This window comes from Crinia signifera, chromosome 7 (genome assembly GCF_055691185.1).
Source record: "Crinia signifera chromosome 7, ASM5569118v1, whole genome shotgun sequence".
Lineage (NCBI taxonomy): Eukaryota > Metazoa > Chordata > Amphibia > Anura > Myobatrachidae > Crinia > Crinia signifera.
In genome coordinates this window covers 146792348-146914243 of record NC_139223.1, presented here as the reverse complement: position 1 = coordinate 146914243, position 121896 = coordinate 146792348, and the positions used below count along the sequence as shown (strand labels likewise).

General features: G+C 45.5%; 1 protein-coding gene across 1 annotated transcript; it reads right to left on the bottom strand.

Moving 5' to 3' along the window:
* Nucleotides 1-2552: 2552 nt before the first annotated feature.
* On the bottom strand, nt 2553-97688 carry SLC38A11 (solute carrier family 38 member 11). Its single transcript, XM_083152069.1, has 13 exons — nt 97615-97688; nt 62065-62271; nt 61780-61897; nt 58242-58316; nt 52622-52756; nt 42289-42354; nt 40213-40319; nt 38327-38406; nt 16517-16587; nt 14281-14442; nt 11549-11661; nt 7064-7195; nt 2553-2836 (listed from the first exon to the last, which is right to left on the bottom strand). Exons 2-13 carry the CDS (start codon nt 62101-62103, stop codon nt 2558-2560), a joined length of 1377 nt encoding a protein of 458 aa, XP_083008195.1. The 5' UTR covers nt 62104-62271; nt 97615-97688; the 3' UTR covers nt 2553-2557.
* Nucleotides 97689-121896: the final 24208 nt, after the last annotated feature.

The following is a 121896-nucleotide window of genomic DNA, read 5'->3' as shown; positions in this document are numbered from 1 at the left end:
CAGACCAAGGACCTGATGCAGGGCTTTGTTCTAGTTCACTCTTTCTGACAAAAGATGGACAAAACCATGTGCACTACAGGTGGGGCAGATGTAACTTGTGCAGAGAGAATTAGATTTGGGTAGGGTTTTACTTCAAAGTGAGATCTATATTGCAGTGTAAAAATAAAGCAGTCAGTATTTACCCTGCACAGAAACAAAATAACTCACCCAAATCTAATTGTCTCTGCACAAGCTACATCTGCCCCACCTGCAGTGCACATGGTTTTGTCCATCTAAGAAGGATTTTGTCAGAAAGAGTGAACTAGAATAAGGCCCTTAGTGTGGATCACAAAAGCAAAATCTTTCTCTAAAGCCCCATCCATTGTGCAGACCTATTTGAAGCTACAAATGTCTTCAGATTTCCCTTGAACTCTCCCAGTTATCTGATCTGACCCTGGGCTAATTTTTCACTCTATTTACTTCAGATACATCTGATCATACCTTTGATGGACCCATGACGGCTTCAGATCAGATGGATCTTAAGGCCCCCATAAATTAGGCAAGTCGGCCTAATGTCGGCCCCGGCTTTTCCTGAGCTCCCCCGGCAGCTCCTGATAAGATTTGGCACTTGATGTGCCATTTTTCACATGTGATAAATCGGATCCGCGGCGGGTGGAGGGTCTGGTCCGGGGAGCTGCAGGAGGTGTTGTGGGCTAACAGCAGGAGAAGTAGCGGCAGACTGGGAGCAGGGACCATCCATTTCCAGGTTTTTGTTCCCACCAGACCAGATACGTGTGAACGCATCTTAAGACCAAAATTCTTCTCCGCCAATTCCTTCTGAGCTTGGAGGGATGTCTAGTGACGGGTTGGGATCATTCGTCAGAATGATTCTAGGTCTACAGTCATTAGGTCGACCCCACTAGGTCGACTGGCAGGAAGGTCGACCTGACTTAAGGTCGACATGGGCCAAGGTCGACATGACTTAAGGTCGAATTTGCATAAAGGTCGACATGAGGAAGGTCGACTGGTCATAAGGTCGACATGGGTTTTTCACTGTTTTTTGATCCGAATGTCGACACAGTCGACATGGACACAGTTGGCAATGAGAATCGGACCCTCGCATCGCTCGCTTCGCTCGCAATGCTTCGGGCACGGTGCCTCGCTGCGCTCGGCACACTATTTTATTCTCCCACCACGCCCTAGTGGATGGTAGGGCATAAAATACCGCCTGTCGGCACATGTCGGCTCAAAAAACAGTGAAAAACCCATGTCGACCTTATGACCAGTCGACCTTCCTCATGTCGACCTTTATGCAAATTCGACCTTAAGTCATGTCGACCTTGGCCCATGTCTACCTTAAGTCAGGTCGACCGTCCTGCCAGTCGACCTAGTGGGGTCGACCTAATGACTGTAGACCTAAATGCATTCTGACAAATGACCGCATCCCCTAGTGACACACTGACCTTGGGAACAAGCCCTATGTTCCTACGTTCAGAAGGAGTTGGCGGAGAAGAATTTTAAGGCACAGATAAAATATACCTTCATATACACATAGGGACCAATATCAAGGTCAGTCCAACTCCACCATTTTATCTAGGAGCGAACATCTGATATTGGTTGTTAAATCTTGGAGATGGCGTGTAAGTAATCACACAAATTCATACCTCCCAACTTTATCAACAGTAGAATAGGGACACTCTCTGCGCGAGCAACCGAAAAGGGGGCATGGCGTATGTAAATGAGGGGTCGCTTATGCAAATTAGGCTGCGCCCCCGTTTTCGGCCGCGAATAGACACTGTGCGCATCTATTCTGTCAGATTGGGGGGGGACTCCCAACTGCCCCCCCATGCAGCGGGACACTGCCGGTCACGTGAGACGCGGGAAAAGGGGGCATGGCGTATGTAAATGAGGGGTGGCTTATGCAAATTAGGCTGCGCCCCCGTTTTCGGCCGCGAATAGACACTGTGCGCATCTATTCTGTCAGATTGGGGGGGGACTCCCAACTGCCCCCCCATGCAGCGGGACACTGCCGGTCACGTGAGACGCGGGAACGTCCCCAAAAACCGGGACATTTCCGCGTTTAGCAGGACAGTTGCGAGGTATGCAAATTGGTGTAGTGAATTGTTTGTTGGGAGTTCGGGACCCAGTGTGATAACTCGGCTGCAGTCTTTAGTGGCGTGGAAACATCTAAGAATTTGTCTAATATTTACAGTCGCAATAACGAAACTGAGGGGGGGGGGGGGGGCAGCATTATTAGAAGTTTTGACTAGGGTGCCTAATTTCTCGGAGCAGGGCGCCGCAAGTCTAAGTCACCAGAGACTGACTTAGATTTGCAAGCACTGTAGAAATCATTCGACAGTCGGCGACCATCAAATGATTTTGGGCATACGGTGTTATTAGACACGCTAAGCAGCGAGCTACCACTGCTTAGTGAGCCAACCAGAATCAGGCCCCTAGTGCCTGTCCAACTCTGTACCCACCACATCATGTGTATATACAGTATTATGCATTCAGTCCACAGCTACTAGATTAGGATGCTAAATGAGCAGAGATGGAGCTTTTATATCTTTTCAAACAACTATTTTATTTGTATTACAGATACATTGCTTAGATATGATCTGTTGGAGGGAATGTCGGGAGATGTAGAATTTGCGAAACAGTAAAACATCTCAGTGCCGTGGCTACATTCCTGTGGATATAAAATGGCCATGACAAACCCTACTGGCATTATTATTACCCCGAGCAGGAGGATAAAGCAGGGCAAGGCATTGTTGGTGTGGTACCAGTGATCTGCTGACAACTTTATATAGCACGCAGTAGGGATGATGAAGACGAGAGGGGTCGCACTCAGAACTCCCTAAAAAATAAAACATACATTTTTATTTTTTACATTTTTCTTTCATAAATTAGAAAAAACTTCCCCTGCTCTTGTTTTTTTATACTGAAAATACTTATTTCATGTTTTTCTTAGTATTGCAATCCATGTATCTCTCTATTGTAGTATTAAAACCAAAATGTAAATGTATCAGCTTCCTTGCATGATTAATGTTTTTATTAGAGTGTGACAACTGTTGCTATGAGGCGTATGGCTAGATTCATAGGGGTATATTCGATGGCGTCTAGGCCAGCTATGACGACAAGCAGTGCCAATAGCTCGCCTCATAGCTCGCGGTCAGTATTCAACTGACCCCCCTTCACTCACGGGTTTCCACCTCTGCTGGTTCTTTTCAGTGAGGTGGAAATGGCGAGTGCGGCAATCAAATCGGCGAGGTTTGCCACTATATGCAGCAGGCTGGCTGCATTTGGAGGGAACTCGATGTTCCGAGGAATCCTCCCCGTTCCGAATGAATTTCCCGGAACATTGAATACAGCGAGTGGACGTTAGATGGCGGGGATGGCTTGTTTTCGGCGATCCTTGCCGAAAACAAGCCATACTTGCCATACAAACCCCCTCGCCGGCGGCATTGAATATAGAGGAGTAGATCTGGGTCCTAACAAGCTCTGCTATCCTATATTATAATACCCTTTTCTCTCTCCACGCTTGAATATGTCTTTCATATAGGGGTAATGCCATGAACCAGTAGAAAACCACTAGTGCTATGCTTGTGCATTCCTATTGGTCTGTGTGGTCACACTACTCATATGCTGTGGGGTGCCGGACGGGGTCCCGACAGTCGGGATCCCGACAGTCATTTACCCAACGTCGGGATCCCAACTGTTAAAACACCGACAGACGGGTTCCCGATGGCCACCGGCTAATCTCCCTCGTGGCGAGCGCAGCAAGCCCGCAACCGGCTTTGTTGCGCTTGCCATGCTGTCTGAATCCAGCCAGTCGGGATCCCAAAGTCAGCCTAATGACTGTCAGGATCCGGACTGTCGGAACCCTATACCGAACCAATGCTGTGTACTTGGCACTGTTTGTCCTGAAGTAATGACTATTGTTGTTCACTAGCTGGTTTTCAATGGATGGTTATTATCCACGGAGAGAAAGAGAAACCAATGATGTTTCAGTTCTATGTATACTGCAAATGAACAGCTACACCTGCACAATATAGAAAAAGGGAAGGGTAATCATCAATGGTCAGTGATGGCATCACTGAAAAGCTAGAATTACTTACTGTACAGTAAAACTTCTCTGTTGAATATTCAGGGCCGGTGCCACCATTACATACCAATGCTTATTAGGCACCTATCATTTTGAATGGTTAATATAACGTCACCATAGAGCATTTTTATTTCCCCCCTTGCACCACCATACCGAGCACCATGTGCTGACATGGGGCAACTGGTATCTTCTTACCTCTGAAACATCCAGCTTCTACTCCTTCATGTTTGTGATGGTGCTGGTTTAACCCTTTGAGTGCCAACGGCGCTGTGAGAGATGTGCAAAATATCCGCAAAAAATGCCAGCGCCACTCACCGCGACTGTTCTGGTTGTGAATAAATGCAATGAATAATACACACTAGAAGTGCTTATTGGGCATACGGGGCCCTTAAAGCAGCAGGGCCCCATATTAGCTGCATCCCCTGCACCCTCCGTAGTTATGACAGTGATGATACTTTGAACAATAATAGGATAATCCTCTTTGATATATATCAAAGTATCTCTTTCTAACTGCTTTGGGGCTCATCTACATTTGGATATAAGTCATTTTAAAAGATTCCTCTCAGATGTAGCAGTACACACCCACGCTTCTAGGTGCCACGTTCACAATCTCTTTTCACAATCTCTCCATATATGGAACTAGACACGCCCTTTGGGTTGAGCATGACACGCCCCCTCAATGAGGCGCTGTGCAAAATTCTGCTGCCAACTATAATCTCCCTGAAAGTAGTTTTCAAAAGTAGGCAAGTATGATTAATTATTATAAGCTATAGGATCCCTACCTACTGTCTGCTAGCACAGGGGTAGTCATCTACAGCCAGAGGAAAACTGAAAGGAACCCCCTTCTCATGTAATGTAAGTAATGGTAAGTCCCAGCATACTTTTTTCTTATTACTGTAATAAGTAATGATAGAGGAACCGTTCCCGATAATTGATAAATATGCCCTTAAAGTGTTGGGTATAAAATCTTTGAAATATTTGCAGTGCATTTATATTAAATGCATAATACAGAAATGAGGATTTGTTCTCATAAAACAGGATGCGCAGTGCTTATTTTGAGACATTATCACATCATCGCTTGGATGTGAAGCCGCCCACTGACTAATAGCTTCTAATTTTAGACTAAAGAGTAAGACAAACATGTATTGTCTTTACCCAAACACTCACACAATAAGTCAGCCCAAAGTTGAGCTGAAAATGACAAGAATAGCGTCATTAGAATTGTTTAGTAGAGTGGATGAATACTGTAGGCATTGTAGGCTAATAGAACAGGTATGTTACAAATTGGCTGTACAAAGTGGGTGCAATTGTAGTGTTATATAGAGGTGTGATAGAGGGTGCCACTATCTGAGAAATATGTCAGTGTAAAGGGGCCTACACACAGCCGCATACGATGCATGCGATGCGATGCGTTTTTTAATTGTACAAGCACCCTGATGGGTGCTTACAATGTTAAATGCACCCCCACGCCACCCCCACTATGAACGCAAACCCGAAGTGTGGCGAGCGCAGCAGTACGCGTCCTCCGACCTTTTCATACCCCCACTATCCACGTCAGCGTGGAGTTGATCTTAGATAGAGTGGTGAGCGCAACGAGCCACCGAGCCCGAAGTGTGGCGAGCGGACGCGTATTACTTTACATGTATTCCGCGTCCGCTCGCCACGCTTCGGGTTCGGTGGCTCGCTGCGCTCGCCACACTATCTAAACTCAACTCCACGCCGATGTGGATAGTGGGGGCATGAAATGGTCGGAGGATGCGTACCGCCGCTGCGCTCGCCACGCTTTGGGTTGGCGTTGATCCTGGGGGTGGCATTGACTATGGGGGGCCATTTAACATTGTAAGGACCCATCAGGGTGCTTGTACAATCAAAAATCGTATATACCATCGCATCGTATGCCAGTGTATGGCATACGATGCAATATTTTATTGTACAATATCTCGTCGCATCGCATCGCATACCATCATATACCATATTTAGTGAAATGTATACGATGCGATGGGCGCCGTGCTAGGAAACAAGCACCCAGCGCTGTGTGCTGAGCAATCTATCAGAGCCAGTGTTCTCCGGTGAGAATAAGCAATTAACTAGATTTATCCAGCATACTGCATATTAATAGCAGCGTGCAATGCGATGCGTGCTACTGCAGGCATCTCATTGCACAGTACAAAAAGTATGTGCTGCACATACTTTTTGTTCTGCTGGTGGATCGCATTGCATTGAGCCCAAATCATGTACAAAATGCATGCGTTGCAATGGGATCCAGACGATAATGCATTGCATTGCATCCTGCTATTGCAGCGTATATGGGGGCCTTTAGATTTAAGGCCAGCTTTAGCCATAGCAGTTAATGTATGGGCCTCCTCAATTGACGATTACAATCAAAAGGTGATCGCAATATCCTTTGCAGATTGACCAACATATTGAACAATCTGCAATGGACTGGAATTAAAATTACTAATTTATGGTGGAAATCTGTCTTTTGTTCGACTGTATTGACAATTATACAATTCTTACAGCCTGTCCAGATGACATGGTTTCGCCCCCCCCCCCCCACCATCCACTGCCGAAGCTAACTTCGGAGCCATTATTGGCAGGTGTGAATGCACTTACTGATGTCTGTCCCTCTGCCGGGTCTCCGACTCTGTCAATAATGAGGACATTGGCAAGTGTGTATTTAGTGAGAGACACAATGGACATAAAGAATAGGGTGACCAACTCATCCCTTTAATCCGAGACACATATTAATTACACAGGTTCTGTGGCAGTTTAAAACCAGGTGAAATGGAGTCTTGAGGTGTGGCAGTTTAAAACCAGGTGAAAGCCAGAAACAGAACCTGTGTAATTAATATGTGTCCCGGATTAAAGGGATGAGTTGGTCACCCTAATAAAGAACCAATCGATCAACTCCTAACTATAATATTTGAAACACAGCCTTTTCTCTCTAAGCTTTTGATAAATCTTCACCTATGTACTTACATTAAGCTCCAGCACAATCCCCAGGCAGTTGAAGAGTAAAGATATAAGTGTGGTAAGAGTCACAACTAACAGGGTCACTGCAAAATGGGAAATGGTTGAAAGGGTTCCACCAAAGAACACATTTGAAATCACCTGCAACAAAAAGAAACAAATACCTGTGATGGATCACTTTCATTAATAACTTGCTGTTTGGCTGCCAATGCTTGGGGTAACAGTGCCATCTACTGTTCAGTGCAGGGTGGTGATCACAGAATGACTATTTAGGGCATGCTACATTTAATTGAGTGAACAATTACTGAATACCTGAAAAGTGTTTGATTTTTAATTAGAATTCATTGAACTTCAATATCTTAAATGAGTTATTTTCCATATTGTTATTGCCAGTTCCTCAGTGATGCCAATAATGAGTGAATTGATACATTGTACTTTTCCCCTTAGAAAACTGAATGCTTCTGTCTGCAGAGATGCACGTTAGGTCTGAGGTTATTAATATTGATATATGGGTCTCTTGTACTAATGCGATAGAAAATAGTATAGATATGACCAAGTTACAAGATTACAATTACAGCACATTTCAAATGTCTTTGATTCAAAACATTAAATATGATTTAACGGCAAATCCGCATTTGATTATTTGTGTTAAAACTACCCCCTGTCCCTTTGGGGTCTTCTTTCTTTAAATAGTGCTGTTCCGCCCATGGAATATCTTATCTTATGGTGGGTACACTATTTTACTATTCAATTTTGCTTATAGAGACAACTGAAGGTCGCAACTGAAGCGTGTTAACCGCATTCGATGCAGAGTAGATCCTGATGCGCAGCCCTATGGCACCGGGATCAAAAGCAGAAATATCCTTGCCTGGCAAGTCTATTCCTGCTGCGATCTTCCAGATCGAAGGCAGTTAACATGCTGCTCTGTGCAGCATTTGCCCCTCCCTCCCTCTATGCGCCATCCTTCCCTCTCTCCCATTCACTGTCGATATCAAATCGGTATCAACGGGCGCCACATAAAACTGTGGGTATGCCCCTTTACTCTTCGTAATGGGAGTCCCGATGGAATCTGAGGTAAGGCTGCAGGAAAGATTCAATTGTCACTGCCCCTTGCTAAATGGCCAGTTGCCAGCACTCCAATGCAAGGCACTAGCATCATAAAGGTCCAGCCTGTGTTTGTTCTTTGAATATCGATGGTGCTCCTGGTTTCCTGGGAGTATGGTGTTTGCACCAATTTCTGAAAGTTCTATTTACAGCAGATCTTGAGAGTTTAATCCCACCTTCCCGGTCTCTGTGCCTTAAGGCCCATACACACTGGGCGACTTTGAGCTGAAAGTCGCTCAAAACAGCAGGTTTGATCGGCTTTCAGCTCAAAGCTGCCCAGTGTGTATGGCCCGGTGATGAGCGGTGAGCGCTGCTGCGCGCTCCCGCAACATTGTCGGGAAAGCCATTCATCTGCTGGTTATACCAGCAGATGAGCAGCTTTCAGGACGGCTTTGCATAGCGCTGCGCTATGCAACGCCGTCCTCCCCCTCCGACGGCACCGGGCAGGAAGAAAGCCGCTCAGTGTGTATGCACTGAGCGGCTTTCCCCGCAGCGATGACAGCAGTCATTGCTGTCCATACACGCTTGGCATAGTCGCCCAGTGTGTATGGACCTTAAGATCTCCAAGGAGACTTTCCAGTCCTGTGCCCTTGCAATGGCTGTCCAGCCTTGTGCCCTTACAATGGCTGCCTAGTCCTGTGCCCATGTGTTGGGTACCAGTCCAGACCTATGACTGCTCAGCCTTGTGCCCTTGCAATGACTGCTCAGTCCTGTGCCCCTAACAGAACCCTCTGAGACTCCTTCTTCAGAATCCTCAAAATATACAAGTCTTTGCCTTAATGAGGACAGATAACAATTTCAAACTTTGGCATTATGAGCCCTTGTTAAAGTAATTGCTGAATTAACTCTGGTGCCAACAACAATTCCCATTCCCACCCATTCCCACCAATTTGTATGTGCTAGAGCCATCCAGCTCCATTCATTAAATCTATTGATACAGGACTGCCAAGATCTTGCGAGAAATAAATGCTGTTGCATGACACGTGACCATGCCCATTTTTGGCATGCGCCTCCTGTGCACACTATCAGTGCCACTAAAAAAAGCATCTACTTGCACCACTGACTATTCTTAAGCAGTCTGCTCTCCACCCAAAGCCAAACCCTTGCAAGTTATAAGTATTTTAAGCTGGAGAATCAAACAACTAGTGTCTGATATGTTTCTTTTCACTCTAACCCATTGGTTCTCAGGGGCAGATTTATTAAACTTGGTGAAGTGATATACTGTCTGGTTTTTTATCACCGGCCAATCAGCTCCTACCTGTGAAGTTACAGGCTTGGTTTGAAAAATGACAGGTAGAAGTTGATTGGCCGGTGATAAAACCAGACATTATGGGCCTTATTCAGATCTGAGCTCAGTACAAATTTGTTTGTAAAATGGGCAAAACCATGTGCACTGCAGGTGGGGCAGATGTAACATGTATAGAGAGAGTTAAATTTGGGTGGGGTGTCCTGAAACTGAATTCTAAATTGCAGTGTAAAAATAAAGCAGCCAGTATTTACCCTGCACAGAAACAAAATAACTCACACAAATCTAACTCTCTCTATACATATTACATCTGCCCCACCTGCAGTGCACATGGTTTTGCCCATTTTACAAACAAACTTGTACTGAGCTCAGATCTGAATAAGGCCCTTTATCACTTCCCCGAGCTTTATAAATCTACCGGACAGTTCCTGTTTGTACTGTTGCATTTCCCAGACTTTTGACCCTTGGATTTGTCTGACAACCAATACAGCTCTGTTTGCTCCTGGCAATTTTCTATTTTTGCATTACAAATTAAGGGCATGATTCTGGTTCACTTGCAAAAGCAAATTCTCTCTCTAATGGACAAAACCATGTGCACTGCAGGTGAGGCAGATGTAACATGTGCAGAGTGAGTTAGATGTGGGTGGGGTGTGTTCAAACTGATATCTATATTGCAGTGTAAAAATAAAGCAGCCAGTATTTACCGTGCACAGAAACACAATAACTCACCCAAATCTAATTCTCTCTGCACATTTTACATCTGCCCCACCTGCCGTGCACATGGTTTTGTCCATTAGAGAGATAATTTACTTTTGCAAGTGAACCACAATCAGGCCCTAAATATCAGGGAATACCCATTCCGGTCTATTGTGCTAAGTGCAGCCATGTAAAGAAGAGAAGATGTTGTTGGCTTCATAAAATCAGGGGGTGAAATTTAATAGGATGAGAGATTCAGAAAGTGAGAGATTTTATTAGACGTAAAATACAAATAAAGTGTTACAACAATGAGCACATTTTGTTTTCATCTTAAAAAAAAAAGAAAAATAAGAAGGCTCAGGCTTATACGATCACATCCACCACAGTACAGAATTTGGTATTATCAAGTAAAAAACAATAATGTGACAGTAAGGATAGCATTACATTGTAATATGATTCTCAAGAACCTTTTTAAGCTTGGTCTTGGTGTGCGCATGTTTAACAGAAAAAATATCCCAGTAATTTATTGTGAAAGAGAGGGGGAGGAGGAAAGAAAGAGAGAAAAGGGGGGAGGGGAGGAAATCTGGTACAGGAACCAACAGGCGCTTCTAGTGGATAATGCGCTGTGCACTAATGGTGCATTTGTGCTCAGGGCAGAGATTGGGGTTTGTTAACGATACCTTTGTATTTGTCTGTTTAACAGAACTCTTGCCAAGGGAGCCAGATCTTAGTATTTGGTATTTGTCAGGAGAGGACATTATATGTCATCCATTGTTCTGTAAAGCTCTATTCTTTGAAACCAGTTCAGGAGGGACGGTGGGGAGGTTGATTTCCAATGGACTGGTATGACTGCTTTCACGGCGCTATTAAGGTATTTCAGTACGGATTTCTTATATTTTGATAGTGAGGAAGGATGTAAGTTCAATAGCCAGAATTCTGGACTTTCTGGGACCACTGGGCCCAGTATTTCCTTTGTGGTTCCAATCACATCGTTCCAAAAGGACCGTAGTGACGGACACGACCACCAAATATGTAGTGGAGATCCAGGGTGAGATTTAACAGGATGAGAGTTTCAGAAAGTGAGAGATTTGGTGAGAAATCTCCAGTTTTTTTAAAGCGGCAATCATTTACACTTCAAAATCAAACTGTTTTAGCAGTGTAAATGATTGCCGCTTTAAAAAAACTGGAGATTTCTTACCAAATCTCTCACTTTCTGCATCTCTCATCCTATTAAATCTCACCCTAGTATCAGAGCCACATCTCCAACAGGTTGCCGAGGATCTCCAGTTTTTTTAAAGCAGCAATCATTGACACTGCAAAACCAGTTTGATTTTGCAGTGTAAATGATTGCCGCTTTAAAAAAACTGGAGATTTCTTACCAAATCTCTCACTTTCTGATTCTCTCATCCTATTACATTTAACCCTAAATTTCTTAAACCTAGACTTACCTCTCTAGCAACAAAACATTCCATAGGGTAAGTCAGGATTATTGTTATTGCATAGCAAAACCTTCCAATAGTGGCCAGATTATCGTCCTTACAATAATTTTCAAACAGGTCCCCTATGGAGGAAATAGTGTAAGTTCTGAAGAATTTATAAAGAATTAGCAGTGTGTCTCTATTGTCAGCTTATACTGTAGGCATATAATAATCAAAGTCAAAGTAGCCAGAAATGTTACTTCATGCAAGGGATACCCAAACCCACTCACAGGCAGTAGGTCGACACATAACAAAGTTTGACATGCATTAGGTGAGGGCAGTACGGATGGTGTAATGGTTAGCATTACTGCCTCACAGCACTGAGGTCATGGGTTCCATTACCACCATGGCTCTAACTGTGCGGAGTTTGTATATTCTCCCTGTACTTTGACTCCTAACAAAATTAACCCTAATGTGTCTGTGTGTGCGTGTACATGTGGTAGGGGATATAGATTGTAAGCTCCACTGGGGCAGGGACTGTGTATATGCAAAATATTCTCTGTAAAGCGCTGCATAATATGTGTGAGCTATATAAGAAACTGTTAATAAATAAATAAATAAATAATTAGACACTGTCAAAAGATCAACTTAAAAAAGGTCGACAAAAGTTTTTAAAGTTTTTGGGGGTCTATGTCGATGTAGGTTTTATATACAACACTTGCATATTGGTAAACTGTCTCAATAAAGCAAGAAATTGTGGCTTGACAGTGTTAGAAAACTGCTAACTGTTCATTGCCCTCTGTGAACACAGTATATTAATGTCCTGAGTTGTCCTATATACAACAGAGCCTGTGTAATCAATAAAGGCCAAACTCTTGCATACCATATAAATTATAATAATTAAAAAGAAAAAGCAAGATTAACCCCTTGTGTGGTGGGTTTTCCTGGGGCAGGACAAACCTACCAGGGCCCAGAAATACTCACCACAGATTGGGCAGTCGCTGTTTGCGGCTGCTTGGAGAAGTTCAGGGCTGCTTGGGGGAGATCAGGAGCGCTCAGGTGAGGGGGGAGGGGGGGGTAGGATCAGCGACAGGGGGGATAGTGCGCCAGTGGTTCACCGCTGGGAGCACCACTGGCGCACCCTTTCCTTACAGTGGCATGCCCGGAAATTTCGCAGGAGAATCTCGCTCCTGCAGCGCAGCCCGAGAATTTTCTGGGCATACCACCGAAGGGGTTAAATTATGTGAAATTATATACAAATAGCTGCAATTGATCCTTTTTGTATGTATCAAATAGGAATCTTATTTGCAATCCAATCCGGAAGTGGCTACAGAGTTCTCTACAACATTCCTGGGAGATACTGTATACGCATCCTGTCCGGTGATGTGCGCATATACACAGATCGTCTTACACAGAGAATTCAAATCAACATTTTAGATCCAACGTTACATGGAAAATATCTGGTTAGGTTTTTCATAGAAACCTCTCGGTAACATGGAAGATTAACCATAAAATAATAAATAAATAAAAATTCTAAACAGAGAAATCAATACAATTAATTAGATACATATACAGGCACATATCATATGTTTTAGTGCAGATTGTTAAATGATATATTTGTTAAGCATTTTAAATAGCTTTGGGAGTCTCTCCTAGGTTTTTTGCATAGAACAGCAATACACGGCCTGACCTTGTGGTGTGTAAACAGCAAGCTCTATTTGATTTGCATGTTACCTAGTTATTACAAAATTCACATAAGGATTGCTTTTGTAAAAGTTAAAGCTGGAATTCAGAGGGCAGCACAGGGTTTACTTTATACCAGGGTTGCCTACCCTCCCGGAATGGCCGGGAGGGTCCCGGAAATTGGGTCCCCCTCCTGGCCCCCTGGATAGGGTGGCAATCCTCCCGCATATCCCTGCATATTTGAAAAATGACAGGTAGAAGTTGATTGGCCGGTGATAAAACCAGACATTTTATCACTTCCCCGAGCTTAATAAATCTACCGGACAGTTCCTGTTTGTAGTGTTGCATTTCCCAGACTTTTGACCCTTGGATTTGTCTGACAACCAATACAGCTCTGTTTGCTCCTGGCAATTTTCTATTTTTGCATTACAAATTAAGGGCCTGATTCTGGTTCATTTGCAAAAGCTAATTCTCTCTCTAATGGACAAAACCATGTGCACTGCAGGTGAGGCAGATGTAACATGTGCAGAGTGAGTTAGATTTGGGTGGGGTGTGTTCAAACTGATATCTATATTGCAGTGTAAAAATAAAGCAGCCAGTATTTACGGTGCACAGAAACACAATAACTCACCCAAATCTAATTCTCTCTGCACATTTTACATCTGCCCCACCTGCAGTGCACATGGTTTTGTCCATTAGAGAGATAATTTACTTTTGCAAGTGAACCAGAATCAGGCCCTAAATATCAGGGAATACCCATTCCGGTCTATTGTGCTAAGTGCAGCCATGTAAAGAAGAGAAGATGTTGTTGGCTTCATAAAATCAGGCATGTACTGTAGAATACATATCTGTTTCAGACTGGTCCAGGTATTTAAGTGCATGCAACTCAGCATAGGCTCCTCTGGGGAATACTTTTTTCGTAAAAGTACTTAATGTGCTTTTAGAAAACTTACTGCACACCCCTCGTACAGTGATAAGACCAGCAACCCAATACTGCCTATATGAATAACTGTAATGAATTCAGTCAACTATATAACTTGTACTGCAAGGTGTATCATCTCTGAATAACTGTACCTTACCTTGGGTGAATCCTGTAAAAGACACATATCCAAAAATTGAATACTGGACACTGATGAATAAGGATATTATCATCGACACATGAGTAATACCGGACCAATTACTGACTGTCGCTTCTTCCAGAGAACCATAAATTAAAAAGCAGGCATGGTGGCACATAAATACTAAAAATGTACAAAAAAAAAAGTCAAGTGAGTTATTCATTCACAACAGTAGTTACAGTAATATTTAGGTATTAGGTGAATAATTAAATAAATCCTGGTTCAGTCCATAAAATGGTTTCTCCATTGTTTGTAGAAACAATACTTGTAGGGGATGCCGGCAAAAGCAGCAAATGGAAATAAGTCAGGCGGGGCATTTCGACAGATGTGTACTCATGGGTGCATATTTATTAAATATTATTTGTGGAATATTTCGGGTTGAGATACCAATCCTGGGGCAATTTTTTTTCAATCCCGGGAATCGGGGTTGAAAAATTTAATCCCAGGATTCCCGGGATCGGCATGCCTAAAAGAAAACCACCCCGTGTCCCACATTGACTTAGTTTTGGGGAGCAGCGGAGGGGGGCAGGTGGCAGTGGTGTGGAGGCAGAATGAAGGTATGACGCCAAAGGTGCTTGGGTCACTGCATGCGGTTGGGAGAGGTCGGGCGGTGAGAGGGTTCCAGTACTGGAGGTGCAGCGCTGCGGCCTGTGCAGCGTGACCTATAACCGGGTTAAGCTGCGTAAACCGCATGCCGGGTTTGGAACAGCCGGGCAGCGTCTGAGTGGCTGTTCAGGCTCTGCCCGGCATTAGACTGCGCATGTGCAGTCTAATCCCGAAATCCCGGATATTTTGGGGCTGAATCCCGGGATCCCACCGATCCCAGGATTGGCCATCCTAATCCCAGGAAAATGCCTGTTACAGGCAAATATATAAATTCAATGAATGTGAGAAACAGGGACGGCAGATAATCCAGACGCAGCCCACATAGGCTTCTAAACTTGTCAGATTAACCAAGTTCTAGAATAGACTACTAAAAGTTCATTTGTTAGGAGAGGGATCTTCTGTAACCCTCTCCATCTGCCCCCAGTGATTCATATGCAGGCCAGGTATTGGTGCCTGTGTCCCGGGAAGAGTATATTGCTAAATTCATGTGAAAATTATGTTTCACTTTGTGAATTTAAAGTAGTTGAAATGATCAAACGATCAGATTCACACCACTTTCAAAATGTGGTAAATAAAGTTAGTTAATTTAATGCAGAATTGCATAGCACACCCCAAATCAATGTTCCCTATGTAAGGAACATTTAGGTTCTACCATTCTACTATGGTGTCATCACTGGGAAATGGTCTCTGATAGGAGCACTTCCTGGCAATGAGAACAGAGTTAAGTGCTCTCAAACACTATAAACTGTAGTTAAGGGTTATAACAGAATGGGCAACCAGCGGGGCATCAGACGATCCTTCTCAGGCTGGGCTGCTCCGTAGTGGTAAGTATATAAGCTCAGAAAGTTTTTGGTTTATGAAGTTAAATTGTAAATGTGCAATGTTCCATACCTTGGGGGTAAATCAGATCTGTACACTGGGCTGCGAATTCACAGTCACAGCGATTACCAAATGTCTGCACAAGCACATGGATAGTCTGCTTGTGCAAGGCCAGCCTCGGATGAAGCTAGCGCTGGCAGTTTAACGCTGGATGTAAGCTGGCTGATTGATAGGTGGCCGGAGTTTGGAGGAGGGATCCTGAGTGTCTGAGAAAAAGAAGGTGGGATCCAGGTGTTTGATGGGAGGACCCCATGTGCCATTGTTTATTGCAGCACCAAGTCAGTTTATGGCTACTCAGGCATGTGGGCACATGGAGGTGGGGCAGGGGGACCCATTCGATGGTGAGAGTGATGTGAAAGGTGGGGAGGTGGCTAACAGCCCAGTGATCAGGTCTGAATTACCCCATTGCACAGGGACTGTAGTATATGCACTTAACCTAATGCAGGGACTGCTGTTTTTGCATTATTTAGGGGCTGAAAGGAACGGATAGATGCCTTAAAAGAAAAAAGGAAAAAAGATTCCTTATGGATTTTGTGAAATGATGACGCGGTAAACAGATACGGACTGTTTTTCCACTAAAATAATACAACAATATTCTGTGTCTGTTTCCTAGTTATGGACTGTTGCCAAATTCTGTGTTACGACACTAGTTCATGGTTATGCTTTTCCTATATACAGTTTGGCAAGACTTATACACAAATCCAGTATTTACCGAAAGACATTACTGCAACTGCTTGCATTGCATTCCAGTTTCCAAAAACCCATGCGTCTTCTGTATGGGGTCTATAATAAGAACAATGAAATTAGAACATTGGTAAGTTGACATTAGGTGCAGCCTACTAGAACTGAAACACATTTATTACAGTTACATTACATTAGCTACGGTATACTCTGTTGATTCAAATGAGATAATTGCCTACAGCAGTAAAACTGGACATGGAAGTGGCTGTGATCTCATTATTATTACTGTTTGACTATATAGCACCAACAATTTACACAGTGCTGCATACTGTACCTCCCCACTTTGTCTGAGTCCGTAGCGAGGCCCCTTTATTGGGGGTGTGTGGTTAAGCGATACAGGGGCATGGCCTATTTCTGCGAGGCCATGCCCTTTTTTTCGCCACTGTGGGGTCATGGCTAGCGGCTGTCTGAGCTGCTGGCTATGTCCCCAGCCCCTCAGGGCAGCACAGCGTCTATTCTGCAGCCTGTGGGACTGGGGATATAGCAACAGGGGGTGACAGGAGTGACTCCCAACTGCCCCCCCCCCTGCCGCGGGACACTTGGAGGTATGGTGCTGTACAGATAATATATAGCAAGTCATTAATATCAGTCCCTGACCATTTGAAACTAAGGGCCTGACTCAGTACTGCTTACTAAGAAGTGGGCCTTTGCTGCTGAGCAAGTGGCTTACCACCACCCACCGCCTGGCCAAACTATTGCCCCCCCTCCCTCCCCCTCCCCCCCCCCCACGCCGCCGAATCCTAAAATAACAGAAGATCGTGTGGTGATATTCAATTGATCTAGGCATAGTGAGCTGAAATGCTGGTGAAAAAACAATTGAATACCAACCTATAAGCATACTTGCCTACCTGACCCTCTCCATGCGGGAGAAAATGATTTGTTCCTGGGCTTCCCTGGTAATGTATGATTGCCATCAACTGTGGGGAGCTAGGTAAAGGTGTTTTACCACAGGTGCTGGCAATCATACATTACCAGGGAAGCCCTGGAACAGATAATTTTCTCCCGCATGGAGAGGGTCAGGTAGGCAAGTATGCCTATAAGTCTGTTGCAAAAATTAATTGTCATAATTGCCATCTTGTAAACCTAAGCATGTGTAGACTCCAGTTAGCAATGCCTCTACAATACTGAACCTGACACAAATAGGTGAAGATATTAGACACAATTAAGTAAAAAATGGCTTCAGGTCCATGATGTGCAGCCAAAGCTGTTTTTGCTCTAGGACTGGTCTTGGTTCCAATCAGTAGAGACAGGTGTTGCACTGATTACCTGACTTCTCAGTCCAGTACTAAGCAAGTATGGGAAATGGTTATACTTTCCGATCATACTTAAAAAAGGAAAAAGGTTAAATACACTTTCATAACTGCTAGATGTAAAGCATTATCACAGTTCCTATCATTTACCTGAACTAGTGACTGTATTATGGAATCAGTGGAATATTCCTCCTGGGAAAACTTGGAGGGGTACCCTACAGGTTCCAATGTTTCACCCCTGACTTTCCCTGACTTGTAGACTTCAGGAACAGTTGATACTCAGATAACCACTAGAGTACAGCTATAGATACTTTTCTCTCAAACACAGCATGCGACAAATCAAAGTAATCCCTTGTGCTGGGATTTATACTTTAATATGGTACCGTCACCCCAATATGCTCAACATCATTTTATACTCTATCTCGCTCTTCGAAGATGAGTTGGGAAGTTGCCTGTAGCAACAAATCATCTTCTACTTAACATATTATTGAATGCACTTGATACAGGCTATCAAGAATCCCATTGGATGCTGTGGACAACTTAAAAGTTTCCAGTTTTTAGTTTGATACATTTTCCCCCTAAGTGGATAGACTCCATCCACCTTTACCTACACTTTATCAACATCTAGACCCAACAGTATGTCACACCCAGGTGGGTTTTAAGAGAGGCGGAGGCCTGTGTGCAAATAAGGTAAGGTACTTTCAACAATTACATAAAATAAGTACATAGAACTTATTAATTAATAAAGTGGTACAAAAAATATATATATACATTAGATGCAAATATAAGTACAGCGGTAGTGAAATTTATGGTTAATCAAGTTTTCGTAGAGGTGTACAATCTTGACGTTCGACATTTTCCACAATGCACCTCCGCACAGTACTTGGAAAGGACTGTCTATGAATTGCGCTGGAATCACGACGGCCAATTCATTCAGCTGTGTGGTGTGGGTGGGTTAATAGTGGGAACACTTGAGGCCAAATTCCACTGGCAAATTGTGTAATTTTTAGCAGCAAAATGCATAATGAGACAGATATTCCACAGAACATTTTTGAAAATGTCACTCGTCTCTAATTGGAAGTAGCCAGTAAAGTTTCCCTGACTGCATCTGAAATTGTAGCGACTCGGTTCTTGGCTGCTCAGTATGAAAGTCTCTTTCCATGAGACCTCTCTGATCTCTAGTAAAAGAATAATTAAATCTGGATTCAACTGTTATTCTGGGAGGAAAAATAGTCAAAGGGCACAGACTTCATGACGTCTTATTAATTTACTAAAACAACACAAGAGATCAAAAGGGACACTAAGAAGACACAGGGATACATTATAATGTGCAAAATCACGTAAATAAATGTACATTTTACATTTTGGAAAGAGCGAATTTAAGGGCCGATTAAGAATTCATCCCCCTTCCCCGATGTTTTCGGTTTGCGCATGCGCGTTTATGTGCTTGTGCACACCCCTTGGAGCGAACGGCTTCAGAAAGTTTCACACTCGCCAGAGCCATTCACTCCAGAGGGGGCGGCAAGGGCGTAACTACCATAGGTGCAAGGCGTGCAGCTGCTATGGGGCCCAGAGCTGAAGGGGGCCCATTTTTGCTCTGTAAGTACTATGGGCACTATACATTTATCACCATTAGTTGGTAAATAGGGGCCCTTACAAACTTTTGTTATGGGGCCTATGGCTATTTAGTTATGCCTCTGGGGGGCGGGCAGAGGTGGAAAGGGGTTTGGAGCACAGGAACCCCCAGCTTTTTTTTCGGCTTCCCCATGAGTACTGGGTGTTCCCCTGGGAGCGCAGGTGGGTCGATGCCTGCTAGGGGCGGGTGGCTGATGTCACATGACGTTAGCACCCGCCCCCTTTTCGTCCATCTCCGTCCTTAATAAAAGTCAGTTCAGACTGACTGTTATTTCCAAAGGGGAGAAAATTTTTTCTTCCCTTTGGCCGCATTAGAGGGTATGTGTTCTTGTACAGAGGGGAGGCGGGCGGCGCCGACATTTTTGCTATGCTTTGAATATACCCGTATGTACAGCCTAGAGAACAGGCTGAATCAAGTTTGTTTAACATCGCGTCATACTACTCCTTTATCGGTACATGTTCCCACACCACATTAAATTATTATTACAACTTTATACTTAAAAAGTAATGATTTTAAAACGAGTTGTATACAGTGATTTCATTTAAAAATGATAAATATTGATATAAAAGTGCAGGTACTTTTACACATTTGTTGGGTATTGATTATCCATCGATATAATGGTATTCATGGAGAGGATTGTCTGGGAACTACAGAGACACACAGCATAGAACATAATAATCATGTGTTATCATGGTCTTCCTTGAATTTTCCACTCTCAACCCACACAAGTAAAACATTCTGTGCTTTTATTTGAAGGGACGGCTTTTCCCACAGTTAGCGAATTATTTGCTTTCACTGCATTTGTTTACACAGCTATTCTATCAGCTGACTGCTCGCGCTAAAACAAATGAAAGGAAAATCTCCCCTAAGAACGAAAAGACCGCTCAGACTAACCTTTCTTTAATAGTGTGCACTAAATAGTTCTCTTTCCGTGTGGAATTTCTCTAACATTCTTTGCTACAACATGTAGGGCAGAAAGGAACATTGACCCATTGAAAGAAGTTTACTTGGCTGCAGAATGGCTGTGTGTAGATTTATAGGCCCCAAACAATGCTGAGAGAATTATCAGCAGCCAGTGAACAGGTAGATGCCGCCCCGCTATAGTGAAACCCCACCTTGCGAATTAATGTGCACGCCGAGCGAATAGGTGTGTACGGCTAGCGAAGAAATCACAGTGAAAATGTCCAAAAGCATTTGTTAGATGCTCACCAATGAATGAGTTTTCCATTGGGCACCAGTCATCGTAGGCTAAGACCTGGACTTCTTCAGTGGCTGCGATGAAAACAGCCATATCCGGCCTGGAGCTGACATCACAAACCCTCCCCTAAAATGCATACCTCCCAACTTTGAAAGAGATGGAGGAGGGACAGATGGCTGTCTCGGGGGTGTGGCCTGTGCTCACGGCTCTCCCGCAAGGCCACGCCCTGTTTTGACGCTATGGGGGCATGACCCAGAGGCTCTGTGAGCCTCTAGCCATACCCCGCGCCCCCTGGCTATGGGAATAGAAGCTGTGCGCATGCGCACAGTGTTTATTCCCCGCTGCTCAGCAGCCGACAGGCAGGGAGACTCCCAACAGTCGTCCCCCCCCCTCGCCGCGGGACACTGCCGGCCGCGGGAGGGATGCGGGAATGTCCCCGAAAACCGGGACATTCCTGCTGTAACAGGGACTTTTGGGAGGTATGAACATGCTAGGGCACATCTGAGGTTTCCTTGGCATGCCTATCGTTTTTCTGTCAAGCCTGTGTTTTTCTCCCACCCGCAGGCATCTTCCTGTCAATCACCTTGCGATGGCTAGTAAAGGGAAAAGTACCAGGATTTTGGCAACATGCAAAGAGATAGCAATGAAGAGGCAGGTTATGTTTTTTTTTTTTTAAATTGGTTTCCATGAATGGTTGTGTAGGGCCCCCAGTGCATTGCTTTGCTCAGGGCCTACAATGTTGTCAAGGCGGCCATGCTAAAAGCACCTTATTACTTCTTTACCACCAGATTATACTTGAAAACAGATTAATATCAGCACAAACAAAAGTCAATTTGGTGAGTAGTTTTTGTTTTTTTACTCTAGCATGAAAAATCCATTACTACCCTACACTAAGTCATTTTCTTCTTGGTCTACCTGCACCAAAGACATCTCCTTTCCATGGAAGATACCATGGTGCAATTCAATTCCTCATTTGGCTGCAAACTATAATGGTTACTGCCTCAGAGGCATTGGTCTTCGGGACTATGTAGAGTTGTCTATGTGCCTCATTCTGGTTTAATCACGCACGTGGGGCCGATGTATTCAATGGTTGGCAACAATCGAATAATTTTTCCATCAGCGGGACATGCGAGGGGATGTGTCATCGTGACACATCCCCTCGCATGGTTGCAAGGGGATACAGTGGCAGCAGGGGGTTCAGGGGGCTTTGCAACTCACAGAGTTAACCAAAATCAGGGCCTATAGGTGAAGATGAGCCTGTCTTTAAGTTTAAATGCATCTTTTACACCAAAAACAGGCCGGTACACGTGCACATTGATGGCTACAGCTATTGTTCGACCAGTGCAATCGACAAGATACAAAATATACTGTATATGTATGAATGTCCACAAGTTTTCCATGCACACAATGTATGAGCATTTCCAGCCAACTTGCATCATAAAACCAATACCATTAATAATTGTTATTATTGTGGGCCTGATTCTGTTTGGCTTACCGAGCACTGAGATGCCACCTGCTGCCCGGCTGAATGACCGCTAACACATCCTCTTGCATACGGCCACTAGCAGGAGAAATCATTCGATTGCCGCCGACTATCGAATGATTTCTTCTGCCTTCGGTAATAAAAGTCAGTTGAAACTGACTTTTGATTCCTCCACAAAATTCCAAAGACGGGTCATCGGCCCGCCTGCGTTCCAATGGGAACGCCTCGTGTTTTCATGCGGATGTCCATAAAACTCTGGGCAGTCCGATGGTCCAGCGCTCTTTCCACCCCCGTCCGCCCCAAGCCCTCTCTCCCTGCAATGAACAGCCTGGCGAGTGTGTAACTCCCTGAAGCCGTTCGGTGACGAGAAATGCGCATGTGCAAAACCCGACCAACCCGAATTAGTATCACATCAAGTGATCCTGACTCGGCCTCTGTATTGACTAGAACACCACCCACCGTAGATTGTTCATATGTGGATTATTAGGGCAATAGTGTCTAGTATACTGGGAGCAAAATACCCCCTGGAAGAAAATATGTACGATATTGCCCATCTTGCTATTATGCTAAATATGATCCTATAATGTCTTTTTGAAATATTCAGTATATAAAATAGATTAGATACTGATGTGAAAGACATGTCTCGCTGTAATATGATGAAATGAAACTAAACTAAACTATATATATAGATATAAAGAATTGTTTAATAATTAATTTCTAAAGAATGTTCTGTTTATATAGAATGTGATCCCCTAAATGGTGAAATAAGTGGTCAAAAATTTCTGCCGTTCTAATATCTAACCCTATAACGTCATTGAAGAAAATCTATGCCAAACTGTGAGCCTTATGCGTGAAACGCAAAAGGCGGATGTAAAACACTGCCATGCAACGCATAACTAATACGGAAATAGGCTCTGTGTGATGCACGAGCCGCGTACCCGGAAGTGCGAGATAGCAGACTGAAAATGAGGCCTGGCTAAGAAGCCATGGCGCAATAAGCCGCGCACCCGGAAGTTATGATAATGAGGCTTGGCTAAGACGCCACGGCACCTGCGCAGCATGAAGCGGGCGCTATAAAACTCAGGACGGCACTGAGAGACACTTATACCTCCTGAGGAAGCCGCTGAGATTCGACAAGGCGGAGAAACGCGTTGAGGAAAAACGGGGACCTTTGTCTGGCAGCCATTATATTACAGAGCCGGTGGACTACCTTTGATATGACCGCATCCACTTGGAAAGCACCAGCGGTCGGAGTGTGACACCGGGGTCTGACAGCCCTTCCCCCCACCCAGCGTCTGGACTGCCATAAGTATATAAAAATCTATTATACCATGTGCACATTGGTGGGACTGGACTGAGCTATTTACTAAAATACTAACCATCTAAAATGTCATAAAGTGATCATCTAAACGCTTTGCATGCATGCAGCTAACCACATGATACTAATTAGCTGAAGGGGATTACATATTTGTGATGTTTGCGATACTGTTGATGGCTGCTAATATTACTGACTTTTAGTCATATTATTTTATTTTTTAATTTTAAAGTGTCAATGTTTACCTTTTAATAAATAAGGAAAAAGTGATTTTGCACAGCGCTGCCTCCATTCTCTTTTTGTGTTTGTTTCCATAATCTCTAAGAGGTCTGGTATTCCCCTTAATCAGAGACAGCTGCAGTGCACAATCTCACAATCTGCGCTCAGAATTCCCCTCTTTTTTGCTCTTCAATAGTGTCTAGGTCCAAAGTCAATAGGTCGACCATTATTGGTGGACAGGCAATAGGTCGACACATGGAAAAGGTAGACCTTGAAATGGTCAACACAGGAAAAAATGAACACGAGTTTTGCTCATTTTTGTCACCTTTGTCGACCTAGACCATGTCAACTTTTTCATGTGTCCACCTATTGTCTGTCAACCAAAAGTGTCGTCCTATCGACCGGATACCAGTTTGTACAGCTTGTTTTTGATTAAGTTAATTTAGGCTGCTCAGTACTGATCCAAAACAAAACCGTTTGTTTAGTCTCAGTTACATTACATTATACTTACAGTATATCCTTAACTTTTCCATACCAGCCAAATGCTGTTTAAAAAAACAAAAAGCCTGACAGATGGTGCCCTCTTGTGGCAATAATACAAAATAGAAAATACATCATGTTACATTCCACTGGCTGCAAGAGATGCTAGCAACATTGATTCTATAAACAGCATATTGTTGCCATGGCCACGTCATAGTCTATGGAAGCATCCATATACAGTCGGGCAAAAAAGTATTTAGTCAGCCACCAATTGTGCAAGTTCTCCCACTTAAAAAGATGAGAGAGGCCTGTAATTTTCATCATAGGTATACCTCAACTATGAGAGACAAAATGAGGAAAAAAAATCCAGAAAATGACATTGTCTGATTTTTAAAGAATTTATTTGCAAATTATGGTGGAAAATAAGTATTTGGTCAAAAACAAACAAGCAAGATTTCTTGCTCTCACAGACCTGTAACTTCTTCTGTAAGAGGCTCCTCTGTCCTCCACTCGTTACCTGTATTAATGACACCTGTTTGAACTCTTTATCTATATAAAAGACACCTGTCCAACACTTCAAACAGTCACACTCCAAACTCCACTATGGCCAAGAGCAAAGAGCTGTCAAAGGACACCAGAAACAAAATTGTAGACCTGCACCAGGCTGGGAAGACTGAATCTGCAATAGGTAAGCAGCTTGGTGTGAAGAAATCAACTGTGGGAGCAATTATTAGGAAATGGAAGGCATACAAGACCACTGATAGTCTCCCTCGATCTGGGGCTCCCCGCAAGATCTCACCCCGTGGGGTCAAAATGATCACAAGAACGGTGATCAAAAATCCCAGAACCACACGGGGGGACCTAGTGAATGACCTGCTGAGAGCTGGGACCAAAGTAACAAAGGCTACCATCAGTAACACACTACGCCGCCAGGGAGTCAAATCCTGCAGTGCCAGACGTGTCCCCCTGCTAAAGGCAGTACATGTGCAGGCCCGTCTGAAGTTTGCTAGAGAGCATTTGGATGATCCAGAAGAGGATTGGGAGAATGTCATATGGTCAGATGAAACCAAAATAGAACTTTTTGGTAACAACTCTACTCGTCGTGTTTGGAGGAGAAAGAATGCTGAGTTGCATCCAAAGAACACCATACCTACTGTAAAGCATGGGGGTGGAAACATCATGCTTTGGGGCTGTTTTTCTGCAAAGGGAACAGGACGACTGCTCCGTGTAAAGGAAAGAATGAATGGGGCCATGTATCGTCAGATTTTGAGTGAAAACCTCCTTCCATCAGCAAGGGCATTGAAGATGAAACGTGGCTGGGTCTTTCAGCATGACAATGATCCCAAACACACTGCCCGGGTAACAAAGGAGTGGCTTCGTAAGAAGCATTTCAAGGTCCTGGAGTGGCCGAGCCAGTCTCCAGATCTCAACCCCATAGAAAATCTTTGGAGGGAGTTGAAAGTCCGTGTTGCCCAGCGACAGCCCCAAAACATCACTGCTCTAGAGGAGATCTGCATGGAGGAATGGGCCAAAATACCAGCAACAGTTTGTGAAAACCTTGTGAAGACTTACAGAAAACGTTTGACCTCTGTCATTGCCAACAAAGGGTATATAACAAAGTACTGAGATGAACTTTTGTTATTGACCAAATACTTATTTTCCACCATAATTTGCAAATAAATTCTTTAAAAATCAGACAATGTCATTTTCTGGATTTTTTTCCCTCATTTTGTCTCTCATAGTTGAGGTATACCTATGATGAAAATTACAGGCCTCTCTCATCTTTTTAAGTGGGAGAACTTGCACAATTGGTGGCTGACTAAATACTTTTTTGCCCGACTGTATAAGCAATATGTGCTAAGCATTGGCAGTTAGCAGATGCGTTTTAAATGCACTGGATGCAATCTATAAAAGAACCACATTCTCAAGTCCACCCTTTACACATTTAGCATAACCTTCATTAATTATTCTTTTATATTTTTCTCTTCAAATACTTTTCTGTGTAGCAGTATTTTAGCTAAAAAGATCTTTTGGTACTTCCTCATTTTTGCGGCCACTGCTACGCCAGGTACGTTAGCCACTACTTAATCTCTACATAAGAATTTTAGGCCAGCACCATTGTCCCCTCGAGGGCTCGCTTCAACTTTACTCTAGGTAATAGATGGTGGCGTGGACACAGGAGGGTGGCGTGGACACAGGAGGGTGGCGTGGGCCCAACCCTCTTGGCTCGCCGTACATTACGTAAGCTCCGAAGTGTAAGTAATGTAAGTAAGAGGTGGCTGCAAAGATGAGGAAGTACCGATATTTCTAACATTGATGAGAGTGTACCTCAGAAATGCAGGTGGATGATGAGAATTGTTTTCAGGTGAGATCTGGTCTCCAGGACCACTGATATGATGGAGAATTCAAGTCCTTCTGCAGGGTGGAAAAGACTATGATCCAAATCTAATACCCCTTTTCCACTAGCAACCTGGGTCGGACCCAGTAATTTGTACCCGGATCGATACCGGGTTGGACCTGGGTTTAAGACACATTTCCACTACAGTGCTACCTGGTAAATTGCTGGATCAGCCCCGTTTACACTTAACCCAGGTAAAGCCTGTTTTTTCCTACAGATTACATAAGAAAAGGTCTTTTTAAAGGGCTTTACCAAAGGGGAGGTCATAAAACAGGGCCACCATTACCCAAAAGGGCCACCATTAAACACAACATTTTCTGATTAAAAAATAGACCAGAAATATTTATTTGAAAAAGTTTTGCCTTTATTTTAGTCCCAAATATTCAATATGAAACCTTTTCAAAAGTGTCTTCACACATGACACGGAAAACTATTGTGAAAACTGTTGTTTGCAGTATACAGTACCTGAGCCATTTGTGTACCTAGACATGTAAAAAGTGCACATAAACATATACAAAATGCACATAACAATGCCCCAGAAGCTCCAATCAGCACTGTTTTTCAAATATACCGGGTTGGGAGCGTTTCCACTAACCCTGAACCCAGGTGCAAACCGGGTACTACCCTGATCATTACCTGGGTAGGATTGCAGGGGAATCCAAACCGGGTTATTTGACAGGGAGCATTTCCACTAGCAGAAAAACACGGGTAGATGCGCGTCCCCGTGGAGATTACCGGGTTATTTCTGCTAGTGGAAAAGGGGTATAATACTCTGTATCTTTAGGATGACACTGGAGTGGTTCCCACAAGTTGGCCACTAGATTAAAAATGCTAATAAGTTGTAAATGTAAAAACAAACCACCATACTGTAACTGTATAATTAATTGTTACTGTAGTGGCTGAGGAATAGCACTGGTGCCCGCACATCCCACAAAAATAGTGAAAGGATATCGCTCAGAAGGGCTAAAATGAGCGATATAACTAATTTTATTGCCTGATGTGTACAGGGCTTTCCTCACATTTGCGCAGACTGGAAAAATCATTCTATGCTTCCTGAATTGCATATGGATAGCGCTATTTAGCAATTCACTGGCAGATTTGCATAGGGCAGGTTTTTTCCTGTCTGGGTGGTGGCTAACTACTCGCAGACATCTGCAAATTTGCAGATAAGTGATCAAGTCCGGATCAGGCCAAATGTGTTCAGTCTTCTATACACACTGCGCATGTACCATGATGGTGTAACCTTCAGTGGTGGTGAGAATGCATCTTCATATGCTCAGTGAGGGATTATGATCACATCTACTGGGTGTCTCAGTAAGAGGACCATTGGCCACAATATTAGCATAACAATGCAGAAACAGATGCAACTGTACCCAATATGAAAAATGCTACTAAGCTGAAAACACCCTTATGCCCCATACACACTTGGTGACAGAGCGATGTAGTGTAGGACAGATCGCGCAGCACACACTGCTCAGCACACCACACCATGCTCTGATACACCAGAGATGTGTGCTGAGCGATCTGTCACAGCCAGTGGTCTCTGGCGATGACGTGATTTATGCTGTAGACTTGAATGATCTAGCCTGGTGATAGTGACAAGCTGGTACCGTGCATCGCTATTGCTATGGGGCATTCACACTCACCGATTTGTGCTTAATTTCAAACAATCTAGGCCAGGCATGTCCAAACGATGGCCCTACAGCTGTTGTGAAACTACACATCCCAGCGTGCCTTGCCATAGTTTAAGCATTCCCCAATAGCAAAACTGTGGAAAGGCATGATGGGACCTGTAGTTTCACAACAGCTGGATGGCCTTAGTTTGGACATGCCTGATCTAGGCAGATCCCTTGAAAACAAGTTTAAATCTCCCCGTGTGTATGATCCATTACAGTGGATTACTTTTTTCAATGTATTCATTTTTTATTGTGAGAAGTAATAAGTAAGGTAATGCAAGAAAAAGGATAAAGATAGGCAATAATATCATAATGGTAATATGGTATAACGAATAACATATTGCATATCACCGTTATACATGTAATATCCCCACATGTTTCAAAATTAAGTGCAAGACATTGATAGTTTGCAAAGTAAGAGTTCTTTGGCCAAACTCCACATAATCAACCAGTGCAAACCACACATGGGCTGCAATTCAGATAAAATAGGACATCAGAATGTGGACATAATAATGCTGTGTCGACAATCAGAATGTCAGCATGTTTGTTCAAAATATCTACATTTACAATAAAATTACGGCTAGGCAGTAATTATGGCTGGACTAAGCCGTGTGGTAGGGTTAGGCTGCGCTTATGGTTTGAGGTGTGATGTGTGTTAGGGTAAGACAGGCCATAGAAGCCTACCCCCTGCATTCTGCAGGAGACTCCCTTAAAAAAGCAGCAATCTCCCTCTCTCTCTCTCATTAGTCTAGCAATCTCCCTCATGTCACCTAGCCCACATTACACTGTTACATTTTTGAGGAAACAAGGAATGAGAGATAGATACATTTACATTGGATCATCAGCACCATTTCCCAGCACTGTACCAAGTATAATAGCTCTTACTAACTGCTTTGGGGCTCATCTACTTTTGGATATAAGTCACTTTAAAAGATTCCTCTCAGATGTAGCAGTACACACCCCGGCTTCTAGGTGCCACGTTCACAATCTCTTTTCACAATCTTACCATATATGGAACTAAACACCCTGTCGGTGGAGCAGGGTGTCTTATACCAACTATAATCTCCCTGAAACTAGTTTTCAAAAGTAAGCAAGTATGAGAAAGATGTATGTATGGTGACAGATGCAGGCCTAAACAAGCATTTTTGGGCAGATGCAGTGTCAGCAGCAGTCTATTTAAAGATTGCATTAAAAATTGTAACAGGAACTGAAGTATGGACAGGAAGAGATCCAAGGGTGAAGCACCTCAGTAATGAATCCCACCATGTGTTCCTGTATGTATGTTGTGCACTGACAGGGCCGATGCTACCATAAGGCAGCTGCATAGGGTGCCAGCCTGTAAGGGACTTGACCAAGGGTGGGGAATAATAATTTAAAAAAAAATCTATTGCATGCTGATTGGTGTCGCCAAGAACAAATGGGGTAATTCAGACCTGCTCGATAGGCTGTGTATATTTGCTGCGTAGCAAGCAGGTAAACACCGCTCTGCCAATTGCACATTCATTCCACTGCCCGAATTCCCGCACTACACTGTAGGTGGATGTGTACGCTTACACATCTGCTTGCATGCGGCCGCACAGAGGAAAAATTATTTGATGGTTACTCACATATAGACATTTAAAGATCTACCCTCTGTTCAGTGACGTGCGGTGAGGACATTGCCTGGGGAGGCACTCACCTCACCGCGGGCACCAGCAGCAGGGGGTACTTGCGTCAGCCTTCCCCCCCTTCCCCGTCCCTGTCCCCGCACTGCCGCGGTCGGGCACAGGCAGCAGGGGGTACATGCGGGAGCCTACTCCCCCCCCCCCTGCACTGCCGCGGTCGGGCACAGGCAGCAGGGGGTACATGCGGGAGCCTACTCCCCCCCGTACTGCCGCGGTCGGGCATGGCACAGCACAGGCCTCTTCCCCCCCCCCCCCTCTCCCCTCCCCTCCCGGGCGGACTCACCTGTCCTCTCGGCTGTGGCTTTCTCCCAGCAGCGCCGGACTCCCCGCTGCCCGCGCTGCTGCATCCTCTGGCCTGCATGTGTGTGATAGGACAGCGGATCCAGCACTGGATCCGCTGGCCCAATCACATCTGGGGGCGTGCATTCATACTGGTGCCCCTGTCATTGCGGCACCAGTATGAATGCCGCTTCCCCATTCATTTTCAATGGGCTTTTACAGCCCATTGCTGCACCCTGCCCCCTGCCCTCCCCTACCCGCCCCCCGCTGCCCGTAGTTTTAATGTTAACAGCGGGAGGCACCTCTCCTGCTGCCTCCCACCCTCACATGCAGCAGTGTAAGAGGGTGGGAGGCAGCCGGAGAGGGAGAAATGATGAAAATAATAAAAGAAGATATATAAATATATCTTTTTTTAATTATTTTCATCATTATGACAGGGGAGGCTCTGCCTCCCCTGCCTCCCCTGACTGCACGTCCCTGCCTCTGTTTGCTATGAAAAGTAACCCAGGACTTACCTTTCATATGGCTACTTTCCAATGAATTCAGGGCGGGCACTGACATCATGTGATGTCATCCGCTCGCCCCAAGCAGGCAAGGGCACACCTGCGTTCCCCAGGGTATGCTCAGCGTTTCCCTGGGTGGACCCCAGAAACCGCCCCCCTGGCTGCCAATCATTTTGCGAATGCCCCAGTGGCATGAAAAACTCACTGAAAACATTTGCTTCGGGGGTTTGCACATGCGCAGTCCCCCACCATCGGGGGTGGGGCCAAATTCAGGCGCAAAGTGTCTTAAGGTCATACATGCCTACTTTTGAAAATTAGTTTCAGGGAGATTATAGTTGGTAGCAAAATTTTACACAGCGCCTCGTTGTGGGAGCGTGTCATGCTCCTCCCAAAGGGCGTGTCTAGTTCCATATATGGAAAAGAGATTGTGAACATGGCACCTAGAAGGGTTAGTGTGCACTTCTACATAATTTTAAAATGACTTATATCCAAATATAGATGAGCCCAAAGTAGTTAGTAAGAGCTACTATACTTGGTAAAGTGCTGGGAAATGATGCTGATAATTGAATGTAAATGTATCTATCTCTCATTGCTTTTTTTCCACAAAAATGTAACAGTGTAATGTGGGCTAGGTGACATGAGGGAAACTGGTAGACCAATGAGGGAGAGTGGGAGATTGCTGCTATTTCAGGGAGTCTCCTGCAGAATGCAGGAGGGTAGGCAACTACTGTATGCTTAAGGTTGCAGTAATCTGATGGGCTGAAAAGTGTGTATTAGAGGGAGTAGGGCTAGCAGGTCAAAAATGGTGATGTTGGAAGGTAACTTACAGTATGTTATACTGCACAGTAACATGCCACCTACATCTGAATAAGTTATTTACAGTATAAGTGATTTACATCATGATTATCAGCTAATCAGGTCTGGCTAGTGTCTTTGTGGCCGATTTATACCCATCTGCATCCTCAGATTCAGCTGTGATAATATCTGCCAGATTTGCAATGTGATAATTGATTACACATCGCACGGATGTATCAATTATCGTATCCAAGGACAGAGCTTGTGAGAAAACTCCCTGTCCCTGCTAAGGCTCTGCTGCATTATTTCTACAAAAAATATCCCAATTATGAGCTGCACATGCACATTGCGGCTCCTGCTCCTGTGGGGTGCTGGACGGGGTCCCGACAGTCGGGATCCCGACAATCATTTACCCAACGTCGGGATCCCGACTGATAAAGCACCGACAGTTGGGTTCCCGACGGCCACCGTCTATTCTCCCTCGTGGGGATCCACGACCCCCATAGAGGGAGAATAGAATAGCTGGTGAGCGTAGCGAGCCACCGTGCCCGCAAGGGGCTTTATTGCACTCACCATGCTGTCTGAGTCCGGCCAGTTGGGATCCCGACGTTGGGCTAATGACTGTCGGGATCCCGACTGTCGGAACCCTATACCACACCCCTACTGTGATCTCTGGCACTGTAAAGTGATCTGACCTTTTGCAGCATCACTTTACTGCACCGAATGGGGGGGGGGGGGGGGGTGTCACATGAGAATCGTAGAGCCCAGATTATCAGCAACCAACAGCAGAGCACCAATCAGTGGACACTGGGTAGGTATCATTTTCTTTTTCTTTATTATTTTTTTATACCAGTGATCAGCTTGTCACACTGACACTGTCCCTGTCCCTGCACTGCTTCCGCTGCCTAGGGGCAGAGAAAGCTGTGCAGTGTAATGGGATTTGCAGTGAGCAGTATGATTTCACCAGGTGAAGCTCATGCTATTATCACACGGGTATGGTGCGGGATCCCGGCGGTCAGAATCCTGGCAGACAAATTCCCGATGCCAGAATCCCAACCGCCACAATCCCGACAGGGGGCGAGTGCAATGCAGGCTCACTGCACTAAATCCAACCCGCCAGGATCTTGACCACATCACAGGACTCACTGCGACTGGTTTTTTTTATTTATTTTTTTGTAAATTCAGGTAGTATGCATGTATGGGAAACGTGGTCTGGTTACCAAGAAAAAATGAAAATTAAAAAGTTTGGAGCAGTTTTTCCAAAAGCTCTTTAATTCATTCAGGTGATACTAAAATAATGCCAAAAGCCCCCATTTTCACTTAGTTTAGTAAAAATAATTGTAATAAATCGTCTCCTTTGTCTCCTATTGTAATCAGTTTGAGCCTGCAATGGCTTTCTGTTCCAAGCCACTTGCTGTTCTGTCTCTGCCGGGCAGAAATTGCCTGCTAAATACAGTCATTTTCATTTTTTGTCTTTTCACTTTTAATACTTATTTTAGGATTGACCCGGTCTGATAAAAAAAAGCAAATTTACTTTCTTTTCAGTAAAAAATACAGATTATACATATCATTATAATTCTATGCAAAGGGTTTCCATGACTACAAGGACAGCAATAATAACCATTATTTTACACTTTCTCCACATATTTCATATTGAGAACATTCTGTGTAAAAAAAAAAAGGCAGCTCAGAACAAAAGACCATTGAAGGCTAGAAATAGAGATACTGGGGAAAAAAAACTCAACATAAGAATCGCCATATATAGTACAGTATCTGGGCTTTCCAGCTGACCCTGAGAAGATTTCGGCCATGTTGGACAGTACCGCATAGAAATGACTATGCTCATGTGATGAGGTATAGGCTTGCATAAAAAGGGCATAGAGGCAAGGGAAGACAGTATATTATTATTACCACTGTACAAATGATTGGTGCGTCCTCATCTGGAATATGCTGTATAGTTTTGGGAACCTCTCCATATAAAAGACACCTGGGAACTTGAAAAGGTTCAAATCAGAGCAACTAAATTAATAAAGGGTCTGGAGTCATTGGGTTATGAGGAATGGTTGGCTAAACTACATATGTTTACATTAGAAAAGAGACGTTTAAGAGGGGATATGATTAATGTTTAAGGGCCAGATGTGCCAAGCTTCACAAAGTGACAAAATGGAGAGTGATCAACAACCAGCCAATCAGCTCCTACCTGTCATTTTTCAAACTAAGGGCCAGATGTACTAATCTTGAAAAGTGATAAAATGGAGAGTGATAAACCACTAGTCAATCAGCTCCTAACTGCCATGTCATGGGCTTTGTTTGAAAAATGAAAAGCAGGAGCTGATTGGTTGGTGGTTTATCACTCTTCATTTTATTATTTTTCAAGCATAGTACATCTGGACCTCAGCCTGTAGTATGACAGGTAGGAGCTGATTGGCTGGTTGTTTATCACTCTCCATGTTATCGCTTTGTAAAGCTTGATACATCTGGCCCTAAGAGAGAGCTGCGGGGCTATGTTACGCTGTGTGTGGCTGGCCGGGACGTGTGGGCAGACAGCGGGGCCCCCTCGCCCTCCTCTCCGGCCACCCTCGTACAGTTAATCACCCCCCTTACGTCTCCTTGTGCCGCCGCCGCAACATTCTCGCAGCGCAGATCTCCAGTCCTTCAGGCTCCGGACCGTCTCCTCCTGACGTACAGTGCTATTGAAAACCGCCCCTCAGAATATGGCTGCCCCCTAACAGAAGACCTCTAGCATCCTTAAAATCTATCTGCTATTAGGGGGCAGCCATTTTGTGATGGTGTTATTTCATTAGCACTGTACGTCAGGAGGAGACGGTCCGGAGCCTGGAGGAGATCTGCGCTGCGGGAATGCGGCGGCAGAGGGGTAAGGGGGGGTGTTTAACTCTACGTGGGCGGTTGGAAGACCTAGGGGGGGCGGCGCCTCCTATAATAGCGGGGGTTGCAAAAATCCTAGCTACGCCGTTGTTTTGCACCCAGAGAGTTAGGGTTTCTTCACAGTAAGGGCAGTTTAAGTTATGGAATACTCTGCCAGAGAAGGTTGTCATGGCAGACTCATTGGATTTCTAGCAGAAAATAGTCTACAGGGTTATAACCCTAATTCATAAGGTCCTATATGTGTGAACCCGCGCTGCGAGGGGGGGGGGGGGGGTAATGGCCCGTCATTCGAATTTGCAGCCTTGTGAGCCAACCAGAATAACCCCATATGTTACTATGTATGTTACTATAAGAAAGTGCTGTAGCCCCACAGCTCACTGACAGGTGTTAACATGGCCACTGGCCACTGCTGAGAACAATGTATTGCAAAGTCGCCCTATGGATAGAAAATAAGTCTCCATGTATCCTACAGCTATGGCACTGAAATTAAAGATCCCCGTTGCTTTATCTTCTCTAATCATGAGAACTCAGCCACATAGCGTACAATCCAATAATGTTTACAAATAATCAACATATACAGTATGTGGATGACAGCACAGAGAGGACTATCAAATTTAAGCTGGGTACACATTAGACGATGTGTACCCAGCATGACATCGTGGGTGCTGATGCTGGTGGGAATGAAGCGATGACCATGCCGCATTCGGCAATATTGCCGCTAATAACATCTCCTGTCTGCCTGCATGTAGGACCAATAGACAATGTGGCCGACAAATTGCGGGGGTGCGCATCATCAACATAGTGCTTACATACCAGACGATTTCCCACACATCGTTGTCTAGTGCATAACCAGCTTTAGATGTGCAAATGAAGTGATAAATCAGTAGGATTAATTCAATGAAAGTCTCTGGCTCCTTATAACTAAAGGAAGATGATGACGAAATGTCTGAATTTTAATAATAAAAATAAAGTATAATAATCTTCAGGATTTATAGTGTTTCTGGATGAGTGCTGTGAGCAGAGCCAGTGCAACCCGCACAGCAAGGCACACAGTGCTGGGAGGCACCAGGCTGAAGAGGCTCTCTCCCCACTCTGCTATCCTGCTGTTGGTGCTGCTGGCAACCACTGCACCTGTTACACTGTATGACAGGAAGCAACTTTTACAGAGGAAATTGCTGCTCTTAGTATTCGCGTGGCTACCTCTTTCTCTGTCCTCCCCACTGCACCTGTCAAACTCTTTGGGCAGTATTCAATGAGAAAAATTTGCCGTGTTTTATGGCGAGTTTGTGCTTTTCTCGCGTTGGACGGAGAATTTTGGTCTCAAAAAGCGAAAAACCCTATTCAATGTGCACTTCTCACCGTCTTTCTAAGTGATTTTCGTTGTGTCTCTCCGTGTAGCAATTCTCCATCTTTTCATGGTGAAGTGGAATATGAACTTTTAAAATAAAAGTTTTTTTTTTTTAATTTTGGTGTCAAAAAAATCAGGAATTGTCTTCTGTGAAAGGGCATGCTATTTTTATTCATGTGCTTATAGCACATGTATATATATTTAATTTTTTTTTACACAGAGCAGCCAGCAGGGGGCTGAGAGCCGCTCATTAGATATTCATATATACACTGCACCCGATCATTACATATGCACGATCGGGTGCAGTGAATACCCGGTCCCCTGTTGGCTCTCCCGGGGGGCAGGCTGTGCTGCCTGGCTCCCGGGGAGCCCACCTCCCCCCCACATACATTCTGGGGCAGGCAGGGAGACTTCCATCTCCCTGCCTGCCGCCAACTCAGGCTCCCTGCGGCAGTCACCTCATGATGCCGAATTGGCTGAGACTCGCCGCAAGGGGCGGCGAGTCTCAGCCACATTGGGCGGTATTCAATGAGGCTGATTCGCCAGGTTTTTATGGCGATTTTGTGCTGTAAGGCGAATTTCTGACTAAAACGGTAAATCACCCTATTAAATGACCAGATGGCGAATACATTTCAAGGTTTTTTTTCGCCATGATTCACCGAGTGGCAATCGCTATCTTTTTATGGTGAAGTGGAATGTGAACTTTTAAAATAAAGTGTTTTGTTTTTTACAATTGGTGTCAAAAAATCTGGAATTTTATTCTGAGGAGGGGCATGCTATTTTTATTCATGTGCTGTAAGCACATGAATATATATTTAATTAAAAAAAATATATATATATTTTTTTTTTACACAGACCAGCCAGCTGGGGCCGGAGCCGAGCCGCTCATTAGATATTCATATATTCACTTCACCCGATCATTACATATGCATGATCGGGTGTAGTGAATATACCCGGTCCCCTGCTGGCACCCCCGGGGGGCAGCATGTGCTGCCTGGCACCCGGGGAGCCCACTTCCCCCCCACAAACATTCTGGGGCAGGCAGGGAGACTTCCATCTCCCTGCCTGCCACCGTCCTCAGGCTCCCTGCGGCGTCCGCCGCAGGAGCTCAAATTCGCCAGTCAGGGGCAGCGAGCCCCTGACTCGTTGAATACCGGAGCCGGCGAGGCTCCGGAATGCAGCGAGCAGTGGCGAATGTGCAGCGAATCCTAAACAGGATTCGCTGCACGTCGCCGGTATTCACATTGAATACTGCCCATTGAATACTCTCTAAAGTGCCGTGACGGAGAATTTCCAAACATGGAGAATCTCTGCAAAAACACGGCGAGTGCATGGCGAGAGAAAAAAAACTCTCGCCATGCATGGAGAATATTCTCATTGAATACTGCCCTATGACAGGCTGCATTACCGTCACCTTCAAGCTGATCTTCTTGCAATTACCACACACTCTCCCCCTCCTGTAGACATATGTGTAAGGGCCACTACGGTGGCCATTATGTGTGGTACTACTACTGTGGGTGTTAAGTGTAAGGACTACTTTTTCTGTGGGTATCATGTGTGGTGCTACTACTGTGGGTGTTATGTGTAAGGGCCACTACTTCTGTGGACATGTGTACAGGAGACACTACTGTGGGGTTTGTGTAAGGGCCACTACTTCTATGGACATGTGTACAGGAGACACTACTGTGGGGTTTGTGTAAGGGCCACTACTTCTGTGGACATGTGTACAGGAGACACTACTGGGGGGTTTGTGTAAAAGAGGCAATACTGTGTGATGTAATGTGACTAAGGGGCACAATTGTAGCATATTTTACTAAATCATACATGAATAATATTATGCAAAAATGTAATTACTAATTTGGAAACAAAATGATCCCTTATACAGAAATGATTACAGTAGTTAATTATAGGACTTATGTCACTTTTTATCCTCTGCGCATCCAACTGCTGTAGTTAAATTGGGGTTTAATAGTCTAGAAAACACCAAATAAGGGAAATGTTTCCTGTACAGCTCAGATTTGGCAGGGGTAGGTGAATGATGTAACATTTTCTCTAGCACGCTGTATAATATCCATGTAACTTGTTACAAATATAATGCAAGTTATCACAACAGTCTAAGCAAAAATGTTGCGAGTTCCCAATGTTGTGACATTATTATTTATATAACATATATTGCCATTTTTGACAGCAAAATAAAACTTTGAACATTGCAATCTTAAAGCACAAAATACCTCATTCAATTTCATTATACCATCTGTGCACAAGCATGGATATCCTTAAAACCTGGACTATTAGGGGTAAATTTAATAAGATGGGAGTTCTAGCAACCAATCAGATTCTACTTCTTATTTATATAGCATTTTCTTGAATATAATAGGTAGAATCTGATTGGTTGCTATGGGCAACATCCCCTCCACAATAGAAATCCCATCTTCTTGTAGTAAATTCCCCCCTTAGGGTGCCTTGAGGACCAAGTTTGGGAAACTCTGGGTGAGGGGATGTATGTTAACTGTAAGATTACCAGAATATGATAAATGCTGTAAAAATGTACTCTTACTGTAAATAACAAATTGACTAATGCTAGCGCTTTGATATATGTTATGATTAATATTAATGAACTGAGTGCTGTTATTATAATATACAGTACTTACATTGACCAAGTGAAAGATGATGCTCGAATAATAACCATGAACAGGACGATTACAGTTAAAATCAGGGACATCAAAGATACCTACGGAGAGGCAGAAGGAAGACGTAACCATATTTTTTTTTTTATTTCACAGTGATAATTACCATATTATAATTACATATTCACTCATTTAGCTGCACCATGTGACTTTTATTATTACACATGTTATACTATGGCACCACACTGATTCCTGATTACTAATATACTATGGGCCTAATTCAAAGGCAGACGCTGCATCATTCACTGTTATGGTCGTTGGTGTAGTTGTCGAAGTGATAATATGCAAATGTTAGTTTCAGGATCCCTCTTTTGTGTGCCTGAATGTGCAAGAACGGAGACGCCCTGTGCACTGTAAAACCACCTCTGGTATAGACACTCCCCCACAGCGCACCATCAACACTGACAGGTGCATGTTCTCCATCTGAACATGACCTCTGTGGAACCAGCTGTGCCTCTGTGGATGAAGTTGCTTTCACTGATACACATGTGACACTCCCATATCATCCCATGCGACATATTTGTGTTCTCTTCAGGCAAATTCTCTGAAGGCCCATCTATCTATCACTCCATTTTTTATATCATCTGTGACATAAGAGACCGCACCCTTATATGTTTATAGGGGGGGGGGCTTGAGCAAGGTTACCCCCCCCCCCAGGCCACTACAATTCCCAGCACACACTATCACCCAAGAGATCTGTCCCCAAACATTTACCATGTCACCCACGATATCTGTCCCCACACACTCAGCCTATCACCTACCAAACCTATGCCCACACACTCACCTCACCAAACACCAGAACTGTGCTGCCCCCGACTTCTACTGATAAGCCAGGTCAGTTGTCTTTTTTTTTCTATGGGAGCAAATGTTTCTATTTCTTTAATGTAAGTGGCCAATATGTCTCTGTAGTTGTTGTAAATTCAGACACACAATCATTCACATTGGAAGCCATATTTTGAGGGGGCGCATAATTTATTGTTACGCCACTGACACAATAATTTATTTATCTAGAGAGATCGCTTAGAAAATACCCATTAATCGCTACATGTGTAGACCCCAAAGTCACTGAGGACTCTTGTTGTACATTATCAGTGATAGAGAAAATATAGGGCAACCAGACCAGCATTTTATGCTGTACACTAACCCGGATGGTCTAATATTTGCTCCATTGACTCAAGAACCACACCTGTATGGCAGCACAGGCTTTCTGATTACTTTGTATCCCTCACTTACTGTACTCAAGAATTTTCATTTACTTCACAGGTTTCTAGACATTTTCTCACACAGTAAATCAAGGAATGCATGGGTGAACTCTTTCAATAAGGATTTCTGTAGCTGGACTTTGCACTACTGATATCGCAGAACAATGTCTATCTGCATCTATTAACTCCTCATATGTAGGTATTATAATGCTCAGGAAGTCAGACTTTGGAGGGAATTCAATTTTTCCCTATAGCTGGCCCTATCAGAAATGTATTTTACCTGAAAAAAAAAATGGCAAAAATACCTTATTTTGCGGTCAAATTTTCTGCTATCAATTGAATTTCTCCCCTATATGGGATAAATTGCTTCCTTTCACTTCCTTTAAAATTGCTTCTACATTTTAAATGATGAACATTTCAACTTATGTTCAACCTTCAATCCTTTACTCAGATCTGGCCACAGATATACCAATTGATGGGGTTAGGTTGGACCATATTGGAACCATTATATAAGAATGGTCACCAGCATGCAGTATTCAAATAATGTCTACCCCGAACTGTGTATTACAATAATTAGCACAGAATATAAAAGACATAAAAGAAGTGATACAGACCAAACTATACTGTAAGTCTAGCAGTTTAATATACCTTTCCTAACCTTTCCATATTCCGGTATAGAGCAATTGGTAGAGTAATCAGGATTGTTGTGATCAATATAGCAAACCGTCGGTCAGCGAGAATGCTTTCTTCTGTGACTGAAAGCAACAAAAGGTACAGTCAATTATAAAAACAAATGAGACATTACTATGAATGAAATTTATAGTGTGTAACATTATAGATGGTTCTCATCCTCACACTTTCAGTTAATATGTTACTTTTTTGAGAAGTCCCAGAATAGGATATTTAGGGGGGTATTCAATCTCCCACCGCTATTCCCGATGGGGGAAATAGCGGCGGTGCCCTTTTCAATGCTGTCTTTCCAAACAGCATTCTACAGGGATCTTGGCAGAACGGACCAAACTTCAGAAGTAGCCGGACCCGTTCTGCCAAGAACGGCCATGGATTTTCGAGCTCTCAGCCGCAGCTAGATGATCCACGGCCGTATCTCGCGGCCACACCCCCTTTTTGATGTTTGAATCCCGCCTGCCGATTCTTTATCGAGCCAGCCAAGAATGGGATAGGGTCCTGGCTGTCGGACAAGCCCGACAGTCGTCACCCGGGATTGAATATTCCCCTTAGTGGTACCCTACATTTCAGATAATATAATCTGCATCAGTATACCAGGCATAGACTAGTAATTTGACAATGCTGGCAGAATCTGATAGACTTTAGAGAATATGTGAGCTGGTCTGGTCTTGCAAATCTGCATTTGGGAAATGGTCTCCTAATATTATACAGTTGTGGAGCATAAGTAAATAGTTTGACAATATAAATGGGATACATACTCTGACTGCAGTAGGCTGTGTGCAAAATAAGCAGACTCAGGAGTATGCAGAAAGTGGATTGGTTTGGTTTTTACGACGTGGGGTTTTCAGTCCCAGTCTAACCCAGGTGTGAATGTTTTCTGTCCTTTGGCGTATACAAATGTCTGGTCATTATTCAGTTCAGTATAAAGCAAACTTTGGAGAAACAGATATTGGATGTGAAGACTAAAATCATTGTAGGCATACACTTTAAAAGTGTTGGTAATACTCCTAATATCCTTTGGCATGGACGTAACTATATTTGGGTTAAGGGGTGCCATTGCTATGGGGATGGGGGTTAGGGGGGCCCCAGGTTATAAAGCTGCATAGCATTTTCCCAGATTTGTCTGCTAAGCCTTTGGGCCTGATCCATCACCCAACCTAAACTGTGTGACAGTACAGTTTCAGTGAGTGTGTAATGAAATGGAGGCACTATAATGTGGCACAGTATTAATAGGGGGCACTAATATATGGCATAATATGAACAAAGCACACTTTATGCCATAATGTTAACTGGGTATACTGTGCCATAATGTGTACTGGCAGCCCTACTATGTGACATCAAGCAAGCAGGAACTACAAAGGACATAATATTAATTACGGCACTACTATAGGGCACAATATTAACTAGGGCACTACTAACCTCAGGACACTTCTAACAATTTTTTTCTAATAATTCCACTGATCATTGGATTCCAAGGGATTTATTAACTAAGATGGGAGTTCTGTTAAAAATGGGATGTTGCTATGGGCAACCAATCAGATACTATCTATTATCTTCTAGAATGTGCTAAATAAAGTAGATTCTGATCCAATCTTCAATATAACTCCCATCTTAGTAATTAAACCCCCAAGACTTTCATGCATACTGTACATGATTGGGAGCAAATGTGTGTGTTTTACTTCATGCTAAAGAAGAAAACCCATGACACAATGAGGTCTTGTTGCTGAGAAATGTGGGCATAATGGTGGTAAGCTCCTAACTTCTACAGTTGCCTATGCAAATGAGGTAGCGGCATATGCAAATGAGGGCCCTGCCCCCATTTTTACCCTCGGTGTCACTGAATAGACACTGTGTGCATACGCACAGCGTCTATTCCCTTCAGGCTGGAGGGACTCCCAACATTGCCGGCCCCGGGAGAGGGGGGGGTGGGACCACCAAAAAACCGGGATGGTCCGGCGAAAAACAGGACAGTTGGAAGGTATGAAAAGGACACATACACTAGAAAATGATACCGATTGTATATAACAATGTACTCACCTCCTGGAATTCTTTGAAATATCTTTGGCAAAATATCTCCTGTTATAATGTTATAGCTGATCATCGCTGAAATAGATTATAGAGCTGGGTTAGGAAGGCAATGGGAAAACAACAATAATAAATGAAGTACAGTACTAGTAGGATGGAAATGGTACTATGTAGAAGTGGTATAAAGTGGTAAAATATATTAGCACCAGACAAACATTTGTCTTGAATGTTGTCCCATTTGTGGAAAGGCCATATGTGGCAGTAAACTGCAATGTGAATACAGCTGAGCTGTGCTCCCTCTGCCCCTCTGACTTCCTCCTCTCTGCTGCTGCTGCCGTGAGCTGAAGATACAGCTGCTGGCAGGCAGGGGGAGCACCTCTCAGACTGATGACGTCAGCCTGAGAGGGGACTGGGCTGGGAGAGAGACACAGACAGAGGAGCAGCAGCGCTGTGGCCAAGCAGCTTTCTTGAAGTGAGTGGGCTACAGTGGCTCTGGGGTGACCAGCACAAGTCTGTCACTACTGTGGGCATGATTTATGCTGGGTACACACCAGGACGACTAGGGCCCGATTCTGTCAATTTAGATCCAATTCCGACCGGTTGTATGCAGATTGTATGTACTATCGTGTGTTTTTGACATTTATTTGATCCGATTCCGATCCAATGCGCGTTTACGCCGCTCGTTTGGTCGCATCTTTGGTCCTACGTGCTGCAGGTAGGATCCGTCAATCCCAGGCCGACCGACCGTCAATCGTATGCAGATCGTGAGTGTTTTTTGCCGCCTCCGTCGTCCGTCCGTCGGTGCGTCCGTCGTTTGATCCAGCCTATTTGAGTGGCATTTCCTAAACACTCCCCCGGCGCCATGTTTTTCCACATAGCAAACAGCGCTGGCGCAGCAGTTGGACTCTCCTTCTTGTCTCATCTCCCAGAACAACAACCTGGTATGTTTGCACTCCCAATGCTCTTCTATGCATGCCCACTGTTGCCACCAATGTATATAGTGTGTATAAAGCACTGGTTTGGCAACCGTGCACCCGACCATGTCACTGTTTTTTTTGGGTGGGCCCCATGTGTGTGTGTATACATATAACCAATGTCCACCATTGCAGTATTCCAAGCACTCCTCTCTGCTAGGCCCCATTCACCTGTGTGTGTGTGTGTTTGTGTATATATAGATATATATACATAAACCATTGTCCACCATTGCAGTATTCCATGCACTCCTCTCTGCTAGGCCCCATTCACCTGTGTGTGTGTGTGTTTGTGTATATATAGATATATATACATAAACCATTGTCCACCATTGCAGTATTCCATGCACTCCTCTCTGCTAGGCCCCATTCACCTGTGTGTGTGTGTGTGTGTGTGTTTGTGTATATATAGATATATATACATAAACCATTGTCCACCATTGCAGTATTCCATGCACTCCTCTCTGCTAGGCCCCATTCACCTGTGTGTGTGAATAGCAATCTGCACAATAAAATGTATAGTGGTTTTCATAAAAGTTTATTAACATTTTAAATACTTAAAACATAAGAACTAGGTAAACTGGTAACTATAACTATAAAAATTTAAATATGAAACAAAACATGGGTATAACTATAACAACTAAAATGGTTTTATCTTTTTACAGTCCCAATGTCCAACGCAAAGGAACAAGAGTTTCTTGAAGGGTTTATTGAAAAATATCGTTCACACGAATGCCTGTGGCGAACAAAATCCAAGGAGTATTCAAACAAAATGAAAAGAAACCAAGCCTTGGAGGACTTGGCACGCTACAGTCTTCCATTTCACCCAGAGGCCAATGTTGAATGGGTGAGGAAACGCATCCAGAATCTGCGCACGGTGTTCTTAAAGGAACACAAGAAGGTGGAGGCTGCAAAGAAGTCTGGTGCTGGAGTCGACGAGATGTATCAAACATCGCTCTGGTACTATGACCGGTTGACATTCACCCTCAGCCAGGAGTCGATGAGGACAGGAGTAGTCCTTATGGTAGAACATGAAAACCAAGAAGTCACGGCGCAGGAGGAGGAGGAGAATTCGCAGTCTGCATCGGTGAGTCTATTTTTTTGGCTATCTAATTGATTCCTCCTGCCAATCCACAGCGCCCTCCCCATTAAAGTAGGCCATGTACTGTTCCCTCACCTGTTTGGCTCGTGCACTCCCTGTGTAGTGTTGTGTTGGGGTTTGCAAGGAGGATATCTGCACTACCTCCTCTGGCAGTTCTTGGTCTTCTTGGAGTGCTGTGCCTGTAGCCCTTTGCTGTGTGGCTTTTCTGCGGAGCAAATTGTGCAGGACACAGCACGCCGTGACAACCCAGTCAATTTTGTCCACCCTCAGGTTAATGGCAGTGTGGAAAATGCGAAACCGGCTTGCCAGGATGCCAAAAGCATTTTCCACAACACGCCGTGCCCTGGATAGCCTGTAGTTAAAGATCCTTTTGTCATGGTTCAACCCCCTTTGCGCATATGGCTTCATGACATGCTCGTGCAGGCCAAAAGCCTCGTCAGCCACAAAAACAAAGTTAAGCCCCTGTTTAGTTTCCTGGACAGACGGCAAGTGAAGGGTGTTCGCTATGAGCCTTTCGTAGAACTTTGTGTCCTTGAAAGTGCCACCATCCGATGCACGGCCATTCCTTCCTACATCCAGGAAGATAAACTCATAGTTCGCATTAACAACAGCCATTAGTACAATGCTAAAATAGCCCTTGTAATTAAAATAGTAGGAACCACTATTGATAGGCTGGGCTATGCGGACATGTTTGCCATCAATGGCTCCACCGCAATTTGGGAAGTTCCATCGCTGTTCAAACTCCTCTGCGATGACTTTCCATTCATTCACGCTGGTAGGGAACTGAAATTAGAAGTAAATAAAATTGATTAGTAAACATGTTCAATTTTTTTACAGCTTGGTGACTACCCACCTGCAACCCCAGACCTATCTGTCCTATCTGAGAATGCATGCACATCGAACGAAGTTCCTACTCCGGCACGCACTCCGCCACCCACCCTGGAACCCACTCCACCACTCCCCCGTGCCAAAAAAATGCGTGGCAAAGGAAAAAAAGGAGAAGCAGCGGCACATGAAGAATTTATGATGCGGGCACATCAAGTCCTGCAAAGAAACCCGGACAAACATGACAACTACTTCACTTATGTGGCAGAGTGTGTTCGCAACATGGCTCCTAACCAGCAACTTACTTTTGAAAAGTTATGCATGGAGTTGGTGTATAATGGCAGTTTAGGGTATCTCAACAGTGGCACTAAAATAGTTGGCATTGGTAGTGCACCAGACACACCACTGTCATTAGAATCACCAGTGCCTACTCCGCCTGCCACCGTAGCAGGCCAGTCGAGCACAATTCCAACACATACCCAGTCAACACCTACACAGCCTTCTCAACCCCCCCAGTACCGTCAATTCTACAGTTCTTTACTGATAGAAGATCCAGAGTGTCCTGTTTTTGAGGATCTGTCTTAAAAAATAGGCTACTTTATCATTTACCATCGACATGGTCTCAGCTGCAGGTATGTGATGGCCACTGCTCACATGGCGTATGGCGCACATCAATGGGGCCGGGACCATTGCATCTGCGCCATGCGCCATGTGGGCCGCAGCCTTTACATATCTGCAGCAGACATCCTCTGCCACACAAGGGCCACAGTGTGTATTTTTGTTTATTTATATGCTGCTACCTGTACCTGCATTACCAGAGGGAGAACAGGATTCTCCTCAATCTGGATAGCAAACTCCATTTATTGCCCTTTTTTCTTTGCCAATAGTATGGGGTACTGTGCGGCAGACATGGTCTCAGCTGCAGGTATGTGATGGCCACTGCTCACATGGCGTATGGCGCACATCAATGGGGCCGGGACCATTGCATCTGCGCCATGCGCCATGTGGGCCGCAGCCTTTACATATCTGCAGCAGACATCCTCTGCCGCACAGTACCTTATCCCTACTGTTGTAAGGGCATGTTCCAGAAGTTACCAGAGTGTGTTTTTTTTGTTTATTTATATGCTGCTACCTGTACCTGCATTACCAGAGGGAGAACAGGATTCTCCTCAATCTGGATAGCAAACTCCATTTATTGCCCTTTTTTCTTTGCCAATAGTATGGGGTACTGTGCGGCAGACATGGTCTCAGCTGCAGGTATGTGATGGCCACTGCTCACATGGCGTATGGCGCACATCAATGGGGCCGGGATCATTGCATCTGCGCCATGCGCCATGTGGGCCGCAGCCTTTACTTATCTGCGGCAGACATCCTCTGCCACACAGTAGCCCGTACTTATTGGGAAAGTTTAAACTGGGTCATACATACTTAAATCTTTATATATAGTGTGTGTTTTTGTACAATATCTTTTATATATGGTATTATAATATATTTGTGTTGACACAATCTATTTACTATTTTACATGTTTTAACCATGAAAGGCCTAAAAAACCTGTTTCTGTCCTAGGCCTAAATTATAAATAAAAATATTTTGTTTGCACAATAAAGTGTACAGTGTATATTTCATCTTTACCTTGCAATACTGGTACTGCAGCACCTTCACAATGGCTTTGCAGGTCTCCGGGATGATGAGGCCCAAAGCTTGCGGGGAGATGAGGGATCCAAACTTTAGGTCAGCAAGAGACCGTCCTGTCGCCAGAAACCTCAGGGTCACCACCAGCCGTTCCTCAGCAGGGATAGCCATGCGATACTTGGTATCCTGCTTCTCGATGTGGGGAGTCACCAGACGCAGCAATTCCTGGAATGTGGCATCATCCATCCTCAAGAAGTTACGAAAATCGTCTGGGTTATTCTCCCTGATGTCCCTGAGCAGTGGCATGTGCGAACGAGTCTGACGCTGAAGTAGCCACTGCTTTGTCCAGCATGATCTTTCTCTCCTGCGCTGGGCTCTCTGACGCCTGAGCTTCAAAACTGCATAATAGAGCAGGTACTGTTGCTGGTGACTACCCATCACTGCATTCTCCATATTGCAGGGTTAAAAGACACTTTGTAATGGCAGGCAAAACAAAGTAATGTGTAAATAGCTATGTCCAGCAGGTATAAACCAAGCCTCACTAGTAACAAAGCAGAAATACACTGGTTTAAAATGGCTGCTGCTATTCCTATCCCCCTCTGCTAGTCCTCCCCCTCTGCTAGTCCAGCCCCTTCATTACAATTTCAAAGGCCCATCTGACGACGGTCGCATGTGTTCTTGCAAAAAAAACAAAAACCAGCGATCCGACCGTCTTAACGACCATCGCGGGCACATCGGGATCGGATCTAGATCGTTCCGCAAAAAAACCCACAATTTTTGCTAATCGTTTGCTGGGGACTGCCTGGGAGCTCCCGGGAAGTCCAAGGGAAATCGTTCCATGGTCGTCTATCGGTCGTGAACGACGGTGGTCGTCCTGGTGTGTACCCTACATTAGTGTGATTCGGGGGGGGGGGGGGGGAGGGGCTGTGTTTGTGACAGCTACAGTGTCTGCATTAGGGGCAGGGCAGAGTCTGTAGACTATGTGAGGTGCAGTGTGGAATACATTAAACTGCATGTGCCAGTACTACTGTAGGCTGTGCTGGAGGGGATTCTGTAAATATGTGAAATGCCTGTAACAACTCAGATCCCCCTCCAGCTCAAACCCCCCACAGGCAGATTCTGAATATGTCTGACATGTCTGCCTATGGGGTGGGGTACTATTTGGAAGCCACCCTTTTAAAATCCTGCGTGTGCCACTGCCTCCGCCTGACTCCTCTCGCCGCCCGCGCTGCTGAGTGACGCCGCCTGACTCCTCTCCGGGTCACAGTGCCAGAAGGACCTTGCGATTGCCTTCCCTCTGTGAAGCCGGCCAGGGGAGTTCATGACCCCGTCGCTGTGCCCATACATGTGTGCAAGGGGAAGAGCTGGAGGTGGTTTTGGGAGCCGCCCTGGACACAGTCAGGGTCAGGAGGCCATGCTGGGAGGCACTGTCTGTTCTCTGACAGGCTAACAAAGATGTGTGTTATTGTAAATAAAGGGGGCAATTATCCAGGGCCAGAACGGTGGTCCACTATAATGTTCACTGTGGCCTTCCACCTACATGAGGAGAGGGGCACCATCCGCATTAACACAGACTTGGCAGTGCCACTCACAGAAATAATTAGAATTAGGTGAGATAGAGAATTGTCTGAGTGTTTATTCATATGCTTAATTCTGTGAGTGCCACTGACACCACTGTGTTAATACAGTACAGTACTGTACTGTACCCCACCTGCACAGTCAGCGTGATTCTCGCACAGGGGCAGTGGGCCATGGGAATGCACAACGTTTCCTGGGCATCCCCATGCAAACGCTGGGCGTTCATATGTAAATGCAGCCATGACGGAGTGTGACGCAAATATGTCAGTCTCCATTGATTTCTCCTGCTGCGGGATATGTGAAGGGATGTGTTTTCATAACACATCCCCTTGCATGGTTGCGAAGGGTTATGGCAGTGGGCGGGGGCATGTATTTGTCGGGGTGGTATGGGGCACTAACTCTGGGCATTATGTGTAAGTGTCATTATATGTAAGCAGCATTATTGTGGGCATTATGTGCATTCCTCTAGTCTAGGCATTATGTGTAAGAAACTGTACTGTGGGCATTATGTGTACTTTATTACTGTGGGCATTATGTGTAAGCAATATTACTGTGGGCATTATGTGTAAGCAGTATTACTGTGGGCATTATGTGTAAGAAACTGTACTGTGGGCATTATGTGTACTTTATTACTGTGGGCATTATGTGTAAGCAATATTACTGTGGGCATTATGTGTAAGCAGTATTACTGTGGGCATTATGTGTACTTTATTACTCTGGGCATTATGTGTAAGCGGTATTATTGTGGGCATTATGTGTACTTTATTACTGTGGGCATTATGTGTAAGCGGTATTATTGTGGGCATTATGTGTACTTTATTACTGTGGGCATTATGTGTAAGCAGTATTATTGTGGGCATTATGTGTACTTTATTACTCTGGGCATTATGTGTAAGCGGTTTTATTGTGGGCATTATGTGTACTTTATTACTCTGGGCATTATGTGTAAGCAGTATTGTGGGCATTATGTGTACTTTATTACTGTGGGCATTATGTGTAAGCAATATTACTGTGGGCATTATGTGTAAGCAGTATTACTGTGGGCATTATGTGTACTTTATTACTCTGGGCATTATGTGTAAGCGGTATTATTGTGGGCATTATGTGTACTTTATTACTGTGGGCATTATGTGTAAGCGGTATTATTGTGGGCATTATGTGTACTTTATTACTGTGGGCATTATGTGTAAGCAGTATTATTGTGGGCATTATGTGTACTTTATTACTCTGGGCATTATGTGTAAGCGGTTTTATTGTGGGCATTATGTGTACTTTATTACTCTGGGCATTATGTGTAAGCAGTATTATTGTGGGCATTATGTGTACTTTATTACTGTGGGCATTATGTGTAAGCGGTTTTATTGTGGGCATTATGTGTACTTTATTACTGTGGGCATTATGTGTAAGCGGTATTATTGTGGGCATTATGTGTACTTTATTACTGTGGGCATTATGTGTAAGCAGTATTACTGTGGGCATTATGTGTACTTTATTACTCTGGGCATTATGTGTAAGCAATATTGTGGGCATTATGTGTACTTTATTACTGTGGGCGTTATGTGTAAGCAGTATTACTGTGGGCATTATGTGTACTTTATTACTCTGGGCATTATGTGTAAGCGGTATTATTGTGGGCATTATGTGTACTTTATTACTCTGGGCATTATGTGTAAGCGGTATTATTGTGGGCATTATGTGTACTTTATTACTGTGGGCATTATGTGTAAGCAGTATTACTGTGGGCATTATGTGTACTTTATGACTCTGGGCATTATGTGTAAGCGGTATTATTGTGGGCATTATGTGTACTTTATTACTCTGGGCATTATGTGTAAGCGGTATTATTGTGGGCATTATGTGTACTTTATTACTCTGGGCATTATGTGTAAGCGGTATTATTGTGGGCATTATGTGTAAACAGTATTACTGAACTGACTTATTTCCTCCGGTGTCCGGCTAAAAGGGTGGATGGGTGCTGAAGTCATGTATTCCTATGGTCCTGAGCCGTTTCCACCCCTGTCCACCCCTTCCCTCTCAGCAATAAATGGCCTAGCCAGTGTGTAACTTGCTGAATCCGTTCGGTGCCAGGGTCTGCACATGCGCAAATATGCCCATACGCAGACCCCCAACCATTGGAATGGGGATGAGTTCGGACCCCTACGATAGTTAGATAATCACCCCCTTTGTGTAGGCAGCACTACTATGAGCATTAGGTGTCACATACTTGTTGTACTGTGTTATGAGGTGCCGCGGGAGCGTGCACCTCAAAGCACACATCGCACCACCCGGAAACGCAACGTGTATGGGTGCTTCAGAAGTATTACCATGGGCATTATGTGTAAAAGGCACTACTACTATTAGAATTTTATATAAAGGGCACTACTGTGTGGCATAATGTGTATAAACGGTACAAATGCCTGAAGTAACATGAATAATGGACTCTACGGTATTTTGTAACGGGAATAAGGGAAACTGATGTGTGGTAGAATGTAAATCAGTGGCACTACATGCAAATAACATTGTGCTACTGTGTGGTGTAATTTTAGAACACATTCCTTGTGAGAACACAGCTCCTTTTATTGTGGCATGTACGTCTAGCGTGTAATCTTTTATAAGGTATGGGAAGGCGCAAATTTAGAGTTTGCAGGGAGGCGCCGAACACCCTAGCACCGGCCCTGTTGGGGATCATCTACGTTTGTATATGTCATTGTAAAAGATTCCTTTCAGATGTAGCAGTACACACCCATGCTTCTAGGTGCCATGTTCACAATATCTTTTCTTAATCTCTCCATATATAGAACTAGGTTTGGAAAAAATTAGGAGGTATCCGTGCGCACTATTTATACTGTGAAGTTACCTGCAGCCCTCTGTTGCCAAAAAAAGAGTTAGACACCCACTCTTTAAATAGACTGGTTTGGGGGAAATAGGTCAACAGGATAGGCGCATGCAACACAACAGTGGATATGTGAATAATCTGGACCCACAATGGGGGTTATATTGACCAGAAGAATTATTTTATTTACAATCAAAAAAACATAATAAAAAAAACATACATATAAAAGTGCATAGCAGATATGTGCAAATATGCAAATGCAGCAAAAGAAGCAATGCAGTATTTACCGCACCAGGCTTAAAAGGGAATCACACCTTGATTCCCATTCAAGCCTGTGCGGTGGTGCATTCATCCTGCTACCCGGGACTTACCATCTTTAGCACCAAGCCCACCGCACCACCTTGAAATGGTGAGATAAAAGATTCAGACCAACCCCGTCAAATCCATTGTACATGCACTTTAAATACTGCATTGTTTCTTTTGCTGCATTTGCATATTTGCACATATCTGCTATGCACTTTTATATGTATGTTTTTTTATTATGTTTTTTTGATTGCAAATAAAATAATTCTTCTGGTCAATATAACCCCCATTGTGGGTCCAGATTATTCACATATATGGAACTAGACACACCCCTTGGAAGGAGCATTAGACGCCCCCTCAATGGCAGCACTTTGCAAATTTCTACTACCAACTATAATCTCCCTGAAACCAGTTTTCAAAAGTAGGCAAGTATGCAATGACCCTAAAGTTCCCCATTCACAGGTCCAAACAGACAGATCGGGCCTACGGACAAGATGGAAACTGGCCAAATTGGATGGGTTTCGACACCTTATCCAATCTGATGTGTAGCTCCATGCACATCGGATCGGATCCAGAGATCATATGTGCTGCATTTGGCCCCTTCCCAGCAGCGGGGAACAAGGTCACATGTGATATATTGCATGGAAAAAGACCACATGTGATGTATCACATGCAATCCTGCCACCCAGGTAGGTGTTGGATGGCTTACAGGAGTTCGGATGGTTGTACACTGCTCCGAGAAGTCTGAGCAGTGTATGGCTACATTAACTGAGTTTGTATAATCTCCCAGTGCTTGCTCGAGTTTCCTCTGGGTGCTCAAGTTTCCTCCCGCAGTCAGTACCACAGGTCAATTGGCTCTGAAGAGAAATCCCCTATACACCTCTCAGAGGAACTCTGAAACACCTGCTTCCATGCCTCTCCATGGTATGTTCATTGAACTGCCGGTAGTCAGCAAATATTTACTTGGGCATAATATATTTAATGAAAGCCACTTGATTAAAAGTGCAAACATCCTTTAAGTCTGCTTTAGAGATAATTGCTCATTGTACAGTGTGAACATAATTTCTCATTTCATATGATATCACTTAAAATAATCATACCTGCAAAAGGATATAAAAACTGTAGCGCTGATACGGTCAGATATCCAGGAAATCCAAATGTTCTGCTGACAAGAGACTGATAAGTGCTGGTGCCAGACATTGCTCCTGCCTTAATCAGCAATATCATAGAGTAATCTACAAAACAGGTAGTGGAACACAATTATATATAGAGAGCTCTACACAAAGAGAGTGTATCCGAAAAAGTACCTAACTTAGGGCCAGATTCTCTAAGCTTCAAAAGTGATAAAATGGAGAGTTATAAACAGCCAGCCAATCAGCTCCTACCTGCCATCTCACAGGCCAGTATTCAATGCCTCTGATTCTCCATATTTTCTGGGGAATCAGTCAATTCCCCGGGTTTACAGGGAATTTTCTCACTGGAAAAACAATTCGCCCTATTCAATGAACACAATTCTCTGCAAATGAAGAGCGAATGTCTGGCGATTCTCTGTTTGTGATTCTCCGCGATTCGCCAGTGGTTTTCAATGGTGTTTTTAGTGGAATTCGCCGGGAGTGTATTCAATGCTGAAATGGAGAACTGCTTTCACCAGTGATTTTCCTCGGATTCTCCATTTTGCATTCGTCATCTTTTTATGGAGAATTGTTATGTGTACTTGTAAAATAAATGTTATCTTTTCTTTTTTTAATGTAAAAAAAAAAAAGTTTTCATTTTATTTGAAGGGTCTTGCTTTTTTTCCACATTACAAGCACCTCTTTATTTTATTTTGTCCCCCCCCCCCTCACCAAACTGACAGCCAGCTGAGCAGTGCTGGCGGGGGGGGGGGGGGTAGTTCGGGTAGGGATGCGGGTGCCATCAGCTGACAATGGAAGGCAACATATGCACTCCTGACACTGCAGTGAGGGGGCCGTGTAATGCAGGCAGAAAGCCTAGCTCCTGCAGCCCCAGCAGACGTCCCACTGGTAAAGGCATGCTGCTACTTTTAGTTCTACCACAGCTGTAGAGAAATAGCCCGCTAACTCTCCCAGGTACCACAGACACCCCGCATCCATTCATCCATTCCTTGTTCCCTGTCAGCTCGGGTCCATACTGAGCCTCCTGAGATGAGAGACCAGGGACATCTGGAAGTCCTGCTGCTGTAATGTTGTATCCACCGATATCCTCCCCTCTGTCCTGCCAGCGTGAAACAGCCGCCGCTCTCCCTCCCCTGCCTCTCTCCTTCCCCTGCCTCGTACAGCCCCAGCAGCAGCAGCGAGAGCAGGAGGGGAGAGAGCCAGGACACAGACAGCCAGGCAGCCGGGCGGAATGAGATAAAATAATAATATAGACACATGGGCAGCCGGGGACCTGCACTGACACCGCGGATGGATGACTGGAGTCTGCCTGGTCCTGTGCGCACAGGTATCGGGAGCCCATGCAGTGGAGCTGGGGTACAATACCACCCCCTGCAATAGTTCTCCGGCAGCCTGTTCTTTAAAGTGCGGAGCTCTGTGGAGGGGAAAGGGGGGGTGCCTGGAGGAAGATGCCGCTCAGCGCCCCCGACACGGCGCCCGCTCTGCTCCCCGATCCAGAAGGGCAACAGGCGGGACACTGACCTGCCTCTGCCTCAGCAGCTATCAGTAGGGAGAGACGGCTCCAGCAGCAGTAGCAGACCTCCGGCAGCCCCAGCGCGATGATAGCAGATGTCAGAGCTGGAGTCTGAGGTCTGCTACTGATGCTGCTGCTGGACCCGTGCTCAGGCTCCCGGCGGCATTAGTGTGATCCCCAGCCGTGACTCCGCTCCATCCCCTGCAGTGGTAGTGTAGCCACAGAAGCAGGAGACAGCAATTCGCCATGGGGAGTAATTTTCGCTGTCAGGGGCGGAGAGCCCCTGACGCATTGAATACAGTGGACGGGCGGATGCCGGGGAATCTCCAAGCAGGGAGAATCACGGCGAAAGCGCAGCGAATCCAACACAGGATTCGCTGCCGCCCACGACCCCCGGCCATTGAATACTGGCCACAGACTGTGTTTGAAAAATGTCAGACAGGAGCTGATTGGCTGGCTGTTTATCACTCTCCATTTTATCACTTTTGAAGCTTAGAGAATCTGGCCCTTACACTGCTAGGTACTGTAAATATATTTATAATAAAATATATGAGCAAAAATGCAACCCGTGTAAAAATAAAGCAGCCAGTATTTACTCTGCACAGAAACAAAATAACTCACCCAAATCGTACTCTCTCTCTGCATGCTTATCCTACCAAACCACTCTCTACATTTCAGCTATTCTCATTATTTGCCTTTTGCTTGAGACTGAACAGTCATTAATTAAAACCTTTTCAACACTGTAACAATTTTTTTATGCCAGTACCCTTGTCTCCGCAGTTTCTAGCCCGAGGGCTTACAAATGGAAAGAAAGCTGAGATATGTTCAGCTAACTCGTTTACGGCAGGATAATTTCTAGGAGAAATGTTTTTTGGTGTATCATAGTGCGAGTTTTCCCTGGAGCAAAACACAGCTCTGAGATAAGCAGTATATAATGTCTGTGTATCCTTAATATATAAAGAAGAAAAAATAGCATTATACTTTAGAATGACGGAACCAGAACATGCTAAATACCATGCTCTGTAATACTCTTCTATGGTCCCTCTAAAGTGCGGCACAGTGAAGAGTATTTGCATAATTGTTTTTATTTTTTATCATTTAAAAAGATAAAACCTCATTTGGGAGTACAGCCGAAGTCATACCTCCAAACATTGTTGTATTTGTAGTCGAGCCTCCCTTGCGGCCCCAATCAGGGGTGTCGCCTCAGGAAATGGGGCCATGGCTTCATGGGAATGTCCACAATTGCGAGGACACACCCCTGTTTCGTCACTGTGTGGGCATGGCCAGTGTTCTGAGAGTTTCTTGCCATGCCCCCTGTCCCTCTGCCTCCTGTGAATAGACGCAGTGCCACACTTGCCGACTTATGTGGTCTTCTCTTCGGGAGAAGCCTGAAGAGGAGACTGTGAGCAGCATTTCAAGAGGTGGGGGCAGGGCTTGATGTCATGATGGACGAAAATGCACCAATGGGGGCCAGGAGGGGGACCTGATTTTCGGAAGCCTCATGGCCATTCCAGGAGTGTAGGTAAGTATGCGCAGTGCGCATAGCGTCTATTCACCCTGGTGAGACAGGGAGACACTTCCAACTGCCACCCCCCCCCCCAACTGCAAGGCACTGGCGGCCCTGGGTGAGACATTGGACAGTCACAAAAAATCATGACTGTCCTTTGAAAATAGGGACAGTTGGGAGGTATGCGATGTTGGGGTTGCCATTCTGAAAGTGCAGTATAAGGTATAATAGCATTACTTGCATGACAACGTTAAGGTGGCCTAGCTCTTTAAATAACGGCATCGGGATGATAGATTGACAATGTATTGACCGACAATGAATAGGTTGACTGATACAAAAGGTCGGCATGTTCACAAGGTCGTGACAATGGTTGACACATAAATGGTTGAGTGTGACGTGCGTACACATGTGGATTATACATGAAACATACAAGTTTTGGCCCCAAAAATGTGTCTACCACCTGGGTTACCCTTTCATCTGTCAAACTTTTGTACCTGCCGACCTAAAGCATGTTGACCATTTCGTGTAGACCTAATTGTTGGCAACATTGATCCACACTATAACATTGCCGATCCTGGCCCTAAATTGTCACCATTGATCCAGACCCTAAAGTAAAAAGTTTAGGCAACTCAGTCAAAGGGAAAGCTACTATGGTATGTGACTATAGGTTAAACACCGTGATTATTATAATTATCATAAATAAAACGGTACTTGTTTCCTAGCACGGTGCCAACAATTTTAATTGTATCCATCTGGTAGGAAAAAATTGGGTCGATCGCATCGCATGCAACCAAATCGCATGCGATGCGATCTACGCGTCCGACCCGATTTTTACATTGGAACCAATGTAAAATGGTCCCTGAGACCCGATTTTACATTGGACCCAATGTTAAATGCCCCTCAGACCCCAATTTTCATTGTATACCCACCCTGATGGGTCAAATGCCCCCCCATTGTTAACGCCACCCCACGATGAACGTCAACATGAAGCATGGCGAGGGGCGGTGGTACGCGTCCTCCGACCTTTTCATACCCTCACTATCCACGTCGGCGTGGAGCTGATTTTATATAGTGTGGCAAACCACCGAGCCCGAAGCGTGGTGAGCGCAGCGAGCCCCGCGAGAGGACGCGCATGACTTCACAGGTATTACGCGTCCCCTTGCAGGGCTCGCTGTGCTCGCCACGCTTCGGGCTCGGTGGCTCGCTGCGCTCGCCACACTATATAAAGTCAACTCCACGCCAACGTGGATAGTGGGGGTATGAAAAGGTCATAGGACGTGTAACACCGCCCCTCGCAGGCTCGCTGCACTCGCCACGCTTTGGGTTGGCGTTAACAATGGGGGGGCATTTCACATACAAATAAAAAATCAGGTATGGTGGGCCATTTAACATTGTTCCCTATGTAAAATCGGGTCCATCGCATTGGTCGCATTGTATGCCATTATAATGGCATACAATGGACCCGATTTTACATAGGAATTTAACATTGAGTACAATGCATACAATGTAAAATCGGGTCGGTCGCGTCAGACGCATCGCATGCCATTATAATGGCGTGCAATGGACCCAATTTTACAATTGTCGGGAAAGGTGAAAAAAAGCCCGAAATCGGGTCAGTCGGGTCCCATCGCATACCTTAACTTAAGGTATGCGATGGCACACGATGGGCGCCGTGCTAGGAAACAAGTACCAATAAAACTGCTTTGCATAATTTTTTAATGAATATTCAGGCAGGGCCATATTAACAGCATTGTGGGACCTGGGCAAAGCAATGCATTTGGGGCCCCTCCATCCTTTATTAAGGGGAAAAATGTTAACAAAAAAAAAACGTATGTAGAGAACCATTTTCATAATGTACAGTAGGTAACAGCAAACAAGTCGGTAGGACTTAGCTTCACTTCCTATCTGGTGCTACAAGTCCCAACCACTCAGCCCCTTATCCCTAGTTGCCTGATCCCAATTTTTTTAGACTGTCTCGCGCACACACGGTGGCCAGATCTCCCACATCCTAACTGCTTCCTAGTGGAGCGAGTAGGATGAGGAGATTATACCTGGTACTTGCAGCACAGTATAAAATGGGCAGGCCAATTCACATTGTTTAGCTCTATCTCCTGTCTGCATACCTGCTATTTATGCCATTTTGTGGCAATGGGGTGGCTCTTAGTGAGTTGACAGCTCTGCCCACCCCCCAAAGTAGCCCACAGAAATTGCAAGTTGGTTATTATGTGCTTATTCCTGACCAGTGATATCCCATCAGCTCTCTTCCCTGCTCAGCTCCAGCTGTCATTCCTCCTAATGATGTTTTTTTTTAAATCAACTTTATTTTAAAATGACTTCAGGCTCTTACCAAAATGTCAACCATAGGGTATTTGCACTGCACAACATCACCTGTGTCCATACAATAATACAACACTTTTCTGCATATTTTGCATGATCAGGCACCCCTTAAAGCACTGATTGCCCAGACCCGTAATACTCAGTGTAGAGGAATGTACCAGCCAGACAGTCTACTCATGTACATTATACCAGCAACACAGAGCTAAGGGGTTACACAAAACACTACCAACCTGTAACATACGCAACTCCCACCAAAAGCAATAGTCCCAATGGCAGTCCAGCCAATTTCATAGAGTATGGTAATCCTAGTAAGATAAAAGGTATAGAATACAAAATGAAACACACGGAGTAAAGAAAAAAGCATTGTCATTTAAGTATTCTATACATCAAATCGGGTCAGGGGCAAATGCAGGATCCTCGTGAGGGGGTTTCCACGCGCTGTAGCGCGCACACACACATACACTCATCAAAAACTGCATTATCTTAATAATGAAATCATATCACAGCACGTTGCCTAATATACTGTGTGTGTATAATATATATATATATACTATTGGAATGAAGGTGTTGGAGGAGCCCATCTGCCCCCAGCTCCAGAGTGAACCCACCTGAGAAGCCCCAAGGAGGAGGTATGGCCTTGACCAATTGCGGGCCCAAATCATAGGCCTCACTGACTCTCCAACCCTCCCACTCGGCCTCACTGACTCCCCCTCCACTCCACAAATGCTGGCTCTCCTCTCCCTCCTGACACGCTTCACCCCCTCCAAGCCCCACAGCAAAACAGCCTCAGGATCCATCCATCCATGCTGGCTGACTCCTGTGGAGTGCTGTAGGGGAGATGGCCTGTTGAAGCCCTTCTACTGCTAGCCGCAATATGGCTGCCTAGGAACTGTGCCACTCAGCTATATGTACCTCATGTCTCCCCTCTCTCATACACTGCATAGCAACCTAAGGTACTTGTGTATTTTGGCGGCGCCCCCGATGTGCATCGCGCAATGTTTTTATCGCATCGCATGCCTTGCACCCGATGGCATGCGATGCGACGCGATTTTTGCCCCTATGCGATGAAACATTGGATAAGCACCCTAAAGGGTGCTTTTAAGCACCCAAATGGGTGCTTACAATGTTAAATGCACCCCCACGCCACCCCCCCACTATAAACGTGAACCCGAAGCGTGGCGAGCGTAGCGAGCCTGTGAGGGGCGGCGGTACGCGTCCTCCGACCTTTTCATACCCCCACTATCCACGTTGGCGTGGAGTTGAGAATAGAAAGTGTGGCGAGCACAGCGAGGCGAGCGCAGCGAGCCCCGCGAGGGGACGCGGTTACCTTCACAGGTATCCGCGTCCCTTCACGGGCTTTAGAGGTATCCGCGTCCCCTCGCGGGGCTCGCTGCGCTCACCACACTTCGGGCTCGCTGCGCTCGCCACACTTTCTATGACGAGGGTAGTGGGGGTATGAAAAGGTCGGAGGACGCGTACCGCCGCCCCTCGCAGGCTCGCTGCGCTTGCCACGCTTCGGGTTCACGTTTATAGTGGGGGGGTGGCGTGGGTGCATATACAATGTTTAATCGCATCGCATCGCATTGTATGGCATTGTATGCCATATACAATGTCATACAATTTTAACATTGTATGACATTGTACAATATCAATATAACAATATATGCCTTATGGTATGCGATGCGATGGGCGCCGCCAAAATACACAAGTACCCAACCTAAAACTGTACTGTCTCTGCTTAACTGCTACCTACCTGACTGTTGCAATGACCAGTGGTGCCACTGATGGCTGCCTAGGCACTATGGAGCTCGGCGGGTATGTGTTCCCTGTGTGATAACTGTACTGTCTCTGCTTATATTTTTACCTACTTGGCTGCTGCAACGACCAGTGGTGCTGCTGATGGCTGCCTTGGTGTTGTGCAGCTCAGCAGGTATATGATGCCTGTGTGATAACTGTACTGTCTCTGCTTTTATTGTTGCCTGTCTGGCTGTTGTGGCGACCGTGGCGGCACTGATGGCTGCCTAGGCACTGTGCAGATGTGTGTGTACATGCACAGACATACGAATATATGAAGGGGTTTATTCAGACGACCCCTTAAGAGTGCTGTCAGAAGGGTCCATGCTATTTCTGTTGTTTTCATGGGAGAGGTCATGGCCACGCCCCTATAAAAAAAATGCTGCTGCAGCTGCTTCTCTCCCCTCTCAGCACACGGCACTGAGCAGCATATGCTGAGCATGGGAGAGAGGCTGTGCTGCTGTGGGGGCCTCTGCTCTCTACTCCCACTGCCCAGTCTCTGCAGGGGGGAAGGGGGTCGCGAGACCCGGGACCCATCATCTGACCTAGGCCTGGGCAAAAACGACACGCTAAACCCCCCCCCACACACACACACACACACACACACACTCGACGACACTGAATACAGCACAATAAACCGACTCCCTTAAGTGGACCCTTAACTCCTTGAGTGGTGGGTTTTCCTGGGGCAGGACAAACCTACCAGGGCAGGTTTGTCCTGCCCCAGAAATACTCACCACAGAAGGGGTTGCCGCTGCCTTCTGCAGCAGCCCTTGCTCCCCTGGAGCTGCTGCTGCTGCAGGCTTCGGCTGTTTGCGGTTGCTTGGAGAAGTTTGGGGCTGCTTTGGGGGGGACTCAGGAGCACTTGAGTGTTCGGGTGCTCAGCTGTTCGGACATTTCTGTGTTTGGATGCCTGAACACACGAACGGCCTACCTGAGCGGCCCTGATCCTCCCCGAGCGGCCCTGATCCTCCCTGAGCATTGACGGGGCAGCAGGGAGGATCGGCAACAGGGTGGATAGTGGTGTGCCAGTGGTTCACCGCTGGAGGAACCACTGGCGCACCCTTTCTTTAAAGTTTCTTGGGATAGCCCTCTCCTGCAGCACAGCTCAGCCCAAGAAATTTCCGGGCATACCACCAAAGGGGTTAAAGGCCTATAAGGGTCCATTAAATGAAAAACATCTTCACTTTACAAAACTTTTGAGAATTGCATAAGCATAAATGGGCCTTAAGACTAGTATGTATAATATTTAATCTGAATCATACAATATCCATACAATATTGATCTGCACTCTACTTCCACTCATTATCAGACAAATATTCTATTTATAGAAGGTTATCCTTTGCAAGCGCATAAACACATAACAGCTAACATAATCACTAACAATATCTTCAATCGTTCAGTGACCTCCCCAGATCCCCCCCCCCCCTCCACTGGGCATGTAGTCATTGACGATGTGAGAGAGGACGTTGTAAAATGAGTGATAACATTTTTTTAAAAATCACCCTTTTGTTTATAAACACTGTATTGGTATTTAACCCTCTAAAAAGTCATCAGATTTGTCTGTATTACTAATAAAATTTTAGGGGTGTACTTTCAGGCAAGTCTATTTTGATGTGTCACTTGTATAATGTATTTGGCTTAGGGCTGAATAGTATATAGTTAAAATCGCAAGTGCAGTTAGCCAAACCAGATAGTCAAAATCGGCCCAAATCTATCTCTCTCTGCACATGTTACATTTACCTCACCTGCAGTGCACATGGTTTTGCCCAAAAAAGATTTTGCTTTTGTAAACCTTACTGAATAACCCCCTCTAAACGCAAATGACACACTGCATTTTGCAAACATTAACCTGTCGGGAGAACTCTAGGATCAGTTGTATATCACTATCAGTAATTCTCTATGTATCATTATGTGGGATGTTTACTGTACTGTACATAATAGTTATTGACTATCAAACCTTGATTTACTTACCAATCATTCCTGTACCTAGGATGGCATTTATCAAGTTAAACCCTGCCCAGCAGACATTGGCAGTAAGTTTTCTGTCAGATTCTTCTTCCACAAGTAGTGTAGTATCATCTGTATCAATCTATGGCAAAAATAATATTGCCGGCACCTTACTTCAAGTTTAAAGTAATACTCTCACAAATACTGCCTTATTTCTAATGTATAATAATACTACCTGGTAATAAATAATAACAATAATAATAATAGTAATAATACTACATATTTTTATAAAATATGTAAAATAATTACCTGCTCAGTCCATCTGTTTTGCAACTGTGTAGTCTTCATTCTGAATTCTGTTTCTTCACAATGATATACAGTAGCTGTATCTTCAGAATGATTTCATGCTACCTCTCAGATTGGTATAAATACGTTTCTATGTCTGGCATGAGCAGAGCAGGGATAACTGTACAGGGAAGCCACTGGAGCAGACTGAATCGCTCTATATGATTTTGCCTTAAAGGCAATGATTACAATCCGGTTGTCCAATGAAAAAGGTAAATGAGGGTCATAAAAAAAGAAGCAGGAAATATTATTCAGTTCAGATTTACGATAACACAATCTAATAAACAGGCATGGCAACTTAAAGACATTAGGGGCTAACTAATTTCATAAAAACATGGGCTACTACCAACTGAGAGTTACTAATAGGACAGAAATAAAATCCACTTTGATGCAAACTAGCCATCCGTCATTAGAAAAGACAAAATGCAGATGCGTACTCTAAATACTAAACAGTGGGGGTGATGCTGTAACGATCGTAAGTGGCGCACGCCCCATCTTCAGTGGACTCCGACGGAAATAAAAGTCAGTGTAGACTGACTTTTATTTCCGATGGGGAGAGAATTCATTCGATGGTCCGTGACCATCGAATTACTTCTCTTCCCTTTGGCCGCATGCGATGGGATGTGTTCCCGTACATCCCCTCTCATAATTCCGAGGCGGGGGGGATGGGGGGGGGCAGGCATTTGGACGGTAAATAGTAAAGTGTGCAGAGTGCAGTGGTAGCGAAGTACCGGGCCCAATGCATGGCGAGCAATAAAGTACACTTATTTTGGGTCCACATGCTGAAATCTACAAATTGCCACAAAAAAAACGTGAAAAACTCCTTTTGAGGTGTCAAACATTTTTGTGTCAAACTTTTGCATGTGCGACTTTTTGTCTATAGCAAGCTAGTGACTGTTGATCATTTAGTGTCGACCTGTTGACTGGTAACATAGACACTGTTGACCCTTTATATCATAACCATACTAAAGGCTGCTAATCTTAATAATTATAATAAACTTTGCACTATAACAGAGCAAAATGAAGGTGCTTAGCATTATTTTGGCCTAAAATATTGGCCCACCAACCACGAAAAGGAGACTTCATCTGGTGGCCCTTTAACATTCCCAAGGTTCAAGTCCAGAGCATGGGACCAACATAAGGCAACAAGCAAACTGCCCCAAGGCATTACACTAGCTGGCAGTAGCGGTTATCTATCTAGTTCCTTACATGATTTCCACCAGCCGCCCCACATTATAAATTTCATGGGGCTGGCCTGTGGCAGCAGCTGGATCCACAGGTGGTAGGAGATCGATGCAGCGGGAGGTTTGTGGGCGGTATGACCCCTGAACTGGTGTGGCGGGGGGAAGCAGCATGGTGGGCTACGCAGTGCGACCTCTGACAGGCAGGAGCAGCCAGCACCCGGTCAGATGCTGCCTGGCATTAGATTGCGCATGTAGTAGTAGTAGTAGTAGTACCTTTGTTTATAAGGCGCCGCAAAGTGTCCGCAGCGCCGTACATAGCAAACAAAAAAAACAAATGACAAGGTAACGTACAGGGTGTGTTGAAAAATACAGTATGAATAGGGGTATAGCTGGTAGAACTAAAATCAGCATCAGTTCAGAAGTAGGTGTGGAAATTGTCGAGGAGACTGAAGATGAAGTAGAGGAAGGGAAGAACAGGACAGGAGGACAGGTGAGGTAATGAGGTAGGGTGAGTACGTGAGGAAGGAGGACCCTACTCATAAGAGTTAACATACTAAAAATAGGTGGGTGGACGAACGAAATACAATAGGATAAGTAGGAACGGAGGGGAACGGAGGCAGGATAGGAGGATCAAAAGAGGTTAGGAGGAGGGATAGGCTAGTCGAAAAAAGTGGGTTTTGAGGGAGCGCTTGAAGGAGGTAAGGGAATCAGATAGCCTGATGGGTGGCAGGAGGTTGTTCCAGTGCAGGGGGGCAGCGCGAGAGAAGTCTTGGACACGGGAGTGGGAGGAGGTGATTAGGTGAGAGGTCAGTCGGCGGTCAGCGATGGAGCGAAGAGGACGGGAGGGAGTGTGGATAGAGATCAGTGAAGAGAGGTAGGGAGCTGTGGAGGAGGAGAGAGCCTTGTAGGTGGTGGTGAGGAGTTTAAATAGAACTCGGAAAGGAATGGGGAGCCAGTGAAGAGATAGACAGAGGGGGGAGGCGGAGGTAGAGCGGCGGGAGAGGAAGATGAGCCTAGCAGCAGCGTTAAGAATGGATTGGAGAGGTGCGAGGCGGGTGAGAGGTAGCCCAGAAAGAAGGATGTTGCAGTAGTCAAGGCGGGAGATGACAAGAGAGTGAATGAGAATTTTGGTCGCGTCAGTGGAGAGGAATGGTCTGATGCGTGAGATGTTGCGTAGGTGAAAGCGGCAAGACTGTGAGAGAGCACGAATGTGGGGGGTGAAAGAGAGGGAGGAGTCAATGATGACACCGAGGCAGCGCGTTTGGTCGGTGGAGGTGATCTCGGTTTCACCAATGCTGATGGAGATAGTGGGAGAAGTGGGGATGTTCGGGGGATGGAAGATTAGAAGTTCAGTTTTAGCCATGTTTAGTTTCAGGAAGCGTTGGGTCATCCAGGCTGAGATGGCCGTGAGGCATTCGGAGACCTTGGACAGGAGTGATGGGGATAAGTCGGGGGAGGAGAGATAGATTAGGGTATCATCAGCATAAAGGTGGTAATGAAAACCATAGGAGCTGATGAGGGTGCCCAGAGAGGTGGTGTAGAGGGAGAAGAGGAGAGGGCCAAGGACTGACCCTTGGGGAACACCGACTGGCTGCGGGGTAGTAGGAGAGGAGGAGCTCGGAGTGGAGACGGAGAAGGAGCGATCGGAGAGGTATGAGGTGAACCAGGAGAAGACCGTGCCAGTGATGCCAAAGGAGCGGAGGGTGTTGAGCAGGAGAGGGTGGTCAACAGTGTCAAAGGCAGCCGACAGATCAAGCTGGATGAGGATAGAGAAGAGGCCTTTGGATTTAGCCGATAGTAGATCGTTAGTGACTTTGGTCAGGGCAGTTTCAGTGGAATGTAAAGGGCGGAACCAGGATTGGAGGGGGTCTAGAATGGAGTTAGCAGTAAGGTGGCTTAGGAGACGATTATAGGTCAGACGTTCTAGGAGCTTGGAGGCAAAAGGGAGGAGGGAGATGGGCCTGTAGTTGGATGGAGAGTTGGGGTCCAGATTTGTTTTTTTGAGAATTGGGGAGACAAGAGCGTGTTTGAAGGAGGAAGGGAAGATCCCAGAGGATAGGAAAAGATTAAAGAGGTGAGCCAGGTGAGAGCAGACTGACGGACTGAGACGACGGATAATATTGGAGGGGATAGGATCGAGCGGGCAGGTGGAGGGAGAAGCGGATTGAAGAATAGAGTGGACTTCAGCAGCAGTGGTGGGGTAAAATGAGGACAGGGGTTGGAAGGAGGGGAGTGGAGATGTAGGAGGGGAGGAGGGAGAGGGTGAGGTCATGGCAGCAGTGATGGCAGTCCTGAGAGAGGAGATTTTGGTTGAAAAGTAGTTAGCAAAATCAACGGCTACGATGGAGGACGGAAGAGCTGGAGGAGGGGGGGAGAGCAAGGAGTTGAAGGTGGCGAAGAGCCTGCGGGGATTGGATGATTGCGAAAGGATGAGGGACTTAAAGTAGGATTCCTTGGCCAGAGCAAGGGCAGAGCTGAAGGAGGAAAGAATGAATTTGAAATGGAGATAATCCGCAAGGGAGCGTGATTTCTTCCAGAAGCGCTCAGCAGTGCGAGAGCACTTTTTAAGGAATCGGGTGATAGGCGAGTGCCACGGTTGGGGGTTGGAGCATCGAAGGGGGATAGAGGAGGGAGGGCAGGCAGAGTCCAATGCCGAAAATAGGGTGTCATTATAGAGGGAGGCAGCGAGGTTTGGGCAGGACATGAGGGCGATTGGGGCGAGAAGAGGACACAGCGTGTTTGAGAAGGCAGCAAGATCAAGTGTGTTGACGTTATGCCGTGACACAATGCGCTTGGGAGGGGGGGTGGGAGAGGGGGAAGCAGTGAGGGAGAAGGAGATGAGGTGATGGTCAGAAAGAGGAAAAGCCGAGATAGTGTAGTCAGTAAGGGAACAAGAGCGAGAGAAGACGAGATCGAGGGAGTGTCCTTGGATGTGGGTGGGAGAGGTAGTCCACTGAGATAGGCCAAGTGAGGAGCAGAGAGAGAGGAGTTTGGAGGTGCCAGGATCAGCGGGGTTATCCAAGCGGATGTTAAAGTCACCAAGAATGACAGATGGCAGGTCAGAGGAGAGGAAGTGTGGAAGCCAGGCGGCGAAGTTGTCAAGAAATTGGGAGATAGGGCCAGGGGGGCGGTAGATTGCAGCGACACGGAGGTGGTAGGGGTAGTATAGACGGATAGAGTGAGACTCAAAGGAGGAGAAAAGGAGAGAGGGTTCAGGGTGAATGACACTGTGGGTGCATGAGGCTGAGAGGAGAAAACCCACACCGCCACCTTGGCGACCGTCATGTCTGGGAGTGTGAGAGAAAGAGAGGCCACCATGGGAGAGAGCAGCTGGAGAGACAGAATCAGAGGTGGAGAGCCAGGTCTCGGTGATAGCAAGGAGGTGGAATGCTTTAGAGATGAATACTGTAGGTCATGGATGGCAGGGAGTTTTTTGCAGATGGATCTGGCGTTCCATAGTGCACAGGAAAGAGGGGGGGTGGGTTGTGTATTTATGTGGATAAGGTTTTTGGGATTGCAGAAGCGAGGGGGGGTCGTTGGGAGGGTGGGGGTGCGGGGGCGAGTGGTCAGGATAGGTATGGGATGGGAGGGGGGAGGAGCAATTGGAGAAAGTGAAGTTGAGAGATTAACAGCCATGAGGAACCAAAGGTGAGAGGGTAGGTTAGTGAAAGCAGACAGAGGGATTTGGGAGGACAGGCAGCGTCTGTAGTAGATTTGCGAGGATGTGGTAGAAAACAGAGTGAGAGAGAGAAGGTAACAGGAAAGGAACTACTGTCAGAGAGGAGACAAGTGGGTAAAATCAGGTTGATTGAGTAATCCAATTAAGTATGAAACAACAAGTGAGAGGATGAAGGGAACAGAGAAGGTCAGGAGTGAGGCAAATGTGAGCAGGCGTGAAGAGGGAAACAGGGTGCGATAAATGTGTGGCAAAGATAAGAGAAAATAATAGTGAATGAGTAAAATGAAATACAATGTTGGAAAAAATATAGATAAAATGAATTAAATGTCAAAATTGAGCAACAGGTTAAAGTAGGATTGCCAATCCTGGAATCCCAATATTGGAAGCTCCAATCTCGGGAATCAAATCCCTTAGATTTTAGGGCCAAATTCAGGGATCCTGCCAATCCTGGGATTGGCTACCCTAAACCAAACGTGGGCATTTAGGTAAAAAAATATTATTTATATATATATATATATATATATATATATATATATATTAGAGATGAGCGGGTTTGGATCCTAGAGATCCGAACCCCCACGGACTTACCTGATCCGAGGCCGGATCCCGGGAGTTCGATGGTCGCCGTCATTTTTCTGAGTTCAAAATGAGGCCGGACGTCATCTTCCCGCTGTCGGATTCTCGACAGAGACCTGGGGATATATAGTTCCCGGAGGTCGGCTGGTGATTTCAGACAGCACAGATGTGTCCGTGGTGTCTGCTGAGCTGAGCTGCTGGGGAAACATGCTGGGGGGATGAAATGTTGGGGGGGGGGGGGGTGATTTATGCATAGGGGGCTGCTGCTAGTGCTACAGAGGGGGCTACATTATTTTAGGGGTGCCCGCATGTGTGCCATATAATTCTATGGGTGCCCCCTTGTGTCCTGTATCAGTCCAGGGGTGCCCGCATGTGTGCCATATAATTCCATGGGTGCCCCCATGTGTCCTGTATCAGTCCTGGGGTGCCCGCATATGTGCCATATAATTCCAGGGGTGCCCCATGTGTCCCATATCAGACCAGGGAAGCTGCCCTTTTTTTAATGAAAATAAAAATAAGTTTTTTTTTTTTTTTTACTGCAAGGGCTGTTAAATGCGCTGTAGTCCAGGGGTAAGCCAAGAGTGCTGTATAATTCATGGGGTGTTGCTAAGTAAGGTGTGCTGCTCTTTTTTATAATTAAAAGAATACAAATTTTTATTTTTACTGCAGGAATTTGTCTGCCGTATAATTCCATGCCTGCCGCCATGTGTGCCGTATCAGTCCAGGGGTGCCGCCATCTGTGCCGTATAATTCCATGTGTGCTGTATCAGGTCAGGGGTGCCACCATCTGTGCCGTATAATTCCTGGGGTAAGCCAAATCTGCCGTATAATTCATGGGGTGCTGCCAAGTGTGCCGTATCAGTCCAGGGGTGATGCTAAGTGTGCCATATCAGTCCAGGGGCGAGCCAAGTCTGCCAAATAATTCCTGGGGTGAGCCAAGTGTGCTGTATTAGTCCAGGGGTGATGCTAAGCGTGCCATATCAGTCCAGGGGTGATGCTAGGTGTGCCGTATCAGACTAGGGGGGATGCTAAGTGTGCCATATCAGTCCAGGGGTGATGCTAAATGTGCCGTATCAGTTCAGGGGTGATGCTACCTGTGCCATATCAGTCCAGGGGTAATTCTAGGTGTGCAGTATCAGCCTAGAGGGGATGCTAAGTGTGCCATATCAGTCTAGTGTTTGTGCCGCACACTTGTGTGGCTTATCATAGTTATCCAGCTACCTCGGTGCAACCTTTTGCCCTAAAAAAGGTGTGAGCTGTTCAGAATAGACTGGAAATGAGTGGAAATGAATGTTATTGAGGTTAATATAGCGTAGGAGCAAAAAACAAAAAAACAAAATTCTGCGATTTTAGCAGTTTTTATGCTTTTTTATCAAAAAATCAGAACCCAAAACCCAAAAAAATCCAAACACAAAACACTTAGGAGATGTTTTGCTTTGCCAACCCAAAACCTCAAGGTAATCAGAACCCAAAACCCGAAAAGTGGCCAGGTGCACATCCCTAATATATATATATATATATATATATATATATATATATATATATATATATATATATATACACACACATACATATAATTTGCAGTGGCGCCATCTTGTGTATGTTTTCACAGCTCATTTTTCAGAGTATATCATATAAAAGATGGTGCCGCTGGCAAAAAAGTAGAAAAGTGACCAGTTGCAAGCACAGTTTTCTGAGTATTATAAATACACCATGGGACCAACATAATGTAGGGGAGGCTACATCGCTGGGGTAATACCTACTGCAGCTTCTACCATGGAGCACATGTATTTACTTCTTTGTCCTGATGTCCTCTATATTTACCTGATCAGGTAAAACCATTCTAACTTTATTACATAGGCTTTGTGTAATGAAGCCGAATGATTCATGTCTTTATCATTCCTCTGCCACAAGTTTCTATGTGAGGAGGAAGATGTTCTTTAACTTACAGTAACAAAGTGATTGACAGGTTTGCACATCTGCTTTGCAGAAATGCACTGTGTGGATTGATAGGCTCATAGACAAGCCAGTGATGCTACAGCAGCTAAAGTAATGTGCCCTTAACGTTTTCACCTGCATATCATCTTATTAGTGCACTGTCCTGAATATGTGAATGGAACTCGAGCTATCTATACCCTGTTGGTTCTGTACCCCTTTTAAAACTCTAGCTGGCCAGCATCTATATAAAGCTTAGCCAATGGGGCTCATGCACTGAGGCTCCTCACCACAAGTTGACATTTCACAGTCACAAAGGGGGGAAGTGGCTCAGTGGTACCAGTTGTTTTGTGCGTGAGCTGCAGCTAGAGAAGGTGACAATCATGGGATATTGATTACCAGTATAAAAGGCATGATTCAGAAGTGTTTGGGAAGTACTTATTATCGGTACTATTGACAAACGGCAAATGGCACTGTCCCTGCTGCTGGCTCTGAGCTACGCTGGGGATCTCGCGTGAGTAGTGAGATCCTGCGCATGCGCAGTGAGCCGGCCGGGTGAAAGGAGACAGCGCATCAGTATTAACTGATGCGCTGTCTCCAGGAGGGGACATCGCCGGAGGGGGGAGTTAGCGCTCCCCACTTTGGCGGACAAGATGTTAATACATCTTGTCGGTCTCCCCTCCTGCTTCGCCTCGCTAATGAGGCGAAGCAGGAAGTGTTATAGCGGCATGCTTAGCACCCCTATAATAAATCTGCACCTGTATCACACAAAACAGACATGTTGACCCACTTTAGGGTAAGGGAAGAGGCCTCTGCAATGGGCGCCATGAGTGCCACAGGCTGCCCGATGGTGAGTAAGTTACCCAATGGTTGAGTTACCTAGAATGGATGTCAGATCACTACTGCCCAGTGTGAGGGTCGAGCCCATGTTGTTACTATGGTAGCCATCCTAGTCACCAGCTAATTGTCCACCAGTGAAGCAAATAGTTTTTCTCTGACATGCAGCAGGGACCACTGGAATCACATCGGGTATTAGAGCTGGGAATGCTGGGAGCTAGGCACTTCTTAATAATAATTAGGGGATACTGGCTCCTCCCCTCTAAGACCCACAATCCCCCAGTGAGAAAATTGTGCCAGGGAGTTAGGTCACAGTTTTTTCTGCTCCTGCACATTTTTCTAGCGTTGGCTTTTCAATAGAATTTTTTCATCTTTACTTGATAGAATCCCTTCCCCACCTACTGAAAGGTGTGGGTCCGGGCATTCAGCGCCCCTGGAGTTCCAGGTCGTCAGTCAGGACCTCACTAAAGGTGCCTGCCTGCACGGGTTCCGTGCTCCTGCCGCCCCTCCAGCAAAGGGGACGCCAGTCACGAAGGAAGCCTCCGGTGGTGAGTAGAGCGCTGAGCGCACTTGCCACACGCCGTCCCCCGCTTCTCCGTCAGCCGCGCTGTGCGCGGGTCTCTGCAGCGAGTGAGGCGCCGCCATCTTGCAAGGCGCGTATCGCTGTACTATACCACGCGGCTGTAATAAGTGCCGGAGGTATTGCAGGTGAGCGCTAGCAAGCGGGTGTCTCTGGACGTTGTCAGAACGCCACAGGTTGGCTAAGCAGAGAGAGAGGGGACTCGCTGTAAAACGGAGGCCGGCATGGCGCGGCCATTACACAGATACACAGTAAGCTGACTCTTTCCTGTTCACAGGTTACTGCAGCTTGGAAGGCTCTAAAAGTTTTATTGCTGACACAGTGTTTTGCGCTGTATTGTCACTAATAGGGCTCATTCTCCTCCAGGTCTCACAGAACCCTGAGGTTTTTGGCTTGTGAGAGGTGTATCTGTACTCAGTGTGTGTGTGTGTTTGCACCTGTATCGCGCGCTGGTGTTGGACCGGGCGAGCGGGGATCATGACGGGCAGATCCAAAGCCTCTCAGAAGGTCTTTGCTTGTACTGTCTGTTCAGCTAAGTTTTCTCAATACACAGCTGAGGGTAATGCCACTGTTTGTCAGTCATGTTCAGGTGCTGAATCTGCATCACTGGCGGGGTCTCAGGCGCCCCAGTGGGCCTCTACCTTAGTGGGTACTATGTCAAAGCTCACTTCTGAATTGGCGCTGGCTCGCAGAGCGGAGCCATCTTGGGCTACAGCCCTAGCAAGGTCGGTGGAGGGGTTAGCTAACTCCATGTCCAGACCAGAGAGGCCTTCTACATCTAGCAATAAGCGACCTTATCAGGCTATTATTGTGGAAGATGATTTGGAGGAGGAACAAGATCCATTTCACGAAATGGAGGATGGTGAATGGGAAGAGGTTCAGGATGTCATTCCTGAGGGAGAGCCGACTCCTTTAGGGATAGAGGCTCTCATTATGGCGGTAAAGGAGGTTCTTCGTTTACCGGAGGATCCCAGACCAGAGCCACAGGAGTTTGATCTGTTTGGAGGGGTTCAGAAGACATCAGTGGTCTTTCCTTGTCCAAATCAGGATCAGCTTCTGGCTGCATGGAAGAATCCGGACAAACGTTTTCAGATTCCCAGACGCTTCCCTTCTCTGTATCCTTTTGAGCCTGCGGCCCTAAGCAAGTGGGAGACTCCACCTCCGGTGGACACCTCAGTTTCCCGTCTGTCCAAGAAAACAACACTGCCAGTCCCAGGGGCTTCAGCCTTGAAAGATCCCTCAGATAGAAAAATGGAGGCTACTCTCAAGGCCATTTATGTAGCGGCAGGGACTCAACTCAGACCGGCAATAGTCTCGGCCTGGGTAAATAGGGCAAATGTTAAATGGGCAGAACTAATCATTGAAGGATTGGAATCAGGTATGCCTATAGATGAGATTCGTTGCTTGGCTGAACATGTTAAGGAGTCTGCTATGTTCTTAGGAGAGGCGGCTAAGGATGTATCCTTAATATCTTCCAGAATATCCGCTAGCGCCATTTCTGCACGGCGGGCCCTCTGGCTTCGCTCTTGGCAGGCGGACGCGGAGTCTAAAAGGGCTGTGGAGGGTCTTCCCTTTTCCGGGGACATCCTTTTCGGGCCTGAATTAGACAAATGGATCTCACAGGCGACGGGAGGGAAGTCGGCATTTTTACCGTCGGCTGCTCCTCCTCCTCCCAGAAGACAGTTCGCAGGTCCGTCTTTTCAGTCCTTTCGGACTCAGCGCACCTTTCGGGGGAGAGGAAGAGGTTTCCAGTCCTCTAGAGGGTCCAGAGCCAGAGCCCGCCCTCAGGCTGCTCCAAGAGCCCAGGAACCTAAGCCCCAGCAGAAGCCGGTGGCATGACGGTTTACCAGCTTCAGTCAACAGTTTACCAGTGGGTGCCCGTCTGTTGGCCTTCGGAACCCAATGGTTCTCCCTTTCGGAGGATCCTTGGGTTCGCAGAGTGGTATCAGAAGGGTACCGGATTCAGTTCGACTCCACTCCTCCGGTTCGATTCTTCACAACGGCTCTGCCAACATCTCAGGAAAAGAGAACGAGCCTGCTAGAAGCCATTCGGATCTTGCTGGAGGCTCAGGTCATCATGCCGGTCCCAGCAGCTCAAAGGAACACAGGGTTCTACTCAACCCTCTTTGTAGTCCCCAAACCGGATGGGTCAGTCAGGCCCATTCTCAACCTGAAGCCTTTGAATCTGTTAGTCTCGTATCAACCATTCAAGATGGAATCAATCCACTCAGTGATTGCTTCTTTGGAGCCAGGAGAGTACATGATATCATTGGATATCAAGGATGCTTACCTACACATCCCGATTTGCATCCCTCACCAGGCCTTTCTTCGTTTTGCCATCGGTCGGGATCATTTTCAGTTCAGGGCTCTGCCCTTCGGATTATCTTCAGCGCCCAGAGTATTCACCAAGACTCTATCAGTAGCAGTCGCATACCTCAGATGTCAAGGGGTGACAATAATTCCCTATCTCGACGATCTCCTAATCAAGGCCCCATCGAGGGAGTTACTGGAGAGTCATGCGAGGTTAACCACTCAGACGCTCACCAGCCTGGGGTGGATAATGAATTTCAAGAAATCTTCTTTAGTTCCATCCAGGAGGATCTTGTTCCTAGGCCTTTGGCTAGACACGGAGTCTCTGAGAATCTTCCTGCCGGAAGACAAGATCCAGGCTATCTTACACCTAGTGCAGAGGATCCTACTTCCACAGAGGATCAGCCTCCATCTGTGCACTCAGCTGCTAGGGAAGATGGTGTCAGCCTTCCCAGCTCTGACGTGGGGACGTTTCCACTCAAGACCGTTTCAGTTGGATCTTCTCAGAAAGGGTGCGGGCTCGCACCTGAATCTGCACAAAAGAATCCTCTTGTCGGCCGAGGCAAGACATTCACTACTGTGGTGGAGACACAGAAGGAATCTAACAGAGGGTCGTCGGTTTGCAGTCCAGGACTGGATTGTATTGACAACGGACGCAAGTCTACGCGGCTGGGGTGCCGTGGTACTTCATCTCTGCCTCCAGGGCAGGTGGGACCTGCAGGAGAGGCACTTGTCCATCAATGTGTTGGAGATCAGAGCCATCTACAATGCTCTGTTGGAGGCTCAGGAGTTCCTTCAGGGTCAACACATAAAGATAAGGTCGGACAATGCCACGGCAGTCGCCTATGTGAACAGGCAGGGCGGCACGAGGAGCAGCATGGCCATGAAGGAGGTAAAGAAGGTTCTTCAGTGGGCAGAACGATCAGGAGTAGTTCTGCTAGCAGTGTTCCTTCCAGGTCGGGAAAATCTAGAGGCCGACTTCCTCAGCAGGGAGGACCTTCACCCAGGCGAGTGGTCTCTCAACCCCGAGGTGTTTCGGGAACTCACCGACAGGTGGGGAGTTCCCGAGGTGGACCTGATGGCGTCTCGAAAGAACCACCAACTACCAACGTACGTGGCGCGTACAAGAGACCCTCAGGCCATAGCGGCGGACGCTCTGTCGACCCCGTGGGAGTTCAGCTTCGTCTACCTGTTCCCGCCACTTCCACTTCTGGGCCAAGTACTGAAGAGACTCAAGAGGGAGCCAGTGCAGGCTATTCTCATAGCACCCTGGTGGCCTCGCAGGACATGGTTCTCAGACATCCAGATGTTACTGGCAGACGAGCCAGTTCGGTTGCCCCTCAGACCGGATCTGCTCCTTCAGGGACCCTTCTTTCATCAGAATCTGCCACAGCTACATTTGACGGCGTGGCTGTTGAGACCGAGGTCTTGCGGGAGAAGGGAATTCCAAGAGCTGTAATCCCTACGATGTTAAGGGCCCGGAAGCCCGCCTCAGCAGCGCATTATCACAGAATATGGCGCTCATATGCGGGTTGGTGCGAGGGTAAGGGCTGGCCATTCCGGATATTCAAATTGTCCCGCCTTCTGTTGTTCTTACAGAAGGGGTTGGATGGAGGTCTGAGACTGGGTTCTCTCAAGGTCCAGGTCTCGGCCTTGTCTATTCTCTTTCAGAGGAGATTGGCCCTCATTCCTGAGGTACAAACATTTTTTCAAGGGGTTCTCCGAGTTCAGCCTCCCTTCGTGCCTCCCACAGCTCCTTGGGATCTGGACTTGGTACTAGCCTTCTTGAGGTCTGAGACATTTGAGCCACTGAACAGGGTGGAACTGAAGTTCTTGTGCTGGAAAACAGTTCTTTTACTGGCCCTGGCCTCAGCTCGCAGAGTTTCAGAGCTGGGTGCTCTGTCATGCAAGCCCCCTTATCTAATTTTCCACGAGGACAGAGCAGAGCTGCGTACCCAGGCAGGGTTCCTTCCGAAGGTGGTATCCTCATACCACATAAACCAGCCTATCGTGGTTCCAGCTTTTCAAGGAGAATCACCGGAGCAATCCTCCTTGGACGTGGTCAGAGCTCTTCGGATTTACGTCAAGAGAACCAGGTCTATACGCAAAACGGATTCTTTATTTGTTCTCTATGACGCATTACGCAGGGGGTGGCCTGCGTCAAAACAGACAATTGCACGATGGATCAAGTGGACGATCCGTAGTGCTTATCTTCATGCGGGACAGGTGCCTCCTGTCTCCGTAACAGCTCACTCTACCAGATCGGAGAGTACGTCGTGGGCTGCTGAGAGAGGGGCTACCATCTCTCAGTTGTGCAGAGCGGCCACTTGGTCGTCTCAGAACACGTTTGTTAAGTTTTACCAGTTCGATACTTTTGCAACTTCAGCTTCAGCTTTTGGTCGTCTGGTCTTACAGAATCCCCAGCACTCTCCCTCCCGGGGCTTGGTCTTTGGAACCTCCCCGATGTGATTCCAGTGGTCCCTGCTGCATGTCAGAGAAAAGAGGATTTTGGTACTTACCGGTAAATCCATTTCTCTGAGATCAGCAGGGACCACTGGACACCCGCCCGGCTGTTGGATTCTGCCTGTTGTGGTTGCTGTTGCAGCCCGGTCCGATACCTGCGTGTTGTATGTATGGTTGTGTTATGGTTTTGTTCTGTAACCCTTTCCTCTGGTGGGCCAATTTCCTCACTGGGGGATTGTGGGTCTTAGAGGGGAGGAGCCAGTATCCCCTAATTATTATTAAGAAGTGCCTAGCTCCCAGCATTCCCAGCTCTAATACCCGATGTGATTCCAGTGGTCCCTGCTGATCTCAGAGAAATGGATTTACCGGTAAGTACCAAAATCCTCTTTTCTCCTATCTAAAATGAGGTATGGACTTATTGGGTCCCTGCAAGAACAGTCCCTTTAAGTCCGGATCCCGACTGTCGGACATGTTCGATGTCAGTATAGTGTGCGTTGAAATCCCAACTGTCAGGAGGTCACCCAGTACCCTAAAAATGCGTACTTTCTTTTTCCTTGCATCATTTTTAATTGTTATATTATGGACTCACCAGCTAATTGTCTGTAAAGCAAATAGTTTTTCTCCTAACTAAAATGAGGTATGGACTTATTGGGTCCATGCAAGATAATAGCCGGTAATTTGTGGGAGCTGGTACAATTCTGGCGAGACAGCCATTAGATTTAAAGCTTCAATTAGTTAAAGGCAACACCAACCTGATTTTGCCTTTAAACTAATTGTTTCTATAAATCTAGTGACCATCTCACTGGAATTTCACTGTCTCCACAAATAGCCGGCTTTTACATTTCCCCCAATGAATCTGCGCGTTTGCAGTAGGTGACATGTTGTTTTAAGGAATGATGGTTTAAAGTTCTAACAACTCATTTAAAAATGCAGGTGTCAGGATTCCAAAAGTCAAAAATTCGGAATCCCAACTGCCAGTACTCTCTAGTTTTTAATTCCATTAAAATCTAAGAAATCTATTTCTGGGAACTGGAGATATCTGCAGTCAAGCAAGCTGTCCTCCCACCAGAAAATTATAAATAATAAGCCCACTCCACTATAAACCACTCCTCTGCGTATTAAACATCCTCTACCACCCTGGAAGTTATGTATCAGGGCCCCTTCATTCAGCCCAATGCCCCCTTCTCCCACCCATCTCCCACCATCTGTGCAGTAAAAGTGTAATTAGTGGAAATTACTGATCCAGGCCCTACATGCTGAGCAGTTGATATAATACCCCCTACCACCCGGGGCAAAGCTTCCCCCACCCCTACCGCTGGAGGATCGGTAAGTGCCCCAATACATTGCTATGCCCAGGGGTCTACAATGCTGTTGATGCCCCTGTATGCATATATATATATATATATATATATATATATATATGTATATATATATATATATATATTTTAATTATTATTATTTATATACATTTGGTCTATCTATAATACTTTAACTGACCCGGCATATACTGGGTCACCTAAGTGTCCATCTCCGTGCTTTGCTCCGCCCCTCTGGAAACCCCCTTCTGAAAATCCTGCGTTTGCCACTGACCTCTCTGATCTTTTCAGTTATAAACTTCTATTACTTCAGTCTTTCTACCAAAGTTATTCAAAGCATAGTAGCAAAAATTCCTCAATATTGTTTTTACATTGTATTTACTTCATACTCCATCCTCTGAATGTTAGTGCACAAGATTGGAGGGTTGCATTTGGGCTTGTGATACCGCTTTCACACTGCAAAATTTTATTAAAAAACGGTATTTTGAAACTGTATTTAAAACAGGTCTGAGCCTTCACATTGCAGTAGATTACCATTTTAAATACCGTTTAAGTACCATTCACATCAGTCAACCCGTTTAATCCCCTGAACACGTTTCAAGGCAGAATGCAGGGGATAGCCTATCACAGGTCTGGAATCTGTTGTTTTTACTAAATATCGTTTCAGAGCCATTCTCACTGCAAAAAAACAGCTCTGAAACGTGTAGGACTCTGCTTTTTAAACGTGTTGAAATACTGGTTATCTTTAACCGGTAAATCAACTCTGGCGCTTTCCCACTGCAGCCTTAAACGTTTTGAAATGGGAAAAAAACGGCAATATACCGTTTAACAAGTGCAGTGTGAAAGGGGTATTAGTTTAAATATGGTCAATGGTGAGGGAGGGTGTATAAATATGTGTGTGTCTACAGTATGTTCTATGTTAGTCACTGTGATACTATCTGCATTATATGGCAGGCACTGTGATGCTTTCTGCATTACATTTATTTATTTATTTACAGTTTCTTATATAGCGCAGCAGATTCCGTTGCACTTTACAATTGTAAACAGAGATAAAACAAACTGGGTAACAACAGACAGACTTGGAGGTAGCAGAGCCCTGCTGCAAGCTTACAGGCTGTAGGGACATAGGAGGGAAACACAAGGACAGGCACCAGTAATAGCATAGCAGTCCCACCAAATTACAAGTCCAGAAGGGAAGCTACAGTGCCTCAGAGAGTTATGCATGTGGTACTTAAATATAATAAGCTTTCCTGAAGAGGTGAGTTTTCAGGGAACGCTTGAATTTTTGGAGGCTAGTAGAGAGTCTTATTGTGCGTGGAACGGCATTCCATAGGGTGGGAGCAGCCCGATGAAAGTCCTGTAATAGTAAGTGGGAGCTAGTGATTCGTGCAAAAGAGAGATGCAGATCATGCGCAGAACGGAGTGGCCAAGATGGGAGATATATTGTGATAAGTGCAGAGACATATGCTGGTGCAGTATGGGTAATAGCTTTATATGTGAGTAGAAGAGTTTTATATTGAATACGGTAAAATACAGGCAACCAATGGAGGGACTGGCAGAGCGGATCAGCAAACGATGAGCGTCTTGCTAGGAAGATCAGCCTGGCAGCAGTATTTAGAATGGATTGCAGTGGTGAGAATCTGTTCTTGGGAAGACCAGTTAGGAGACTATTGCAATAATCATTGCGGGATATAATGAGTGCATGGATAAGAGATTTAGTAGTTTCTTGTGTGAGATAGGGTCGTATTTTAGATATGTTTTTCTATGCATGTAACATGATTTGATCTATTTATTATATGATGGTTAATTTAATCATCTGTATTATACAGATGTGTCCTGTTTTATGCATTGCGTGATAGAACACTCAGCATAGTGGGGAATATGTCTTTGCATGGTCTCTGTACAATATGGCATACACAGCATTTCTCTATTATAGGCTAGTCACTGCAATCTTCTCTGTATTATAAGGTGTACACCGTGATGCTTTCTGCATTATATAGCTGGTATTGTACTGTTTTGCTATATATGGTGGTCAGTACAATGTTATCTACATTATTTTCCTAGTCACCAGTTGGGAACATCATTAAGGATTGAATGATGGACACTGAAAGGGAGGCTGAGCGACACAGAGGGGATGTCTGCGAGACACAGAGGGGACTTTGTAAATGAACTATGGGTGGGGGTTGAGGCTGAGTGACAAAGAGGATAGGAGGTTGAAGAAATACAAGCGACAAAAGACTGGAGATGAAGAGGAGAGGAGGCTAGAGCGGATTGGAAGGAGACTGGAGTGATGGGACACTAAGATGCTGAAGTGATGGGGCAGGAGGCTGGAGAGACATAGCGAGCAGGAATTTGAAAAGACAAGGGTCAGGAGAATGTAATATAGGAAGTTGAAGAGACAATGGACAGGAGCAGTGGCAGATCCAGAGGAGGGGATGCAGCACAGTTCAAATAGGGAGCCACATCCACAGCCAGTGAGCTAGTTTGAAATGGCAGTTGGTTGCAGTTGGTGTGCATCCGCTATTTAAATTTTGAACTCTGCTTCAGCCCCCCCCCCCTGAAGCCTCCCCTGGACAGAAGAGTAGAGTGCAGAGAGGGGGCAGAAGACAACACAGGGTGCATGGATTGGTTGAACCTCTGTTGTATGATGATGACTTTGGTTACATTCCTACATCTGGACCATTTGATCTTCTACATTAATAGTGAATGTTGATTGTAGACAGAGGATCAATTTCTGCAGAGGTTCCCCATTTCAGAGAAATGGCCATATACAAAACAGTAGCTAAGTTGTTTTGGAATGCAATAGAGAGACATGTTCCCAGAGTGACAAGAAGCGGGTGGCTTCTAATGCTTACATGACCTGGTTTCAGTTGGCCACCTCCCTAATGGAGCTAAATAAATTTTCACCGCTTGCACAACTGGTGGTCACTGCTTTGCTCTCTGTATCATATGGAGGGCATTGAGAGGCCCCTTGCATTATATGGCGGTCACTGTGATGCTCTCTGTATAAAATGTGCAGGTATTGCAATGCTCTTTGCAACACCCCTTCAATTGGATGGCCATACCTTTGCACTGCCTCCCGTCAGTGGGCCCCTACCATTTCATTCGGCCAGTGGTGATCTCTCTCTCTCACTCTCTTTCGCTCTCTCTCTCTCTCTCTCTCTCGTGCTCTCTCGCTCTCTCTCTCTCTCTCTCTATATATATATATATATATATATATATATATATATATAGACAGTGGGTATCAGGGCGGCACACCCCATACATATAAATCAAGACTCCGGTGCCTGGTCCATAAAGGGAATGTATACAGCATTTACCCCCCACACACAGTGAAGAATCCAGACCGGCACTAAGTGATAGTTGAAGAAAGAGGGTTTTATTCCTTGATGTGCAGAAGAGACATACAGCAGCTGTACCCGACAGCTGTTTCAACTGGACTCTGCCAGTTTTCCTCAGAGTCCAGAGTCTCAGAGCTTTTATTTGCACTAGCTAAAAAAGTTGTGTAAAGAAAGATTTTTTTGCAGGATTGCTTGTTCCTTTTACATGGATTGTAAAGTGTACCGTACCATTACCATTATCTGCTCCCTAATGTGGCTGCATGAACAGCTTGAATAGTAGATATACTAATGTTTGAACTCTATAAAATATACTAGTGATCTGTCCAAGCTTTGCATTGGAGCAATTTTGAAGGGCCTGATTCAGACCTGGTCGCTGCTGTGCAGAATTGCAGCATCCTGCGATCAGATAGCCTCCGCCCCATCAGAGTGAAATCCCACCCTGTTCAAATCTGCGAAGGGCTCGTCATACAGCTGCAAATCCATATTCAGCTTACTCACCATCTAATGATTTTCCGAGTCTGTGCAGTCTTTGTGTAGCCCAGAAACTACTCTGTGTGCGTGATCGAACCAGGCTGATGTCCCACCCTTCTTAAAAATGCTTGGGTACACAAGCATTTTTCCTGATTCTCCCAGAAAACGGACAAACATCACCCACAAGTGGCATCCTGTCAATCAAACTGCATTTGGTTTGCAAATAAAAAATTTGCTGAAATTTGTCACTGGCTGGAGAGTTGTGGCCCAGGCGCATGTGCAGTTGTTCCATAATTGTTGGCATTGCAAAATCGCATAACCCCATACTGTATTGTCACTTTCCTTCATGTCATAATGGTAATACAATATTTACATTGTAATTAAAGAGCTCCTCAAAAAAAAGACGTTAACCCTACAACAGATGTATTTACTATGGGCGAGCCCTCCCATCGGCCGGCCACTCATGCACCTTTGATAATCCATGCATTCACATATCTGTTTTTTTTTCTTGTTTCACTAAAATCATCACTGTTTGGCTCCCTTTTGTCATAGATTAACCTCCATGCTACTTCCGATCAGCAGCAACCAGCCTTGTAGGGGTAGAGGCTTACGGTGCCCATACACTGGTGCGATGTGGCCCTTTCTTTCTGTCACGCTTAAGCTTTGGTATGAACCAGATGCCACAACGTAAGGGTTGACTGATACCAGAACCCTTGATATGGGTTACTCCGGGATATGGTAACCAATAGGGTTGCCCGAAGGCATGACCTGAATAGAGGAGAGGGTAATTGTAAAACAAGTCTTTTATTATGCTTGCAGGAGATGGTACAGAGAGCACCAGTTGGTAAATGACTTGATAAATCAGCATCAGGATAATGTAAACAGTAATCACATGCACAAACTCAGGGGTAATATTGCAGAGGGTAACATCGGTGGTAAGTTTCAATAGGGGTGCAGTGTAGGAACACTGATGAAGTCCCAACAGATATTTAGCAGAGATGCAATATACAGTATGTGCAGTCAGTGTAAATACACTGATGAAGTCCCAGTAGTTAGCAGTAGACTCAGATGATGGGCAATGTGTTACTGACCACTGGAGTCTTGGAAGATACTGATGATGTGGTGCTATCAATGGTGGAACACCGATGGCGTGGAGATATTGATGTTGGAACACCGATGGAGCTTGAGATCAGTGATGGAACATGGATGTTTCAGAGATGATGCTAGAACATCCCTGGAGTCAGGCAGCACTGAGAACAGAATCGGTGCAGGTCTCTTTAAGCAGGGATTGGAATCCTCTGGAGCTGGTTAGCCTGGAAGCTGGACATAGAACACAGCAACAGCAAAGAACCACTATCACAGGATAGACAACCATAGCACTGACAATCAGGAAGCATTAGATCAGGGAACTTATACCTGCTGGGAAGGTAGAGGAAGGAGAGACACGCAATGCGCTCCCCGCCCCTCCCCTCCATAAGGAATCTGCTGTGGCGGGGGGCGGTGGACCTGTATAGGCCACGCCCCCACCACTTACATATGCGCTCATGCGCACAATGTTCGGGGGGGGGGGTAATTTTTTATGGCGGTACGGGGTACCGGCACACTAAGTTTTAGTGGTACGCCGTACCACCACATACCGCCTCTCTTGCAGCACTGACAATACATAACCTATACTTCAGCCTTGACTAAGATGGATTTGTTTTTTGCAGCTTTACGCACAGAAGATACATATACTGGTAGAGGTTTCTGAGGCAAAGCATTGACTACGTGTGTACACCGGGCTCTTTTTGTGTTTTGGTTTTGGATCTGGAACTCTTATTGTGTTTTGGATTTGTATTGGTTTTGCCAAAATCACCCTTTCGGGTTTTAGTTTTGGATCTGTATTTTTTTCGCAACCCCCCAAAAAACCCACTAAAATCACAGAATTTTTTGTTCCTACACTATTATTAACCTCAATAATATTCATTTCCACTCATTTCCAGTCTATTCTATTGCACCGGGGTAGCTGGATGACTAAGTTAAGGGACTCAAGTGGGCGGCACAAACACTGGAATCATATTGCACACTTATTAGCACCCCTGGACAGATACGGCACACTTAGCAGCACCCCATGACTGATTCAGCACACTTGGCAGCACCCCATGAATTATATGGCAGACATGGCGGAACCCCTGACCTGATAAAGCACACATGGTGGCACAGATGGAATTATATTGCACAGATGGTGGCACCCCAGGACTGATATGGCACACATGGTGGCACACATGGAATTATACAGCACACATGGCGGCTCGCCTGCAGTAAAAAAAGAGAGAAAACCTTTTTAATTATTTTAATAAAAAAGGGCAGCACCCCAGAAACTATACATCTGATTAAGCAGCCCTTGCAGTAAAAAAATCAAAACACTTTTTTTCTTTTATTTTAAAAAGTGCAGCCCCCCAGGACTGATACTGCAGACGTAACAACACCCCATAGATTATATGGCACACTCGGCTCACTCCTGGACTGAAACGGCACACTTTACAGCTCTTGCAGTAGAAAAAATTAACCTTTTTTTCTTTTGAATAAAAAAAGAGGGCTTTTTTAAATTCGTCTCTTTGTGGCCACATTCTCTCATGCACCCTGTTTTATTTTATTTTCATAGCTTTGCATATGGTAATTATTTTGAGCTATTTATTAGCAGTTTCTTATATTCCGCAGCGCTTTACAGAGAATATTTGACCATTCACATCAGTCCCTGCCCCAGTGGAGCTTACAATCTATATTCCCTACCACATGTACATGCACACAAAGACATTCAAGGGTTAATTTTTTTTTTTTGGGGGGAGCCAATTAACCTACCAGTATATTTTTAGATTGTGGGAGGAAACCGGAGGAAACCCACGCAAGTACAGGGAGAATATACAAACTCCGCACAGTTAGGGCCATGGTGGGTATTGAACCCATGACCTCAGTACTGTGAGGCAGTAATGCTAACAATTACACCATCGGTGCTGTCCATACGCTATAGAGTAGGACCTGCAGAAAAGTGGGGTCCTGTGAAGGGGGCTGCAGGCTTAAATGCATTGATCAATACATGAACGAAATCTCCACTGTTTATATTATTCCTGAATTGTGACAACATGCAGTGACTTTGTTAAAGATGCTTAATTTATGCTTGGCTCCATTTCTCTTCCCAACAGATTTACCTGTAGCCACATGCCAATAAATAGAAATACAGGGGCAGATGTATTAAGCCTTAAAAATACATAAACGCAAGGGTAATAAAGAGTGTTAAATGTCCATCTATCAGCTCCTTACTGCCATTTTTCAAACACAGCCTTATAACATGACAGTTAGCAGCTTAATGACAGATGTTTATTACCCTCGCATTTGTCTATTTTTAAAGCTTAATACATCTGCAATAGTGTCCCCTTTATTCCTTGCTCAGCAGAAGTATAACTTGTTTTGGAAGGCAATTACAGTATTTATTTCTTTAATACCAATACCTTAAGTATAGTATATGTTTTAGTGTCTGGTGGACACTAGAGGGCAGCATTTCATCTCTTTTACTATAAAAGCAAAATATATTTAGTAATAAAAATATTTATTTTCACAAGGGGAAATTCAATGAACTGTGATGGTAGCATAGAACGCTCATAAATGTGATACATTGAGTCAGCGACATTGCTTATTTCACCTCACCACCATAGTTATTCGCAGTAAGATTAGTTACTGTTGGCCATTATAGATGTATGCATATACACATTGCATTTAATTGAATTGCTTCCATTGAACTGTAAAATTCATGACACTTTTTAAAAGTTAGGGGTCATATACCCTTATCAATTCTAGTAATACATGATATGCCAGATTAACAATGGGACAGCGCCAGACCGCCACATAATAACAGGCACATCGTCATGGCAGCATGATGATCACCAGACAGACACCAGCTGGCCACATGGCTGTCCACAAATCATAAGTAATAAACTTGTGTTTCTGTTTTACACATTTATGCAATTTTGGGTTTTTTATCTACTTAGGGAGACACCAGCTGGCATACATGGCAGTGGCCTCACCTCCTCCACTTTTCATAATAGCCCCTTAAATATTTCAAACTCTAGGCCCTATAGGTTTTTAATCCAGCCCTGGATAAGTGTAATAGGCGTTTACTTCCTTAAAGGTAAAGAAGCACTACGCTACGATCCCATTGTGTTGGTCCTCGCAAATGGCTACACTCCATTACCCTTTCTTCAATAAAAATATATATATATACAGTTGGAGCCGCGCTTATCTGGAAATGTCATCTCGGCGCGCCATTTGCTGAGGCTCACTGAGAATTGGACACGAGTCCGCGCGAGGCGCTCGCACGCTCCACATGCGGCAATGGGACGTATGTGCATGTGAGATGCTCAAACGGAGCACCGAGATGGAAAGCTGTGGCACGCCGCCGGGTTAAATGAGCGCGGCTCCATCTGTATATATATTGTGATGCACAGCTGTCTCCTCTTAATTTTTGGCCCTGAAACCACTGACAGTTCAGATTCATAGCAGGCTTGATATGAAAGTAATTTGATTTGGACTGGTAATTTGCCGTCGCTACATAGCAGTGCATCACCTAAACTGTCAAGACATGTTCCAAGCCATATTGTTATGGGCGGCGACCGCGGCAGCCACTGTTATTCATGTTCTGTGTGGGTTTTATGTGTTCACCGGATCAGTGCTCCGGGTTTTGGCTGATCCCTCTTGCCTTGTTTCCATGTATACCGTAGTCTTTGGGTGTGGCTGCCTCCTAAGCCACTGGGTATATAGGTATGCTCCAAGCAATAAAGCCTGCTGGTTATTTATTTATTTGGTACTTGTGTATTATCGCAGCGCCCGGCTGAAAACGTAGGCTAAGCTACGTAGGCTAAGCTACGTTGTCAGCGTAGCCGGCGCTGTGATAATACAGGAGGCAGCACCGGGAGCAGGGTGGTGTGGTTTATACTTACCCTCCTCCGGGCGGCGATCCCCGATGACTCCACGGCGGCAGCGACGGTTACTCCCCAGAGGCAGCGACGGTCACTCCCCAGCAGCAACATTCAGTCCCCCTCCTCCGGCACTCATGGTGGACGCTGTGTGTAATTCAGTGTAGTGCCGATGGCGGCGCATCACATGGTTTCCCTGCTTCCCCAGCGGTACTACGCTAATTGTGTACAGTGTCCATGGTGAGTGCCGGAGCAGGGGGACTGAAAGTGACTGCCGGGGAGTCACCGTGGATCCCAGCATGAGTCAGCGGGGAGTCAGTGGGGATCGGCGCAGTGCCCGGGCCAGAGGAGGGTAAGTATAGACCAGCCATTTTAACCCCATTATCCATGTCATTCCCCCAGTATCCACGTCGGCGTGGAGTTGATTTTATAAAGTGTGGTGAGTACAGTGAGCCACCAAGCCCGAAGTGTGACGAGCGCAGCTCGGTGGCTCACTGCGCTCGCCACACTTTATAAAATCAACTCCATGCCGATGTGGATTCTGGGGGTATGACATGGATAGTGGGGATATTAAGCATTGTGTATTTTTAGGGCTCCAGAGCCACTTACGTAGTTTACGTAGCCAGCAATTATCCGACGGAAGGAAGCGGAAGGAGGGAGGTGGCTGAGGTGGGTTGTTTGCGCGGGCAGTGCTTACCATCTCTATTTTCCGCTGCTGCTGCTCTCTAGCAGAGCAGCAGCGGCAGCATTGTACCGGACTCCTCCTCCCCAGGTGCCTCATCAATGCTCTTCCTCCAGCCAGTGATCGGGAACCGTGGCTGGAGGAGGAGAGGTCACTGCCTCAGGCTGTCACCGGCTTTTATGATCGTGTCTGGCTCAGCCTGCACCAGCCTGGACTGCCAGCAAAAAATGTGAGTTACAATAAATGTAATTCGATTAATAATCATTTAATATCATGGGGGAAGGTGGAGGGAGGTGTTGTTTGTATTTGGCATAATGTGTATAGGTACTTATGTAGTAACTGGGCTGCCGATTTTGAAATCGGGTCCATCGCATCGCATCGCACCCGACCAAATCGCATGCGATGCGATGCGATGCGATGCGATGCGATGGACCCGATTTTTCCATAGGATTCAATGTTAAAATGGACTGAGTCCATTTTAACATGGAATTCAATGGGAAAAAGGGGTCCTTTTCATACCCCTACTATCCAAGTGGGCATGGAGTTGGATATAAACCTGTGGCGAGCGTAGCGAGCCACCGAGCCCGAAGCGTGGCGAGCGTAGCGAGCCCCGCGAGGGGACACAGAATACCGTCCCCTCGCGGGGCTCGCTTCGCTCTCCACGCTTCGGGCTCGGTGGCTCGCTACGCTCGCCACAGGTTTATATCCAACTCCATGCCCACTTGGATAGTAGGGGTATGAAAAGGACCCCTTTTTCCCATTGAATTCCATGTTAAAATGGACTCAGTCCATTTTAACATTGAATCCTATGGAAAAATCGGGTCATCGCATCGCATCGCATCGCATCGTATGCGATGCGATGCGATATCGCATCGCATCGCATCTGATTGTATGCCTTAACTTAAGGCATACAATCAAAAAATCGGCAGCCCAGATACTACATAAGTACCTGTGTATATTGTAAAAGGGGTGAAAGCATCTATGTTCTTCCATCTGTCTTTGCCCCTCCCCATATGTCCATCTTTGCCCCTCCCATCTATGCCCTTCCCTTCTGTCTATCTTTGCCCCCATTGCATCCCTCTGTCTGTCCATAAAACTCCACTCCTGTCATCTATGCCCTTGCCTGTCCATCCGTCTATCTATGCTCCTACTGTTAATTTGTGCCCCTCACATCTGTCCAACTATACCCCGCCCATGTATGGCCCTTCATTCTCTCTGTTTATACCCCCCACATTCTTTTGTCTGTTGGTCTATGCCCCATCCTGCCCTCCTGTTCATCCGTCTGTGCATCAGTGCCTCCACCCCCATCCTGTGCTGTTATCAAGTAGTGTCTCTCCTGCTCGCTCCTCCCTCTCCTGTCCATAAATGGCATTGTAGTGACAAAAGATGGGAGGGGGGGCCTTTCAAGATGTTGCTATGGGGCCCATCGAGTTCTAGTTACGCCTCTGGTAGGAGGGCCCTGCTCACAAGCTTACAATATGGTTATACTCCTGTTTACTCCTATTATTTTCCTGTGATACACTTAGTATACTCCTTGTTCCTGGTGATTTCTATGTTCCCCGAGATTCTCAGAGTTCCTAGAAAACTACTGTCTGAGATTATTCCAGAGTTCAGCTTATTCCAGCCTGTGTATCTAGGACCTCAGTGCAGCAGCTGTGTCCTAGATTGCTCCAGTCTGAGTATTCCAGCAAGCACACCTGCCGGGTGTCCTGTGAGATCCTGCGTGTGTCAGAGAACCACTGCATCTAGTGTGTGAGATCTTGTCTGTGACCAGCTGCTGCCCAGAGGTGTTGTGAGTACAAGTGGCTTCCCCACACATTGTGGTGGAAGTCGCACCTTTCATTACAATCTGCCGTTGTAATGAAATCTAGCCAGGCTACCCACAGCTCTTGTCCTAAGAAAGTCATGGAGGCGGCTAGGGCACAGGCCTAATTTCAAGCTAACTTGTCGTGTTTATGTTTCTTGTTTGTTTGTCTCACGGCAGATGCCAGAGGCATTGGTCTAGCCTTGCGACGGTATCACTTAGACGGTTAGGTTGCAAACCTATCCGCAATACTTTGGTCTTGTTTGGTTTATTGCAACGGATTCACATTATAATGGTAAAGGTCGCAAATCCTGTGTTCAGTCCTTGTCTGCTAGGTTGCATATTCTAGTCCATGTTCATGTGCAGAGCCTAGGTTATCTTTGTTGTCTAGTTAGCTTATCCTCTTACTAGTACCCTGACTCGGTTGGGACATTGCATCACCACGAAAGACCAAGTAGAATCCGAGTACCGAGTGGAGCTAGTCTGCCCTGGAAAGACGGCTATTAGTGGTGTGGAAGTGCCGAAGGGGTTAATGACTCATAAGAAAGACATGAGTAATAATGTATCCGTTGCTAACTTGTACCCTGTCTTATCCCCTTATAAGGAAACCCGAGAGGAAAACGAGCAGCTGTTGGCACTGGCCGTCTCCCATGCACTTAACATGCTTGAGGGACAAGCTCAACCCGCTGCTGGGGCTCCAGCACAGGAGGAGGAGACGGCTGATGCCAACAGCATAGTATTAGACACAGGTAAGTACACACAACACAGCACAGAGATAGTTGTTCCTGGGATGTTGTCCAATGGTGCAGGGGGGATACAGATCCACCCTCTGCACACAGTGGAACCTCCTTGTGGACGGGGAGACGGGGATGAGGTAATGCCTGTAAAGGATAGTGACATGCACAATACATGGACACGATTGGAACGTCATTCAATCATCAAAAATTTCCCTGATCCCAGCAAAGATCTGGCAAAGTGTCAGAAATTTGTAAGGGAGCGAGGAAATTCAGATGAGCCCACCAATAAGGATTGGCGATACATGTTGCGAGCTTGCCTCCCTTCACACATAGATGTCCAGAAGTTCATTCGAGACAGTGGTGTGGAGGGCGATAAGATTTTAACTGAACAGGGCAACCAGGAAAATATACGCCTAATAAATATACAATTGGGTGTATATTTCCCAGCGATGGTTGAAAATACCCTAGGGTTCACCATCACACAGAAAGATGGTGAGTCCACCAGCGGATATTTCAACCGTGCCTTACAGGCGTTGCCAAAACACTCTGGTATCCCCAGCCCCAGGGACAACATACATCTTAAGGGAGGGATTGTCTCTGTGCTGATACAAGGTCTTAGGGAAAATCTGAGAACCAACATAGAAACCATTCACCCCAACTGCAGACAGATGTCAATACACACTTTAAAGAAATCTGCTGTTGATCTGGACAAACGATTTATGACAGAAAGACAAAACCAAATGGTATGTTTCAAATGTGGAAACAAAGGACACATAGCCAGACGTTGCAGGGTAAGTAACCATAGGAAACATAACACATATGTAAGTAACTGGGAGGCACAATGGGAGAAGACAGGTAGGTCTCAACACATAGCCATAGCCCCACCTAATAGCCAACGCCGCCCTAAGCATGACACATATATGCAAACAGGGAGTAGGACACACATACACCCCACATCCAGGTAACATAAGACAATATCTGAGGGAGGAGCCTCAGATATGGGTAAGTGGAATAGTTTAAATATAAAGGTTTTTTTTGTATCAAACCCGTTAACAACATTCCCTCCTGGTCTAGGTTGTGCCAAGCAATTAGTAGCAGCAATTGGGGTAACAGGAAAAATACAGCATTACCCACTGACGAAACCAGCAGATGTTACAAGCGGGCCTCTGCATACCAAACACTCTTTTCTGTTGGCTGCAGCGGCCCCGACTAACCTCCTGGGTAGAGATTTACTATGTAAAATGGGATGTGTCATCTATTGCACCCCTGATGGGGTATTTCTGGACACTCCTAGAAATCTTACACAAGAAGTGCAAGATATGCTGGACAGTCCTCAGAGGCTAATGTTGTATTCCACTGTTATAGAGTCAAATCCATCTAAGGTAGCTAAAAACTACAGCACAAATACCGAGTTCCCTTTGAACTAAAGATGGGAAGGACACAGGATCAATGGCAACCATAGCTTCAATAGAAACCCTGTTAAAAACAGAAAGTATAGCGCCCCAAAGTACAGCTTCACCATTTGAAATCTGAGGTTGAGCTGGAAAAATACCCAGTGAAATAACAAGGTTCCCAAAAGAGAACTTTGAGCTAAATACCCCTAGACACAGCCCATAGTCACAACCACACTGGGAAACAGAAAGAAAGGGAGGGCTTACAAATCAGAACAGGAGTTGAAAAGGGTAAGAACCAAATAGTTGAGAGCCAATTCCCCCATAGTGCTAAATCCTGGTGTCATAAAAAATAAAAGAAAAATTTCCTGTTGAAAATAAATGTACACATTACTGTCATAAAAATTTTCTACTTTTTTGAGTTTTTCTCTCTCTCTTTTTCCAATTTTTTTCTCCTTCCCCTACTCTTCTGTTCCAGAAACCTCAGAGAGCCACCAAGCCCCTCCCCCGGGTCTTGCAAGATCGCACACTGTCCTTACGGCCCACAAATGGGTAAATACCAATACAATGGGTTAATGATCTATTGTTATGTCCTTTCCTCATCCACAGCACCAGCAGTTGGCGATAGACAACTTCTGGTGTATCCTCCTGAGGCAGGACATAAGGTATCTCAGGACGGATTGCGGTTGCGCCTGAACAAGAGGGGGGGGGGAGGGGGGGAAATCTGGGACACATTAGTAACCATAAACCCACAAATCATAGAAAAATAGTTTGAAAGATCTGTCGCACTCCCAGCAGAGAAATACCCATTGTGAATATGCGGTACCCCATAAAGCGAGTAGTCAATATATATATTTTTCAGTAAATCTTGAACAAAGTCCCAGTAACTTTAAGCATTGCTCCTAATGTTACCCAGGGCAACCACAGCCACCATCTTGTGAAAAGCAGTCCAAGTAATGCACAAAGCATTCCCCTTCTACAAAGAATGAAAAGGGTTGTAAAACGCATTTACATATAAATAGGTACAATCGCAAAACCCATGTCTTCACAGACAAATGTGGATAGTAAAGAAGAAGAAACAGGCCTGATTACAGCCTTTTGCCATGGGTAAAACTGACACAAGAGACCATGTGATTTAGAATATTAGACCTGCTGAGGGGGCGACAGATATAGTGACGTAAGAAACCTGGTGATGCCAGCCTGACCAATGTCGTACTGCAGTGTGCAATTAAACCCTATTACTTGAGCACTTCATACTTGTCTACACAGTGTAGTTGCCATAGCACTACTGGTAAACAAAACTGAGAATGTGGTGTTGGGGTGTGTTTTAACTGTTTATGCTCCTCATATAGTCTGGACACTCCTAAAATTCTGCCTAAACATGTGAAAAATATTCATCAGCCAAGTTCACTAAATGGGAACTTGCATTGATGCTACCAGTAAAATGGGTAATATTGTAAACCCAGCAACACTCTTACTAGGTGTGCCCGCCAAGGCACAAAGGGTGGATTGATGCTGAGGTTGCTGGAATGGTGGAATTTAGTGGGAGCCGAGACGAATATGATTGCATGACATGTTTGAATCAGACCTTTGCAGCATGCCCCCAAAGGGTGGTAACAACCCATTGGAAGAGGTAATTCATTTTTTTTTTCCTCTCTCTCCCTCGTTCTTTCCACAACACCGAGAGGGGAAAATTGTACACTGGCTATACCGTAATAGATGGAAAAGGCATAGTAGAGGCTGAACCCATTGGACGTCTCACTCAGCAACAGCAGTCTCATTAGTAGTACTGCGGGCTGAGAGAAAAAAACAGCCAATATTCATGCCGACTCCAAGTATGTTTGTTGGGGTAATACAGAAGATCTTAGGCCCTATGGCGCCTCAGATGTTTTGTTTCAGTAGCTGGCACTCCAGTGGCGCAAGCGTTGTAAGTTTAAAAGATTCCTGACAGTCACACAGCTGCCGGACAGAGTGGCTGTTATCAAGTGTAAAGCCCACATCTTCGATGAGGATTCAGTGTCACTTGATAATGAACATGCTGGCAAGGCAGCTGGGTGAGCCATGCGCTCTGCGGATAATGTTTGTGTTCCCCCTGTAAATGTCAGTATATTCACATAGAAATACAAGATTTGTGTCCCCTGCAGGAGAAGCAGTCTGGAAGCCGAAGGGATGTGGACAGGAATAGAAAGATGGACAAGGAAAACCAGTGACTCTGAGAACATGCCAAACTGTCAGGACAGAGATAGCCCATGGCCTGACGTGTCTTGACAGGGAAGGTATGGGGAAAATTAGTCCGAAATTACTGGTGTGCCCACAGACAGGTAAGACGACAGGATCATGCCTTACTTGTCTGGGGAAAAGAAACTGCAACGGCTGTTCCCACAGAGCCATCTCCACATCCCTCCTCCAGCAGGATCCTCTGCAGGTAATACAAAATTGGCTTTGTACAGTCCACTCTAGAAGCATTCTAGTTTTTTTTTTTTATATATATATATATATATATATATATATATATGTGTTGACGTTTGTGTGTATAGATATGGCAGCCCAGAAGCACCCTTGAGTATGCAAGTATATATATATGAAAGGTTTAAGTCATGTGTGAACCTTTAGGGACTGATGGTACACCCCATAATCTCTTTTTATAGTAGTAGAATCACTCTCAGAACTCCACCTCATTTGTCCCCATCGAAACATTGCTTGGCGGGCAGCCACAGGTTATGGTAATCCCACAAGGAGATCCTAGACCACAAATGCAAGTGATGTATCCACACCTGGAAAACTGCAGCAAAAGGACTTTGTTGACACCTGTTGTGAACTGTCATAACCATGAACCAGGAGATGTTGTTGTTTCCCCTGCTTTGCCATATACAGGTTGCTTGATAGACCTTTGGAAAGAACCACCCCAAATCTTGTTGACCAGCACTACCTCAATAACAAAGTCGCAGAGAGAGATTCGGGTACGTTCATCCTACTGCCAAAGGAACAGAAAGCCAGAAGGTCCTTACACTCGAGGGCGAAAGAAAGAAATCGCTAAGAGGCACCATTTCGGGAGGACTGGAGAGCAGCTAAGGTCAAGCAACCTGTACAAGCTACAAAAGGGACTGTGACACACCCCACTGGTAACAGGTTGGAAGGATCATTAACAAAAATTTTTTCCTTTCTCAGTTTTCTCTATTGTTGTGGGTCCTATTCTTGTCTCCCCCCCCCCCCACTATCCGTTCTTATCTTCAAAATCAAGGACACCGCCGCCGCACTGCTGCCAGGCATTGGACGGACGATACAGAGTTCTGAGAGTGTGTTACCCGTCCCAGTTTAGGTCAAGGTAGAATCTATAAACTTGACACATTACCCAGGACCGGATGTTTGATAGTGATAATACCATCATACTTAAAAGCATACCAAAAAAGAGAGACAACAAAGAGTTCAAGGGTCTGTTGTCACAAACAATACCTACCAAAGGATGCCATATCTGAAAAAAACAATTGTATATAGTGTAACCACCCCTGTTTTTATTTTTATCCCAAAATTGTACATTATCCTTCGTGACCCTGAGTAGATTGTTCGATAAATGCGGCCCATCGTTTATCCATGATCCTGGATCGGCCAAGAGCAGATGGTTTACTCCCCTTATATGTTTATTTCATGGATCCCAATTTCTCTGTTAGGATTATGAATTTCTGTATTGTCGTGTAAAATGTTTTGTACTGTAACAGTTTTATATTTACTGTTAAAGGGTGGACTGTGGAAGTCGAGTTGCACAGATGCCATTTTAGGATAGTATGGCCGCCATTTTGGTTCGCAGAGTTGCGCTAATAAAGTTTCCATACCCGATTCTGTGTGACAAAGTGGACCAGAAGAGTAGCCATACTATCACACATAAATTCATAAATACATACTGACACTAAGTAAAATGTAGTTAAAGGTTTAGACGCCACACATAGCTTAGTTAGCCCTGCATACATCTGTCTGTATCATGTTTAGTACCGTTCCATTCCGTTTCTTATGCGTAGTATTCCGGTCATTGCGAATATTTCGCAATAGACACGGCCCGATAGTTATGGACATAATTCCATATTCCCAAGACAGTTTCGGTTGAAAGTATATAACAAAGGAATCTAGATGTAACCGGTTTCTACAGCTGTTTACAATCCCTGCCGACGATACTAACGAACAAAGGACTCCTAAAGTTCACTCCCCTGCACCTAGTCAAACCAGGTGTATCATCTTACCCCCCAATCACAGCGGACCTGACATACGATCTCTGACCAATAGGAATGGCCTTTGACCTCCCCTTTCTGACCCTAAAAGATAGGAGACCCAGGGCTGCCTCGGCCACTTCGGCACATCTTTCTTTCCCTGACCTTCAACCGGGCTATAGTTCAATCCTGAACGATAGCGAGCTCTGACCGGACTGCGCTTCGCATATTTGATGAGACGGTAACGGTTGCATTCACGGTACTTATACTTATTGTATTGTTGGCTGATTGTATCCTGTATCTGTTTTTCTTCCCTTAGTAGAGTCTAATTATTGTATTCATTGTTAGTCTATTGCATTACCTGTTATACCTGTATCTTCTATTCCTGTAACCCCCTTTTGTCCATTAGGGACTTAAATACAACCTTTTACGGAGTTCTTACCTCCTTATTTCTATACAGTGGTTTGTGTCTGTTATTCGCACTTAGCGATAAAGGTATATTACGGACACAGTCCTTAAAGGTGTCTGTTATTCGCACTTAGCGATAAAGGTATATTACGGACACAGTCCTTAAAGGTATATTCGCAGATTAGAGACAAAGTACTGCGAAGGGATCTCTTATTAAGGTATTGGTTCTTGGGTGTATAATACACAATAAAAGGTACGCTACGCTGCGCTACGCTTTGTTCGCACGTAGTTAGGTTTAAAGGGTACGCAGGTTGCGGACATAATACGTAACCTGCGCTTTTCACTTATTGTTTCTTTGGTCATAATTCATCGGCATTAACAGTGGTGAAGTCTAAGACCTGCGCAAGTGACAGCCAACAGGGTATAGTAATAGAGACAGGATCAGGTGTTGCTGTGGCTTCACCACCTTGGCCACAGAGAGAGAGCGAGAGAGTGACAGCAACAGGGAGAGAGAGCATCAGGAAGAGAGAGAGGATTTGGGTCAGGAAGAGTAAAGGAGAGAAAGAAGCAAGAGAGATAAAGTGTGATGAAGAGAGAGGACGAGAGAGAAAGGGATGGGGTGAGAACACTACCTGACCCTGCAGAGGTACCTTATGGGGACAGACACTTCCCTGCATTAAGCACCACCACCATAATACCTACAATTCATGGAACTCAGAGCAGGCTGGGTGCTAGGACCCCTTCCGTTTCTCCTCCCTAGACCCCCTTAACCCCTCTGAGCAGCTGCAGCCTCATAGGGATGGGTCATACTATTGGGTGGGTGGGGGTGAAGGGGTGCTTTGGAGGCAACCAGTGTATGGGTGCAGCAAGCCATTGAAGCAGCTCAGGCCCCATAGCAGCTGCACCCCCTGTACTCTTGGAAGTTACACCACTGTTCAGACCCACCTATAATGTAAATGAACATACTGTAGAAACCAGTGACGTGGAGTGGGGTGAAGCAAGTGTGGCACATTCTTTCCTGCCATGCTCCTGCCTATCTTTTAAGCACATCTCGCCAAAGTTGCAGCAGTATATAGTCCTGCACCTGTATATACATTAATGCCCAAATGGCTCATATATTGTATGTAAATCTGGCTCTGGTGCTAGCGGGTGGCGCCTACCTGCTCGATAGGCTGCGGGTATACAGCCTGTCTGAATCAGGCTCATTGTACCCTATCAGATACTTGTTTTCTTCTATGTTCAATAAACAAGTTCCATTTATTACACCTAACAGCCTCCAGCCTTATAACTATCTTGGGTTTTAAATGGAACACAGAAAAATCACAAAGTCTGACACTGGCTTGCAAAGGCATAAACTAGTTTATTACCCAGCAAATGTATAGTAACAATAAAAGAGTCACACACATCCATGGTTATCTTATTTAAAGACAAGTGCAACTATTGGCATATTTCTAACTTCAGATAAAGGACCTTATTCTGTTCCATGCACACCGTTGCGAATTTAACTTACTGCTCAGGCGCATGGCGAGCGGCCATGGCGAACAGAGTGTTCACTGGGAGCTCACACCCACCAGTGGGGAGGGCAATGGGGAGTCGTGCCCATTGGAACACCCAGCGTTTTATGGGTGTTCCCATGAATAGCTGGGCGTTCCCATGGTGATGGCCTAGTGACGCGCGTGCCAGGGGCGGGCAGCTGACATCACCAGATGTCAGCTGCCCACCATGTTCCCCTCCAGAAAACACGCAAGGCTAAGACACCTGAGAGTGTCTTACTTTTTCATGTACCTTCCACATCATTCTATGGTCGGCGACCAATGAATGATGTGGGTTTGGCCCTGTAGGCTGCAAATTCATGTTTATGCAATACATCCATTCACAGCCATGCGGGCAAATTCTCCCTGCGAAGGGGGCGGCGGCCTGTGCGAGCAGTGGGCTTAAAATGACATGCAGCGCTGCAAACTTCAACCAGAATAACCTCCAAACAGTGGTCCAGACACTAAGATCTATCTGTGCTGCTTCCAATTTACCACTCCAACTGATACAATAAAAACTGAATCAGAGATAATGGTGCTTGCACTATATTTTATGTTTGGGAAGATTTGCTGCGGTAAATCTGGGGTAAAATTACTAATCTACTATGTAATATTACTATTCTATTACATATGAAATGTTGCCCATAGCAACCAATCAGATTCTATCTTTTATCATCTAGAACAGTGGTTCTCAAAACTTGGTCCTCAAAACCCCACACAGTTCACATTTTCCAGGTCACCCGGCAGGTGCAAAGGTGCATTCATTACTCATGGACACAGTTTAAAAGATCCACAGGTGGAGCTAATTATTTGACTTGTGACAAAAACATGCACTGTATGGGGTCTTGAGGACCAAGTTTGAGAACCTGTGCTCTAGAAGGTGTTAAATAAGTAGAATACTACCACTATCTTAGTAAATGTACTCCTTAGTGTTAGTTGTGTTTCCTTAAAATACTAAAAGGCAGCCATAACAAAGAAGTTAGACCCTTAACCAATGGAACGGCGGCAAGAAAAGAAAAAAAACCTCCTGGAAGCACTCTACATAAATTGACTTTTCTTTCCATTTAGAGTCTTTGAGTGTTGCCACTCTGCTGTCTTCCATAGATGATCTGTCACCAACCTTGTAGAATGTGCTGTAATTATTTCTGGCACCTCTTGCCCATTTCCCCATGTAAATCTCACAATATCAATATATGAAGAGTCCATTTGGATGGAGAATGTCTTGTTCATCCTAAAAGAAAGTCAGAAAGTTGATCAGTCTGAATTCCTTTGTTCTGAAATGGACTTTGCATCCCACAGAGAGTGGATGACATGATCTTGATATGAAAAGAGTTAACTACCTGAGGTAGGTAACATAGAATAGTCCTCCACCATTTTGTTTGTACATAGAGTTAAATGGTTCAATGTTAATGTCTCATTAAATGTATACAATATGTGTTAATTAGTACAGTGAAAGTTCCTTAGGACTCTTCTCAAGTGTCTTTTTTTTTGGGAGTCTGGCACCCTGACCTGCCAGGTTCAAAAACGTACCCAATTCCGATGCTGAGTTGTGCTTCTCACTTCCAGGTGCGTGCCAGAGTGTAAGCTTTCCTCCATGCCACTGTCCGTGGATTGAGATGGATTGGAGCCAAAATATTAGCTGAAACTGGACTTGAACCAGAATATTACATGGAACTGGAATATTTACTGGAACCGGACTAGAACAGGAATATTATTTGGAGCCAGAGTGGATATTAAATATTAGCTGGATCTGGACTGAAACCGGACTATTAACTGGAATTGGTCTAGAACTAGAATATTATCAAAAACTGGAATATTAGCTGGAGCCGAACTAAAACTGGAATATTAGCTGGAGCCAAACTAGAACCAGATTATTAGCTGGAGCCAATCTGGAACTGGGATATTAACTGGAACAGGAATATTAGCTGGAGCCGAACTAGAGCAGGACTAGATACAGATATGTTGCTGAGAATGAGTCTTTTAATTACAAGACTAAGGGGGTAATTCAGTAATACCCCTTTCACATCACAAATGCAAAGGCAATAAGTCAGGTCGCTGATGTCAAAAAGGGGGCAAAGCAGTGGCGAGTCACGGGGGGTGGGGGGTGGGGGAGGAGACAGCACTTGGATCTGATGCTGCCTCCCTATAATGTGAACGGTACCCGTGTTACCCTTTCACACTGCACAGAAATCCAGGATTAATCCTTCTTTTAACCTGGGTCAAACCCAGGTTATTTGTGCAATGTGAAAAGGTTATTAGGATCGCATAGCAAAATCTTTCTCTAAAGGGCAAAGCCATGCTGTACTGCAGGTGGGGCAGATGTAACATGTGCAGAGAGTTAGAATTGGGTGGGATGTGTTCAAACTGTAATCTAAATTGCAGTGTCAAAATAAATTTGTCTAACATCTATGGACTACATGCAAATGCAGCCAATGTTCACCCTGCAGAGAAACAATATAAATGTACTAGCTCCTCTTGCATAGAAACTTGACTTGATCACAGGTGAAATTTGTTCTCAAAATGGGCAAAACCATGGACCTGATTCAGACCTATTCGCAGGTCTGCTAAAAAGAAGAGCTCTGCAATCATCAGCTGCCACCCTGCAGAGTGAAATGCAGCCTTGTGAACATCTGCTAATCTATTTGCAATCACCAACCAATGATTGTCACTGTGTGTGAAGTGGCTGAGTATCGCAGGACTTACTCTGCAGCTGTGATAAAACCGGGCCAGAGCTGATGTCAGAGGTCCTCACTCTAGCGGGGTGGCGGCTTAACTGATTCGCGGAGATACGATCCGGTCTGAATTACCTCCATGATTTTGCCCATTTGTCCTGTGATCTGGTTTGAATTAGGCCCATGGTTTGTTCCAGATACAATATTTGCTTTACTAATTATGACCCATAGTTCACATACAGTAACTGTAATAGTAACATGTTATCAGAAAGCACCAAAAGTCTCAGCACTAAACATTATATCCAATTCTAAAAGTGGGTGTGAAAATGTTAGGAATTATTAGGTAAAAGAGTCATTTTAAAACACAGTGCCCTTTATTCAGATCTGATCGCAGTATAAATTTATTCTCAAAATGGGCAAAATCATGTGCACTGCAGGTGGGGCAGATGTAACATGTGCAGAGAGAGTTAGATTTGGGTGAGTTATTTTGTTTCTGTGCAGGATAAATACTGGCTGCATTATTTTTACACTGCCATTTAGACTTCAGTTTCAACACACCCCACCCAAATTTAACTCTCTCTGCATATGTTACATCTGCCCCAACCAGTGCACATGGTTTTACCCATTTTCCAAACAAATTTGTACTGCAATCAGATCTGAATAAGGGCCAGTGGGTGAAATGTATTAGGATGAGAGATTCAGAAATTGAGAGATTTGGTAAGAAATCTCCAGTTTTTTTAAAGCAGCAATCATTGACACTGCAAAAGTTTGATTTTGCAGTGTAAATGATTGCCGCTTTAAAAAAACTAGAGATTTCTTACCAAATCTCTCACTTTCTGAATCTCTCATCCTATTAAATTTCACCCAGTGTCTACCAGCCACATCTGACTGGTCCTCTATGCAGCACCTATTCTAGTGGCCTACATAGAATAGAGATCATTCTGACATAAAATAGCATATTCTACAATGTACAGAACTAGTGACCTTCGAAGATATGGATTTGGATTTGTCAAGCTGCGGTAAAAGGCTTTTATTTATTTTTTTTTTAAATAAAAAAAAGCCCAAATCACGTAATTTTTGTGTTTTTTAACCACTGCACAAGTAACACCCTGTACAAATAACCCCCTGCACAACTTTACACAAGTAGTACGTAGTAGGGCATTACAAAACAACCCCCCCCCCCCCCCTACACACACACACACACACTGCAGAGCTGTGCGCTGTTTGGGAAGCATGGGGAGAAATGGTGCCGAATTCTCGAGACGCCGAGCCTATAAAGACTCGGCGTCTCGCATGAATTATGTGAGATTATGGTGTTCAGCCATGCTTGGGATTCCGAGCAAAGCCGGAAACTCGTGAGCGTGGCTCGTGACGGGCTCGGGCGGCGCTGTCCACGGAATCCGAACCGCTCATCTGTATTTAAAACATATATCATTCTTGTTACCAATATATAACAAAGATAGCATTATAGTTACAAATATACAACACATAAAATAAATAAATAAACACATATAATTCTAGTGAACAATGTATAACATAGAAATCATTATACTGACATATATTTGATACAGGCAGCATTCTAGTGACATATATACAACACATAGGGTAGTCTCATATTTTCTATACAATATGGAAAACATTTTAGTAGCCAATTTACAAAACATAAAAATGAAGTTAACCTTAAATAGCACAGCGAGCATTCTAGTGATCTTTATACAATAAAGTGAACTTTATAATAACCACTACACAAAATACAACTTGCACTAAATGTCATCCCTGTTTCGAAGGTTACTTTAAAATTCATACCTCAAATTATAATCAAAACTGCCACAAAATTGTTTCACAAGGAGTACAGTAAATGAGAATAGCTACTGTAAGTGTGTAAACTTATACTGCATGCATTGATTTTGGCTAGCAGCGTCACAGCCTGAAGACCCCAATGTTAGAAATGATAGCTGCCTGGCATATCTTTGGGATTCAGAGGACCTCTTTGGAGTTACTGTTAGTGATTGGAGCTTTTACATTCTGTATTTAACAATATTTGCGTGAGCCCTTATTTACAACCTGTGCCACTTTTCTCTTTTAATTTTTACTCTTATATGTGCGCCACGTGATAGTTGTTTCTCCTGCTTTAATTGCAGCCAAGTTGATAGCTACAGCTTTAAATGAGTTTATCCTATTTAGACAATAGTCTATTGTTTGAAATCCTGTATAATCCAAAATTTCTATTAATAACATAAACTACAATAAAACGGTTATAAAACTCAAATTGACCCAGCCAGAATCTTTTGTACAATATTATCAAAGTCAGTTTCACAAACAAATTTGCGAAGAATATTTGAAATACTATACTGTGCCGAAGAATATTGAAAATTATGATGGGTGTAGGAGACTTCTTAAATAGGAGAGTTTTTAAAGAAGTTAAATATACATATATATAATCTGCAGTAAGAATGTCATTTTTTGTTTAATTAATTCCTCCATATACTTGTGTGGAACACAAGCAAAATATAGCCATCGGCCCAACCTAACAATTAACCATCCGTTTGGATATTCTCCTTTGTATTCTTATTTACTTCCTCTTTGGGGAATTAGGGATTGCTAATGGTTATACAGGAGAGATTTTACTGAAACTAAGCAATGAAAACATAATTCTATCCATTATTCAATGTGCAAGTGACTTATGATTACAGGCAGTGTGTTATTTAATCAATATTATCCATTATCCATCTGAATATATCTGTTGTAAACTATTAGCAGAGTAGTGAACTAATAACCTGAGTTCTAAATGATATGCCATTCCCATATCACTTAGCATTAAAATTTTAAAGGGAACATATACTTTGGTTATGTGTGCAGAGTATGTTCAAATTACTCTTTTCCACAGCATGTTAAGTAAATCATGAATGTAAGTCAATCTTAGCTCTATGGATAGTTGTAATTATTGCTGTAGCGCAAGTGGGAGGACAGCTTGTTATCTCTGCTGAGCTATCCTTCTATCTCATATCTACAGTTATGATCTATATCTATTATTAGAGAGCAGAAGCTCAGTATGGTTCAAATCTAACCACCAAGTTTGGATCTGAGAACAAGAACACGCGTCATTCAGCACCGTAATGGAGCAGCATTGCACCCTGTGCTTGCCCCTTCCCCTATGATCATGGTGTAATGATGTCTCATCCAGTGGGGGATGAGACATCATCCGTCTCCCTGTCCTAACCCTGCCCGTCTCCCTGAAGCACATCTCAGTCTAATGGAGTCCCTCTTAGCCAGCGCTCGAGGGACTGCCGGCGCTCTGGCGAGCGCCGGCATTTAATGAGAGGGGCTCCATCTGTATGTCATCACCCAGAGACTTCTGATAATGAGGCCCAAACTTCCGTCCGCCTATGGGATCTGACACATGGTGGATACTTTTGGCAACGCGCCCTAGACTTCTGGTCGTGTACCAGGCATTGGTGGCTATGAATAGACGGCATTCATAGAGGGACTCATTGTATGGTTATTGCCCAAGAGACAAATGGGTCATTTTGGGAAGCTAGAAAGTTGTTGTTATATTATTCTTCTATTACTTTGATTTGATTAATGTACTGGGAGTCTGTTCGAACACCCGGAACCGGAAGCCAGCCATTTTGTTAATATAAAAATCCAGTCAGTGTACTATATATCCTTACCTTGAACAAGGGACCTGATGTCCCAAAAGTGGTGAAACATATTGGCTTAAGGAGTGTACTAAATTTTTAACCAGGAGAGAGAGAGTAAGGTAAGACCTGTGGCGTGACCATTGTGTATAACATCAGAGCTCTCCGTACCCAATCTGTTTGTAAGCACACTCTGGACCACCCAGGACACCACCTACCTCACACCATAGTATTTTAAACTTGGCTTGCATTATATGAATACAAATTCTTCAAATGTGACTTCAAATTCCTGCATGAATATATGAATGGAAAGAAAAAGATACCTTTATTTGAGGATTTAAACCTGCTTTATCGAGAGATCAGGTACGCAACCCACATTTTTAATAAAAAGAAACAGCTATTATGTTCACCTTAGTTCAGGGGAGGCGAAAACTGGTCCTCGAGATCTACCAACAGTTCATGTTTTCCAGGCCACCAGTGGATCCATAGATTGTGTCAGTTAGGAATGAATGCAGCATACATTTGAAAATATGACAATTACTAATGACTACACCGGTGCTGGTGGTCTGGAAACATGGACTGTTGGTAGCTCTGATTCAGATCCCGTTTCAGTGGGAAGGAGTACCAGACAGGTGTGACAGTTATTGTATACTGTATATTGCTATTACCATTAACCCCTTAGGAGGCTTTATTCAATCCTGTGCTGAGATTCATAGCCATCCTATTGGCAGAATCATAGATAAGATCATCTTGTCTGTGGTCAACCTGCTTCTCTTTATATAGAAACATAGAATTTGACGGCAGCTAAGAACCACTTCTGTCCAATGCAGAAAATGTGATCCAACCTCCTCTGAGGTCTTTCTCAAAGCTCATTCTCCTTAAGAAAGACCTCAAAGGAAGTTGAAATGCGTTGGAAAACAGGGAAATTTGCAGCACATCTGGTGGACCCTGAAAGAACTGGGAAGTCAGATGAGGGATACCGGGACACATGCCAACTTTTGGATACCCATTGCATTTTCTGAGAGCTGTTTGTATCCAGTCCTCCAAACAAGAGGGAAATTGTCCATCTTTTGACCTGTTTACTACCTGGAGTTTGTTACTTTATATGTTGTATTTTATTCTTATATTTTTATGCTGTTCAATTTTATAATTAAATTATACACTAATTTGGAAACCTCTCTCCATTCTTTTTTCAGGCCCCCACGTGGGAGTGTGGTGTTGGGGAAAGAGAGAGAAGAAGAACTTAATGTGTGGAGCGTGTCAGTAACGTTACCCTTAATCGGATATGGGGATTAGGATATGCCCCTCAGGGATGTATCCTGTGTACATCTAGCGCCGGTGGAGGGAATTATACCACCCGTATTTTTAAATTTTTTATACGATTCCATATCACATTTATTATTTTAGGTGGGGGGACACTTTGGTAGCATTCCCATACATAGGCTGCTTTCTGAGTATTTTGCTAAATCCACATAGACCCTCAACAACATTTTTCTTTCATTATATATGTGTGACTCTACAACATGAAGAGAAAATAACACAAATCAAGAATAAAAAATATATCTGTATGTTTATTATTCATATAATACCAGATAACAATAGTTTGCAGGAGTTTCCAGTGTGTGGACCTAGATTACATTCAGGTACAGTACATTAGGATTTGTCTAGTGTTGGCAATTTGCAGCGGCTTCTTGATCCGGACCGCACTACTACATAAAGGTGATAACCCTCTAATTAATTGGATTTATTTGTCTTCCAGCATTGGAAGCAAATATCCATCTCTGTTGAAAGTATAATCTGGAAGACACAATATTATTTCACAGCAAATCCAGTGATTATACAACACTTGATTGTACAATATAGGGGTATTCAATGCTGGCCAATATTTATGATAGTTGGAAATATCATCCAGAGCCTTAAATTCCAGTCTTTTTAATCAGGGACTCACCAATACAGATTCAGCTTTTTGAAAAGCTGAATCTACATTCGCAGAAACGGTTTCTAAATTTGTGAATTAGTGGCTGTTTCCACCTTGAATTCGTTCCTGTGGCTCATAAAAAAAAAAAAAAAACGATTTTATGTACTTTCATAAGTACTATAACTTTGGACCTGCTTGATAAGCATTGTATATTCGCTGCCTAGCGATCAGTAAAATTCCGCCTGCCTACCACCCGAGCGAATTTCCGCCCCCCCCCCCTCCCTATGCTGTGAGAATCCCCGCATTTGCATACAAGGGGATGTGCATATTCAATGCATGTCGAAACTGCCGTCTTGCCGAAAAGATGGCAGTTTTCGACATGAACAGATCGGAAGGGGTTCTGATCTATTCAATTCTAGCTGTTTTTTGCCAGGTGGATTGACGGAATATGCACTAATCCACCTGCTTTTGATGGAAACACAGCCAAAACCAAAAGGTTTTGGCTATATATCCGGCAATCTCAATCTGACATGAAAAGATGCAGGAAGGATGGGGCCGGGTGAGCAGCAGCAGCTTACACAGAACCATCCTCCTGTCCGCCGCCACCCGCATCCACCCGCCGACTCCCATACCCACCATCCGCACTCATCTGTCCACCGCCACCCGCACCCTCCCGCCAACTACCGTGCCCACCCACTGTCCAGGGAACATTCCGGCTCCCGCTGTCTCCCGCTGCCGAGCTCACCCGGTCCCCGCACCTGATGTGTGAACATCCGGATTTGGCCGCTGCGATGAATAATGGATGCCGGATCCATTCCTACTAAAGAATTTCAGAATGGATCCGGCATCAATTGAATATACCCCTATAACTCTGAAAAACAAACTGCACATGAAAATATGAATCAATTGTATAAGATTCATGAACAGTGTTCTAGTGCAGTCATTGCTGTCCACATGCAGGTAGCCAGCAACTCCTGTTCCTGCAGGTGCTGTGTAACACATCATGCCCAGAGGCAGAATTACCATAAGTGAAACAGGTGCAGTGCATCGGGACCCCTGAGGACTAAGGGGGGGGGGGCACTGCAACCCCTGTCACCCTCTTCCTGTCACACACTGTTTTCCCTGTCACACTCTACCTACCCTGTTACCCTCTACCATGTTGCATATAGGGGTGGAGGAGGGGGGGCAAATCATATATTGGGCACCTGGGCTCACCCCCCACAAGTTCCAACACTGATCATGATGATGAGATTGCATATTGCAATGTGATTCTGGGTGGTAACATCCTGCCCAGATCTTATTGAATATGCAATCTGTGATAAATGGTGCCCTCAGTCACAAGCTTGGTAGCAATATTATATTGAAAACCTCACTCACTTAATGTAACCACTCCCTCCTCCTCCTAACCTCTTTCGCTCCTCCTATCCTGCTTACCCTACCCCTCCATCCATTCCCATCCGTTCCTACTTATCCTATTGTTTTTCGTTCGTCCACCCACCTCCTTTTAGTCTGTTAACTCTTATAAGTAGGGCCCTCCTTCCTCATGTACTCACCCTACCTCTTTACCTCACCAGCGCTCCTGCCCTGTTCTTCCCTTCCTCTACCTCATCTTCAGTCTCCTCGACAATTTCGACACCTACTTCAGAACTGATGCTGATTTTAGTTCTACCAGCTATACCCCTGTTTATGCTGTATTTTATCACCACACCCTGTACGTTACCTTGCAATTTGTTTTTTGTTTGCTATGTACGGTGCTGCAGACACTTTGCGGTGCCTTATAGATAAATGAACTACTACTACTAACTATTGGAATCTGCTGGTGAATCTAAACAGGGTTTGTACCACATGTTGCCATTAGAATATCCTGTAAACATACAGGCACAAACCCAGTGTATAACTTGTACCTCAGGCAACTGATCTGCTCTCAAAAAGTAGTCTGGAACTTACAAAGAGTCTTCATTGCATGGGATCCAGACTGTGGGTCAACACGCATTAGGTCTTACTTCAATAGGTCGGCCACTATTGGTTGACATGGACAATAGGTTGACACAAGCAGCAAAGGAATTCGTAGTTAGCATTGACCATGTCCATAAGACCAATGCTAAGGTGTAATCAGCAACTTATAGAACATGCAACAATGCAATACAGGTGTAGTCAGCAACTTATAGTACATGCAATAATGCAATACAGGTATAATAAGCAACAAATAGTAAATGTAACAATGCAATTCAGGTGTAGTCAGCAACTTATAGTACATGCAACAATGCAATACAGGTGTAATCAGCAACTTATAGTACATGAAACGTGCAATACAGATGTAACCAGCACTTTATAGTACATGCAACAATGCAATAAAGGTGTAATCAGCAACTTATAGTACATGAAACGTGCAATACAGATGTAACCAGCACTTTATAGTACATGCAACAATGCAATACAGGTGTAATCAGCAACTTATAGTACATGAAACGTGCAATACAGATGTAACCAGCACTTTATAGTACATGCAACAATGCAATACAGGTGTAATCAGCAACTTATAGTACATGCAACAATGCAAAATAGATGTAATAGTGACTGGTAGAATTATCAGCCAAACAGTAAAAAGTTAGAAAGATAAACCACCAAGACATAGTTGAACTTAACTGGTACAGAATGCTGGAAGTAAAAGATCTCGGCAGACGGGAGCAGGACTGGAACAATCCATACACCTGTACACTGAGGGACTAAAACAATCCATACACCTTAACACTGAGGGACTGGAACAATCCATACACCTGGAAACTGAGGGACTGAAACAATCCATACACCTGGACACTGGGGGACTGAAACAATACATACACCTGAACACCGAGGGACCGGGACAATCCATACACCTGGACACTGAGGGACTGGAACAATCCATACACCTGGACACTGAGGGACTGGAACAATCCATACACCTGGACACTGAGGGACTGGAACAATCCATACACCTGGACACTGAGGGACTGAAACAATCCATACACCTGGACACTGAGGGACTGGAACAATCCATACACCTGGAAACTGAGGGACTGAAACAATCCATACACCTGGACACTGGGGGACTGAAACAATACATACACCTGAACACCGAGGGACCAGGACAATCCATACACCTGGACACTGAGGGACTGGAACAATCCATACACCTGGACACTGAGGGACTGGGACAATACATACACCTGGACACTGAGGGACTGGAACAATCCATACACCTGGACACTGAGGGACATGAACAATCCATACACCTGGAATCTGAGGGACCGGGACAATCCATACACCTGGACACTGAGGGACCAAAACAATCCATACACCTGGACACGAAAGGACCAGGACAATCCATACACCTGGACACTGAGAGACTGGGACAATCCATACACCTGGACACTGAGGGACCAGGACAATCCATACACCTGGACACTGATGTACTGGAACAATTCATACACCTGGACACTGAGGGACTGAAACAATCCATACACCTGGACTCTGAGGGACGGAAACAATCCATACACCTGGACACCGAGGGACTGGGACAATCCATACACCTGGACACTGAGGGACTGGGACAATCCATACACCTGGACACTGAGGGACTGGAACAATCCATACACCTGGGGACTGAGGGACTGGGACAATCCATACACCTGAGGACTGAGGGACTGGGACAATCCATACACCTGGACACTGAGGGACCGGGACATCTATACATATGGACACTGATGTACTGGAACAATTCATACACCTGGACACTGAGGGACTGAAACAATCCATACACCTGGACACTGAGGGACTGGGACAATCCATACACCTGGACACTGTGTAACGTGCGCGGGTGCGTGCAAGCAGTGGCCCGGACCGCCGTTTAGAACGGTCATGGCAAAAACCCTACTCTGACTCTATTGGCCGTCCCAGGCAGGTGACCATAGGTTGTGAGGTGCTAGGTTGTGAGGTGCTAGGCTTCTCCTTTAGTCACCGCGTTCAAAGGAGAGAGTTAAGCCTGCTCCGACCCTGATGCAACCAGGTTTTATGATGTACAAACCTTTGGCGACCATCAGGTACTGGACCAAGTGGACGATCTGACTAACAGGGCCTATCTGGACTGAACACCCTGGCTAACGGCACCAGGCCTAGGATGGGGACCAAGTAATAATGGGGTGCCACCAAAAAAAATAGACGCCAACATAAAATAGTACACTTAAAGTAACGGTACTCCAAAACAGGCATGAGCCCACAACCTTGGGCCTCTCCGAATCACAGAGAGCTGGACTAGGACAATAACAAGAACGGTCATGGCAAAAACCCTACTCTGACTCTATTGGCCGTCCCAGGCAGGTGACCATAGGTTGTGAGGTGCTAGGTTGTGAGGTGCTAGGCTTCTCCTTTAGTCACCGCGTTCAAAGGAGAGAGTTAAGCCTGCTCCGACCCTGATGCAACCAGGTTTTATGATGGTACAAACCTTTGGCGACCATCAGGTACTGGACCAAGTGGACGATCTGACTAACAGGGCCTATCTGGACTGAACACCCTGGCTAACGGCACCAGGCCTAGGATGGGGACCAAGTAATAATGGGGTGCCACCAAAAAAAATAGACGCCAACATAAAATAGTACACTTAAAGTAACGGTACTCCAAAACAGGCATGAGCCCACAACCTTGGGCCTCTCCGAATCACAGAGAGCTGGACTAGGACAATAACAAGGATAACTAAGGATAAAGGGCAGCTTGCCCGCAGAAATGAAAAGATAAGAAACCAGGCTCCACTGGAGCACTTACATGACCGGACCGGACCCTCCGGCAGCACAGGATTGTAATGTGCACGCCAGAAGCGACTTGGCAGGACTGGATGGAGATACGCTGACCAAGACGGATCTGGATCAAGACTGGACCAGGACCGGACCATATCCGGACCAAGACTGGACTGAGACCGGACCAGGACTGGACAAAGACCGCAGCAAGATGGCAGCTGGACAATGACTGAACCACGGTTGGACGGTGACAGGGCCACGACTGGACAATGGCTGAACCACGGCTGGACCACAGCTGGACCATACTACACAGCACAGGGACACAGCAGACCGGGACAACAGAGTCATCCGCCCGGACACCGCCGGTCGGAAGTGCCCGGGATGCCCTTCTCAGGGCTACGGGACACTGCTGCGTTGATGCCACAGCAGCGCTAGTCTTTTGAAACCTCTACCCTATGGGGAAATTCTTGAAAAAACTTTTTCTTGAGGCTATGAACATGAACATCTCTATCAGGAACCCATGATCTTTCTTCTGGTCCAAACCCTTTCCAGTGGACCAAAAATTGAAGGGAACCATGGACAAATTTGGAGTCCAGAATTTTTTCGACAAGAAACTCCTGTTGCCCCTGTACATCCATGGAAGGAATTCCTCTGATGACCTTACGAGGAAACTTGTGGGAGAAGAAGACTGGTTTTAAGAGAGAAGCATGAAAGGTGTTTGCAATCCTGAGGGACTTGGAAAGCAACAGATGGAATGCAACCGGTTGAACCTTGGCCCAAACCTTGCCGACGGTTGATGCAATTAATTGATATTCCGGGTTGATAACCAGACCCAATCGCCAACCTTGAATGGACAAGGACATCTAAACTTATCCGCAAACACCTTCTCTTTGAAGGCTGTCTCCTTAAGGGCGTCATGTATCTTCTTCCATATGGCCTTAAAACGAAAGGCCCTAGACGGAGCCGAGAAAGAATCCTGAAGAAAATAATTAGCCTGGGGATTGTAACCATAAACTGCGAAAAAGGGTGAAACTTTGTAGGCTGAATGCACTGCATTGTTATATGCAAATTCTGCCATTGGAAAACAGTCCACCCAATCGTTCTGCAACTTAGAGATGAAGCATTGCAGATACTGCTTCAAAAACTGATTCAGCCACTCAGTTTGCCCATTAGACTGAGGGTGAAAGGCTGAAGTCAGGCTCAGTTTGATTTTGAGAGAAGCACAGAACAATTTCCAGAATTGTGCAACAAATTGTGGACCCCTGTCGGACACAATGTCAGTGGGCAATTCATGCAACCTAAAGACATGCCGCAGAAACAAAGTGGCCAATTCCTTGGCCGAAGGCAACTGCTTCGGGCCACAAAATGCACCATTTTGGAAAACCTGTCAACAATCACCCAAATCGTTTGACAGCCGGCTGACACTGGGAAACCTACCACAACGTCCATGGCAATGTGCAACCATGGTCTTGACGGGATGGACAAGGGCATAAGTTCTCCAAAAGGCCTGGACCGAGACACCTTATGTCTGGCACAAACAGGACATGACCGAAGAAACTCTTTGACGTCCCTGGACATTCCTAGCCACCACACGACTCGGGCCAATAAGTCCATGGTCTTATTGACCTCAAGATGCCCTGCCTTCTTGTTTTCATGAAAGTATATAAGTGTCTCTGGCACAAATAAACAACCACTAGGAGTCTGGGCTGGAGCCTGGTTCTGGGCCTGGCGAATGAGCACCACTAGGGTCAAACTGAGACCGGCCTGTATGCTAGAGGCAAGAATGATGGGGGCAGCCATCTCCTGGCCTGAATGCTGCGGAATAAAGCATCGGCACAGAGCATCTGCTCGAACATTCTTAGGACCAGGCCTATACGTAATCAAGAAATTGAAGTGTGTAAAGAACTAAGCCCAGTGGGCATGCCGGGCATTGAGACGTTTTGCAGCTTCAATATATTGCAGGTTCTTGTGGTTGGTAAGAACCAACACCTGATGATTGGCTCCTTCTAGCCAATGCCTCCATTCATTGAAAGCCCACTTGATGGCTAATAATTCTCTGTCATCATAGTTGGATTCAGCCGCAGAGTATTTCCTTGACATGTAGGCACAAGGATGAAGGACCTGGGTTTTTGGGTTGCTTTGCGAGAGTACTGCTCCTGCTCCCACTTCGGAGCCGTCCTCCTCCACCACAAAGGGACGATCAGGGTCAGGATGCCTGAGAATCGGAGCAGAAACAAAGGCTTGTTTAAGAGCCTGAAAGGCTTGTTTGGCTAGGGAAGACCAATTAGCTGGATCTGCCCCTTTCTTGGTAAGAGCCACCAAAGATGATGGATGGATGAAAAAGAATGAATAAAGCATCGGTAGTAGTAATTGGCAAATCCCAGGAACCTTTGGATTGCCTTAAGATTGGTAGGTTGAACCCAATCAACTACCCCCTGAAGCTTCTTGGGATGCATGCTAAAGCCCTCAGCAGAAATGATGTACCCAAGGAAGGAAATCTGGGACACCTCAAACTCGCATTTCTCGAGTTTGCCAAATAAACAACACCTGTTTTACTTGGGCTCTGTGTGAATCAAGATCTTTGTAATAAATAAGAATGTCATCCAGGTAGACTACAAAACTCCCCAGAAAGTCTCGTAAGACGTCGTTGATAAAATCTTGAAATACGGCAGGGGCGTTGGACAGCCCAAAGGGCATGACAAGGTATTCCTATTGTCCTGAATGCGTACTAAATGCCGTCTTCCACTCATCTCCTGCCTTTATTCTCATGAGGTTATACACCCCTCTCAAATTAATCTTAGAAAATACGGTGGCGGACCTCAACTGATCGAACAGGACAGATATCAGAGGGAGTGGGTACGCATTCTTCACCGTAATCTTGTTTAAAGCCTAAAAGTCGATACATGGGCGCATCCTTCTTGGCTACGAAGAAGAACCCTGCGCTAAAAGGCGACTTTGACTGGCGAATAAACCCCTTCTCCAAACTTTCCTGAATGTACTCGTTCATGGCCTTGGTCTCTGGAATAGACAGAGAATAGAGCCTACCCTTAGGTAATGGAGTGTCGGAAATAAGCTGAATAGCACAATCGTATGGACGATGGGGCGGGAGCTTATCCACTTTCCCCTTGGAAAACACATCTGCATACTCCGAGTAGGCCGCTGGAACAGCAGACAGTGAGACCGAGGCCTGAAGGAAGGAGGTATTGATACAAGAACCGAAACAACTGTAGTTCCACTGGACAATATCCTCAGTCTTCCAATTAATCTGCGGACTGTGTTGGACCAACCAAGGATGGCCCAAGACCAGCGGTACGGCAGGACAAGTAACCAAAAGAAACAAATTCTCTTCCTTATGAAGAGAGCCAACAGTAAGCCGCAGATTAGGAGTTTGAAAAGAAATCTCCCCATTGGGCAATGAACTACCATCTAATCCTCTCATAATGATACATTGCCTTAAAGGAACAGGAGTCTCTTAGCTAAAGCGGCATTCAAAAAATTGCCGGCTATGCCGCTATCAACGAAAGTGGAGCAATCAAAACTAACCTCCCCATAAACGAGAGTAGTAGGTTTCAATAAGGAGTTATGGGAGGAGAACAATTTCAGGCCCAAGTGAATCTCCTCCTCACTCACTTAGCCTGACCTTTTACTGACATGCTAGGACAAGTTCGGTATTGGTGATCCTTACGACCACAGTACAGGCAAAGACCAGCAACGATCCTACGAGCCCTTTCCTCGGGTGTGATCTGAACGAACCCCAATTGCATGGGCTCTTCGGCATCATCTGAGGTATCCATGACAAATGGGATGGGGCGAGAGAGTGACGCTCTCTCTGCTCTGCGTTCACGGAGCCGGCGGTCTATTTTAATAGACAACTCCATAAGTTTATCAAACGAACAAGGCACCGGATATTGGATTAGGCAGTCTTTGATGGTATCAGACAATCCATACCTGAACTGACTATGCAGAGCTGGATCGTTCCAACCACAGTCGTTCACCCACCGGTTGGAACTCCGTGCAGTACACTTCTACCGGTCGGGCAGGTTCATTTTTGGTTCAGGTGCCGCTACCGGGGGGAGCTCGGGACACTCTCTCCTGGTTGGTAACCCGGAGTGACAAATCCTGAACCATTTGTGTTAGACCCATAATCTGTGCGTCTAACGTAGGAGCAGTGGGATTCATGATGAGGATCTCCCACAACCACCAGCACCCGTGGACTAAACAGGTATATTATATAAATGGAATTTATATAATCGGTTTGGCCGGTGATAATGTAACGTGCGCGGGTGCGTGCAAGCAGTGGTGGTGGGCCGAGCCCTCAGCCGGGACCGCTGTTTAGAACAGCCATGGCAAAAACCCTACTCTGACTTTATTGGCCGTCCCAGGCAGGTGACCGTAGGTTGTGAGGTGCTAGGCTTCTCCTTTAGTCACCGCGTTCGAAGGAGAGAGTTAAGCCCGCTCCGACCCTGATGCAACCAGGTTTTATGATGGTACAAACCTTTGGCGACCATCAGGTACTGGACCAAGAGGACGATCTGACTAACAGGGCCTATCTGGACTGAACACCCTGGCTAACGGCACCAAACCTAGGATGGGGAGTGTGACCGAGTCACAAGCAACGGACTAAGTAATAACTGGGTGCAACCCAAAAAATAGACGCCAACATAAAATAGTACACTTAAAGTAACGGTACCCCAAAACAGCTGTGAGCCCACAACCATGGTCTTCTCCAAATCACAGAGAGCTGGACTAGGACAATAACAAGGATAACTAAGGATAAAGGGCAGCTTGCCCACAGAAATGAAAAGATAAGAAACCAGGCTCCACTGGGACACTTACGTGACCGGACCGAACCCTCCGGCAGCACAGGATGGTAACGTGCACGACAGAAGCGACTTGGCAGGATTGGATGGAGATACGCTGACCAAGACGGAAATGGATCAAGACTGGACCAGGACCGGACCAAGACGGGACCATAACCGGACCAAGACTGGACTGAGACCGGACCAGGACTGGACAAAGGCCACAGCAAGATGGCAGCTGGACAATGGCTGAACCACGGCTGGACGGTGACAGGACCACGACTGGACAATGGCTGAACCATGGCTGGAACGCAGCTGGACCAGACTACACAGCACAGGGACACAGCAGACCGGGTCAACAGAATGGTGCAGGCACTCTGCAGGGAACAATATCACTGGCGGGGCTGAGCTGGGCCAGCTCCCTTAAAAGGTAGACCAGGCCCCCAGTAATTCCTAAATGAAAAACAGCAGGCTGAGCGCACGGGCTCCGGGATGCTGCTGCGGTGATGCCGCAGCAGCGCTAGTGTCAGAGCTGGTGACAAACTGACGGACTGGGACAATCCATACCCATGGACACTGAGGGACTGGGACAATCCATACCCATGGACACTGAGGGAATGGGACAATCCATACACCTGGACTCTTATGGACTGAAACAATCCATACACCTAGGGACTGAGGGACTGGAACAATCCATACACCTGGGGACTTAGGGACTGGAACAATCCATACACCTGGGGACTGAGGGACTGGAACAATCCATACACCTGGGGACTGAGGGACTGGAACAATCCATGCACCTGGACACTGAGGGACTGGAACAATCCATACACCTGGGGACTGAGGGACTGGAACAATCCATGCACCTGGACACTGAGGGACTGGAACAATCCATGCACCTGGACACTGAGGGACTGGAACAATCTATACACCTGGGGACTGAGGGACTGGAACAATCCATACACCTGGGCACTGAGGGACTGGAACAATCTATACACCTGGGGACTGAGGGACTGGAACAATCCATACACCTGGGCACTGAGGGACTGGAACAATCCATACACCTGGGGACTGAGCGACTGGAACAAGCCATACACATGGGCACTGAGGGACTGGAACAATCCATACACCTGGGGACTGAGGGACCGAATGACTAGGCTCAGAATGAACTATCACCAGCACAACTGACTGAGCTAAGGCGCCGATTCAGACCCATCGTTCTGGTCTGAATTCAGCCCCTTCCCCGATGTATGTGTTTGTGCATGTGCAAACCATGGGGGCAAACTGACCGTTGGCTCCAGAGGGGGCAGGGGAGAACATAAAGCTGGTGCAGGGGAACGACCAGCATTTGGCCATCCCCATAAAAACACTGGGATCATGGGTGGGTCAATGCCCCCCTCCTCCCTTTCCGGCCATCTCAGATGGTAATAAAAGTCAGTTTAGACTTCAGACTGAATCTCTAAGTGGGGAGAGAAATCATTTGATGGTCAGCAACCAATGTTGCTGACCATCGAGTGTTAGAGAGTGGAGTTGGCAGGGGAGTTGGGCGTTCGGCGGGGCGTGCAGCGCTTACTTGTTTGCTAGGCTGCGAGTCCATGCAGCCTAGTAATCAAGTCTGAATCATCCCTAAAAACCCATGTTGATGGAAACATTTTTGGAGGCATGTGAACGTTTAGTAGTGGTACTATGGGGCAACCATACCATCATATATAAGCCACTACCCCCACAACATCATCCAATACCCCCAAAACCCCATCCAATACCCCCAAAACCCCATCCAATACCCCCACAAGCACATCCAATACCCCCACAAGCTCATCCAATACCCCCGCAATGCCATTCACTACCCCCACTACCTTATTCTGGTCCACACACAACACTGCGAAGTTCACCAAGATCAAATGATTTGGAAGGTGCACGCAAAACTAAGATGCTCTCTGGTGGGCGCTGTCTGCCCCTGGCTCCCGCGTCACTCCCACACTCCCAGTAATTCTGTGCGCGGCGGGCACAGTCTTGCAGTACCGCACTTTTAGCCCTGCGGCTCCCGGTTAAATGACAAGCGGCTCAGCTAGTCGGGCCACTTGTCATAGTGTCAGAAGTCAGTGCGGCGGGCCAGACCTGAGCGTCTCGCGGGCCGCATCCGGCCTGCAGGCCGCCTGTTGCCCACCGCTGCTGTAGAGCATGACAGGCACTTGGTTATAGGGTGATTGGCAGTGGGTGATGCCAGTTATAGGGTAAGAGGGACAGGCAGTGGCTGATGGGTAAAGGGTGACTGGCTGTGGCTGACAGTGAGAGACTGACAGGCAGTGGGTGACAGAGAATGTGACAGAAAGAGGCATTGGGTGACATCAGCAGGGCTTTCACCAGGAATTTTGGTGCCCAGGACTGATTTCTAGTCGGAGCCCCAGGCACCCCCCCCCCCATTCACTTACTGCCCAGCTCCCCCATCCCCCCTTCCGCTGTGTTGCCTGCGCTGCTCAGTGACTGAACGAAGCCCTATTCCCGGACATCAGATTCAGGATGCTGGCAGCCAATTAATATCTGGCACCGGATGGTGAGCCCATCAGAGCTCGTACCGGCAGTCGCTCTAATTGGTAAACTGTATGCTAGCTCTGATTGGCTCACCACCCAGTTTGCATATTAATTGGCTGCCAGCGTCCTTATGTGAAGAAGCCTGCGATCCGGGAGCTGGGCTTAGTTCAGCCCTAATGGCGGGAAAGGGTGAGGGAGGGAGACAGTGGGTGGATATTACATATTATTTATCTGAGCCCAAAGCTGCAGCGAGAGACGCCCTTGGGTTTTATGCCAGAGACAGTCACAAGATTGTGATGCTTGATACCTGTCAGCAATGGCAGCATTAGGAGAGAGGAAGCTGGGGTTGTACCAACAGGTGCAGGAGCTGGGAGGAGAGGGTATAATGGCTCCTCTTCTCTCTGTACCGGCAGTATGATGGCAACAGACAAACTGCCCTAGTGCCTGCTGCAGAGGCGGAACTACCAATGAGGCCCCTGCAGACTAAGGGGCCCAATGCTGCCCCTGTCACTATCTTCCTGTCACCCACGGTTTTTCCCTGTCACATTCTGCCTCTTCCTGCCTCTCCGTCACCCTCTGCCTCTCCCTGTCACCAACGGACATGTTGCATATTGTGATTTTGGATTGGGGTGGAGGAGTAGGGAGCAGATTATATTTTTGCACCTGGGCCCACAACCCACAAGTTAAATAAATAAGTTCTACCACTGGCCTGTTGGGAAAACCTGACACAGCAGCAGAATTGACAACAGGACACTGGCCCAAAATGACCCTTCCCCTCCTGGATCCACCAGTGGAACTATTTTTTGGTTTCAAATATTGCATTGAAAATCCTATTTGTATAATCTAACTTTGCTACGTGTTCGGCTAAATTACCACTTCATTCTGTATTTATAAGAATGGGATACGGTCACTACGTCGACACCACTAGGTCGACAAGACTGAAGCACGACCTGGGTTAGGCTGACAGGTTATTAGGTCGACACAAGCATTAGGTCGACATTGGGAAGGTCGACAGACAAAAGGTCGACATGAGGATTTTCATGTGCAGACAGGCGGTTTTTCATGCCCTACCATCCACTAGGGTGTGGTGGGAGAACAAAATAGTGTGCCGAGCGCAGCGAGGCATCCAGCCCAAAGCAAGGGGAGCGCAACGGTGAACTTTTTTAGTGTCCATGTCCACTGTGTGGACATTGGGTGCAAAAAAAAGTGAAAACCCCATGTCGACCGTTTGACTGTCTACCTTCCCTAAGTCAACCTAATGCTTGTGTCAACCTAATGACCTGTCGACCTAACCCAGGTCGTCTTTCATGCATGTCGACATTCATACATGTCGACCTAATTCTTGAAGACCTAGTTGCTGTCTATGCAATGATCCATACCCATGAAAACTTCCTTAAATAAAGAACTCTTGCTACTTGTTTCCTAGCACGGCCACAATCTTATGGATCGTGTACCTTTAAGTTAAGGTACACGATCCACACGATGGACCCGATTTCCTTTGAAATCAGGTCCATTTGGCCGGCTAAGACACAATATCGGGGGCATCGCTTCGGTCGGGACCATTAACATTGGTCCCGACGCGACCGACGCGATGCCCCCGATTTTTCCATAGGCTTCAATGTTAAAAAATATTTTAACATTGAAATCGTGTCGGGAAAGGTAAAATATCGGGGGCATCGCGTCGGTCGGGACCATTAACATTGGTCCCGACGCGATGCCCCCGATTTTTCCATAGGCTTCAATGTTAAAATATTTTTTAACATTGAAATCGTGAGAAAATGTGAAAAATGTGAAATGGGCCAATATGACCCATTTCACATTATAGATGTCCCCGTCGTCACCCCACGATAGACGCCAACCCGAAGCGTGGCGAGCGCAGCGAGCCCGCTAGGGGCGGCAGTGCGCGTCCTCCGACCTTTTCATTCCCCTACTATCCACGTCGGCGTGGAGTTGAGAATAGAATAGTGTGGCGAGCGCAGCGAGCCACCAAGCCCGAAGCGTGGCGAGCGCAGCGAGCCCCGCGAGGGACGCGTATAACTTCACAGGTATACGCGTCCCCTCGCGGGGCTCGCCACGCTTCGGGCTCGGTGGCTCGCTGCACTCGCCACACTATTCTATTCTCAACTCCACGCCGACGTGGATAGTAGGGGAATGAAAAGGTCGGAGGACGCGCACCGCCGCCCCTCGCGGGCTCGCTGCGCTCGCCACGCTTCGGGTTGGCGTCTATTGTGGGGTGGGGTTTACGCCGTTAAATTTGGGGGGTTGGGAATATTTTACATTGAATCCAATGTAAAATCGGGTCCCAGGGACCCGATTTACATTTCATTCAATCAAAAAATCGGGTCGGTCGCGTCGATCGCATCGCATGCGACCAAATCGCATGCGATGCGATCGACCCGATTTTTCCGACACGACCACCCCGATGTAAATCGGGGTGGCCGTGCTAGGAAACAAGTACCGAACTCTTTTCTATTACAGCTATGCCCAACTGCGATGAGCAGGTTAGCACAGTGTGCATAGTGGTTAGCATTACTGTGTCACAGTCCTGAGAACATTAAATCAAATCCTGACCAGGAATAACCTGTGTGGATTTGGGGCCTAATTCAGACCTGCGTACAATTGCAGCCTAGGGAACACATACCTCCCAACTGTCCCTCCTACCGCTGAAGCATTCCGCGGGGGGGGGGGGGGGGGGGGAGGGGGTGTTGGGAATCCCCTCTGTCATCTGGTGGAAAGTGGTGAATAGACGTTAAATGACGTCAGCCGCCCAACCCGGAGCAGGCATCGGCCCACCTGCATTCCCAGGGGAAAGCCTGGAATTTTTATCAGGATGCCAAAATAACGTTGGGCGTTCCCATGATCCCGCACCCCTTCCTCCCCTACCTGTACAAATGTCATGGTGAGTGTGAAAGTCGCTGAAGATGTACGTACAGAGGGTCTGTACATGCGCCAATACGCGCATGCACAGACCCTCCACAATCGGACACGGCCCCATTGTTCTGTATGCTTCAGTGGTTTCCTCTGAGTGCTGCCACTTTCCTTCCATTATCAAAGAAAGCATAATACAGGTTAATTGGCTTCTGCAAAAAATGCAACTCCGGACTTAGGGGTTTATTCTAGTTCATTCTTTCTGACAAAATCCTTCTTAGATGGACAAAACCATGTGCACTGCAGGGGGGCAGATGTAACATGTGCAGAAAGAATTAGATTTGGGTGAGTTATTTTGTTTCTGTGCAGGGAAAATACTGACTGCATGATTTTACACTTCAATATAGATCTCGCTTTGAAGAAAAACCCCACCCAAATCTAATTCTCTCTGCACAAGTTACATCTGCCCCACCCGCAGTGCACATGGTTTTGTCCATCTAAGAAGGATTTTGTCAGAAAGAATGGACTAGAATAACCCCCTAACTGTGTGTACATGTGCTAGGGAACGTAGAGTGTAATCTCCACCGGTACAGGAATTGATGTGAATGACTATAAAACACACGTAAGTGCTGTGGAATACCTGCCTGCTTTATAAACAATGTTAATAAATAAATAAACTGCTGTAACTAACGGTTGTACATATAAAAAAATCTCAGCTCCTTTATAATGCTCTATCACCAGCATCCACTAGATGGCGATGTTATACAGGCCACCGAGCTGCAGGCTGGCAGATGCGCAGTAGCTGCCTCGTCCTGCGGGATCCCGGGGTGTAGGGAGAGATGCTTGCTGCCAGTGCTGCATTAGGTTACCCCGCCCTCTTGCAGATAACACGGGCTGGGTTTCTGGCACCGAGTCAGCATCCTTAAACCTCGTGGGATCTCCATCTCTCACTTTCCCTGTCGGGAGGGGCCGGTGGAGTCTATCTGTGTGGAGAAATCTGTATATAATGGGAGGAGGGGGAGGATCTGCCCTGGTATAGTCCTTAGCTATGGGATATATGAATTAGGCACCAGGACTCATCGTGTACAGTGTTGCAGAGCAGGACAAGCGTGGAAGTGCTAGTATAGCAATCCCAGCATTCACCAGTCTGGCCATTTAAATGTTGCCCTCCTGCAATAGAATGTTGCTTTTCCAATTTCCACTTAGGAAAGGAAATGTTTTCCAATTTCCACTTACGAAATGTATGATCTGACCAATGCGAGTGTTATGTTGCTCAGTGCTGTAGCCAGTCTATGCATTAGTGAAGGTGCCTAGATGCTGAGGACTAAAGTGCTGCATTAAAAACAGAGGTTTTTTTTTTTTTATTATTATTATTATTATACAGTATTATTATGCACAGTATGTACGTGAGGATCTGTACTACTCTGCCAAAGCTCCCAGCTATAGGTTTCATTGCGGAACATTCAGTGCATGCTCCATTCCTTGGCTGAGTGTGCTGCTGCAGAGCATTAATTTTTAAACATGCAGATTAACCTCTCCTAAACTGAGCCATCTGGGAATGATAGTGTTAAAAGCAAGGAAATGCATTGAGTAGGGTTTTTTCCCCCCCTCCACTAACAACATATTCTCTATGCAGTCATTTCACATTACATTAAGCGTTTAACTCTTTCATCTCCTGATTACTTAACCTAGAGGAATCATTGGACGGTAGCAGTTTCGCTGCTGAAATGAAGTGATAGGATCTATTGTAAAGATGGGTTACCATGGCAACTAGATCAATAGCTTTACCCGAGCAGACTGCTGACAGCTTAAATGAATGTATGGTGAACAAGTTCATACACCCCTCGCGGTGAGCGCATGGCTGCTCTGACATCTGGAAGATTGGGGGAGTGGGTGGGGCCGCAGTGGAGTCTGCAACACAAGCTGCTCTAATTTATTCAAAAAGACAGCGAACCATTATAAACACAGGCACCTGCCAAGGATGGGGCAGACGGTTTATTCTGGCAGGCACGACCAGCCCGTGCAATCCACACAAAATATAGGAAAAAGGCGGAATATTATAAATATTTAAATTGTTTAAAAAAAAAATCAAAGTCAAAAGGGGTTGTAGAAATCTTTACATACTGTTATGTATGCAGTAAATGAGTCTCAGATGTGTTACTGCTTTGTGTTATACTCTTTTGTGACCATTTGCAAACATGAGCCC

Excerpts from the sequence above, each read along its gene's own strand:
- SLC38A11 (XM_083152069.1), bottom strand. The coding sequence starts at position 62,103 with ATGAAGACTACACAGTTGCAAAACAGATGGACTGAGCAG. Across the intron at positions 40,320-42,288 it reads ATTTCAAAGAATTCCAGGAG|TCACAGAAGAAAGCATTCTC; the intron begins GTGAGTACATTG and ends TGTTGCTTTCAG. Across the intron at positions 7,196-11,548 it reads AATGTTTTGTTGCTAGAGAG|GTGATTTCAAATGTGTTCTT; the intron begins GTAAGTCTAGGT and ends TTTTTGTTGCAG.